The 118,503-nt window shown below is 52.7% G+C and overlaps 1 protein-coding gene across 1 annotated transcript; it reads left to right on the forward strand.

Moving 5' to 3' along the window:
* The first annotated feature begins 349 nt into the window (after positions 1-349).
* LOC121334550 (heparan sulfate glucosamine 3-O-sulfotransferase 4-like) lies at positions 350-52,129 on the forward strand. Its single transcript, XM_041401801.1, has 2 exons — positions 350-990; positions 50,965-52,129. Exons 1-2 carry the CDS (start codon positions 350-352, stop codon positions 51,599-51,601), a joined length of 1,278 nt encoding a protein of 425 aa, XP_041257735.1. The 3' UTR covers positions 51,602-52,129.
* The last annotated feature ends 66,374 nt before the right edge of the window (positions 52,130-118,503 follow it).

A 118,503-nucleotide genomic window follows, 5' to 3' on the forward strand; every position in this document is an offset into this window, starting at 1 on the left:
CCTCTACAGATACATCAGCTGAAAAGGGAGGTCAAAAAAAGCGGCGGCGGCGGGGGCGGGCCGGGCCCTCCCCACGCCGGGAACGCGCTCCCGCCTCCCACCCGGCACAAAGTTTCGCGGCAGGAACTCGGGCGGCAACAGTGCGGAGCCGGTGGCACCGGAGCGCGGCCGCGCGGAGCCCCAGCGCCCCGGTACCCGGCGGGGGCCGGCGGCGACCGTGCCATGCGGGGCCCCCCCCCACCGGCGGCGGCGGGGCGGGCGGGCAGCGGCGCCCCATGCGGCTGGGGCGGCCGGGCGGCGGCTGACACCATGTGCGCCCGGTGCCCGGGGCGAGGAGCGGGGAGCAGCCATGTCCCCCCCCGCCCAGCCGGGGGTGCCGGGCGGGCGCGGCTCTAAGGGGCCCCCGGCGCGGAAGCTCCTCTGCATGTGCAGCCTCTCCCTGTGCCTCACCTACCTGTGCTACAGCCTGATGGGGGGCACCGGCCCGGCCGCCCTGCGCTCCCCCGCCGCGCTCCCCGGCTCGGCGGCCCCCGGGGCCCCGCGCTCTCCCACCGCCTTCCCCGTCACGGCGGCCCCGCGCTCCTCCGCCAGCCCCCCGGGCGGCCCCGGCGCCCCGGCCCCCTCAGCCGCTCCGCCGCGGGCCTCCAACGGCAGCCGGGAAGGGGCGGCGGGCACCTGGCTGCGGACGCAGCTGGCCCCCGGGGAGGTGATCACGGCGCAGAGCGGAGCCTTCGAGAGGGACCCGCAGGAGTCGAGCACCACGGACGAGGAGCTGAGCCGGGCCGGCAGCCCGGGCAGCCGCGGCGGCAGCAGCAGCACCACGCCGGACTACGGGGAGAAGCGGCTGCCGCAAGCCCTCATCATCGGGGTGAAGAAGGGGGGGACGCGGGCGCTGCTGGAGGCCATCCGGGCGCACCCCGACGTGCGGGCCGTGGGCACCGAGCCCCACTTCTTCGACAGGAACTACGAGAAGGGGCTGGAGTGGTACAGGTGAGGGCGGAGGGCTGCGGGCGCGATCCGCGGCGGGGGGAGCGAGGAATGCGTGTCCGTGCGGGCCGGGGGCAGCTCCGGCGTGGTCCCGGGGGTCCCCCGTTGCCCCCGGTGGGAGCCGGGGCCGAGGCGCGACCGGCGGGACCCGCGGGGCCGGGGCGGGCGGGTCGCCGGGGCCGCGCCTGGCAGCGGTGGCGGTGGAAAACGCGCTGCTCTGGTGGAAAAGCAGGAAATCTCTGATAACATCCCTCTCGGTAGCTCGGAGTGTGTGAGCATACCGTAGCGGTTCAGCTGCAGTTGGTGTACAATACGCCTAAATAGGTCGGTAATTAATAATTACTGAAATAAACAAGATCGCAAGTTATTCCAGGTGCTGCTAGGGCTGAAGGATGCTGCCTTCATGCGAGCACAGGCTTTGCTTCACAAATGAGGTTTGCTCTATTCAACAAGTTCCACGTTAGGAAGTTTTTTTCCATTGACAAAATCTAATTCTGTTCGTGAAGAAGTCTCTAAATGCTGTTGGGTGACGCTGGGTAACATTTTAAAGGAATTTTATGCTATAAGACCTGGTTATTAGAAAACACTGGACTGCAGTATGAAAGTGTTAAATGTCTCGACAGGTTTAGGAAATCAATGGATTGTGATGGCTCAGTGTTTTTCTCTCTCGTTAAAAATTTCTGAGCAGAATGCAGCACATCAATGGAACTTAAAAACTCCCAGCAGCTCTGTGTTCATGATTCAAAGCAAACTGTACTGGTTCTTGATAAAAAGGTCTGTGCTGAGCTGGTGAAGTTCTTGTTGTGGTTAGTATGGCAGCTGCTTAGTTGCTCTGCAAATGAAGCTAAAAATGAGAGGCAGCAGGCAAGTTACTGCCTGGATTATCTGGTCCCTCGTTATTAAAATAAAGTACATGGTCTGCATATTAGGGGTATTTAAAGGTGAGAAACTCCAGGCAATCTTCTGTGGGGATTGTGGGAGGAAAGTCTTTGTAACACTTGGTGTGGCATCCACTTGGCTCTGGGGAAATGCTGTGGGATTTTCTGGAGGGGTTTCAAGAAAGTGGACATCAGAACTTAGTGAGGTTGTCCCTGAGAGTGTTTTCAGTGTGCTGCTCTGATGGGGGGAAGAACTAAAGGACTGGCTATAGTTTTTGGGTCTATAGATATAATTTCAGACAGTATTTTATTGTACTGAATTTTCTTGGAGGAGAGGCTTAGCTTGAAAAATAAGTTTAGAAGGCTGGCTAGAAGAGGATATAAAGTGGCACATAAAAAAAAAAGTTTGGTTTTATTCAAAACAAGCAGAAGAAGATCAAGCACTGAATATGATGAGCAGCTGCTTTTTCATCTTTAGAGTTATGCTACTAGAAAAGGGCTAGTGAGTGGGTGTAACTCCTCTTGTGGAGTAAGAGGCACACACAGGTTTTCATTTGCAGAATGCAGTTTGGTATTTCCTATCCCTGCAGCAGCTCTCTGGTGTGTGCTGCTCCTTTCAAGCCCTGGAGCTCTGCTGCTTGGGTGGAGAGGTGGGAGAACAGGCTGGGGCACCCTTGGTGTGTGAGGGTCTGGGCAGAGCAGGCTGTGGGGTGGTAATAACTGGTGCTTTGTGCCATTGCAGCCCTGGCTGCCTGACCTGCAGTTATCTTCACACCTGCCCAGCCCAAACGCGTGCTTCTCCCCCCTCCTTCAAGAGCTCGGCCTTGCAGGGGCAGGACATTGCTGGTGGTCTGTGCCTCAGCAGCAGCCACAGCTTCCCTGGTGCTGTACTGGTGCTGGGCTGTCGGCATGCACTGGCTTTTAGTGCCCTGCAGACACAAACCAAAAAGCAGAATGGGGAAAGCTCACCGTCCATCCCAGCAGCTGCTTCTTCCTGACCTTCTCTGAGATCACCTGATTGAGTGTGCCAGGGAGGCTGACAGCTCATAGCTGTGTCCCAGGTAGAGCAATTGGAGATTTTTTTCCTGTCCACAGAAATGTCAGTGTTTTTTTAGCAAAGAAGCAACTATTGAAGTCATCTCCTTATGGTGACTTCTGCATTACACACTGTGAGCTTTTAACACGGTCAGGTTTTTTCTTACATAGTGAAATAAGGGGATGGCAGACCTTCAGGGTTCTTTGCTTAGTTGTTCAGTCACAAGATTATCTCCCAGCCTCGAGGAGCTGGAGCAAAGGGAAATACCTTCTTCACCTCGGTTTCTCCTGTAAAATGGAGATGGCACCAGGGCAATGCCATTTCTTTGTGTGTACTCCATGCTGCATTACCTGTGTCTTTGCTGCCTTGAGATTGAAAAGCCCTAAACGTTCTGGATGTCCGGTCCAGGATCTCTCTCAGTGGCTGGAGCTGATGCTAGCACGGGCCAGGGGATGCCAGCTCTGTGCTGCTGGGGACAGGGTGGCATGTCAGGATGGCAGTTCCACACTGCCTGCTCTGTTTTTTCCTGGGAACCTGTAGGGACAGCTGAAGGTTTGTATGCTGTCGCTGATCTCTTCAGCTCAGTTCATGTGCTGTCATGCAGTTCACGTCAGTTGCAAACAGAGGTCTTCCCACACACGAACTGGTGCAAACTGGGCCCAGATTAGTTTTGGTTAGTTTCTATTATGCTGCCAGGATTGTTTGTGTGGTTGCAGTTTATGATTCTGTCCATCCTAATGCTGTGCTGTCTGAAGGACAAGTTCCATGGTACAGCTTTCTTTAAATGACATCCAATCTTCCGCTGCTGTTCCTTTGTAACCTGTTGTCTTTAACTTGCTCCTTCCTTCCCCAGGATATGCCAGCTTTCCTGCAGGAGCTGCTGCTGATTTTTAGCCAGTGTCCAAGTGTCCCCCTGCTCTCTCATGTGCCCAGGCACAGCGATCTCTGCATGGCCCCCGTGGCCAGGCTGGACTGCAGGCATTTGCTCTCTCCAGTGTGATGCTCATGCCTCAGTGGGCATGTCCCATTCCATGAGCTCTGTCCTGAGCTATCCTGCGTTTGGAAAAGCACTGACAGCCTTTCTCAGAGCACAAAAAGGATGGCAGAATGACAGAGAGGCCTCTGAGGCCAGGGAATGGAGATTACATCCATAAATGCTCACTACAAGCACAGGCACAGCATTTGGGACATGTCTGAGTTCCCTGCCTGGGCGTGGATCAAGGGCACACAATTGTGTAGGGATGTTGTGGATAATGGGAGCTGCAAACTGCCTGCAGTGTCCAGCACCTGGGCAGGTTTGTCTCCTTGTGGTGCTAGGGGCCTTGGTTCGGTCTCAGAGTGGAGAGGACCCAGGGAGGTGGGCAGGGGTCTGCAGGGGAGCCCTGGGGTCGGTGTGGTCCCAGTGGCTCTGTGTGGCTGGAGGAGGAGGGGAGGTGGTCGTGCTTGGCACTGTGCCATGGCCATGCTGCCCTGCACCGCTGTGGGTGCTGCACATGCTCACCTGTGCTGATGCCAGTACCTCGGGATGCTCAGATGCTGCTGGTCTGGGGACTTTGGAAGGGAAATGCTGCAGTGGCTGTGTGAGGGGAGTGGGAGCTCCAAGCCCCAGAATGGGGGGGCTTTCGTTGTGTCTTTCTGCTGCTGCAAATGACCAGCACAGGGGACCTCATCACTTGGGAACCCTTGAGGTTTTCTGAGCTGAGTGGAACAGCCCAGTGCTCCCAGCCACCATCCCCAGCTGCCTGCAGGCTCAGCACGGTGAGGAGGTTGTGTTCTGTCATGTTACACTTTTAAGGCTATTTTGACATCCTACCTTTAGCAGAAAAACTGGGGATTTGTAACAATATTTTGAAAACAAACGTGCGGTTTTAACACAGATATCATTTCCATAACACAAAAAGAACACCTGATAGTGCTGAGTTGAAATTGAGTTTTAAGGTTTGCTGATTGGAAGAGTTAAATTCTGTGTGTACATGCACATGGCTTTACTCCTTGCTTCCTCCTCATCGGAACCCTCATGGAGAGCTGCAGCAGTATCCGTGATTAGCTCACATTCCCCTCTCTGCCGTGGGCCTCCAGGGCTGAGTGCTTGGACGGGGTGTAGCTGTGTGCGTGGAGCGGCCCCGCTGCAGGAGCAGTCACCATGGCAGGCAGTGGAGCGGCTTGCATGTCTAATGCTATTTGCACTGCTTGTCTGGGTTTTTTGGAGTGTTCTCCTGAGCAGTCAGGCCTGCGTGTTATTTGGTGAGCTGCTGGCCTCATACAAATAATGAATAATGCCATGACAGGGAGCTCTTCTCTCGGTAATAAACACGTGCTGACGAGTGAGCGGTTCCGTGGAGCCGCTGGCATTCCCAGTCGCATCCCTGCGGACACCGCGTTCCTCTGCCTGCGGAGGTGGCTGCTGTGTGTTGTTATTTCTGCCACGGGCTCTGCTCCCCCTGGGGCCACCTCGCCTTCCTTCCCGTGCTGACCCGGAGGCTGGGGCAGTGGGCAGCCCTGCGTGCCCAGGGACAATCCAACCTTGGAGCACCCGGCTTTTGCTGCCTTGGCTGCTGGCAGGAATTGCGTCCAGGGATGTGTGCAGGGACCTCTCTTCAGCGTCCCCTAGCAGCTGTTGGGCAGCAATGGCTTGGGGCCATTTCAGCCTCATCCCACACAGTGTCACCTCGCTGTGAGCTGTAATTGTGTTGCTGGCTAATGCCTGTGCTGTTCTGATCAGCTCAGGGCATTCAGGAAATCAAACCCTTTCCATCAGCACCGTGAGCCCGTGCTGACGGCGCTGTGGGAACACCTACAATGGAAGGATGGATTTGGGTCTGCTTTTGCCCACAGGCACAGCTGCAGAGCCTGGGAACTGCTGTGTTTCTCTGCAAAGGCCTTCCCAGAGTGTTGTACCCACTGCACTTCTGGTAACTTAGGGAAAAGTGTATTGATTTTGTTTCTGGGCCCTGCTGTGAGTTGGCTTTTGCTGAAATGTAGTGACTCAGCTGCCTCCCTCTGCTGTGGATGCAGTGTATTGGACTTTGCTGACACCTGGGTCAGCTCTGGGCTGGGGGCTGCGAGCAGGGGTCAGGCTTTGTGCAGGTTGGCCCCCGTGTTTTGCCCATCTGGGGACTGACGAGGAGCCATTCCAGCAGCAGGCATGGATTTTCTTCTGCATCCTGCAGCTACTGCAGTGAATGTGCTGTGTGCCAGAGCTCTGCCCCTGCCTTGTGTGCTGGGCTGGGGGAGCCCACCCTGCACCCTTCTTGGCAGCAGCTCTCTGCCTCCTTTCTGCTCTGTTTTAGCTCAAGGAATGGGATGAAGGAATGAGTTGTGCCTATTTGCAGTGTTTTGTCACCTGATGGTGGTTATCCACATGCTGCTCAGTTGTAGCCATGGAATGGCAGCTGCTCTCAGCACCTGCAGCCCCTGCGTGCTGCTCTGGCTCTTCCTGCAAAGAGAGTGAGAGAAGTGCCGGGCCGACACACTGGCAGCAGGGCTCTGGAGCACCCGCTCCCACAGGGCTTGTCACTGCTTCTGCCCCCATGAGGAATGTGTTTGTGGCTGACTGTGAGCACCAAGTGCTGAGAGAAAGGTGGAAGCAAGGGGGGAGGCAGCAGGGCGCTGTCTGTGGCCCTCGGCAGCCCCAGGCACCGGCCCCCTCTGCCTCGGCAGGGAGGTGTCCAGCCCCGTTCCCTCCCATGCTGGGGTGGAGTGCCCAGGGCCATGTCCCACCACCAAGCCCAGCTGGGGTTCTGCCCTGCTCCCACTCTGATCCCGGTGTGTGTGAGGAGCCTGGGAGCAGGAACAGACAAACAGCTCTCTTGGGAGGGTTATGGACACAGCGCTCAGCGCACCCACACGTGTTGGGGATGCCTCTTCCAATGACTGCTGGAATTTCCCCTGGAGCATGTAGGGAACTGGCACATGTCACCAGTCCTGAAATCATTGAACTGTTGCACTGTAGTCTCAAGAACATCCTTTCTCTAGGATTTTGCTGAATAACGTGTAAACACGCTGGTGCTTTGCTGCTAAGGGTTTAAGTGTTTTCTGGGATGTCAGAGTTTGTGAGCTTTGCTCTCTTTGTGAGTGCAGGACTGCTTGTGCATGTAGAGTTACAGAAAACTCAAAAACAGGCCTGGGGAAAAACAGCCCTTTGGAGCAGCAAAGGGGAAGTGCTGGGTGGTCGTGTTCTCTGGTTTAAATGATGCCCCTGACCCCTGCTTGCTCCCTGGCTAGCAAGGCTCGCTCTGCCTGCGCCAAGCCCGGACTGGCAGACAAGGAACAACAGCTTCTCAGAGAAATTATGGGCAAAGGCTTTAGATTTTCAAAGTCAAAATTCCAACACAAATTTGTGACACTTTGTATCGACAAAGATCAGAGTCTTTTTATTTTCATGGGTTTCTTTTACCTCTTCTTTTCATGAGGACTCCTTTTCTCTGAGTCATTATTTCATGCACTTCAGCAGAAATTTTATTGCTTTGGGGGCTGGTCTGGTTCATGTGGGACATTTCTCACTGCTCAGAGTGTGATACACAGAGGTAATTTCTTTCAAATGATTTTTGCTTGAAGTGGTTTCAATGAATTGCAAAGGGTATGAGGGTGGTATGAGCATGAATGAATGGCTGAAACATTTGTATGGAGTCCAGGTGAGGAGCCTGCATGATCAAACTTTCCAGAGCATCCAGTGTGGATATTGTCACTGCTGTGTACATGTGAGCAGCAGTTCATTTTAGGCTTTTAATCCACTTTAAAATAAGTATTATTTAGGGTTGTATGAGGTTTGAATCGGTTTCCCCTATATTTGAAAAAGCTTAAAGGAAACCCCAGAATTACAAGAGTCTGTTCAATCACAGTGAGAAATTCCTGTTTAGACTGAAGGTATCTGTCAGGGGCATGGGGAGTGGCTGGGCAGGATTGGAGCCTGACCCTGCCAAGAGCAGCTCCTCTCCCTGGGCATGGCCAGGCTATTGCCCAGACTCTGCTCCATGGTGGCACATGGGCACTGCTCCCCCCATTTGTTAGTTAGGTAGCTGCAGTTTCCAAGCTGAAGGAGAGTGTTGAAAGCTGACTGTAGAAGGCTGGGGAAAAATTCATACTTATGAAAAGGGAGAAGAAAAAAAAAGCCAAAAATCAGCCCTCAGAAAAACCCTCCAATCTTTTTTTTTCAAAGTCTCCCATTTCCCTCCCCAGTGTCAACACACCAATTTACTAAATGTTGCAAGGCACAGTATTTCCCCCCTTGTCATATTATACATCCAGGCATCAAGGATGGATCATAAACTTGTTCTTTATGGCTTTAACATTTCAATTGCTAGTCACATTTTATGTAAATTAAGGTATTTACCTTGACAAGCTCTCCTGTGAAGTACGGTACTTCTTTACAGAATATATTTGGCAATATAAACAGGCCAAATGCTGGGGGTGGATGCAAAATTCACAATTGATTTTTACAGCTAAGTAGGATCCTCCCAAAATATACTGGAGTTGTCTGCTCCAATCTTGTCAGTGCCTGGAGAAACTGAGGCAGGGGGACCTGGGGGAAGAGGAAATAGCAAAGGGACGTCAGTTATAGCCACCGACCTACTAAACAGAACTAGCTTTGGATAAAAATAACTCCATCTGCCAGACTTTATTTTGTATTACAGAATTGCTATAACACATTTCAAGCCAAAATCTGATTTCCATTCCCTTCAGAGCCAGGCTGGACTGGACTTGGCCCCGTCCTTTATTAGCAGTAATTATTTTGGATCCGAGCAGAGCAGCGCTGCTGTGATAGCCCAGATCTGCGGTTCTCCTTTGTTTCAGAGTGTATTTCCTTTCATCTTGCATTGAGATGGGTACAGTAATATATTTAGTACTAGCGTTCATCCACATCTGCAAATAACTTTATTTCAGCCCCAGCTCTGCCCTCTCTATTTGTTCTTGATGGACACTCATATAATTAAGCCGAGCCGTGAGCACGCCTGTGGGAAGCCAACGTCAGCATCAGGCCTGGGTGTTCAACCACGGCTGGACTGCACAGCCCAGCAGGAGCTGCCACCATCCAGCCAGGGAGAACAAACACACCCAGCCTGTGTGAACCAACATGGGGCCGTGCACCAGCCCCAGAGGCTTTGAGGCTCCTCAGGTGCTTCTGTGCCCTGGGAGGCTCAGCTGCTGCCCACCCTGAGCCCAGACATGTGGGGAGGGGTCACCTCCCAGCTCAGCCCTGGGTGGAAGGTGCTGCATCACCTGTGCAGGTGGCAAACTGTCACTTACTCAGCTCTGGTCCTGCTTGCTCAACAGCAAACTGACCGTTTTCCACCCACAGTGCTGACTCAAGAAATGCTGGTGGCAGACCTATGGATCCTAAAGTCGTTGCTGCTGGAGGTCTTTAACTGGCTGTTGGTTCATCCCTCCTTGGTCTGTTCCCTGGGGAGCACCAGCATCGATCCCACAGTGCCCCTCCCCTGCACTGTCAGCACTCACAACTTTCAAGCTCATTTTAGGGCTCTTTATTTGTCCACTTAATTCCTGAATTACCAGTCGCCACCTGTGCTTCATGCTCTGTGGCACTGTAGCTTGCAGAGCCAGAGGGTGCACTGAGGGACACTGGTACGTCAGGAAAGGGCTCTGGGTACCCTAGGAGAGGGCTCTACCTCCTCTACATGAGCTGTTCACCCTGCACAGAAAGGCAGATCCACAGTCAGGCGTGATCTAGAGGGGCTCTGGGGCGCCAGCCCGTGGGGTGGGGATGGTGATTCCGCAGCACGAGGGAGGATGTTGGAGCCACGGGCGGTGCTGCTGCTGAGCTGTGCCACAGAAAAGAGGGTGTTACGTGTGCCAGGAGCCTGGCCACGAAGGGATGGCACTCAGCAGTGCTCCTGCTCTTGGTCTTTGTTAATGGCTCCCCCAGAGAAATGGGTGTCTGGCCACAAGAGCACAATCCAGGGCACCCAGGCGCCTGCTGCAGTCGCTGCCGTAAGCGTGTGCGTGACCCCAGGAGCTGGGTCTGGCAGGGCAGACCCCGAGGGGCTGCTGCAGTGTGCAGGGCCTCGAGGGCTGCACAGCCCCTGGGGTGGGCCAGCTGCTGTTTTTGGGCTGCTCATCCTGCGCTGCCAGTGTGGGGAAGGGGCTGCAGCAGCTCTGTTGCTGGGTGTGCTGCGCACGCTGGGATCCGGAATGATACGGGCTCCTTACTCAGCTCAAAATCATCTAGACCCTCCCCAAAAAATCGAAACGCCGGAAAAATGCCTGAGGCAACAACTTCATTGGTAAACTAAAGCATCTTGCTGAGAATTTCATAGACGCAGCAAATCATAATGTAATTTCCTATGCAAAAAGGGTTTATCTCTATCTAAATATTATTCCGCACTGTTACTCATTGTAGGGAAGTTATTGCTCTCCTAGGTTAACTGATTGAACTTTGGAAATAGAGCTGCAAGCTTATCGTACAGACGGGAGCTTGACTTTTATTGTTTCTAAATTGTAGTGATACTATTAGATGTGAGTAAAACATACACTCCATTAGAAAATATTTAAGTTTGGTACCACTTTAAAATTAAAATAGATTAAAAGAAGCATTTCTGCAGTCTAGCCCACCATGAAATTGGAGTGTATTTGGTATGTGAAATATGTGATACAAATAGCCTAACAATTAATGACAAAGGAAGAGCTGGGATGGATTTATGGCTTAAACTACCCTGGATTTCACAAGGCTGGAGTGGCAGCAAGGGAAATGTGTTATTAGATCATTACAGGCTTTTCTGCTAGAGCCACTGCTGCTAAAGTTACAGCAAGGTGTTTTATTATTACTCTGTTCCCACATAATACTCTGAAGCACTCTTGTCTTGGGATACGGTGTCTCAGTGGGAGGCGATCCACGTCTCTGCTGCAGATGGGTTCCTTTGGAAAGCCTTATCAGGAGCTCCTCAGCCATTTTTTTGCAGTAGGCAGCGGTGAAGAAGTGCTTTCATGGCCAGGCCGTGTGAGGAGCTTGTTCATCAGTGTTAAGCTCAGAGCTGCTGGCTGTCAGCGGGGTGATGGATCTGGGGCTCTGGCTGGAGAGGGTCCCATGGCACCATGGTGGGTCTGTCTCCTGCTGCCCAGTTCAGGCTCCTTCCCCCGGCTGCCCTGGCATGGCTTTGCCCAGGGCAGCTTTCCCTGTGACCCCTATTAACTTTTTCTAATGCTTGGAGTGTGCTGCAGGCAGAAGTGAGCCTGAAGCTCTTTGCTGTGCCCAGAGGGTAAGGATTTGGGATGCTGGTGTAGGGACGAAGGGAGGGCTTTGCAGAGAGGTGGATTTCACTGGTGCCTCTGTCTTCCAGTGAGCCTGGGGAGAGCTGAGCCCCAGTTACCCCAAGGCTGGGGAGACACCCTCATCCTGTAGCACTGCTGCTGTTGCTGGGGAGGGTCTCAGCTGCAGCCCTTCCCCTCCCACGTGTGGCTGGAGGGACCCAGGCACTGTATGCCCCCACCAGCACACCCAGCAGCCGTGTCATGCCTTGGGCTCTCTCTCGGGGTAGGAAAATAGATTGAGGTAGGACTGGTGTTCTGGGTGCCTTCGGGGTGCAGATTGAGGGCCTGTGGTGCCTGATGTACATTGTATGGCCCTTGGGAGTATAAACTGCATTTCTAATCTGGCTTTCTCACCTTGCACTTCATATGAGAGTCATCTTGTACTGGTGCCTCTGTGCTGGAGCATGCAGTGCGGGTTACGTATCTCCTTCTTCATTAATGGGATTTATATCCTTGGTGTTCCTTGCTGGATGAGTTAGTATTGTAATGAAGAACATGAGTGCTGCCTTAATTAAAACGTAACCCCCATGTTAATATATATGTTGCCACTGAAAACTCAAATTCACTGCAAACTGAGTTTAAAAGCTTGTGGCAGGTGAAAGGGGAGGTGATTTGGGGTGCCCCAGCTCGGCAGCCCAGCCATGCAGTACCGTGCTAGCCTGTGGCAGGGCTGAGCTCAGAGCTGCCTCGACAGCCCCCACAGCAGGCAGGAGCAGCCTGCCCCAGTGCCTGGCACTGGGGGCACCACAGCTGTGCCAGGGCTGTGCACTGCCAGCTGCCCTGCGCTCGGCCTTGGTGGGAACCTGAGCCAGTCCTGGTGCTCACTCACAGGACGTTCTCTTTTACCAGGGAGGTGCAAAGCAGCTTAATGAACCAGAGAATTTGTTCCATAATATTACTTAAAAAAATCTTGTAAATGCAAACATTCCAAGCCTGTCTCCGAGCTGTGCATGCACTGCCATTGGCATATGATCAGTTATGAAGATATTTTGCATTCAAGGGTTTGCGGTTTCTAGGTCCATGAATATTCAGGCTCCAGCTCGCCCTTTTTGTCTGTGTTCCACACCTACCCTTTCCATTCCTTTGCGCCTTTTTTTTTTTCCAGTGGATTCAATTAGTTCTATTTGCTGCTTTAGCAATAAAACAATTCCCTCTGTGGCATTAAAATGAGTTTCTTTCATTATTTCATTTGGCTCCTTGTTATATGTGGAAGGAAGGTAGGAGCTGTGCTCTGTGCCCCAGCTCACAGGGGCTGCCAAGCCCTGGAGGACATGAAATGTACTTGGGGCAGCATTAGGAATTAATGAAGGGCATTGCTGGTGCAGAGCTGCAGGAGCTGCACTGACAGTGCCACGTTCAGAGCCACCAGGAGAATCTGACCAGTCCCAGAGACTTTCGGTGGGACTTTGGCACCTGAGGCACTGCAGTCTTCACTGTGCTGTGCTCCTGACCACGCTTCAGCTGTTGGGTCTGGTCAGTTCTCACATGGCCTTTGCATTACATTTGGTAATGAAATGCAGGGACTGAGCCCTGTTTGGCTTAGATGAGGCACAAGTCAGTCTGAGCTGAAACATCAGTTAAACCAGCAGATCAGTTTGTGGAAGCAGCGTGGCTGGTGCGTGGCAGTAGGGCTGAAGCTGGTTAAGGGTCTTGTTCCCATTTCCTCCCTGAGCAGAGCCAAGTGCAGTGTGAGGAAAGCACAGAGGCACTGTGAGAGCCAGGACAGCAGGGATCGTGTGGTCAGTGTGTACAAAGAACTGCACGTAGTGCCGGAGCACTCTGGTCTGGCTACTCTTGGAGTGCCCTTTCAGGGGGCTGCAGTGGCGTTGGGAGTGTGTAGCGCGGACAGCCCCATAAATCATTCCTTTCGCACTGTGCTAAACACAAATCCTATTAGTGCACTGAGGAGCATCTAAGTAGAGAAAAGAAAAAGGCGAGATAGAAAGAGGAAACAAGATTTAAATCTAATTGTTTTTCTGCCTGTGTTTCACCACTGTTTGGCTGGGACATGATGAAGCACAGCAGAGGAGAGCCACGCCGGTGGGAGTGGGAGCCAGTGCTGTTCCTGCTCTGCTGCCCCGGGCAGCTGACACGGGTGCTGAAGGCCAACGACAGGAGATGTGGCTTTGTGTATTCAAAATTATTTTTTAATTACTTTTCCTCCTCTTTCTGTGACTGGGGAAGGTTAAAGCAGTTGTGCTGATTCCAGTTGTTTTTTCATTTTGTAGTTAAATCTAGAACCAAATGAGAATTTCCAGGCTGGTGGAAGGGCTGCAGACCCTAGGGTCTGACAAGCACCCAGATTTTTGGAAAAAGAGGTTTGTGCCTTTCCTCTCCCCACAGAAAGGCCCACGCCCTTCTGGAATGCACGTGGCCACTGGTGCTGGCTGCCTCCAGGTGGAAATGCGGATTCAGGCAGGATGGGTGGCTGCCAGCGTGACGGGTTAGTGACAGCAGATTTCAGAGGGACAAAGTAAATGAGCTGAACAAGGAAAGGTGTCTATTAGGGATGGAAAACCATTTTAAAAGGAAGCAAAATTAGAGCATGCAGTAGGATAAGTAGGACTGCAAAGTTCTGTAATTAATCACACTGTTGAAACTTGGAAAGGAAATAAATGTGATAAAAGGATTTGTCTGAACAGATTACAGGCAAATTAGGAAAAAAAAAAGGTGGGGTCATCGTGGCCATGGAAATTGTACTTTTCAGAAATCTTCAATCATCCTCACAATCAATTCTGCATTTCTTTAATAGCACTGTCTTGGATTAACCGCTACCTGCATCCAGATATTAAACGGAATATTGAGCATTTGTCTCTCAACCATACACTTGGAAATTGTTTATTTCCCTGCTTGTCTCTGGCAATGTATTTCAGTCCTGTGACCCAAGCTGAAATCCAACCTGCCTGAGGTGCCCAGTGCTTGGTCCTGCTGGCTCCCACCCCAAGGATCTGCAGCAAGGGAGGGTTTTCTCATAAACCACTTGTTTGTTTGTGCAGACGATTACACCGGCTTTGCTATACAACAGTGTGTTTCTCTGCAGCAAACAATCTGCTTTATGGGTTTTCCTAGGAAAATATCAGCTCGCTATGCTCACTAATATGATTCAATTGTGTTGTGTTATCTGACCTTTAAGGAACTTGCAATCTATAATGACATGGTTCTACAGCAGAGCCACTAGTAAAAGCCCTGGCTCCTGGGGAATTCCGGCTGCAAATAAGTGAAGGCCAGCTACAGAAGCAGTAACAAGGCACTTTCAGCCCTTGGCTGCCGGTGGGTCGCCATCCCCCAGGCGAGGAGCTGCAGGGGTGTGTGTGTGGGCACTGGAGGTGGGAGCGCGGCTCCGTCTATCCCCTCCAGGAGCACCCAGAGCTGCTGCCGCTCGCCCCGCTCCCCAGAGGCACGGTGGGCAGCAGGGGACGGGGAGGGGACCCGCTGTCGGCCAGCAGGGCCGCGGTGCTGGCTGTCTGAGCAGGCGGACGAGGGTCACCGCGGCCCGTGCCCGCGCCCAGCCCCTGGCAGCGGGCGGCGCAGGCTGTGCCCGCCGCGGGCTTCGTGCGCGGTGCCACGGAAATGATTAACGCTGCTGTCACTGCCACCCACCCGCCACTCCCGTCTGTCCACCCCGGGCACCCTGCCACCTGGGGAGGCACCAGCAAGCTCCGCTGCAGATGGGGGACCCCACGTGTGTCCCCTTGCCCTCCTGGCGGCACGGGGGTCGCGTCACTGCCAGCACTGGCTCTGCGCTGCTGCTGGGGAGTGTGGGACCGTCCTGATCTGGCATAACATGGCTCTGGCCCCCGCTGCTCCCTTCTGGTCTGCCAAGGTCCCGGGGGAACGTGACACCGCAACCCACTGGCCTCATGGCACAGTGGAAGCTAACTGCTATGTGCCCACATCGTCCTTGAGCTCTGGCTGTTCTTTCCCCACTTGGGATTTATCCACAAGGTGCTATGGGGAGGTCTGTAGGTCTTGGTCTCAAGCAAGACTGGAGTGACCCCCGGGTCGTAGATCAAACAGCCTGGTTTTCTCAGGAGGGGATATGCCAGCCACGGCTCATGCTGCTGCTCCCTCCCTGCGTCTCTCCCAGCACGGCTGGGAGGCCTCAGGCTGGAGCAGGACATGGTGCTGTTGAGGAGGCCTTGGGAGCCTCTGGGTGTCTGTCCACTGTGCTCTGGCTGTATTTTCAGCCCACTAATCACTGTCTGATCACTCTGATTGCTTCTGTCTGACCTCCCTCCATGGCTGGAATGCTTTACCTAAAAGGCATTTCAGGGATTTTATTCAGCTGAATGAAAGATGGGGGATGCTTGGGAATCTGTCAGACCCAGGAAACTGGCAAGAGATAGGGAACTTGAGCAGAGAAACAAACACTCCAGAGATTCACAGGATGATTTGGGTTGGAAAGGACGTTGAAGATCATCCCGTTCCAGCCCTCCTTCCACCCAGGTGCAGGGCGGTGTGTCTGGAGCACTTGCTGGAGAAGACTGAGACCAAAAGATTTTGAAGGATTGGTTTATCAGAAGCTAAGGACAGCCTGTGCCAAATTCTAGGTGCCGGGTTTTAAGAAAGTTTCCTCAGTCTGCTGCACCAGCTTTTGGCAGAAATCTTTGTGAAAAGACTTTTCCACTGAGGAACAGGAGATCAGAGAACTGTTCCCTTTAACACTTGAGTGTGCATGAACTTGCAGGAATATTGTTTGAAGCTCTGCTACCCTTGTTAAAGGTCACTTTTTGATCCCATCAAATACCCTCTTTACCTGGAGATAAGATTTAAAAATGGAAGACGAAAGAGAAAGGGCTTAAGGAAGAAGGAGAAGCGGGAAGCTGGCTGAGCAGCCCGTGCTGGGCTGGCAGCAGGGGGGAGATTAAAGCGGGCACTGGCACAGCCGGGAAAAGAAAACTGCAGGGTGGGGATGGAGTGGATGGAGTGGGAGCAGAGGGGCTGGGGCATGCCCAGGGCTGTGGGGCAGCCCCTCGGCATGTCTGGCGCCAGGAGAACTGCCCAGCCTGCCCTGCCAGAGCCTGCTGCTGCCATCGCCCCAGCGCAGAGAAAGGAAACCGCGCCGGGCCAAGGTCGTGGCTGAGGTCAATAAATTATACATGACAATTAATCTTAGAAACCTGTGATTCGGGGGAGAAAGGCGAGGACACTGCGGATCCTGAGCCGGGCTGGCAGGCGGATGCCTTGGCTCCATGTCAGCCTGGGGAAGTCAGTGAAAAACAAGTCTGTGCTGGGATGCTGGGAGCCGGTGTGAGTCACTCAGCACGGCTGGCACGCTCCCGGTGCCCTTCCCGGCGGGCAGGGGGTGCTGCCGTCGCTGCCCGGGTCGGGGGCTTGTTCCCACTTCCCTGTGGAGTGGCTGGGCTGTGGTCCCAGGGTGCTTGCCCGTGGGAGTTAGTCGTCACGCAGGCCATGAGCCCTCCACGCTGGGGGTTCAGCAATTGTTTGCCTGGCGCAATCAATTCCCATTTGAGATGTTTTAAAATGTGTAACTGTCTCCTTGAGACTACAGCATTCAGCAGGTGGTAACACTCAAAGCTTTTTTTTTTAATCTGTAGTAAGGATTTACAAAGGAAACCTTGACTTTTAGATTGATTTTTAAATAAGCATATATTTAGCTGTTAGTGCTTGAAGTACATATTGGATTATATTCTTCTGCAAACAGAATATTCTAATTGATCTTGCTAATAAATAATGAAAGCAGCCCTGCTACATATAATTCAAGGTTACAATGCATTTTGTATCAGCAGCACTGGGGAGTTTTTTAATGCTTAAAAGATTATTTCTTTTGAATAAGGAAAAAAAAAATGGGGGTGGGGGTGAGACTAAATGCTGAGTTTTTCTCTGGAATTTCCTTTTGTTGTTTTCTAAACCGTAGTTAGCAAGTGTCACTGCTTGAGACCCTCCTGCACATACAAAGCTGAGCCTACAAGCCTGTCCCTCTCGCCGGTGGCTGCCCCTCAGGAGTGGATGTGCAGCTGGCCCTGCGGCTGCCTGGTGCCTGGCTGGGTGGCGTGGGGCCAGGCCCCCTCCCGCGCCGTGTCCTGGGTACCAGTGACAATGGCAAGTCCAGGGAAGCCCCGGGAGGAGCGTGGCCCTGGCCCGAGAGCAGCTGGAGAGCGCTGCTGCTGCTGACCGGCATCGATCAGCGCTGCGACGGGCCGCTTGGCTGGGCGACAGCAGCTTCAGGGGGCGGCCAGCTGCAGGCCCTGCGCACCCTGGGCACACCGCGCTGCCTCTGGGGCTGGGCTGGGAGCTGGGCACAGCCACGGCTGCTGGCAAGGCTGCAGAGCAGCTCTGTCAGCCAGGGCCCACGCAGCCGTGGGCTGCACAGACGGCTGTGGGGCTGGGCGCTCGTGGCTGGCAGAGGTGCTGCAGGTTCTCGGGGTGCAGAGCAGGCACTAATCCCCCAGTGACATTGCAATTACTATAGCCGACAGGTTATGCATTTAAACTAATCCCCCAGTGACATTGCAATTACCATAGCCGACAGGCATTTGTTTGGCATTTAAGTTGTAATTAGGGGAAATAACTATTTCTTCCCCATTCACAGAAGTTGCAAGTTGCAGCTGGCCAGCTTTGACCTGCTGAGTTTGTGCAGCTCAGCTGCATTGGCTTTGCCACGGGGCACAGAGCTCTTGTGTCCAGTGGAGGTGACACCTGCTGTTACAGAGACATTCACAGCAGCTGTCCCCACTCCATACCACAGCCTCTGCCTCTGGAGTGGCCGTCCAGGGTCATGCCATCCCACAGGCACCACGGGTCAGGGACACAGGACAGTATTGCTCCCTAATTCCTACAGTATTTCTCCAGCTGAAATGCCCTCAGCCTGAGGAGCAGGACAGAGGCCAGCCAGGCATCCAGTGGGGATTGGCAAAGGATAAAGCTGTATGGCTTTGCATCCCACTGGCTGCTGGGGGACAGCAAGATCTCCAGGGCTAGGGCAGTGGCCCAGCTGGCCAGTGGGTCAGGGCTGAGTGGATAAAAAAGGCTCCATTCTGTTCCACACCTGTGACACCAGCTCCTCATTCCTGAGAAGAACGCTGTGTGCCTCGTGCTGGGACCTGCCACTCCATTCCCCTCTGGGGACAGGGCAGGGATCCGTGGTAGCACGTGTGTCTGCTGACCCTCTTGCTGCCTCTCTGCTCCTGCTGCTAGAAGCCATTTGTTTGTGGAGTCAAGAGTGGTGCAGGAGGATGAGCCAGTGCAGGTCTCCCAGGCAAGAGGAGACATTCCTGTCATCCTTTTCCCACAGGCAGCTGGCAATCACTCTCCCACCAGCTGGAGTGACAACATGATTGGCCAGGAAAAGCAGCACAATATTAAAGAGCTGCTGACACCTCATGGGAAATTCACTTTAAAATATTTTATTTAGGTGTGTGTCTGTGGATTTTTCTGCTTCCCTTCTCCTTGCTCCACACACCAGGGAGCACTCTCTGGAGTGCAGGCTTTCTGCTGAATGGGGTCTCGTAGATCTCAGCAGGGAGAGGACAGGGACACAGAGCCAAGCCCATGGAGTGTCTGGAAGCCAGGTGCCATTCTCCAGGGCTGCCTCTTGCCCAGCACAGCCAGGTGTGGGAGCAGACTGACAGGGAGCTGCAGAGCCCCACGGGCTGGGCGTGTTGGTGGGAGCAGGGACACGGAGGGACACGGGATGAGGACAGATGGACTCTTCTGGTCTGGCCAGGATGAAGGGCTGCTGCTGGTGGCTGTTTATTACCAAAGCTTCTCATGGTTTTGCCTTTTGTCTGTTCTAGGAAATCATGATAAATATGGATGTGAGTGCACAGGGAGATGGGGTGGTTAATTAGAGTGGTGCACAGGGAGTGGGGTCTCCTGGGCTGTAATTGCAGCCTGGGGAGGGAGCTGGTCCTGTAGGGACTCCCTGCACACTGCCAGGCTGTGGCACCTGGGGCTATGGACTTCCCTCTCCACATGTCTAATTGCACCTGCCTCAAAGGCTTGTTGTGTGAGTCGGAGTTAATTACTGCTCATAAAGCCACTCAGCATCTTTGGAGAAGAGTAAAGGTATTGTAGCTGCTGTTAGGATTTACTAGGCAGTGCAATTAGTTTAATTTCAGAGAGTTATCAGCCAGCCAGCCCTTTCCACAGCCACTGTGCTGTCCCTGTTTGCCCACTGCCACAGACAGGTTCACAGGGAGCCAGCTCGTGCTGTCTGCCAGCGAGGAGACAGCAGCACTCTTTGTCTGCTCCTCCTGAGCACCCCTTCCCCTTTGCCCTATCCCTGCTTCTTGCATGATCCCAGTTGTCACTCTTTGTCCTGTTAATGGCCTGATGTCATTGTGACCCGTGGCTCTGGTCACAGCAGCCACCAGTGCTGTCATGAACAGATGAAGAATAAAAGTCATCCCATTTATCCTCGGCTGTTTACCTCACCATGAGCTCTGGTGATGTCAGTCCCTCTCCTCCAGCTACCAAGGTCTCTGGTGGCACCCCTGCACTGCAGCCCAAACTACTGGGAGCCCAGATAGAGGATGTGAATCCAAACTAGCCTTTGCTCTGATGTCAGCCTCCTTTTTTCATGCTGCTTCTGGCCAGCAGATGTGTGGGGCAAGCTCTCTCTCAGGCTAGGTCCAAGTTCTTTTAGTGTTGGAATATTGCTGTGTCCCAGAGACTTGGAAAAAGCAGAGCATTAAATCCTTCTGTCACGGGAGGAGAACAGGGAGAGCATGGCTGGGGCAGGCGTGGCTCAGCCCAGCCTTGCATGTCTGCAGGATGAGGTGGGGTAGAGGGTGTATTTTTATATATCTCCATGCATGTACGTGTGTCTCTGTGTGTCTGTATACATTTATTGGGTTAAGAACTTGAGGACCATCTGTTCCAGCTTTTGGGGGAAGCTAAAGCCATTTCTGGCACATGCTGAGGCTGTAGGTGATTAATCACCGAGGGCTCAGTGGTTTGCTGCCACACAGTGGGTTTGCTCTGCAAACCCCAGAGGCTGGCTCCACCACCCCGTGACCTGAAGCCAGGGTGACCTTGGGCCCCATCAGCCTCCCTGGCCACGGGCAGTAAGGGCTGTGGTGGTGGCAATGTCCCCTCCACGTGTTTTGTCACAGGGCCACACAGCTCCCAGCCCTCAGGGAGGGGAGAGCTGCAGCCTCTGCCTTCAGCCTGGAGCAGTTAGACTGGGCACTTCTTTCCAGGCTGCCTCAGGGAGAATGTCTGGCATCAACTTTTGTGCCCCATCTCTGCACAAACCATTCTTTGTCACCAGCTCTTTTTTTTCCTCCCAAGACATGAAAACGGAGACCTGTCGCCTTTCTCTTTGCCTTTGCAGCAGATGAAGATGTCAGGAGCCTGACTGGCTGTTGAAGAGATCTGCCATTACCTTTTTCCTCCTCCAATTTTTGAAATCATTTCATAGGAATCCAATTTTCTCTTTCATATTCACTTCTGCAAACAGATTTGAAAAACTCTTTGTTAGTCAGAATCATCTCTGAAATGTACTGCTGTATTTCTTTTTGCTATTCTAATTAGCCTTTTAACTCAGCACTGCTTGTATTTATAGCTGGCTAATCCTCCCTCTCCAGGCCCCATCCTCCTCCAAAGCAGAACATTTCCACTGTTTAGAAGCCATTTCCTCTTTCCTGTTTTCTGTTTCCCAGTTCCTTTGCTGTGTCTGTTTCAGTGCTGCAGCTCTTGACGGAGCTCCCTGATCAGACGCAGGGTCCCCTTTGCTGCAGCACCTTTCCTGGAGCGAGATTCAGCTCCAGGCTGGCACAAGCCTTTGAGCAGCTGCCTTGATTCTCTCCTTCAAGATTATTTCAAGACCATCTATTTTAGCTCCTCAGCTCCCACCATCCTCTCCTGCAAAATGGGCAGCCCGGGGTGGGCACGGATGTAGATGCGATTGCCTTGCCCATGCCCGTGTGGGCAGAGCCTCTGGCACGTTTTTGGTGGTCACCATTGTGTCCTGCCATTCTTTGCAGTGCACGGGTGTGACCCCTGTGTTCTGACCTCCCAGTTCCTCCACTCAGACCAGTCCTGTGCAAAGGAGGCAATGGAACCAGATTTTTGTCCTCATCCATCATCCTAATTAATCACCATAGTGTAGAATACATTTTTACTTTTTGATGCTTTTATGTACTTAGGAGCCAGGAGGAATCGTTTTGCTGGAGTGTTTCAGTAAAACCCTTCAGCTTAGCATTGGGAAGCATCACAGTTTGCCCAGGGCTGGGGAGGGGGGTGGTAAATACAGACTTATCCCCCAAAGCCAGGGGGACAGCACCCCCTAAGAACCCATTTTGCTGTGCGCCTCTAACCCTTGACTTAGGAGCAATTCCCTTGCTAATGCTTTAGCTCTGCATTTATGAAGCTTAAGATAACTCAGAGCTCTTCTGGAGCAGTGCCAAATGCTGGCATAAAATATCAAAATGTCTTGTATGGTGCAGAGCTTTATCTGTGGGCTGGAGCTGTGGGGCTTTCCCTTTATGTGGCCTTCCTGCCAGAACTCCTCAGAGTGGGCTTTCAAAGAGCAAATACGCAGGAGATCTGCTGGCTTAGCACAATTCCTAAATGCAGATAAGGCTTAGAGCCTCACACCAGGTAGGAAGATTCCAGCATCAGTTAAATGGGCTCGATTGTGCAAATCTCTGGCTGTGGCAGGGAGAGCTGGGGAGTGCTGACAGATGGTCTGGCACAGGCAGCACAGGGAGCTGCTGAGGCACCCTGGCCAAGAGACATCCTGGTGGCCTTGTGGCACAGTCTGGGGTGACCTGGGGCTCCCCACTCCCCATCCCTCTGGGGTTGCGCCCACCATGGTGGCCACTGTTTGCACATGGCCATCTTCCCCTGGGGTGGCCTTGAGCTGTCTCCATGAACAGCAGCCACAGAATTGTGAATGGCTAAGGCTGAGAAGGATCCTGCGCCGAGAGAGCAGCCCTGGCACAGGGACTGGGGCTCGGGGCAGCCCCTGCTGTGATGGGGGATTGGGGTGTGTGGGGTGGGCTCTTCTGCACCCACAGTCCACCCACGGCGCTGCCCATCAGACTTTGGGAGCAGGTGCTCCCTCTCCACATCGGAGCCCCAGGCCCATTCCAGCATGGCAGCTCCTGTGGGGAGGAAGGAGAAGGCCAGGGAAGAGGAGGGTGTTGGAATGTGAGGCAGCACTGAGGGCAGGGTGGGGAGATTGTGTATGTCAGGGACTTGGATGAGAAGTAGGGGAAATCAGGACTTTGTTCCTAATACCACATTTGTAAATGTGCAAATCTGTTACTACTGAATTATTTGCGCCACATAAAATATTAGTTCTTGTCAAGATATATCTTTCCTGTGAATAAACTGTGTAGTTTGATGCCATGGTTTTTCTTATTCAGTCTCTCTGCTCCTGAAAATTCATCTACATTTTATCATTTGCTCAATTTTCATGTTTATGTGTCATTTCTAAGATAGTCATGGCATCAATCCTCTGCTTCAGGAATCTCAAAGCCCTGGTGGGGAAGAGTGGCTCGGAGTGCTCCCAGTCACAGATCTGCTCCTGGCATCAGGACCCACATGGCAGGGTTTGGAAGTGGTGCATGGGGCAGGGAGAGCAGATGTGGGTGGGTGACAGCTTCCCAGGGACCCGGGGGTTTGTTCCAGGAGTGGTGCTGAGAGGCTCAAACGTGGACTGTGGCCAGAGGCATAGAGCCTGGCTCACTCCAGCTCACTGGGCACCAGTCCTCAGCAGCCTCAAGCTGAGGACAAAACATCATTTTCAGGTTGAAAAATTGTTTTATTGCATGTAGCACTGGGTCACAGCATAGGGAAATATTAAAAGAGGTAAAGCAAGAAATCCCCCTAGGAGCATATTTAGCCACCAGGATTGGACATGGCTGCCTCAGTGTTTCACAGGTATCTTCAATTCCAGCTTCTTGGTGTGGATGTGATGCCCCAGTCTCCCTCACTCAGCCTCCCTTAGACCTGAAATCTCAGTACCCTGTATCTGCCTTTGGGATATCACATGGAGCTGGAAGAGGTGGCTCAGGCTGCTCCTGACCCTTCCCCAGCCTCCCCAAATTTGCCTCTCAGTCCTTCCCCCAAGCTGGCATTCCCTCAGCTGGTGTTCCAGGCTCACAGCCTCCTTGGGACCTTGCAGTAAAACTTCACACATCATTTATCACAAGATGTATGAATGGTACAAACAATCTCTTAGCTTCTTTTTATCTCAGCAGGCCCACCATGTGCTTTGCCCATGACTATTAGCAGCACAGATGACAGTTTAGGCAGTGAATGGATGTTTTCTAGTTTCTTTTCCTTACCCCACTGTATTAGTGGGGGTTCTACTACCAGGCTAACGTGAGGGTAGATGAGGAAGTTTATAGCATGCAGGGGGTTAAAGTCCTGTGTGTCTTTGGCGTTAAAGTCTTGTGTGTCATTATGCACAGACCAAGATTTCTGTCTCCCAGTCCAGTTGGTGCTTTTTAAGCATCATAAATCTGTCTTCTTGCTGCTGGAGCCAGCAAGAAATCACACCTCACTGTGTCAGTCTCCAGTTGGTCTCTTGTCCTGATTTAAGCAAAACCATGCAACTGGTGTTACTGTATGGGAATGCAAACGTTAACGCCTCATCTGCGATGCTGCTGGTGGTTCTGCAATCATTAATCTAATGAAACTGGTAATAACTCTTGGGGATGTGGTACTGGGTGAAATCTCAGCTCAACTAGAGACACGCTGTGCAGCCTGTCCGTTCAGGCAGTGATTTGTCATCTGCAGGATGGAGGCACCTGGAATGAGATGGCTCCTGGAGAAACTCGATGCTGCTTCTTGGTGGGGAGCAGACCGGGAAGGGTTTGTTGATGGAGCTGCACACTCAGCACTGCACCAGCAGCCCAGGCCACCCCAGGGCAGGGATGGGCAGGGGTGGCCTTAGCAAGAGAGCCTACAGAGCCTGAGGTCTCCTTGCCAAACCTGACTGGGCACCTTGGAGCCAGGTGTGGCAGCACCGTTCCAGCTGTGTGAGATGTTCCTCCAGGTGCTTCCACTGTCTGAGGCCAAGGGAAAATGCAAGTGCTGGTTCTCACTCTCGGCAAGGAGCTGAGAAAAAGCAGCCAGCAGAGAGGCTATGGGCAGGGGTGGCCTTAGCAAGAGAGCCTACAGAGCCTGAGGTCTCCTTGCCAAACCTGACTGGGCACCTTGGAGCCAGGTGTGGCAGCACCATTCCAGCTGTGTGAGATGTTCCTCCAGGTGCTTCCACTGTCTGAGGCCAAGGGGAAATGCAAGGAGGAGCTGAGAAAGAGCAGCCAGCAGAGAGGCAGGAGGTTTCTGCTGGAAAGGGGCTTCCAGTAATTTGCCCCCTTTGCAATAAGCCTTGGAAAGGTTTACTCCTGTCTGGGGATGATACACGCTGATGTCCACGGTGGCACCTTCACACTGCTCAGCCAGGGATGTGCCCCACACGAGGGGTGCAGTGGGGGCCAGCAGGGCCCGAGCTGCCCACGCAGAACCCCAGGGACACAGAGCCACAGCCATGCTCCGTTAAACAACACACCATTTTGTTGTCTTTATGGCTGGAGGCTTTCATGAGAACATGCAGTTTTTGTCTGCACTCCAGCAAGAGGAAGAAGGATGCTTATAATCTGGTGCTGGAAAAATTGGCTGAGAATCAGAGCTCTGTGCCAGCCCCCTTTGCTCTCCCAGAATCTGCAGCAGAGATGCCTGGGAGCATTTCTTAACCGTTCTTTTTGCCACAAAAAAAAAAAAAAAAAGCTGCTAAGTCAAAACCTAAACAGTTTGCAAACTAAAGTTGATTTTGATGAACCTTCGGATTTTAAAGTGTTTGGGGGAAAAGTTCCATTGTTGACAGTATACCTTCTCTCAGCTGCGCTGGTGAACAGGCTGGAAAATGAGTCAGAATGTGAAGGCTTAATTATTTCAGGCCTAGCATGTAAAAAGCCCCAAAACTAATAGGGCTGAATTCTTGGAAGTCTACATTTCCATAGACAGCAAATAACTCACTGAGAGATGATGTTGGTCTTTCATCCACACAGGAAGAGCATTTTATATTTTAAAATCTCTTCAGGAGAAGAGAACCATTCCTGGCTTGTCTGTAAGCAGGAATTCCTTCCAGACAGGCCCCAAGAGGTGTTTGTGTGAGCTGGGCAGGCTCTGAGAGGGACCACGAGCTGATTTCAGGCTGGCAGCCTTTGTGCCCAGAGGTGCCAGTCCCCAGCACACCCTGGCCAGGAGCCTTGCCCAGGGACACCTTCCCAGGCAGCCACTGTGCATGTGGAGAGACTCCTGATGTGCAGAGATGCAGCTGCCTTGCTCTGTGCTTGCCCCTTCCCCTCTGCCCAGGCTGGCATGGGGTGAGTGACCGTGCCAGCTCTGGGAGCTCCCCATGAGTGCTGCCCAGCTGCTGAGCCCTGCTTTAGCTGTTGCCTCCTCAGAGGCCTGCCAGGATGATGCTGGTTATCCCGCTGGTTTTATGCACTTCCAAGGGGGCAGAGGGAGGAAAGTTTATGGCTGCATTTATGAGGAGCTTGAGATTATCTGCATACGCTAGAAAAATCACAGAGGCTATATAAAAAAGGGAAAGTGCCATCCCTCGGCAAGCGGAGTGAATTGGTATTAGCCTGCAGTCAAAGAGGATCTTAAATTATTGTTGTCTTTTTGTATTGCTGTACAGTAGTTTAAAGATAAAAGCCATCTGGGAAGAGTTGAGATAAGTTGTGGGGGGAGCCAGTGGAGCTCAGGGCTCAGACACTGACTGCAGCGTGCTGGAAAGAACCCGCTGCCTGCGAGGGTTTGTGCTTCACCTCCCTGGGCTCAGGACAACAAAGCTGCAGCACCCAGGGGTAAATCCTGCCTGGGTGCTTCAGCCTCTTCCCCACAGCTGCCCCTGCAGATCCTGCGAGCTGCACCTGCCTGTTGCAGACACCTGCTCAGAAGCTGCTCTGGCTATAAATACACTTGCTGTCCTTGCTGTGTGTTATCACTGTTCTTTCCCCAAAACAGAAGCTGCATGCCCTGAGCTGGCTTGTCCCCATGTCCCTGCTGCCTGTGACATCTTCTCCATCACTGGCACAGATCAGAGGAGCTGTTTGCTCCTTCTCTCCCAGTGCTGAGGCATGTGGCCGGGCATGTGGCGGGTCTCTTTGGCTGTCCTCGGGCGCAGGGGACACAGCTGAGGTCTCACCCACTAGAGGAAGGGGGACTGCAGGGCCCCATCCCAGCTGATCCTGGGGATGCAGGTGAGGCCTTTGCCTGGCACAGTGCTGACTGCAGTAAGGCTAACAGAGTGAGATGCCCTCAAATCAGCTGGCCCCTGCCTGGGCTGGTAATTTAAACGTGAGTTTATTAGAAATACTTAATTTAACCTGCAGCAGAGTGGTGCAGGTAGAGCAGCAGGAGCTGGTGTGTGGTGGGCAGAGGATATGGTGGCACTCGTGCTGAGGAGCCAGGAGGAGGTATCTCATTGGCAGCCTGCTCCCTGCTCCCCTCTCCCCTGCTGCTGCCACCCACGGCTCAGTCCCACAGCATGCTCTGGGAGCATTGCTCCGGGCTGTGGTCACTGCCTGAACATACAAGTGCCATTTTGGACCTTTCCTGGGAAGAGGAGGTTTCTGGCAGCTTTACCCCATGCAGGGAGTGTGTTGGGCCCCACAAATGCCAGGGCTGTTCCACACAGCCCGGTGTGATGGCAGCCTGCAGAGCTGGCGAGCAGGGACAGCACACTGCTGGAGAAGTCGCCTGCTGGGGCTGTTGGGAAGGCAGCACTGGAACACCTGGGGCTGCTGTGCCAGGGGCAAAGCCTGGTGGCAGCAGGGCTGGCTGCTGAGCCCCAGCAGCTGGGCAGGGGGGGCACAGGCTGGCTGGGCACTCGGCCAGAGCACTCTGCTTTCCAGACCTGTCCAGAGGGACACCCACTGGGAGCAGCCCCCGGCAAGGGGCCGGGTTGGTGCTGGGCACAGTGGGCACAATCTGCGCTGCCTGTGGGGCTGAGGGCTGGTAATCAGCCCTCCTGGCAAGCGTCGAGGCATTACTGTAATCTAGTCTGCAGGAGATAAAAGCTCAACGAGCTTTGTGGAGTCAGACAAGGATAAGCACTGACAAAGTCTGGAATGTTTTTGCAAATGATAATGCTCTCCTTAATAAAATGCCAATCACAACAGTGGGCAGGGCTGAAAGCAGCAGCAGCAGAGGCTTCATGGCCATCCTGAGTGTGGCCACCCCAGCCTGGGAGCCAGCCACAGGCTGGCTGGTGGCAGGGGCTTGGAGCTGGCCATAACACTGACCTGGCAGCCTGAAGCTTGCCCAGCTCCACCTCAGGGAGCAGCGCTCACTGACTCCAACACCTCACCAGGGCCCACTCCCACCCTCCACAGCTGGGAGCAGTGCCCTCTCCATGGGCAGTGCCAGGACTGAGCCTGCTGCTGCCATGTGACGGACAGTGCTGGGAGGGACTGCTGACCTGTGCCAGCCTTGCTGGGACTGTCACTGCCTGGGCACCAGCGGCGCTGGAACACAGCTCAAATCCAGCAGGACACAGAGCAAGAGAGTCTGAGAAACTATTGCTGATTCCCCAACGGCCTCAAAATATGTCTTTGTGTGGTGCTGCTTTTTGAATTGCTGCATTCACACAGCAGCTTGAGGGGAGTGATAAGGCTCATGAATATGGAAATTTTTCTCAGATGGGGGAAGGGGTTTTGCTGGGACCTGGGGTGCTTTCCTGAAGCGCTCCCATCCTGCCTTTCTTGGAGCACATGGAAGTGATGTCTGAAGCAGCCCCCAGAGCTCACATCCCCCCCGGCTCTTGGAGCCAGCATAGTGCTGGACCGGGGGCCCAGGGAAGGGTGTGGGCAGCTCTGTGAGGATAACAAGACATTACCTGTGCCTGTGTATGGACACCAGTTTTTCAGCAGCTGCTGTGGGGCTGGGGTGCACGCTGTGCTCTGCAGAAACGGGCTCATCCTGTTCTGCACACGCTGTCCCCACCGCCAGCTCAGCCCAGCGTCGCGCTCCTTGCCCCGTGCAAATGGCTTTCCAGTTTCTTGGCTTTGAGCACTCCTCTCCTTGCTGATCTGCCTGCCAGCTTGAAGCTAAACTTCCCCTTGCTCCCTGCAGCCATCTGCACGCAGCCAGAGCCTGTGGCTCAGAATAGACAGGCAGGAGCCCTGCTGCCGACGGGGCTCTGTGTGCCCGCAGCCAGTCTGTGGCAGCATGACTTGGTGTGTCCTGGGAGCCCCACCAATGCTGGCCGGGTTTCGTTCTGCCCAGGTCCTCAGACGGCTCCGGGGCTCAGTGTCAAGAGCCCCCAGTGCCATGGGGCTCGGCATGCCAGTCCCTGGAGCCCTCCAGCGCTGGGTGCCCCCGGTCCCGAGCGGCGGGGACAGTCACCACCGCTGGGCAGGGGGCTCAGCACGGGTGCTTGCTGCACTGGTGCTGTGCCCAGCCGCTGCTCCAGCCTGCTCTGCACACTCCCACTGCTTATTGACCGCTCTGGAAATCTTTAAAGATTAACTTCAGGGAACAAATATGACATCTTTATGGAGAGCCAGAACAAGCTGCTTTAGCATTCGGGTGGCCGCTTTGCTGCACGGAGACATCTGTTTGCAGCAGGATGCACCGAGCAAATGATCTGTCAGCGTTCAGGGGCGCGTCCTGCGAGCAGCTGCTCCCCTTGATGGCAGGTACAGGTAACCTTGCCATCCGTGCAGCTGCACGAGTTGCGCTCGTCACACTTGTTACTACACCAAGCTCCTGGCATGTGCTGTGAAACCAGCCAGCGTTTTCACTGTGCTCAGCCTCCAGCGTAAAGCCAGCTAGGGCATGGCCTTCCAGAAGCTTGGAGGGAGGGAGCAGCTGGCAGCAGCTGAATACATCCCGATCCTTTGGATTAACTTCTGTGCCGCAGCTAGAGAGAGCTTTTCTTGTGGCCACGATGGCAGAGCACACCTGGGAGCAGGGGACTCTGGCTCCCCAGGGGTACAGGACCACGGTGCAGGACAGCGGAGTCTCCACAGTTGTTCTGCCACAAGAGGATGACCTGCTGCAAAGAAATAACTCTCCTGGTGCAAAGCCCAGCCTGTGGCAGGGCAGCAGACTGTGTGAATGAAGGCACCTTTGCCCAGAGCAGTGAATTGTCATTAGAAATCACTCAGTGATTTATGTCAGGAAGAGCAAGTGACATATTGGGTCATCCTGCTCATCTCACTAGCCAGTATTTGTGCATTCCCTCTGGGATATTTGCCAGGGCTCTCTGATCCATCTCATGCTGTGGAGTTTTCCCCCTTTCCCTGGGATGGCAATTCCCTGATTAACATGGTTTGCTTCCAGAAAACTTTCTCCAATATTCAGTCTGCGTTTTCCTTATGTTAATTTCTTGCCTTTACAGCACCTGATTAATAACTCTGTTTATGCCACTAGAATATTTGCAGGCCACTGCCATTGATGCGGGGACACTTAATAGAAGAGAGATGTCTGTAGGTCTAATTGCTTAATGAAGGGATGAGGAACATTCTCTGTTCCCCTGGGTTCAATAGGACCAGCAGATGTTTCTGTGGTCTGACTGTCACAGCTGATGATCCCCTGGGCTGGCTCCAGCTTTCTGGTCACCCTTGTGTCCCCTTCTGCAGGCTCCTTGTCCCAGGGAATGCTGTTTCCACAATGCAATCCAAAAATGGGACAGGCTTTCTGTATGGGTTGCATACATTTGCAAGTCTTACTGACTTGCAAATTAGGGTAAAAACCCACGGGAAGATGCCCAACAGTGAGTGCCTGGGGGGTCCAGGTTCCTTGGCCCCTCTGTCCAGGTGTGTGTGCATTTGGCACTCCCTACCTGTCACTGAATCCGTCAGTTCTCTCTCTGTTTCCCCAGCTCTGGCTGTTGTTTTTGCTCCCAGCACGTGGCAGCTCCTCTTCCACAGTCAGGTAACGCTGTGCATCCCCAGGCAGGGGCTGAAATCCAGCCTGGTGTGCATTTCCTGGTTATCCCAGTGGCACTGCTGAAGTGACCTCCCTGTGCAGCCCAGGGTGCCAGCTGGGCAATGCTGGCACCTGAGCCTGGAGATCAGTGTGGCTCCCTGCTGCTGCCCAGGCATCTCCTCCATGGATCAGCTTGCAGGAGCTCAGTTCCCCTCCTAGCCTGAGACTTTGGCAGCCTCAAAGGAAAAAGAGGCTCCAAAAGGTCTTCTGACCCCCTGCAAGGCTCCCCAGCCTTCTTGAGTGGAAGGAAAGGATCCATTAATGTTTGGCTTCATTTCTGTTTATCAAAGAGAAAAAAGCTTTTGTCAAGCATCAAAGTGGTGATTCAGGACACAAAGCAACTGCTTTGGCTGTGGGCTCCTGAGGAACCTGAGGAAGGAAAACAGTTGTTCAAAATTCCCCACTAAACTGGTGAATCTGAATACCCCAATTTGTTAAAAGAAGGTGATCAAGAAATTCCCTGTCTGCTGTAAACCTCTCTGGAGGCTGGAGCTCTACTCAGGTCTGAAATCCTGGGCAAGAAGGATGCCGGCATTGCACCCTGAGGGGATTTGGGACTCCAGGCTGGAGCTGGAGCCAGAGCCAGCTGTGCACAGAGCCCTCAGACCAGAAAGCCCCAAACTGGCTGAAGCAGCTGCAAGGGAAATGTAAAATAAACATGTGGCCTGAAGTCCGGATGTGCAGTTTATTTTAAAACCTAATAACTCCAGATAATTGATAGTGGAGTGCAGTATTTTCCATGCGTTGGATTACGAGCGTCTGTCGCTCACCAGAAGCTGTAACCTTGAGCTATGAGACATTATTGGCAGTATTTAACACAAATCTGTTTTCCATCATTGTCAAATCCCACTTCAATATGCACCACAGGAAGAAAGCCGAATACTAAATTGATTTCTCTAATGGGAAGTGTTCTTCAGGAGATACCGACCTGTGTGGAGATGCATTAATAGGATTACAATGGAACCTTTTTATTTTGCTTTATTTTTAATGGAGATTTCCTATTCCGACACACCTGTGAGATGCTGCTTGGCCACAGACATGGCGAGTCAAAGGCGAGGCAAGGCAGCACACCATGAGGGGAGCGTCTGTCTCTGGAGATGTTGCTCCTGAACGTGCGACTGTTACTGTGGTGGCTCTGCCAAGCTGTGGCTGCAGGGAGCAGCATTCACCAAACACCAAAGGAGAGCTCACCAGGTACTGCTGACTGGGATAAGGTGCTGCATCCTGCGGGCACCTGACAGCACCCAGGACATCCCTCCTTCTCCCGACCCAGCAGCCCTTGGGAGCGCCTGGAGAAGCATCTGCAGAGAGCCCAGAGCCAGCATGGAGCTGGGTGTGGAAGCCAGGGGCTCAGCACCAGCCTGTCTCAGTGGCCACAGGCACCAGGTGATCAGTCTGGGGATTGCTGGTGCCAAGCAGGCAGGAGGAAGGTTTGCCTTCTCCAGGAGAGTGGGAGTTCTGTAAGCGACAAGGTAATTACTTTGCTTCAGCGTAAGGTGATTGACAGGAAGCTAATTGATGATTAAAAAGTTACTGTTTGTTCTGCCTGGGCTGGAGGGAGCCCCATGAACTTCTCTCCCTTCCTCCTGCTGAGGTTGCCGGAGCTGAGTCCCAAGCCCTCACAGCTCTCGGGGTCTGTGCAGTGGGATGAGGAGTCGGGAGCTGCACCCACCCTGCAGGGCTGGTGGTTGTGCCTCAACCCTTGAACTGCAGGTTCACCTGGCAGCTGCTGACTCACACAGAGCTGGGCACAGGACAGTGCCACATTAGAATGTCTCTGTCAGAGTTGTGGGCTATTGCAAGGCTGTTCCCAAGTCTGACTGGCAAAGCTGGACCTTTCCTTGTGATATGCTGAGGATTTATGTCTGAAATACTGAGGGGTGCGTAGGAGGCGTGGTGAGTGACGGGGTGTGCCGGGCAGACCCTCTGCAGGCAGGAGGTTTGCTCCTCACAGCTGCCCTGCAGGCTGGATGCTGCTGCCCAGCTCAGGGTCCCAGGGTGCAGACCCTCTGCAGGCAGGAGGTTTGCTCCTCACAGCTGCCCTGCAGGCTGGATGCTGCTGCCCAGCTCAGGGTCCCAGGGTGCAGACCCTCTGCAGGCAGGAGGTTTGCTCCTCACAGCTGCCCTGCAGGCTGGATGCTGCTGCCCAGCTCAGGGTCCCAGGGTGCAGCGGCTCTGTGGCACACGGGGCTGGGCTGCACTGAAGGAGGCTGTTCAGGCAGGGAAGAGCCACCAACCATTTGACAAACGAGGCTTCACAGATTGACAGGAGCACATTACATGTTTCCAAAGGCAGTATGGTATGCTCTGGAGCTAATTTGAAGGAAGGTGTTGGATTCAGAGACAATGCTGCTCTGGCATACCCTGACATAACTGATGCTGTTGCCGTGGCAACTCCCCAAATCTTCTCTTCCACTCTGAAAACCCACCTGGGTCTCCAGCTGCCCTGGGAGTGCACAGGGCTAGTGCTGCACATCCTCCCCCTGGGCAGCTGCCTTTGGCTTTGGTCAGCAAGACTCATCCTGCTGGTCCTGCAGCTCCAGCCCATCAGGCACTTGCACTGCTTTGCTGCAGCTGCCCCACTTCTCTGCTGCCTGTGCAGCACTGGGCCCTGGGTAGGTATAAACAAGCTGCCACTGTGATGGATAAGAAAATCACAGCATCAGTTAGAGCAGATTATAGCTTTTTTCTCCCCTGACAGGAAGGAGATGTCTCTCCATACAAGCCTGAGGTTGCTCAGGGCAGCCACAACCTTCATCCGTCACTGCTGGTCCCCAAGCACTCCTCATCCAGAGATGCATTTGGTGGGAAATGCATCCACGTGGGCTGAGGCCTTTAAGGCGATCAGAGCTGATGGAGACCGTGCCGCCCTGAGCTCTGTCTCAGGCAGGAAACTTGTCCTGCTGCCTCCAAAGAAGCATGGCCTGTCCCTTCAAGCTGCAAAAGGCACAGCAAATATGGAGAGTCTGGAAAAGTCCCAGGTGACAGTGGGAAAAGTGACTTGGCCCCAGCCAGCATGTGTGCCCAGACTGGCTGCAGCTCAGCCCTCTCCCTGCTCTCGAGCCCATGCAGCTGGGATGCAGTGTGAGCACCTGCCTGTGGGCATCTGTGATAGATTCAGACTGAGCATCACCAGCTGGAGCCAGAGGAGCTGGGTCTGCCTTAAAGCAGGGTGTTCACGACCAGTCAGATATCACAGAAACATCTAATGGGATTACTTGTGATGCTGAGAGTGTTGGGTCTGCTTCAGCTTTGTCCTGTTCTCAGCACAACCATGAAAGGCAGAGCTGCCACGTGTCCTGTGTGGTAGAGCCCCTCGAGGGCATGGGGGTCACACAGGAGCAGCAGCTGAGACTAGGCTGGGGTTATAGTTCTGGCAATGTGAACAGGTTTCCCTGGGAGGCTGGTGCCCTCCTGGCAGGAGCTGTGCGGGCAGAGCGGCGCAGACGTGCGGTGTTGGCGTGGCAGCACACACCCGTGACAGAGACATCTCTCCTCACAGTGCCCCGGCAGCACTGGGGCCGCTGGGCTCCGGGAGGATGCCCTGCTCCTTGTGTGGGAGCACTCTGAGGGCACAGGCCGTGCAGCATCTGCTGGAGTGCACCGGAGTGCATCGCCTGTCAGGCAGCATTGATCCGGGTCTGTCTACCTGAACGAGCCGTGGCCCCGAGCTAGTGCCAGGAAGTCATTCCACTTAACAAGCACAATTAGAGCTGTGACACAATGGCAGGAAAGCAGCTCAGCAGCGGTGATTAATGTCCTCACACCTCTGTGTGCCGCAGAGGGGCTGCACCGCTGCCTCTGGTGCAGGAGGGCTGACCCCAGCCCTGCTTACCTGCAACACCTGTTTGCTGGAAACTTTCAAGAAACTTTCAAGTACAGAGGAGAAACATTTCCTCTAGGAAGGTCTGTGGAAATGCAGTGCTTGCTGTTGGAACTGGACCTGTTGGTGTTGTCCCTGGCAGCCAGGAAGCAGGGCAGGCAGGAGCTGGGCTGGGGCAGGCGTGGCGTGGTGCGAGAGTGGCACTGGGATGTGGTGTGGCAGGACAGGGCACAGGCCGGCAGGCTGGTGGCACATGGTGCCACTGTCAGCTGCAATGGAGCCACTCGTGTTACAGAACTGTTTCCTGCTGAGGCTGTGCCCATTTTCCTTCCATGTGACCTGGGGCTTCTTCGGCTCCTTCCCAGCCATGCTGTCCCAGTGCCACCAGCCCAGTTTCTCTGCAGGTCGTGCTTGTGGTCCCAGTGCCGGGACACTGCTGCTGGTGAGTGCCAGAGATTTCATTGTCTCTTTGCTAGTGGACGTGGGCATTAACATGATTATTTTGCATAGTAATTGGTGGCATGTGTAGCAATGAGATCACCATGTGAGGAATGAGAAGTGAAGGATAGCTGGGGGTTGAAGCAGGGTGTTTGCATGCCATGAATCGATGCTCTGTGGCCAGGAACCCACTCGGTGTGGGGAGCCTGCTTCCAGCGCTGCCCTGGCTGGGGCTGTGGCTGCCTGAGCAGCCGGTGCAGCCCGGGGTGCCAGCCCCGGATGGCAGGTGCCCAGCGCCGCTTGGCATCCGCCACAGGCAATGGCGGGCGGAAGCTTTCCCTCCCACGGTACCATACGGAAAGGCTTCTGTCACTGTGCCACTGCAGAGAGAGGAATGTAAAAGTGTGACAAGGCAGGTTCCTCTGAGCTGCCTCCAAATACCCGCCTAAGAATAGTATCTCCTCCAGAAGGGCGGCTGGCTCCAGGCTCTCGTCTCCGCGCGCTCCCAGCACTCCATCGCTCCTCCTGTCAGCCCCGGGCTGTGACCAGCTGCCGGGATCGATGTGTGAGGGGCGGGTGGGATTTAGGAGTCACACAGCCCGCGCCGATCTTCTGCAACGTAAATCTGCACTCCACCTGCGCAACAGCAGAAGTCATGGATTTTTTTCCTCAGTTCCTTCCCCTGCTAATAGCAGGCCCTCTGTGATGGCTCTGCCTGTGATGTCTGGGCACGGCAGCTTTACCAGGTGATAAACCTGGCTCAATGAAGCCAGAGTTTGTGTCAAACATGGTAATGTTCCCCAAGCACAGCCCCAGCAGTGTGCAGCCTGATGCCAGCCGTGCAGCTCGTGGGGTTAGGCAGTAGAGCCCCCGTGTCCTGTCAGCTGAGATACAGCAAATCTGGTGTATGTGGCGTGGGAGAGGGGAAAAGAAGCTGGCAGGGGCTTCCTCCCTGCTGCCTTCCACTGCAGACATTTACCTTTGAAGCAATGTGCTGGAAGGTTTCCTTGCTGATTAAAGCCCAGCATTAGTATGCAGATGAAAATGTGAATCAGCCTAGATGAGGCTTCCTGGGCAGTAGTGGAAGTCAAGGATTTAATCTAGCCTGATCTTGGACATGGTTTAAACTCCTCAAAACAAGAGCACATAACCTGCTGCAGAGGTTTCATTTCAGTAAACCTCCCTGTCAGCAAGCTCCAGCAGCCTCTGTTTGCCTTTGCAGTGATGGTCAGCAGAGGTGAAGGGCCTGGCGTTGGTCCCTGCACCCCGTGCTGCTGCAGCAGTCCCCAGCTGCTGCCAGGACAGATCCTGGCATCCCTCTGTGCCCCTGGGCTGTGCTGCTTCACTCCAGCACCTGGCCAAACCTGTTTGTCTGAAATGCAGTGCTCTGAGCCTTCAGCCAGCTCCAACCGAGCCACCACAACCCTCTCTAGAACTGTGGTGATGAGCAAGGGAGCCTACTGCTGCTGTTCAGGGACCTGGAGACCTCCCTTCTGCTCACCTTCTATTGCTGGTTGGAAAGCCCTGCTTCACCTTTGCAGGACCCCCACAGCTGTTTATGGGACCAGGACAGCTCCAGCCATGCTGGAGTTCTGAACCTCATCCTTTCAAGTTGTAGTATTTATTCATGAGAAACTAATTGTCGTCTCTATGCCAGGTTCTGGAATTTCTCCTGCCAAATCCCGCATACATCCCTTTGATACAGAGGCCAAAGCAGTGGAAGTGCCAGCTAAGTCCCAAGTTTTGATGAGAATTTGCAGAAGCTCAGATTGCCTTGAGAGTCTCCAAATCCAAAGAGAATTCATGGGCTGCAAAGTCAATGAATTGCCCTGCCTGAGGGTACTTGGGAAGAGCAGAGGTGATGGCGTGTTTGGTGGCCACAGCTCAAGGAGCAGCTCACAGCCATGGTGGGGCAGAGAGCAGGGTCCCTCCTCACGCCCATGGCTCACAAGGTTCCTTGGCCAGGCTTCAGTGTGGCAGTGGTCCTGCCCTGTTCCCAGGGGAGCCGTGGGAAGCACGGGAGGATGCCCTCACCAGCTCCCAGGGGTGGCAGGTGGGCACAGCAGACCCCAGGCCCCAGTGCAGCCAGGCTCTTTCTGGGCAGCAGGAGGAGGGCAGGCAGAGGGAATGTCTCTGGACAGAAGACCAGCTGACTTGATCAGCGAGCACTTAATTAGTCTCTGTGTTAAAGCCTCCATCCACAGCAGCTGTACACAGGAGCTGTGAGGACAGGAAGAATTCTTCAGCAAGAACAAGCAGTGAGACTGTGGGTTCCCAGACCTTCCCTCCAGAGTTGGAAAGCCTTCACACCAGGAGCACAGCCAAGAACTGCTGGCAATGCCAGGCAGCCGAGCACAGCCCTCGCTGCTCCATCCTTATGCATAAATTACCTCCAGGCTCTGAGCTAAACAAAGGGCCCTGAAATAATTCTGCATTTTAATAAAGTCAGCATTCGTGCCACTGTCGTCCTTACAGAAAGAGAATTTGCATTTCCTTCTGCCAGCTCGCCCCACACAGCCCGCTGGCACTGAGGCCGGTGCACCCGCCTGTGTTCACACCAAGGACAACGTTAGATTTTGTTTCTTAATCACTGTGACACCAGAAACAGGGCAGAGCTGCCCAAAGCCCCAGACTAAAGAGCACACCAGTATCTCCAAAGCCCTCCAATGTTCAAGGGTGTCTGAAAAGCAGCGCTCTCCAAAACACTTGTGCTGGTGGCCGTGCATGTCCGTGTGTCCCCCTGGTCCCTCTGGCAGCAGCCCGTGGGCAGGCTCACACCCCATGGCTCTGAGAGCCGGGGAGGAAGAGCTGGTGCTTGCACTGCTGGTCTGTATTCCTGTGAAATCTGGAAAGGAACAAACCGCAGTTTCTCCCTCCCAAAGGGAAGGGATCCCCTGGGCTTAGAGTCTGCCACCAGCTGTGCCTCCAGCAGGCAGCATGCACGGAGCAGATGAGCAGCATCAGGACTCTGTGCAGGTGCTGCTGGGTGCTGGACAGGTACTTCCACGGGCAGGCAGGGCAGAGCCACGTCTTCCTTCCCTTGCATGGGCCTGTCACCCCTCTCATTTCCCTTCTCACCCCCTGAGCTGGACGCAGGCCAGAGGGGCTTGTCTGGCCTGAAGCATGCTGCCTTTCCAGTTGGAGCTGAGACTGGGGCCAGAGCTCCAGAGTGTGTCCTGCAGAGGGGCTGCTGCAGCGGAGAGGCACGTGCCTGCTCCAGGGTGTACCCCTCGTTCTGTGAGGGTCCCCAGCCCACACAGCTCTGTCCCACCTGTGCTGGGTTGCTGTGGGCTGGGCACACCTCTGGCTGCAGCAGTCCCTCTGCATCCCTGCAGGATGAGACCACTGTGTGGTCAAACCCTGCTGTGGGGATAGCTGCGATCACAGCTTCCAGCGTGTTCAATTACTGCCAGTTAATGATGATTAATCTACAATTAAGGGCCTCTAAAGGGTAGTGTGTCTGTTAAATAAATATTGATCTTTCATTTGTGGCCACAGATATATTGCCCCAGTTATGGGAAGCACTGCAGCAGCAAAGCCGGGCTCTCCCAGAGAGAGATTCCCCGCAGAACCCGAGCTCCCAGGACTGTTGGGAGACTGGGGGCTGCCCAGTGCAGGGGACTGGGCTTGCCTCATCTCAGGAGCCTGGGCTCTCAGGGCTGGACAAGGATCATGGTGTCTGGGGTGTTTCAGTGCTGACTGGAAGCACTCAGTCCTGTTGGTCCTGTTCCCATTTGCAGAAGGGGTGTGGGAATGGGGATGCTGGAGCTGGTGCTTCTCTCTTGCATGACCCTTAATCTGCCTTGTAAAGTAAACAAATTGTCCAGAGGCTCCACTAGCAGCCTGACAACAAACTCCTCACTGAATATACAATGTGTTTTCCAGCCCCCATTCAGCCGTGCTCTCTCTGGCCAGCATGGCCATGCCCCCCTGTGGGCTACCTGACTTCTGTCTGTCTGAGCCCACTCTCCAAAAGGTATTTTTCTAAAAATCTCTTATCAATTACTTGTTAGCCTTATTGCCCTTTTCTGAGACATTGACTTCAAATAAACAAAGGCCATTTCAACCATTTGCCAGAGCCATCCAGTCCTGAATGCTGGAGCTCAGCAGGGATTTCTGCAGGAGTGTAGCACTCTTCTTTCTCACCTGTGATTATTCTCCACATGCAGATGAGGTGGAAACACCATCCCACCCACCTCCAGCCATGCCCCACGCGGTCCCTGAGTGTGCCCTGCTCCTTCTCCTGAGTACATGCCCAATCACTGTTCCCTCTGCAGCGCATTCCTTGGAAGCAGACTCACCAGGAGAACACTCTCTGGCTTTCTCTTTTATTTGAAGCATGTGTTTGGAACAGTGCTTTTGTTCCAAATGAACACGTTGATTCATTCAGAAGTGCAGTTTCTGTTTTTGAATCAGCAGAGCTGTTTATGCTCATAGTGTCCATAAAACTGTTATTTTAGTCCTGACACTGATGCTTATGAATAAAATTTAGATCTCATTCAGAAGAACATTAGCTGTAGCTATTTGGCTTCTTGTTAAAGCATTAATTTTTATTGAGACCACATTGCCAAGCAGCTCCTTCTGCATCTTGCAGCAACCAAGTACCTTGAAGTGGAGACTTGGCTAGGACCAGACTGCAGCACGTGTCCCCCAGACCCTCGGCTCCAGCGCTCTGTCCGCAGGTGCTGGATGATGGTGGGAACCTCCCAGTTCCCCCAGGTGAGCAGGGCACGTGGGAGCAGGGCCACCATTCCCAGGAGAGATGCTGGGGTCTGCCAGAGGTGTCAGGAGCTGACACAGCAGTGCTTGCTCGTGCTGGGTGGATCTTGGATGTTCTGGTGCCAATTAGCTCTCCTATGTATTTATTGCACCTTTTTGCTCGAAGCAAGCTGTTAAATGTCAGAAACACTTTAGCATTTTAGCAGAAATATAATTTTTAATAGATTCCACCTACAAAAAGGAGCTGACTGGCAGAATATTAAACTCGGGGAGATTTATTTTTACTCTGTGCCTCCAAACAGCTTGAGATAACCATTTTTGCATGGCTCCTTGCTGATTAATGCTGCTGTCTCTTGCCTGTCCTCCTCACTTGGTGCTGTGGCAGCTGTGGTCTCTCACATCCCATTAACCTTGTCTGCAGAAGGGATACCTGGCCAAAGCAAAGAATTAGCCCTTGTAATTAGGAATGTAAACATCTCACACTGCCTGCTAACATCCACACATCCTTCCCTGCCTGCTACCAGTGCTTGTAAGGGCAGGATACCCCCAGACAGGCTATTCCTATCATCAGCTTCCCACATACCAGCTTTCAATAATTTCTAGTTGAAGGAAAGCCCAAATAAAGCTCAAATCAAACCCAAAGTAGCTTTGGTTCTTCAGGGACTAAGGTGGATGTTCTGTCAGTGCTGGTTTTGCTCTCAAAAAGTGCACTAGCAGCTGGTGGGGTTTGCTGGGACCGTGGAGAGTCTTTCCTCTTCCTTAGCAGAGCTGATGGGTGCCTGGGATGCAGGCTGGCACTGGCCAAGCAATTGTTGTTAGTGATGGTGCTGTTTGTACCCGGGCACTGCAGCTGGTGGCACAGCACCAGCCAGCCCCACGTGCTTCCACAGCAGTGCTGTGGTGTTGCAGGGATGTCACCTGTCACCTCTGCCTGTGGCCCAGGTTCGATTTTTGGGTGAAGCTGTATCAGTCTGTTCTCAGTAAGAGCAGTGACTCCCTAGTGCAGGATGGAGCAATTGAGTCACTGTTCCTAATAGAGCAGATTCTGAAAATTCAGGTGACTTTATTTGTTTCTCAGTGATATAATGAGCTGTTTTGAGTGATGCTAGATTTAATGGCTAAATCAATGTGTGTATTTAGTGTTAGCCTTTATTTTAGCACTAAGTGACATGAGATAAGCAGACTTAGAGAGTGTTAATTGGTTTGTGTTTAGCATTTACACTAATCAGACTGTGCAGTGCTGCCCAGAGCTCTTCAACACTAGTAATTCTGTTTATCCAAACCAGGAATTGTTTACTCTATTGACTGGAGTGGCATCAGGCTGTTTTTTCACTCACTTGGATGTTACACTACATGTGTGAATTAACAGAGAGCCCTGGCTAACCCTGAGTGGTGCTGCACACAGCGTGTGGGGAAAGGTGGCTGAGCAAACCCTGCTGAGACAGAAGGCAGCAGGAGCAGCAGGAGCAGCAGGAGCAGCAGGACAGCCCTCCTGCCTTGGTGCTGCTGCGAGCAGGGGAGAGAGGATCCTGCTCTCCCTGTCCCAGCCTCTGCCGCCCGGAGCTGCCATCGCCCGCTGCTGCTGCAGCTCGGCAGCAGGATCACAGCTCTTCCCACGGGCACACGCTGCAGGGCTGTGACACTCGGGGCTGAGGTGCTGGGGCTGTGCTCTCCAGAGAGGCAGCTCCCAGCTCTGCCGGGCAGTGCGTGTGCCAGGACCCTCCTCCGCAGTTGTGGCTGGGCTGCCTGGCCTGGGCTCACATCCATCTGTGCTGATGGGAGCAGATGTCTGGGCAGGAGCCCACCGGAGCATCCAGGAGCCAGCCACAGCACACACAGCATGGCTGCCTTCAAAATGGCTTGAAAATTGTCTCACCATTGCTCTGTTCCCATCACCTGGCTGGTTTTATTAGAGTTGGTTTTGGATCATTTAATTTTTATCTAAACATTCACTTCCCAGCTGAGCTCTTGGAGAGCTCTGGCTCCCTGGCTGCTGCTGAGCCCCTGGAAATGGAACTGCCTGTAGGATGTGCTGACAGCCCTTGCTGCTGCTGGGAGCTGCCTCCTGAGCTGCCCCTGGCCCTTCCCTGTGCAGTTCCATGCTCACTTTGCTCCTGGGCCCCTGACCCTTGCAGGGCTAGGGATGATTCACTGTGAGAACCCATGCTGTGCTTCCCCAGCAAGGATGCTCTGGGTAAGAGAGGTCAGACATGCCACAGGCTGCTCCTGCTCCGGGCTGCTCCAGGCTGTGCTGGGAGGCACAGCAAGATTAATTCTCTTTTATTTTGCAAAGTGCCGTCTTACTGATTTCTGCCAACCAGCCCCAAACTGGGCTGCAGTGCCCCTCAAGTGGCACCCCTGGGGGCAGTGGAGAGAACCCAGAGTCACCATTGTCTGCAGCTGCAGCAGCACGGTGACAGTCCCTGGGATGGACGTTAAATCACTTGTGAGGGCAAGCACAGGGATGTCACTGGGGCTCAGGGAGGAAGCTCTGCAGTACCATTTGCACTGACTGTGTGATCCGAGTCAGAATGAGAATCATAAATCTTGATTATTCTCTGTCTCAGCTGATTTGAACCAAATGCCTTGGACAGGGATATAGTTCACATCTCGCTGAAAACCGCAAAAAAACTGATTAAATGTACAAACTGATATCAATAGCACTCTATCTCCGTTAATGCCCAAACTGTCAGAGTTTGGGGAGAGGATCCTGTGTGGGCGGGCTCTGTCCCAGCCCAGATCAGCTTCCTGAGGGGTTTCAGGGCAGCTTTCTCCCCACTGTTACTTATTTTGGTACTTCGTTCCTGCAATTCTGGCTGTTATTATGATGCTGTCAATTACAGATGGCATCTCTGATTCTGATTGCACTTTGCTTACAATTAAGCATCCTATAGAAAAATGGAAATGCTGGGTCATTAACATAGTGTAATAATAAGGTAAACCATTCAATTATGGAGGAAAAACCACTTTGAATAATAAGGATATTGTATGCCTAAAAGACATTCAGATGCCAGTGTATTACCATTCTTGCATACATAATAAATGAACTTAAACCCAAAAATAATCAACAGAAGCAAATAATAAATAGCTGTGTCCTCGGCAGCAGCCTGGCTAGCATCACTCCCTCCAGGGGCAGAGGAGCAGCTCTGGGGTGGGAATGGACGAGTCTTGGATCTGTGTAGTCCTTGGCAGTTGTTTTGGGAGATGCCTTGGCCACTGCAGGACTTGTCTGATGCTGGAACTGACGTGGGCTCCACTTGCATGGGGAGGAGCAGAGAAGGGGCTTGGCACTGGTGGGCATTGCTGCCTGCAGCAGCCAGGGGAGCACTGGGCTCTGCCCAGGGCATCTGCTGGGCTCCAGAGGCTGGGTGCAAACACTGCTCCTCGGTAGATTAAACAGCGGGATGCTGTGCTATGGACGGCTGAGAGGCTAATGCAGCTGGGAAGATCTCGCCACTCAGTGTCTCTGTGGAGGGGTCTGGAGCTGGCTTTGCTGGCTCCAGCAACTGCTGAGAGCCCGTGACCTCCCCAGCTGCCCCTTCAGCTGCTCTGCCTGCAGCACTGACGGCTTGCGTGGATCCACCTCACCGACAGCCCGAAGAGGAGCAGGAAACTGCAGGTGTGAAGGTGCACAGGGCCATGCTCCTGGCCACCACCTCCGCCCTGCCCGGGGCTCCTGTGGCAGCCGTGATGGAGGCTTTGTGTCCAGCCTTTTCATGCTGGTCCCTCTGGCAGGAGGGCAGGAGCCCCTCTCCCATCCGCGGCTGCCGGCGGTGCAGGAGCTCAGCACAGGGTGTGAATTACTGCTGTTTTCAGCCTCCTTGGCAGTGCTGCTCCTCCATAACAATCCCCAGCCTTTTAGCTGTTGATGGCTTACCTATTACTCTGGCACTGCGTTAGGATAACATCCAGATACATCTGAAGAATAGAATTTATTTACTCTTTTCCCTGAAAAGCTTTTAGTATGATACAGCTGTGGTGCTTTCACTTAGGCAGCCATTATTGCCAGGGTGTTTTTCCTGGTAAAATTAAATTTTCCCGAAGATGAAAAAGGACTCCTCAGAATATGCAACTCCAAACCACTATATTTTAATATTTTATTTCCCTGGCCTTCTTTGGGAAGGGCCCATCCCATCTTTGGGAAGCTGGAGTGATTTGAACCACGCAGTTGAGTCTGATCAGTGTTAGGAGTCAGCTGCGCGGTGTGCACAGAGCTCTCCCCATGAGTTGTTGCTTTTCCACATCCAGCTGGCTGTTCCAGGTACTGCAGCCTGCAATACCAGCAGCATCTGTTATTGAGTCTTGAAACTTCCACAGGCATCACTTAGCAACCAGGGCTGGGCTGGCTGGGAGCACTGCTGGCTGGAGTGGGAGCACTGCTTGCTGGAGTGGGAGCACTCCTGGGTGGGAGCACTGCTGGGTGGAGTGGGAGCACTGCTTGCTGGAGTGGGAGCACTCCTGGGTGGGAGCGCTCCTGGCTGGAGGGGGAGCACTGCTGGCTGGAGGGGGAGCACTGCTGGCTGGAGGGGGAGCACTGCTGGCTGGAGGGGGAGCACTGCTGGCTGGAGGGGGAGCACTGCTGGCTGGAGGGGGAGCACTGCTGGCTGGAGGGGGAGCACTGCTGGCTGGAGTGGGAGCACTGCTGGGTGGGAGCACTCCTGGCTGGGAGCACTCCTGGCTTGCTGGAGTGGGAGCACTCCTGGGTGGGAGCGCTCCTGGCTGGAGTGGGAGCACTGCTGGCTGGGTGGGAGCACTCCTGGGTGGGAGCACTACTGGGTGGGAGCACTCTGCACGGGTGTCCGTGTGGGCTCCTGTTGCTCTGCTTGGGGCAGGAAGGACACGGCTGGTGCTGGGGGCTCGTCTTGCTGCATGTTGGTGTTGATCTCCCAGACTGGGAATCCCAAGGGGGTGGGAAGGGAGTGTGTGTGATGGCTGCTGCCGACAAGGTGCGCTGGATTGCATGTTTCAGAGAGGCTTCTGTCCTGCAGAGACTGCATGTGCATCGGCGTTTCATGGAGCTCTGCCCCGCAGCTGAGCACTGCACGGGGCAAGCAAAACAGTGGAAAGTGAGTGAACTGGCACTGAGGGAGCTTGAACTCCTGTGTTGAAGGGAAATCTGGCCTGGGAGCAGACTAGCTTGACTTGCACATCCTCAGCAAGAGGAGGCAGGCCTCGCCCCTGCCTGCCCATAGCGCTTTGCTGTAACTGTGACTAATATAGTAATTAAAGCCAGTAGACAGTGCTAAGAGATTCCCAGTCAATAGGATCACGGGCTTCTGTAGGGAATGGTAGCAAGACTTTGTCAAAATAACTTTGACAGCAGAGGGGTTAGAAATACGCATTTCCGTTCCTTTTTCACAACCTGTTCCATAGCTGACTGCTGACCGACAATAAATCTTGCACTAAAATTGGAGAGATTGGGTCAAATTTGTCCTTGGTCAAACAATGTCAGGCACTTCCCCATCAGGAACCCCACAGCACTAACCTGAGCCTCTGCAATTTGTGTGAGAGCTGTGCAGGCAAGGGATTTGGGCACAAGGCAGCAGCCACCCCAGAGGAGATCCACTTGAGGAAAGAACAGAAGAAAGCAAGATTTAGCATTGAGATCATAATTTCAGATTGCATTGTGCAAGTATCAACAGTCTCTACTCATGAGAACCTTGGGGAACACAACGCTGCAGCAGCTCTCCCAGCTAGGCTGATCAGTGAGGGTTGGTTTTAATTGCAGTTGAATGGATCTAACCTTGTGATGTCTGTTCACAAAGCATTGCCAGATTAATATAGGTTCCATAGTTGCTTCTGCTAAAAGACTTTAATGGATCAGCTTAGTACTCTGCTCCATGATTATAGCATTCCTACCCACCTATCATGCCTGAGCCAGATGGTCCCAGTGAAATCAGAGCATATTTATATTTTTGTCTGCTACTCAGCCACCTGCCCACTGATTTTGTTGCATAGTGGTAGGAGGAGAGGGGACTTCCTGGGTGCCATTTGCCCCCTTGCCCCTTTCCCTAGCCCCGGTGTCTGCCCCACCTCCTAGCAGAGCCCCGAGGGGGCACAGGCTGTCCCGTCGGGGGCCAGCGAGCCTTGCCCGGCCGTCTGGAGGGCAGCCACACGCCTGGACAGCAGCAGGGCTCTGCTCCTGGCACAGAGACTGCTGCTTCCCAGGGTGCTGGGGGATGTTTCCAGTTCCATGGGTGATGAGAGCCATTAAGGAGGTACAAGTACTAAAGAGATCTTGAGCGATGCCTATAAAACCTTTGAATCCTTGACAGAATCAATAGCAGGTTCTCAGGAGTAACTTCTTATCCAGGCCAACCTAAGCACATGCCAATGAGCCGTTAAAGATTTTGCATTTTGTGGAGACACAGAAGCCCTCTCATTGTGATTGTTGGACCCCGGACTAGGCGATGTTGTGAAGAATCCCGTTATAAGCAGTCTGCGCTCCGCAGGCTGTGCTCGGTGTCCGTGTGTGTGCCTGCAGCGGTGCCCCTGGGTCCTCCCTGCAGCCCCTTGACCCTCGGCACGGCTGCCAGGACAGGCGGGGAGCAGGGCAGAGGGGAGCAGGGCAGTGGGGAGCAGGGCAGAGGGGAGCAGGGCAGCGGGGAGCAGGACAGGCGGGGAGCAGGGCGGCGGAGAGCAGGGCAGAGGGGAGCAGGGCAGAGGGGAGCAGGGCTGCGGGGAGCAGGACAGTGGGGAGCAGGGCAGAGGGGAGCAGGGCGGCCGTGCCCCGCGCCGGGGAGCTGCCGGGGGCAGCCGGGTCCCGCTGTGCCCTGCCGCCTCTCGGACACCCCTGCTACTGACACGGATTCCAATTTGGCATCTCGGTTGCCATGGCAGCTCCGAGCTGCCATTCTCTGATCAGCTCAGCTCTCAGCTAGTCAACACGCGTTAGCACCTGCGTTGGTATGGCAACCCGGCACCGCGCTCCATCCGGCCGTGTTGCGGGCGGACGGACGGACGGACGGACGGCTCCAGGCAGCCCTGGACGCGCTGGGAGAAGGGCTGGCCCTGCTGAGGGACAGCGGGGCACTCCCGAGCCCCAGCTGCCTCGTTGCCTGGCTGCGCTGGGGGCCGGGGCTGCCCCCACCCCGGCTGGGCTCCCGCATCCTGCCCGGCCTGGGGACGCTGGGAGAAACTCCGCAGGGACACGGCTGGCACACAGCAAGGACGTGTCCTTGCAGTCCCAGACCGCCCCCCACAAGAGTGGTCTGCATGGACAGTGAATGCCTTTGGAAACTCTGGGAAGAGGGAAAGCAACAGTACCGGCAGCCGCTAATTTGGGGTTACGAGCCCTGCAAAGCAGAATGCAAGTCACAGAGAGGGATGGCTCACCCCCTTCTCCCAGCCACCAGATTCCTAACCATTAAAGTCTTCCAGTGAGTCTCCTGGGGATAGTTTGTGTTCCTTTGGCCCCCAGTCTGAACTGGCACCCGCTTTTCTGAAAGGGCTTTATCATTTATGTTTAGTGTTTTTTAACAGACATATGTGAGCTGTTAGAGCAATGTGAATCTATTAGGCAGCGACAGATGCAAGTTTTGTGTCTCCTATTAGAAGGGATTGGCTTCTGAGGTTTAGTGATGTGCAAAGGATTGGACTTTGGAGAGATTAAAATTATTTTCAGCGTTAAGCACAATATTTCTGAGCTAATGCACTCACTCTTGAATATAGATTCACAGACTGAAAAGATTATAAAACATTAAACCTATGTAAATTCAGCTGTAAATTTATGTTTGAACAAATTCAACAAGAGATTTGACTCGGGGGCTTATAGCAAATGGGTTCTGCTTTTAATGCGTACTGCGGGCTCAGTTGCAATGCCGCTCTCCCCTTGAAAGTCCCACGCCTGCTGAATTACTGGCAGGTCACAGCTGACAGCTCAAGCAATTATACTGGAATGTGTTAATAATAAAAAGAAAAAGGATTCATGTTTGTCTTTTCAGAAGACAAAAGCAGCTGTTTGCTCCACCCCAAGGAGCAGCAGAGAAGAGCTCTGTGGGCAGGTGACACTGGCAGCACCTGGCCATTTCCTCTTTCCGTGGCAGCTGTGCAAATCCTTGTCCTCTTCTGTGATTCCCCAAGCCCTGGGAGTTGTTATGAAGTTTTTTCTCTTGTTGAGAACATGAAAATACAGTTAACAAAGACTCCTTTTGAGTGGGATTGCAGGAAACCTGCAGCATGGTGAACAAGCTGCCTACACAGAGATAAATGACAGCTGTGACTGAAGGAATAAACAAGATAATCTGGATTTAAATAAACCACAAGGGGATTTTGGCAACATGCAAATTTGCAAATTTATAAAATGTATCCTTTGAAAATAAAGAGCTTGTTTGAAGCCAGCAGTTAAGAGCAATTACTGCAGCACATTTTCCCAATGAGGACCTGTGCTCGGAGCCAGGGCGGGCGGGAGCCGGCTGTCCTGCCTGCTGCCCACAGCGGAGGCACGGAGCGGGAGCCTGAAGGAGTGAGAGCAGCCCCTGTGCAGCTCAGGGGTGCACAGAGCAGCCTGCCCCTCCTCAGCCTCTGAGGAGCACTAGGGAATGAACAGGAAAGGAGAGAAATACCCAAAGCCCAAGCAAGTGCTCAATAATACGTATTGGATCTTCTCCTTGGAGGACGAGGTAATTCCTGGGTCCAAGGCCAGCGTGACAATTTAGTTTTGGCATTGCACAGTGCAGTGATGCTGCACCAACAAGCACAAGGGGATGACGCCCGTCCCGTAAGGGAGCAGAGGGTTTGCTCATGCTGTGTCAGCAGAGCCCCTGACAGTGCATTATTGTCACTGCCCCCCCTTTTCAGGTGAGCAGCGATGAAGAGAGAAGAGGTGCAGGTGGGGACAGCAGTGGCAGAGCCATGAGTAGACGTGTCCCATTCCAGCGCTTCCCCTCCTGCAGAGCCCTGTGGGGGCTTGCCAGGTGCAGTGGCTCCCTGGCCCTGCATCTTCAGCAACCAGACTGGCCTCGAAAGGGACACCAACACTGCAGGGAAAGCCAGAATGTGTTCCAGAGGGAGCAAAGCCCTAGCCCCACGCTGCAAACTGCTCTGCATCAGCCGCTGCAGGAGCGCTGCTCCGCCGGCACACACAGCTGGTTAGAATTCTGTCGGCACACACGCAATTAGGGCAGAGCACATGGCAGCAGCTCTGTGAAGGTTAACTGCTCTGAGGAGCATTCCTGCCGTGCCAGAGGCTGGGTTGCTGCAGCTTTAACACCCTTGTTATTCCCAGCAGCGGGAGCTGGCCGTGCAGTGTGCTGCTCTCTGCTTGGCAGCAGTTACCGCGTGCCCCCGGCTGCGCTCAGCGCACCCGGCCCCAGGGCTGCAGGCTCGGGCCTCCTTCACCTGCACGGTGCAGCTTGGCTCCTGCCAGTAGGGCAGCACATGGGGGGGATTCTGAAACACAGCAGAGCTTGGGGTAAAGCCTTTCTGTATGTATGTCCCAGAGCCACAGCCGCGCCGGGCTCTGCAGGGCCAGGGTGTCCTGAGGAAAAACTCTGGCTTCCAGCTTTATGCTTAAAACTGTACAGCAAGTGTTGAATCTGCTTCTCCTCCTCTTTTCCTTGATCACTGCTTCCCTGTTTTCTCTCCTCAGGGCCAGCCCATCCATCTATTTGTCTTTATTGTGCACAGAGTTAAACACAGTCCTTAAATGTGGCAACACTTCCAGATTATTAGCTCTGCAATTTCTTGGCTCCCGTTTATTATGGTAACATCATCTGAAGGGGCAGTTGTAATTAACATGTTTGTTCATGCTTCTTTTATAAACCCCCAGTCTGTTTGTTTTATACAAACCAAAGCAAATGCCCTGGGGCATCTGCTGCTGCTGTGGGGAGCAGACACCATGGTGGCTGTTGTCCTTGCTGCAGGTGGGTGTACCTTGGTGGTGGGACACCTTGCTGCAGGTGACAGCCATGGGCTGTGGGAGTGGGCACGGAGCACCTCCCACTCCCCCACCCCTCGTGGTACAGCAGTGGGCACCCAAGGGCTCGTCTCTGATCATACTGTGGGTCTTGCTGTGATGTGCATAGCCATAAAAGCTGCTACCTTCCCACAGGGCTGTTCAGGTACAGGTACTGGATTCCCCAGGGAAGCTGGCCTGTAATTCTGCAGCATCTGCAGTCCCCAAGTGCTCCTATCCCTCTTAATTTTTTTCTTAATTTTTTTCTTCTTAAAGGAATAAATACCTGAAGATACATCATTCTGACTAATCCTTGCTCCCTTCATGTCTCTGCTGCCCAAGTGGCTGATGCAAGGCATGCATGAAGCACCAGAGTGCTCTGGACAAAGGCAGGTTTGCAGGTTGGGAAGGCAGCTCCAGTGGGACCTGATGCCATGGGAATGGGCTTTTCCATAGAGCCTGGCCACCAGCACCCTGGTCCTGAGACAGGGAGTCCTGCAGCCCTGCAGGCCACGTTGCTGGTACTGAGACAGACACTGTTCAACAGGAAAGGCTCTGCAACAGGACAGGGGCAGCCAAGGAACGCCAGCCTCTTCACCCAAAATGCTGAGGACTCTGGCAGCCCTGTGGCAGCAGCAAACCCACCCTCACTCTTGCATTGGCAGGAGACCCCTCATCATCCCTGCTCTCAGCAGAACAAGCCTGGTGGGCTGGATGGCACCAGCAGTGAATACACAAATTACAGAGGCGTTAAAGCCAGTTGATGCCTTTAGCAGTCAAATACGAGGTGACACTGACAGGCACATCTAGCAGGCTGTGCCTATCATCTGCTTCTGCTCCAGGCTTCTGCTGTGTTATTCCTGAAATGGGTCTTCCTGGGGCCCAGCAGTTTGACGTCAGCATTACTGTGGCTGTTGCTGCCCAAGGTGCTCTCACAGAGCCATTTCAAGCCTATTCATGTTATTTCCTCACCATATGTTTTACTAAAAATAGTTGCAGTACAAAGGGATAATCCTGCAAGGCCACGGGCATGGCCATCCTCCATTCTGACACCGGAGATCTGCCCAGTGCTGTGAGTGCTTCCCCGGGGCAGCGACCCCGCTCCTGTCCCTGGCATGAGGCAGGGCTGGGGGCTGTGGGCAGCAGGCAGGTCCCTGGCTGTGGCACAGCTCCAGCCCCGGTGCCATCTGGCAGCACAACAGGTGTGAACGAGGCTGTGACACTCCTGCAGGGGGCATCTTGTGGGTCCCTTCCAATTCAGCTTATTCTGTGATTCTGTGATCATTTAAAACCCTCTGGCTGGCTATGATAATCCTTAACTGGTGGCACTGGGACAAGAATTTACCTCTTCATTTTCTTAGACATAACTGCTATCTCACTGCAGTTTCATTTTACAATATGGTAATATGCTATCCAGGAAAATCTTGCTACATGCTAATTTATCCAGTAGGCAAATTCCTTTTGGCTAATAAAAGTGCTTGCACAGGAAGCTCAAAACCCAGCAGCAATTAATTATTGACAGAGCATGTGAATTAGAGATAAAAGAAAAGTCATTCTTTCTCACACACAAGATAGTAAATAAATTTAATTATTGTACTAGAAGCAAGGGATCTTATTCTGTATTAAGTTTTATTAGCTGAGACGTTTAAAAGCATGTCATCATAACAAAAAGGTCCTGTGTAATCCGAACTGCGCCGCTCCGTACACGGCTCTGGAGTGAATAGGCTTAATTGAGCAAATGGGAGCAGATGGCTTCTGAGCAGGCAGGTATTGTGCAGGTTTAGTGTCAATTAGCTTTGGTCTGCACATGCCTATGGCAAATTGTCTGCATAATGTGTCACCAAGGCTGACTCGACATTCTGGGTGCCCACCGTGGCCAGGGAAGAAGCAAAGCCAGCAGGGTCTGGGGGTCACGCAGCAGTGACAGCCTCTCTCCTCCTGCATGTCCCACCACCACCTGCCGGGCCCCTCGCTAACCACCTCCTCTGCTTTTGCACAGGAACGTGATGCCCAAGACGCTGGAGGGCCAGATCACCATGGAGAAGACCCCCAGCTACTTCGTGACCAACGAGGCCCCGCGGCGCATCCACTCCATGGCCAAGGACACCAAGCTGATCGTGGTGGTGCGCAACCCCGTCACCCGCGCCATCTCGGACTACACGCAGACCCTCTCCAAAAAGCCAGAGATCCCCACCTTCGAGGTGCTGGCCTTCAAGAACCGGACTCTGGGGCTGATCGATGCCTCCTGGAGTGCTATCCGCATTGGGATTTATGCCCTGCACTTGGAAAACTGGCTCCAGTACTTCCCCCTCTCCCAGATCCTGTTTGTCAGCGGTGAGAGGCTCATCACTGACCCCGCTGGGGAAATGGCCAAGGTCCAGGACTTCTTAGGCCTCAAGAGGATTGTGACAGAGAAGCATTTTTATTTTAATAAAACGAAGGGGTTTCCCTGTCTGAAGAAGCCAGAGGACAGCAGTGCTCCCCGGTGTTTGGGCAAGTCCAAGGGTCGAACTCACCCCAAAATAGACCCAGACGTCATCCACAGACTGCGGAAGTTTTACAAACCCTTCAATGTCATGTTTTACCAAATGACAGGCCAAGATTTCCAGTGGGAGCAGGAAGAAAGTGATAAGTAAAACCACAAAATCAGGAAAAAATTTTTTTTTTTGTTTTTGGGATGTGAATCATCATTTCAGACCCAAAACTCTCTTGGGGCCAGAGGCTCAGCCCTGCGTGTAACAGGCTCTTGTGTTGTCAGGGCTGCAGCAGCAGTCACCCCACATGTGCAGTTCTGGAACTGTAGTGGCCTGTCACCTTGGGCTCTCCCCACCACGGCGCTGGGGGTCAGGGGCAGGTGGGAGGAGGAGGAGGCAGGGGGAGCACGGCTCCTCGGGGTGATGGGGCACTTCATGTCGATGTTTCGCTGCTGGTGTCCCCCTTGCAGCCAGGCAGGCAGGTCCAGACCTCCTGCCATGGCAAGCTGGCAAGAGGGTGGCTCCCAAAACCCAGCACTGAGACAAACCCATAGATTTGATTTCTCCTGCCCTGCACTTTAGTTTTGCCCAAACAGCAGCATCAGATCTGGTAAATTCAGGCCTTGTGCACTCACATGCACACTGGTCTTTGTGTGTGGAAGGAATAAAGCCAGTTACGCTGCAAAGGAACTATGTACAGGAACTTCATTTGCACCAAACAATTCAATTACTTCTTGCACTAAAACTAGAATTTACCAAGTGCCACAGACACCTGGTCTCAACTCTCCTCTGACTGATGGGTGCACCTCCACTGTTGGAAGAGAGTTGTTCCTTCTTTGCTGAGATACTCAGTGAGATCAGAACTGGGGTCCCCTCAGGTCTCCACCCTCCTGGGGGCTGAAAGAACACTCCAGGCTGCCCAGGAGTGAGCCAGGCTCCCACTGCCCAGCCGGGCTGCCAAGGCACAGGGTGGTGCCACACGTGCCCACGCAGCACCTCCTGGCCAGGCTGTGCCATGCCCTGCTCCATGGTTTGGAGCCAGTGTTGCCAGTGGGGACCAAGGGGTGGCTGCAGGGTGGAGGCCTGGGACAGCCCCAGCTGACAGTCAGGACCCCTGGCACTGCCATTCGTTTGCACCTTGAAAATGCAATCCCTGCTGCTGGCTGGGGACAGCTGGGGTCACAGAACAGGGAAGCAGCCTTCATCTTACTCCAGAATTACAAAAGAGCAATTAATTCCCAGGGCAAGCACTGCTCAGCGCACAAAACCTGTGCTTTCTAGTGGAAATGACCAAGTCACCCACATTTGCAGATCCTGGTAGAAATTACAGAATAAACCTATATCCCCAGTCGATCCCCCAGTGTCATCAGCTGTTTGCTGGGCCCAGCAGACAAGAGCAGAGCTTTCACACAGCTGCACAGTTCCACCTGCACTGCTGCGGGAAACCGGGCAGAGGGGGAGCAAGGGTGAAATGCAGAGCTGCTGAAATGATCCCTCCATGGTGATTTCTCAGGGCACTCAGATACTGCTGGCAGCTCTCTTTGCTCTGATGGGGGCTAAGGCTACCTCCAGCTTGGGGTGCAGCCACATGAGAGCCCCCTCGCATTGGGCAGGTCTCCAGAAGAGGTGCAGGAAGGGGTTGCTGCAGGAGGACCAGGACTCGGTTCTGGTTGAGCTGAAAGAACTCCCTCCAGCTGCAGCTAACCAGATGAAGTCACTGTTGTGTCCATGGGGTGACAGGCTGACCCTGCTCAGGGTTCCAGTGGCTCACTGTGGTGAATGGTGCCGGTGCCTTGCATGGGATGAGAAGAGCTGAAGCCATTTGGACCATTTACTGCGTGGCCCATGCTGGAGGGACGCTGCGAGGTCCCTGCTGACACCTCGTCAGTTCCCATCAGCCTGGTCAGATTTAAAAACAGCTCCTGACATAGCACAGTTTTCACAAACCCACAAACTCCCAAATTACTACAGGAAAATTGGAAGTATATAATAAGAATAATCTTACGGTGTTTCACACGTTATTAAAATATCAGAACAGGTCCTACATGAAACCTGCTGTTGCATAATTTGGTGCAAGATGCGGAACGGAGGACGAGGGGCTGCAGGCCCCTCAGCAGAGGGATGTCTGGGAATCTCTGCCTGTCTCCGGAGCGCTGCCCCCAGCACGGTGTGGGGCTGGGCCGGGCTCTGGCTGCCTGGCAGAGGGGCTCAGCTGGGGCTGGGGGCTCCTGGGCGGGCTGGGGACACGCTGTGCCTGCTGTGCCCCTCCGCCTGCCCCCCACACTCACTCCCTCATTTCTGCCATATATTCAGAGGTTTATTTTTTATACCAGACGCCATCTCCAGCTCGGCAGGAGCTGATGGGTGCCCACTGGGAGAGGAGACCCTGCTCCTCTGCCCGAGAGCCTGCTCCAGGACAGCAGCCCCTGAGCGGGGTGGGACAGCACCCTCCAGCCCCACAGCCCTGTCCCAGGTGCAGCTGTCCCTGTGCCAGCGTGCAGTGCTGGGAGGGAGCAGGGGCTCGCCAGGCACCCTGGGCTGGGGGCGTGGGGACTGCAGTGGGGGCTGCTGTTATTTTGTTTTGCTCTTTGAAAATGCACCCCATTTATGCCCCACTGCAGCTAGGGCTGGATGGGGGGATTATTTTCTATCTGGCCAGAGAGAGGCCTGCCAAATGAGAGTCAGGTTAATAGCACTTTTTTAAAAAAAAAATATTCAAATGTCAGCATTAGAATACACAGGAAATTGAATTTTGTATTTGGTTTCAATTAGCAAAGCATAAATTATATTTAATTTTATACACAGACTGAGTGATTCATTGTTCTGGAAAAGCTGGTACTTTCTGGTTCAGAGACTGGAAATGGAGAGTGGGTCTGTTCTGAATCTTACTTGCTGTGCTGTCACTGCCTCCCCAGTGCGTCTCTGTCCGTCAGTGTCTCTGTACCTGAACGATGTGACTGTCCTGAACTGAACCCTGGAACCCCCAGCACTAAACAATAAATCATTGTAGCAGCTGCATTTCTCGGCTCCATTTCTGTGGGCCCCCCCAGCAGCAGCACCACCCCACGGGCAGGAGCCAGGACAGGGCAGCGCTGGCCGTGACCCTGCGCTGCTGGCGGCTGCGACTCGCCCCACGGGCCGTGGCCCTGCAGCCAGCAGGGCTGGGCCAGCCACGTGCTGCTGCCAGCACCAGAGTGGGGACCAGCACCAGAGCCACCTGGGCCAGCCTGCAGGTCCTGGTGTGCGGCAGAGCGTTCCTCAATGACCTCTCAGTTTGGGGTGCACCTCCCAGGGCCACGAAGAACAAATCCCCGAGCAGTACCTGGGAGATTTCACTTGCTGCTGATTAAGGATAAATCAGTGGCTAATAAAAAGAGAGGGATGAGGGAGGGCTGGCTGCCAGGGTAAGAAGTTTGGAGGAAAATTTTTTTAATCTTATTTTGTGTGCACAATTTCTTGCTTGTTTGAAAAAAGGTTATTTCACAGCATGGTCCTATTGTGTCATCTGATAAAAACCACAGAAAAACTTTTATCGACAAAATTAGGAAGTAGTGAACTATAAAATTGCTAATTATTTTCTAGTAAATTTACTTTTAAATAACTTTAGACACCAATTACAGGCACCATTAAGCACCATTAACACTGGGTATATTTACCAAACAAGGATGGAATACTTATTCAAATCAAGATCATTTTGGTGTAGGTTCTGCTGTTTGGAAAGCAGCCCCCTCTCACCAGACATTTAAAAAGCCATCAGAAGATCAATTACACCTCAGGTTCCTCATCTTCGAGTGTTGGTGTCATGCAGTTCAGCCCTTGAAGGGAACACCTGTGGGCAGGAGCTGATGTCCTGAGGAGCTGCCCGGGCAGCCCCGGTGCCCAGCGCAGCACCGGGCCGGGGTCCTGCTGTCCCGCCAGCCCCGGGGCAGCGACTCTGACATCCAGCTGAGCCAGCTGTCTCCTGCAACGCCCCCATCCCTGCTCCCAGCAGGATTATCCCCTGGGCACACCCGCTCGCGGGCCGGCCAGCCCTGTGCCGCTCTGCGCCTCCCGCCGCGGCCTGGGCTGGGATCTGCCCTGCCGTTAAAGCATGAACAAGGATTGCTCGTGGGCCCTGCTCTCCGCCGTTAAATCACAAACAAGGATTGCTCGTGGGCCCTGCTCTCCGGGGTGCCTGCAGCCCCTGCCCTCAGGCCCTCGCCGCTCCCCGGTGCCGGACACCGCGCCGGGACGAGTGCCCGCGCTCGCCTCGTAGCTGGAGCTTGCCAAGCAGCTGTCAGAGAGCTGGCTGCAAAGCTGCTACCTGCTCCCACTTTCCTGCTGTCATCTTTGACATCCTCATTATTTATTAACTGCCCGCTACCCAACAGGCTGCCACTGATGCAGAGATGCTCAGATTATGCAGGTTCGATATGCTGCCTGCCTCCAAGGTCACGTCCTCCAGGATGTCTTGCAAACCAGATTGAAGAGGTACCAGCAAAGATGCAACATGTTCTGTATTGCTGATGCCAGATTTCAAACAGAGCCCTTTGAATAAGGATGACTTACTACATAGCATCATAGAATCATGGAATTGTTTAGGCTGGAAAAGGTCTCCAAGACCTTTAAGTCCAACCATTCCCCCAGCACTGCAGAGGCCACCACTACGCAATATCCCCAAGTGCCAGTCTCCAAGACCTTTAAGTCCAACCATTCCCCCAGCATTGCAGAGGCCACCACTAAGCAATATCCCCAAGTGCCACACCCACGTGGCTTTTAAATCCCTCCAAGCCATTGCAGAGGCCACCACTAAGCAATATCCCCAAGTGCCACACCCACATGGCTTTTAAATCCCTCCAAGAACAGTGATTTCATCTTTGCTGGGCAGCCTGTGCCAGGGCTGGACAGCCCTTTCCATGGAGAAATTTTTTTTCCTAATATCCAATCTAAACTGGGCCTGATCCCTTGCTTGTCTTGTACGTGCTGTGTGATGGTACTCAAGGTGATCTGGTCCTTAAGCTTCCTCAACACCAAGGTCAGACTGACAGGCCTGTAGTTCCCTGGAGGAATTCTGTGCCCTTCAAGGCTCCCAAGGAAATCTGTCAGCCAGGCTCCTCAACAGCTCAGCCTGCCCTCTGGCCACACAGGGAGGCAGTTCTGTTGGCCCCTCCTTACTCCTCCAAGAACCCAAATACTATCATTTTGGGTTCTCTATGCCCAAGACGGGCCCTGAGCAGATGGTGATCTCAGGCCCTGCTGCCCGCTGCTGTTCCCATTCCTGCATGCAGCTGGGAGCACTCTCTGCACCAGCAAACACAGGGCCCGGAATGTCAGGTGAGAGTCAGGTGAGAGATCCTCCCGCAGCTTTCTTAGGTGGGACCAGGGCTTTGTCTCTGCTCCCGAGCCCAGGGGGTGGCAGGGTTGTTTATCTGGGCAGGGTGCCACCCTGTGTGACCTGTTACAGCTTGGTCAGCAGGAATCACCTTGGCCACTGCCTCCCTGGCACCGTGCCTGTGCTCATGACCCTGCACCTGCAGTGCTTTGGCACCCTGTGCCAACAGGCCGTGATGTCCTGTGAAGGACTCTTAGCTGTTTCTGCTAACAATCCTTCACATCCCAGATTTCCTGGGGCCCTCTGCTTGGCGTTTTCTGGTTTTGCTAACCTCGGAAACTCTCTGTCTATGAGTCACTTGCTGGGAAAATTTATGATTAGAAAATTTTTGGTGCCTTTTAAGATGCTCTTCTAACTTCTGGTACAGGAAGAAATATTTGAGGGTCACATCACAGTTACTTCATGCCACCAACAGGGATGTTTTGAAGTGTTTAGCTGCAATATAAGGACTAGTAACAAATCTCATCAGTTGCCCATAAGTACTTTGTGCAAGGACAGACAGAGGCTGACAGATGCATCCACAGATTAACAGATTTCTGCTCTCACCTCTGCTGTCCCTTTGCCCCCACAGGGCCCAGAGGGAGAGTCACTGTGTGCACAGTCTTCAAGGCAATGGGAATGGAGGGAACTGGATTTGTTGCAGCACCTCATTTGTGACTGAAGTCATTATGTGTAGAGAGACGCACGGGTAGCTGAAAGACAGAATTAATATAGTAAATAATCCTCTCCCTTTAGCATATCTTTCTGCATGAAATAATGGTTTAATGTCTAACTTTTCTAGGCACATGCTTTTCCTCATAACAAACACTTATATGAGATGCAGCTATTTATGTTTCAAGGCAAAAAGTGTGGAGTGTAATGGACTCTACTCTGACTATCTGCCCATGAAGAAATTTCACTGTATCATGGGAAATGAGGAAAAACATTTCATTTGGAGGCAATTTCTTTCTTTTTAAGCCATTCTTATCTTTCTGCCTTGTTCCATGTTGGAAAGGATACTTGCTGGCTCTGAGCCACCTCTCCTCATCCCCAGCAGGGATGCCCTTGCTGCTCTGGGCACTCCTCAGGGCAGCAGCACGGCCTGGGGGCTCTCCTGGTGCCCCCAAAGCAGCAGCACAGCCTGGGGGTTCTCCTGGTGCCCCCAAAGCAGCAGCACGGCCTGGGGGCTCTCCTGGTGCCCCCCAAAGCAGCAGCATGGCCTGGGGGCTCTCCTGGTGCCCCCAAAGCAGCAGCACTGCTCTCCACGCTGCGGTGCCCGGCCACGGCAGCCCTGGCTGCTCAGTGAGCAGCTCCCAGCTCCCCTGCTCCTTTTGCCTCCCACAGGCTAAATCCAGAGCAGTGTGGGGCAGAGACCTGGCTCGTACAGGGACCTGCCTCCAGGCTGCTGCTCTCTGTAGCCAGCAAGGCACATCCCACAGACACCCGGACACGAAGGAGCAGAGAGGTTTTCCCTGGCAGTGACACCAGGCACTCATCCAGCTGATGCGGGAGGTGTCTGTGTAAGGAAGGCAAGCGGGACATCTGGCAATTTTCCACCCAACTGACAGAGACAAACAGGTATAAATACACCCCATTAATAGTGTAAGCATCCTTCAAAGCTTTTGTGGAGAGGCTGTGGGGCCAGCGTGTGGCAAGGGCTGGTGCTGCAGGTAGGGACCTGAGCAGCAGGGACGGCAGAGGCACCAGGTATGGCAGCAGAGCCACCAGGCCTGCAGCCCCTCACCAGCAGAGGCAAAACGAATATGACAGAGCCACCAGGTATGGCAGCAGAGCCACCAGGTATGTCAGCAGAGCCACCAGGCCTGAAGCCCCTCACCAGCAGAGGCAAAACGAGGGCTGGCAGTGGCAAAGGGAGACACTTCCAGGAACAGAAGAACGTGGGAAGCCATGAGTGCACCTCGCAGCACTGCCAGGGCAGCAGCATCACTTGTTGGGTGCCAGCTGAGCCATGCTCTCCCAGCTGCTGTGTGCCAGCTCAGCCCTGGCAGGTCAACAGGTGCTCAAGTGTCCCACCCCAGGGACTGACATGGATCCCTCTCCTGGGGGACCCTCTGCTGCACCCAGCAGAGATGAGCAGGTAGACCTGGCTGTGTTTCAGCCCTAATTCAACAAGGGAAAGCTAATGGCAGGGTTTGCCTTGATCTAAGATAGCTACTGCAGGATAAATTGCAGTTAATGAAAGGAGTGAGGAATAGCCAGGTCATGGGGGTGACCTCACTCACCTCTTGAAGGATTTTTTTCTGAGGGAATAAGCAGCTGAGAGCAAGTCCTTTGTCAAATTCAGCTTTTTCCAGGGAATCTTTGCATTCACATGACATGTGAAGCTGGAGGGCTGGATGTTGTGCCTGCATGAGAAACCTCTCCCTGTCCAGTGCTGTGGTAGAGGATGGAGAAGGGCTGCATTTCCTCAGTGTTCCAAATTTACCTGTGAAGAAGTGTCTCATCATAGTTAATTAATGCTAATTTAATCTATTTTCTCAACACTATGGCTGTCTGCTCTCCCTGTCCCATGTTTCAGAGGCACGGTGGGTGCTGCTGGAGCAGGAAGACTCCAGAGCTAGCAGATGCTGTGAGCTGCTCACAGCAGATGATCTCCTTGGAGTAGGGCAGGTGATTTATGGTGCTTTGCCCAAGTGCTGATGGTTTTGACTGCCCTGTGGGCTGGCCTCTTTGTCCAGCAGGTATTTACTGCCTAGCAAAGGTTCACTGCTCAGAAGTTTGCTTTGTCTTAAAACACCACTGCATCCCCTGAGACACTCGTGCCATTCCTTAGTCCCAAGCACTGGCACCAGCACAGCCCTGCCTGACACGAGACCAGGCTGGCCAGACACTCCATTAGTGGCTGTGCAAAGAGGCTGCAGCTGGAGCATGTTCCAGTTCACACATCCTGCCCGAGTTCACAGCACAGGAGAGTCCTGCTGAGAGGGGCTTCACAGCTCCTGCAGAGCTGCAGCTCCCAAGCTGGAGAGCAGGCACAGCAGCAAGCACATGGCTCATCCATTTGGTCCAGGGCCATCTCTGCATCTCTGTAATATAGAAAAACAGTTTAACTAATGTTTTTTTCTAGAAAGATTTGATAATAAAGTCATAAGTCTGGTGTTTTCCTTCCAGATACGACAACTTATGTGGAAAAGCTGATTTGTAAGATTTCCAGTGTAACAATTACTCTCAGAAAGGAAAAAACCAAACAAAACCAAGGCAGTGCTCCCGGAGACATATGCTAGAAATCTTCTAATGCCCCTGAGAACTATGGGGGGCATATTAACCCCATTCTAATATGGAAAATGTCTTTCCATGTAACTCAGAGGGAATGGCTTGTCTATCTGTTTTGCTCTTTGCAGCAGCAGAACTCTCAGACCAGCCAGTCAGCTCTTGGTCCTGTCAAAACTGCAGCATCCAGTTATTATTTTAAACACAGCAAAGAAGAGCTCACAGCAGTGTGGGCTGCAGCCCTGGCCATGCACAGTTGGGCATTCCTGAGGGGGCTGTGCACACCCCAGCACTCTGCAGCAGACAGGCAGTGCCCCAGGGAGACTCTGCCTCCTGCACCAGGGAGGAACAGCTCAGCTGCTCCTTCCTGTGGGAGGTTACCTGTGGACACAGACCTTGGCACTGGCCATGTGGCTGCCTGACAGATGGTGCTCATGGCCTGACTGCCTGGACAGGCCAGGCTGGGGCCGTTTGCACCACGGGCTATGAACAAAGTGCTGCTGCCACCTTCCACCATCACCAGCTGCTGGAGCCTTCCCCGTGCCACCAAGGAATCCGGCACTGTCCGTGGGCACAGCTGCTGGGACTCAGTCCTCACAGCACCTACAGTCTCTCTGCTGTTCACCATCTTGTTTTATGTTTAATGAGTTCATGTAACTTTTTGTTAAGCAGCGAGGAAATGTTTTCCAGGGAAGCCACTTCCAGCACATCCTCTGTGTGTAGGTTGGATGTTATGGAACAGTGGCTCTGTTGAATTCATTAGCATACAGCACTTCACTTACTCACCTAATTTACATATTTTTCTCCAAGGGTGAGGAAAACCTCCAGGTGCTGGTAAGTAGCTCAGGTGCCTGGGCCCGGCCCCGAGGCAGGTGGGCATGGGCAGGCGTGGGGCAGAGTGCTGTGGCTGCCCCATGCTGTGGCTCTGACAGTGGCCATGGGGCTCTGACTGACCGTGTTCTCCAGCCAAACCTCAGCAAATGGGACCTGCACGAGGCAGTGCTGCCTCCTGCCAAAACTCTCGCCTTCACCTCCTGTCCTCTGCCCAGGGCGTGTGCTGCCCCATCAAGGGGACCACGCCAGCCCGTGTCCCACTGCCCTGGGCCCCAGAGGAGGATGAGCAGAGCTGCCCCACAGCTCCCTGCTGGGCTGTGCTCACAGAAAGACACACAGATGCTTCTGGGACCCAGGCATTTTTTCATCTTGGCACAGAATTCTTCCAGAGATGATTATTTGAAAGATGAGTCACCAAATACAATAGCAAAGACACATCCTTGACTTACTGGCAGAGAAGGGATGTGACCAGCATTAAGTCTCCATGCAACGTCTCCATCACACAGTGTCTGGCATTTATTCTAAACAGCTCTCAGTCTTGAGCAGAATTGTTTTTTCACATCAGAAATCCAGCTTCTTTTTCATAAGGAATGTTCCTTAATGAAAGGAAAACCAGACAGTGTTCACGGATGTAAAATCATTATAGCACAGCTATGTGCAGCTGCTGCCTGTTACAGCCTGTTTGTAGAACACAGGCATACATGGAGATGCACGTCAGTATCCTGCACTGGGGGGAGCAAGGCTGTGCCCCTCAAAGTGGCATAACCAAAATGACACCTTTGTACACGGAGTCACATGGAAAAGCCAAGGGGAAATAGGTTCCAGTCCCTCCCAGGGTGAGTCTGTCTGGACACAAGAGGAAAATTTCTCACCATGAGGACACAGACACAGAATAATCTCCCCAGGGAAGGAGGGCAGAGCTGCAGCAGAAGCCCCTTCCCTTGGCCAGGAGGGAGCTGGGTTTCACAATGCCCCTCTGCTGAGCAGGGGCTGCTGTCTCGTAGACTCCTCCAACTCAGCAGAGTGTCCTGACCTTGATGATGTTGGTTTAACTAGGATATGAAATGCAAATATAGCCTAAGCTCAGTAATTCTGGCACCCAGCAGAGAGCCTGAAGGGTGGAACGCTTCCCAGAAGGGTCAGCAAGAGCAGAAAAAATTATATAGAGCAAATAAACAGAATAAAAGGCTTCTCACTTATCCTGGTGCAGAGGGCTGCAGCTCCAGGGGACTGCAGGAGATTGTGCTGCTGTGAGGCTTATCCTCAGGGACAAGCTGCTGATCGGGAGACAGAGGAAAGGCGAAGGGCAAGGAGTCAATTTGTTTTAAAGAACTGCAAGGCAGGAGGAAGTCACCCCTGTTCCGCTTCTGGGCTGACTCTCTGTCACCATCACCTTGCCCACAGCCAAGGCAGCCCCCCAGGGATTTCTCAGGATCTGGGGCCAGACCTTCGGAGAGGGGATAATGTGTGATCAGCTGGGGAAGGGAGGGCAGCCCCCATCGACCCCACCTCCCCCTGCTTAGAGGAGCTGCTAGCACCAGCCTTGTGGGGACCTGAATATGCCCCAAGCCACTGCTACCAGACACATAAAACCCTTGAATTGTACAGGTTAAAATACCTATTTTCAAATCGAGGTGGGGCTTGCACACTGCCAGTAATCATCTTCAGCAAAACCACTCAGAATGCTGATCCTGACCCTGCACGCCCCAGGAAGAGCAGCTCACCCCGTGTAAGGGTCACAGCCCGGGGTGTTTTGGCCCTGGGGATGGGCACACTGTGCTGCCAGCTCCAACACGGAGCAGAGACAGAACAGACACGGCCCTGCAGCTGGCTTTGCCTGCACCCTCACCGTGCCAGGGGTGCACCTCGGGCAGCCCGGGAGCAGGGATGCACACCTGAGAGCTCCTCGCTGCCCCGGCCCCGGGGAAGCCCGGAGGGGACGCGAGTGCAGCGGGCACGGCCGGGCTGGCACCAGGGGCACGGCTGGGCTGGCACCAGGGCACACAGGGAGCTGCCAGGGCACGGCCAGGCTGGCACCAGGGCACACAGGGAGCTGCCAGGGCACGGCCAGGCTGGCACCAGGGCACACAGGGAGCTGCCGGGGCATGGCCAGGCTGGCACCAGGGCACACAGGGAGCTGCCAGGGCAGGGCTGGGCTGGCACTCCTGGGTGCTGTGGGGCAGCTCCACAGGGGCAGCAGGAGCCCAGTGGGGCTGAGGCTCGAGCCGGGAGGAGCAGCCTCATTTAGGCACCACGACTTTATTAAACATTTAAAACACAAAGTACAACATTTATTGGGAAGAATCGCTTTCCTACCAATTACAGTTAATAGGGTAAAATTAATGTACCAATTAATATGGCTGCTTCTAAACTTGGTCTAATATGTTAAATACTGTTCCTATCTCTGTAAATGCTGTGAAATAAAGTGATGATCAGGATAGGAGCTAATAAAGTTTTGCTTCTCTGTACTTAAACTATTTGGCATCACTGAGTTAAGGCACAGGAAAAAGGAGATTATTTAACATTTTAAGGTTTGTAAGACCCATAAATCATTTCATACATGCCATATTTGTTGAAAAGTATAGAATACATTCAATTTTACAGTATATTAAACTTCATCTAATTTGAACGTAAGAACAGACCAGCAAAATAAATGACCAATTTCTGAAGCAGAAATTACCATTTGGCTGCTGCCATTATGAAGCTGCTGGTATTTTATCATGTTCTTAACATAATATTGCTTGTCTATTGATGCATAGTTATAGTGCTAGTCCAAATTGGAAGGCGGTGAAAGAGGACAGTGCAGAGGGTTTTTTTAATAGGCGTCATTTGTCAGATGTTATTTCAGAGGTCTTTGCACTGATGATAATATGCAGATTAAACCAGAAGTAAATAGGAACAAAAAAAAAAAAAAAAAGAGAGACAGAGAGAGAAAGGAGGCAAAAAGGGAATGAGAATTTCAGGCCATTTTGGCTGCAGCAGGTGGACCAGCCCCGGTGGGACCGGATAGCAGTGATTAATCTGGGTTTTAGGGTTTCTTCTGAAACCTCACCGTACTTGACAAAAGGAGATTTCCTTCCTTGCATCCCAGTGCTGCGGGGACCACAGGCAGGGTGGGAGCACTGAGAGCCAGGGCAGGGCTGTGGGGGGAGTTCCTCCCACCCAGCACTGTCTCCCCCTCCTCACTCTCCCTGCACCATCCAGAAACCTGAGCACAAATAAAAATTATGTTTAGTTTGCAAAACAGGAGGAAGGTACCTCCATCCTCTAGAGTTCATTGTTCTGCTAGACTTGGTATTATAGTGGCAATATATTACAGAGAAGAAAAATCAGCTGGCTGCTGCCTCCAGAATGACAATGGAAACCACAAACACGCTGGAGCTGCAGCTGCCCGGAGGGGATCTGCCCGGGCTCTGAGGGCACTGGGGCACAGGAAGGGTGCTTGTGGGGAAGAAGTCCCTCCCAGTCCCGTGGGCAGAGTGCCCCAGGGGACAAACAGACTCCTCCTGAGCAGCAGGGATGGCCACGCTCCAGGGCAGGCAGGCACCCAGCACCCCACTCCTGCTGCTCCTCAGCCATCCCAGGCTCTGCAGGCAACACAACAGCTCCTCTGCCAGGGCAGGGCACCCTCCCAGGGCAGGGCACCCTCGCAGGGCAGGGCACCCTCCCAGGGCAGGGCATCACCCCCAGGGCAGGGCACACTCCCAGGGCAGGGCATCACCCCCAGGGCAGGGCACCCTCCCAGGGCAGGGCACACTCCCAGGGCAGGGCACCCTCGCAGGCAGGGCATCACCCCCAGGGCAGGGCACCCTCCCAGGGCAGGGCACCCTCGCAGGCAGGGCATCACCCCCACGGCAGCGCACCCTCCCAGGGCAGGGCATCACCCCCAGGAAAGGGCACTACTCGGAGCAGGGCACTGCATTGGCACCAGGATCAGCCAAGCCCACAAGTGGGGCAATCACTGACCCCTGAACACTGACCACTGACCCCTGACCCCTGGCCACTGACCACAGGCCTGCCCAGTGCTGCCCAGGGCCACAGCTACCGAGCTGAAAACAGCTTCGTACCAAGCCCACCCAAACAACAACGAACAAGGTGCTTCCCTCGTGTCAAGGACAATCGTCCTGACCCCTGATCCTCCCGTCCCTCCCTGCAGGGCTGCTGCTGCCTGCAGGCTGCCAGGCGGGGGCACAGGGGCAGCAGTGCAGACCCTGCAGCGTGCTCTGCGCTGGCAGCTACCCCCGAGCCTGGGTCTGCTTAAACCAAATGAATTGCTCAGATATTAGAAGTGGAACTGGGTTCTGTGCCTGCAAATCTGCACAGGGATATATTGTGCTTAAACATAGATTTCAATTACTTCCCAACCTTCAGTGTGATGATGCGACATTATGCTCTACTGCCAGGGTTTGCCAGCATGCTCCTACTTTTATTTCTCCTGTTAAATATGGTCTTTGTTGCGCTTCATTGATCTCTGAGCATATTCTGCTGTTTACAACTTTGATAATCTTTGTGTAATCTTCAGGGGTAATTGAATTCTGACAAACATAGCTGAATTTTAAACACCACACAGATTTCAGTACATTGAAGAGCCATGATATGAAAGTCAAAACTGGAAATGGGGAGCAGCATTTGCTTTCAGTGCCTGTCCTGAACAACAGGAGATGAGCCAGGCTCAGAGCCCAGGGACACTGACAGCAAGTTAGGAGACATGACTGGGGGTGGGACCAGACCTAGCCCAGAGCTTAATCCCAAGTCGACAATATAATGTCATTTAATAACTTTTTAATATACACCCCCAAGACACTTCTGCACTTGCACAAAGTCCCAGAAATCCCACTGGGTCTACTCTGCTAGGATAGGATACAGTCAGCAGCTACCAATCTTCACTAAATACCTCGGGAATTGCCCATGTACAAATAAATTATTGTTTTTATGGGCATATATTGTGAATTAGACAAGGGGGAAAACGTTGCAGTTGGATTTTGATGCAGAAGATTTTTTTGCAGAGCCCATGGGGCACATGCATAGCGCTTCCATAATCATTATTGTTATTTATTATTTGCCAGCACCAGGAACGTGCCCAGCCCAGCCCAGGCTGGATGGAACACGGCTGCTGGGCAGCACTGTGCTCCCAGTGCCCACAGACACCCCCAGCCTCCTGCTCCTCCAGGACACCAGTGCCTGCCCCTTGCCCCAGCCTGGCCTCTCCCCCACACCGGCCTCCAGATGCTGCAGTAAGGCACAGCCTCCCTTTTGGTGTCTGGAAAAACAGCTGTCTTGCTTGAGGACATCAGATTTTTGATGCATTTTCTACAAACTTTAATTTCCCAAACCCTCCTCGCTCAGGATGCAGGGGGACTGCTCAAGCACACTATAAATTAGTATGCCAGCAGAGCTGCTGCTGGAAGGAGGATAAGCTCAGCCAGACAAGAAGGAGCCTCCAGAAATCTCAGTGCTGGAAGGGAAAACTCGCTGCTCTCCTGCTGTTTGTGCTGGAGCTCTGTGTCTCCAGTTTATTGCAATAGCACACGACAGCCTTGGTGCAGCAAAGATTTTCTGCTGAAGGGTCTGAGCTGCACAGAGGGTCCCCACGCAATCGAAAGAAAAGGAATTAAGGGGCTGTCTGGTCTGAGAAAAGGGATATTGAATCTAATCTGAGACGGTGTAATTTGGAAATCCAATTGCAGTTGTCCATCAGCAAAGGCAGCCGCTGGCGAGGGGGCAGGAGGCTGTGGAGGACCAGAGCCGGGAGAGTCTAGCCCCACAGGACCCCAGGAGCCCCAGGACAGTGCAAAGGCTCCATCACCTGCCACAGCCCACTGCCCTTCCCAGGCTTGCAGCCAGCCCTGCAGCCCCACAGGACACGCTGCTGTGAGCGGGGAGAAGCAGGAGGGAGGCTCCGAGCTCTCCCCAGCCTCAGCCTCCGTCCCGGGAGATGGAGCAAGGGAACAGCACCCCCAGCATGGCTCATCCCTCCCATCCCCGGGCCAGCACGGCTTCCCCTGCACCTCCCTCCCTTGCAGGTGCTCAGGAGAGACCAGACACCGGTTACAATTGATTTAACATCTTTTGCTAGAGTTTAACTTGGGCTCAGATTCCTTCTCACATTTTGCTTGCCCGAGGTCATTGCACTGATATTTTACCAGAAGGCAGACAGTTTTTAAGCTGCCGGGTGGACCCAGTGACCCAAATGAGGCCGTGTGGCCTTGGCTAAGGGCTCCTGCAGCCCCCGGCTCCCCATCCTACCCCGGCTGCAGGCTCAGGGAGCTGCTCGGGATTTCAGACACCAAATGTCCCTGGCTATGCACGCAGGGCTTGGCAGAAAGGACAGAGGCCGAGGCTGACTGCAAAGCCAGCTGCTCCCTGCTGTGCTGGGGTGCTGCCCACGCTGGGGAGGGGGCGGTGAGCCCCTGACCCAGGACGGTGCTGGCCCAGCAGCCCACCGGCCTGCGGGAATCGCAAGCGGAGCCACTGAAAGGACACACACAAAGATGCCTCAGGGCCACCTGCCCCTGCCCACAGCCAGCCCTGGAACTTCCACAGTGAGGAAAGGAGGGCAGAGAACAGACCCTGCTCAGCTGCATCTCCTGCAGGATTTGGGGGCCCGATGGAGCCTCGGGCCTGGCTCTGCCCTGACAGAGAGGTGGGAGCAGATGGAACCTCCTGCAGCACAGCACTGAGCATCCCCAGCAGGAGAGCTGGAGCAGAGCTGCTCTCAGCTATTAGCTCCCCACATGAGCTTTATTTCCTGAATTAAAGAGCAGAATTATAATGAGACTTGACGTTAAATTCCATAAAAAGTCAAGCTAATCAGTGACCAAACCTGTAATTGATTCTTTTGCTAGTTCAATACTTAATGCTACATGTTAAGCAATAGGATTTTACAATTTGCTAGCACTTCACTTACAGAGAATTAAGCAATAAAAATCTATTCAGAGTACAAGCAGCAGGAAGGGAGCCACAGCTGCTAATACATGAACGAGCCAATAAAGTGGCTCAACACTTGCATCAGTATCTTGTTTTTCAGAGGATCTACACCTGTTTGATAGTGAAACCTCTTTAACTCACGCAAGGGAGGTGTGAAGCCCCAGGGAGGCGATGCCGAGGCGGGGCACGCCATGGATGAGGTGCAGGTGGCAGCAGCTCCCTGCCAGCCCCGGGGCTGAGCAGAGCCTGGCATCTGAGCCTGGCACCTGAGCCCGGGGAGCAGAGCTCCTGCCAGCCCTGGGCCAGGAGGCAGCACTGCAGGGCACAGCACGGCTGGAAATTATGCTTTTTAGAAAATATTTTTTTCCGTCTTCTTGCACTATTTGTTTGATGTTTTTCAAGGCAAAATTCAGACCAAGGAAACAGCTCCTTGGCCTCCTCCACAGCTGTTTCCATAGACAGGTGTCAGAATTCAGTTTCAAAGAGTTTGTATTTTAAAACGCAAAATCACCCACATCCCTCTTTGCCCAGTCTGCCCACTAAGCTTTCCTCCTTTGGGCTTTTCTTTTGTTTCAGCACAAGTCAAATCCTTGTCTGGCAGCCACACGGTTCTTCTGCCGGGTGTTTGTCCCCCAGCAGTGGCAGCAGGGCCAGTGACAGCACATCCCTGGGAAGGGAACACCACCACATGCTGGCCCCCAGCAAACCCCTGGGCCTGTCCTGCAGTGCCCAGCTGATCCCGGGGGTGCTGGGGCACGGTGGGAGTGCAGGATGGTCCCAGCCCTCCTGCCTCTCCCCCAGCCCTCCACATCTCCCCAGCCCAGCCGGGCCCTGTGCAGCAGCAGCGGAGATGCTCTGGAGCACAATTATTACAGTGACAAGAGGAAGGGCTGTGCTCCTGGTCTCCAAGGGGGTTCACCTTCCTGCTACAACCATTCAGAGCATGTGCTGAGGCAGATTTTCCGAATTCCCCTGGAGCTGAGGAGCTGCTGCATTCGGCAGACACCTGGGGATTGTTCAGCCCCTCGCTGTCAGAGCTGCTCTGCCTGCCCAGGCCAGGGACAGCTCAGCTGCTCCTCAGCAGGCTGCACATCCTCCACAGCTTAGTGCCAGCCCTGCACATCTGCCCCAGAGCCCACAGCAGCACGTCCTGCGGGCCCAGAGCCCTTTCCTGGACTCTTTTCCAGAGCATCCTCCAAACACGGGCACATGTCCTGATGTGACACCCCGTGCCCAGCCCCTGACTGCTGCAGCTGAGCCAGCACCACACTGCTGCTCCTCAGGGGAGCAAGAGCCCAGCAAGGAGAGTTGGATTAGGGCCAAATCTGCCTCAGATGTCAGTGCATGGCCCTGCAGAGTGTCCTGCCAGCAGACCTGAGCCAGGAACACCACGCTGTAGAGCTGAAATGCTGAAACATGGCAAGGAAACAGATCTACAGCCTGAGAAAAAGCTCCTGAATGAAAGTAGTAAATCTCATTTTTAATAATGCAGATTAACACTGCCAAGAGATGTGGCTAAAAAAAATAATTTCTCTGGGCTGGAGGAGAACATAGAGAAATCAAACCCCATCACTAGGCACAGCACTGGGCTGGGGGGCTGCGGCTGCAGGGAGCCCCAGGAGGGGCAGCAGGCACAGGGTGATGGCACAAGGGAGTCCCAAGGAGCTGCTGTCACCACTGTCAGACTGCAGGCAGCACTGCTAGGTTGTGGAGATTATATCTTCAAAATATACCTGGCTAAAGGATTCATGTCTGACAGCTTCAAGTGTTAGACAATTTGTACAGCACAAGAATGTGTCTGAACACTTGTCACTGCAGACTTGTACAGGGAGCTGTGGCCACACACTGGGCATGCCCTGCATCTGTTACAGGTGCATCCATCACCTTCCACATGGAAATCACTGTGCACCCAAGGGATGTGCTGCTGCCACCTGCACAGAGAGGACACCTGGTCTCCGTGTCCCGTGTGCATTCCTGCCCCTCCACAGCCCTGCCCCAGCTATGCTCTGATTGCTGGCAAGCAAGAAAAACACAACTTTGGATGCAAGATTACTGCTGTCTCCAGGCAAAGCAGAGCAAGCAACTGGAAATGCAGGTGCCTGTGCAGATGGGAGGGAAGCAAGAGCTGTGCTGAGCCAGGGGCTCTCAGCAGCAGACAGAACCATGATCTCGGGTCAGTTCTGGTGGACATGTGGAGACTCTGTGCTGCTTCAGGTCTGCTCTTTTGTGCCCAGGCTGGGAGCAAGAGCAGAGCCAAGGGGCGTCAGGGTCAGGAGAGCCGGGCAGCCCACATGTGCCAGCCAGGACCCAGAGAGCTGCAAGCCATCTGAGCATCTCTCCAGATGGGATGCCTGCAGGGGCAGCAGGTCCAGCTCCGCCACAACCAGAGCTCAGGACACACACCTGGTGCTTGGGGCTGAGCCTCTGCTCAAATGCATTCCACACTCCCGTGTCATTTCCCCATCAACACGGAACACCTCATCACCAGGTGTCTGCCAGAGCCTTCAACCATGAAATTATATTGCTCTACTTGACCTTAGATTTCCACAGTGACCATCTCCTGCAGAATACACTCTGCAGCTTGGGGGTATTTCTCTGAATCAGCCAACAAAAAATACAGCCTCAAAAACGTGGATCTCTGCTAATTCACTAGGATGCCTCCCCAGCTTCCAGAGCAGCCTCAGCACAAGGCCAGGAGCCGGCCTCTCCTGCTCTCAGCACCTCAGGCCACAGGGATGCTGCAGACATTATGCTGACCATACACGTGTCCCCAGATGGCTCCAGTGGAGGCTGATCCCAAAGCTCAACTGCACTTGCTCCCAGTTCACACCAGTGTCCCTCCAGCTAATTATGTGTCTCTTCCTCCCACTGTGCCTGCAGAAACAGGCACCACCTACAAGGATCCAAACACTTTTATTTGCCCAACTTCTTCCAGAGGATTTAAGAGATATTCATCTCAAAACTAAAACAATCCCTGATGTGGTGTGCTGCAGAGCAGGAGGCAGAGGAGCCCACAGTCCTGTGCAGGGACTGGGCTCGGGAGGGCTGGCACAAAGCTCCAGGGCACTGTCAGCTGGGAAGCAAACTGCATCCCACGGGATGCTCCCCTGTGCCAGAAACCTGGCACCTTTCACCACCCAGGGGGAGAGGAGAGCCAAGACAGACCCCGAGTCCCACCAGGCAGGGGAGCCTCAACAGCAATGCCCTGGTTCCCTGGGGAGGAGAGAAGCCCCTTGCTTTCCCCACCTCTCTCAGGTTGCTCCAGCAGTCGAGAGGCATCTGATCTTCCAGGAGTCTGATCGAGTGAGAATGCCAGTGTCATTACCAAGTTAATTAGAAAAACTCAAATGGAGCTTTAAACATTTCTATAATACATTTGGGTCTTTTTGGTAGGATTATTGCAATCTTTTGGGTTTCCATTTCCCATTAAAGCACTCTCAGTAGTGCACATATAAAGCCATGTGATCTTGGCTCCTTACTGCCTTTTTTTCCCTTTCCCCCCACCCTTTTTTTGGGTAAGATTTATTAAATATTTTAATCAGTTAAATTCTGGCAGCTTAAACATTTTCTTTAATAGCCTTGTTAAATGTGGATTAGATTTAAAATCCCTGCCTCTGAACTCTGAAGCAGCAGTATTTATATGCAATGCTAAAAAAAATTAAAAGCTTTACAAAGCAGTAATTACTCCTTTGCTGCAGGAGGAGGAGAGATTGACTTTCTAAGTTATTTTTAGGCAAGTTTACCAGTCTCACCGTTCCCAGACAATACTACACAAGCATCATTTACTCTTCCTGAAGGATTCCCTTCAAGGGATGTCAAGGTGTGGCATGCCTCAGGTGCAAAGCCCACACCAGCAGCTTTGTTTGGTTTCGTGCCAGCAGCAGCACAGCAGCAGCAGCAGCAGCCCTCTGAGCACATACAGCAGCCCTGCCAGGTCGGGGTGCCCAGCACCGTCAGGAGCAGCCCAGCAGCACGTGAAGAGGGCCCCCTTTGTGTCCCCTTTACCAGCCGAGCCCAGCAGCTCCCCGAAGCCCCCCAGAGCCCCTCTCAGCCTCTCACAGCCCCCCGCAGCCCCCCGCAGCCCCCCACAGCCCCTCAGCCCCGCAGCCCCCCGCAGATGCCACGGGCCAGAGCTGCGGCCCAGCTGGGGCAGCACAGCCCCCCACAGCCCCTCTCAGCCCCTCACAGCCCCTCAGCCCCGCAGCCCCCCGCAGATGCCACGGGCCAGAGCTGCGGCCCAGCTGGGGCAGCCCCTGCTCCTCAGCCCTCCCGTTAATGACACTTCTGAGGCTTTTGTGTACCTGGTGATGCCCTGACCACCAGCACAGCTCCACGCTGTGCTTGCAGGGGACACAGAGACCTGCTTTAGTGCTACCTGAAGTTCAGAAGAACTTCCACGTGCCATTAGGAAAAGCCAGAGCAGAAGGGAAGTTCCTTGTCCCCTGTTGTCCCTTCCTTCCCCGCCCTGCCCCAGCAGCAATTGCCCCGGGCCGGGACAGACCCTGAGCTGCAGGAGCTGCCAGGGAAGGCAGCACACTCTGTTGTGGCCGGGGCAGCCACATCTGTCTGTCTCACAAATGCAGGGGGCTGGGCGGGCCAGGAGGGTGAGCAGTGACTTTGATTCACAAACCCTGCTGCGGCAGCTCGGGCGTGCAGGAGCAGAGCGGAGCAGCACCTCAGGAGGTGCCAGGGGCAGCAGCCCCTGAGCAGGACACGCGTGGGCACCTCAGAAGCAAAGCACAGAGCGAGGGTGGCCTGAGCACCCCTCAGGTCTCTGGGGGAGCTGCCCTGCGCCGGGGTGCGCTGGCTCAGGGCAGTGTGCCCGCCGGGACAGCAGCGCTGCAAGGCGCGTCTCAGCAGGGCGCCCAGGCCAGCAAGGCTGTTCTGGGAGAAGGTGGGACTGCCCCTCTGGGTGGGCTGGAGAGCAGCTGGAGGGTCCCAGGCTCCCGGGGGTGCCCCGAGGAGAGGTGCCAGGCGTGCAGACAGCTCCCTGAGCTCTGGGGAAGCAACACCCGTGTGAGGGAGGGAGAGCTCCCCAGCAGAGCTTGCCCTCACCCTCACCAGGGCACAGAGGAGCCCACACAGCCCTGCCTGGGCAGCACCGCAAGCCCTCAGCACGTGTTGTTGGAAGGATGAATATTTCTGAGGAACAGAAGGTACCTTTGGGAGGCTTACCTGGGTTTTAATGAAGCTTTTTGCCATTGAACGTAAGTCAATTTTCTTGGAGTGATTACCCTGTCTCTGGAGGGTATTGTAGGAATAGGTAAGAACTAGAGAGGGACAGGAGTAATATCAAGGACTAGAACAATTCTTAAGTAAGGAGAGGCAGAAAAACAAGGTAGAAACAGAATGAATAAATAATAAATGGTCTTCAAGAGACAGTCTGGGAGCTCCTCTTATCCCACTCTCGTAAAACAGAGGAAATATGATGTTGAATTAAAAGGTGGAATAAAAGGTAAACACTTTCCTCATGTGAGCTGTAACAAGAGCATGGTCCCAGACTCTCCCAGGGAGCTCAGCTCTGCCTCACAGGCTGCAGCTCTGGGATGCAGAGAAAGCCTGGGATCTGCTGGTGCCTTTGGTCCAGGTGGCAAACTGGCTCCCTCCTGCAGCTGAGGCATCTCCCTGAGCTGATGAGAAACTCAGAGTTGGGGTTTTCGGGCTGAGGTCCCTGCAGTGTGGGAAGGACACTCTGCCAGTGCTGCATTTCCACCCTGGGGTGCCAGCCTCCATCCTCTGGACCTGCAGCTGGTCCTGCAGGGACTCTCATGGAGCCACAGGTAAAACTCGGGAGCAGACAGATTGAAGAAGTGCTCCTGCAGGACGAGGCCAGGAGCAGACTCCTCCTGCCTCAGCCAGCCCTGTGAAGCTGGCTCCTGGGGACGGGACTTCAGGGAACAGAAACTCCTCTCAGTTCTGCACCAGAGAATGAACACTCTCTCCTTTTAAAATTCATAAAACAACCCAGACTGAAAGCTACAAACTGCGGAGCTCCTATTTACATATATCACTGCAAGAACTACAGTGCTGGTTATGAATTATTTAGCATGATGCACTCTCACTCCAGCCCTGCTTGCTCCATGGCCTCCTCTCAATTAGGCCTTTGTGGCAGAAGGGTCAGTAATAACAGGTCACTTAACTGTAAATAAAAGTGACACTGGGAGATACGCTGGAGTATTTATTTGTACTGTTGTATTACTGTAAAACTGTGTTCATGGAGATCAGCTCCTCACATGTTTACTTGTCATGCAAAAAACGTGTTGAGCAAAATGCACCTGCCACAGCTGGTGCCCAGCAGATGTGGCAGCTCTGTGCTGGGCACTGCCCGGGCTGGCACTGAGCTGCTGTGCCCCAGGGGCTGGGGCACTCGGGGTGCTCACCCTGCCCAGGCCAGCACACGCTGCCTCCAGGCTCAGGGCAGGCACACACAGGCATGGGACAGCTGCCAGGAGCGGGTACTAAAATGAAACATTTTGTGGAAAAGAAGGAAATTTGCTGGCAGTGAGTTTGGTATGTCAATTTATTTGGCTTTCAAAAAGACAGCTTTTTAAGGAGTTTTGGTTCTTGTCCACCTGATGCCTTTAATGTTCTTAAAAAGAACAAATTCAGTAAGGATGTTAAGTTCTTCATTTTGGACCAAATTAAGCACTTCCACATACAAAAAGGGTGCCCTTTTTTCTGTGTTTTATGGTACTCTGTGCTTTGTAGAAGTTTTGAAAAGTCATTTAATGTCAAGCTAATGTTTCTGGGCTTTTTGAGCTGCAAGCAAATAGAAAAATCAGGTTTTTACTTCCCAGGAAGTAAATCAGGTTTTTCCTTGCCCAGGAAGCTCTCTCCCACCTGGCAGCTCCTCCTCCCCTCTCTGCCTCCATCCATCCTTATCTGCCCCAGCACAGCTGCACTGCAGCTTGCTCCTGCTGCCTGACACAGGGCCATGGCCCGGGGATGGTGGGGACCCTGCAGCCTCCAGCCAGGCAAGGATCACACTGGCCTTGGTCTGCAACACTCCACAAATTCACTTGCCACCAGTGGGATCAACCTGCATCCAAAATCAAGCTGCTGCCTGGTGGAGCTGCATTGTCAGCGGGTGATCTCCTGGGATCATCCTCGGTGCAAGGGGATGGAGAGGAGCAGGGGATGAGGGTCCCCAGTGCCCAGCATGTCCCTGTAGAGATGTACCCCTGGTCCTGTGTCCCCAGAGGATGCAGCCAGCCCAGCCTTGTTTTTCTCTGTGCCTTTGCAAAAGGCTCTTAATCCCAGCTCCCATGGAGGGGCAGCAGCAGCATCTCCCTCCAGAATGCCAGGGCTGGCTGCTGCCTCCCTCCCTGGCCTGGCAGCAGGGCTGGGGGCTGCCCTGCCACTGTGGGACATCCAGCAGCAGCCCCTTCCCAGTGCTCAGTATGGCTTTTCCCAGGACCTGTTATTAGCTCAGTATGGGAGGTGATAATAACAAGCCATTAATGGGAATCTGTTTGAGTGCCACTGTGTGGCAAGATCGTAAATTAATGGTCGTTTCATTTATTGTCATTTTACCCATAACAAGATGCTGATTTTCCTCCTGGGACAACGAAATTGATCTGTAAGAATCATAAATCCTCCCCCGTGGTGTGGCTGGAGCAAGGTGCTGGATTAACAGGCTAATGGCAGAGACGTGAAAGCTCATGAATCACATGGCAGGGGGAGGAGAGGGCAGCTGTGCTGGCATCACACTGGCTCCTGTGCCAGAGCTCTCTGCAGGCTGACAGCGAGGTATCTCAGGCATCAGATCAAGAAGATCCAAATATCCCTCGGTGGCTTGTGTTTTCTGTATTTTCTGAAAAATTTTAAATGCAAACCAAAATGGTCCAGGACACCTCATCGCCTTCACCCCATCAGGGCTGTCCCAGACAGATGCTGCCTGCACACCAGCAGCTCAGGATCTGCCAGGAAGAGGATTGATGGCTTCTGTAGCCTTTACCTGGAGCATAAAACAAAAACACATTGAAAATTTATAGCACACATTGAGCTGAAATGCTTCCTTCGCTTTGTGCTCCCTGCTGTTCCCACGACCCCCAGCCAAGTACCTTTCCCCAGTGGATGAGTCTGGCTTCACAATAGTGAAGCCTGGAAATAAAAATTGAGACAATTTCTCATAATTAAGTCTTTAAGTGGGAGAAGGGATTGGAGCTGTTGGGGTGGTGAGTGCCCTCGTGATCCCGCTGCAGGAGCACGGGCAGGGACACGCAGCTCACCCGTGCCTGTCCCCTGCTGAGCTGGCTCACTGACCCCTCCTGGCCACAGCCACTGTCCCGGTCACACTGCTGGGACCCCACTTCTGCGCCCCTCGAGTGCTTTAACCACCTGATGCCCGGTGGAGCCCTCACTCCTTACCCTTCCCTTTCCTCCTCGTGCTCTCCCCTTCACATGGGGATGGTGTGCAGGATGAACCCACCCGGCGAGGCTGCCCAGGACACGGCAAAGGGAGCAGCTCAGGAGATCCCCCCACAAACGGCGTGTCCCCAGTGCAGCCCCCTGCCCACCGCAGCCCTCAGCCAGTGGTGCAGGGACAGCAAGAGCTGCTGGCAGCACTGAGCTCATCACTAGCACAGGGTTCAGGCTGCTAAAGGGGTCCCAGGCAGCAGCCTACCCCCCCACCACTGCAGCCCTTCGTGCTCCTGCAGGGCTGCAGGAGAGGCTGAAGGGGCAGGAAGGACGATGGCTCGGTGGTGCATCTGCTGCTGGTCTGTTTCAGAGCCAGAGGTGACTGCAGCACCAGGTTCCACTGGCTGGGCTGGTTGGTGACTTATGGCAAGGAGCGGTGTTGTGGAGATACAGTTTTTCCAATATATTCTGTTTGGATTGGCAAGTTGGTCTCACTCCTTCTCAACTGACTGATAAAGCACTAGACAGGGGATTAGTCCTCTTGGAAGCTAAAGAAAGAGGTAATTTGGGTTGTTTATAGCCTGCAGGGGTAGAATCAAAATGTACAATACTGAGAGAGTCAAACTTTTACAGCATATGGCAGAGCCATAACTCAGAGCAAGTATCACACATTACAGTCCTGTGAAATGCATTCCTGTGACAAAAGGCTGGAAAGGCAGAAAGAATGAGAGGAATTAATCTGTTCTTGGGACAAATATTGTAATGAAGACAGGAAATGCCAAGAAAACTAACCCCCACCTGGTTCAGTGCTGGAATTAGAGTGTTTAGCCCAGAAGTCCCGGCTCTGTGCTTTGGGCAGTATTGGAAACAGCCCCAGACCCAGTGTCCCTGTGGTGTGGGCAGAGGGGAACCCTAGCCTGACCTTGGCTTTTCTGCACTAAGGGAGGAACAGCTTTCCCTCAACTGGGTTTTGCTGGATTTCCATAGCTATTAAATCTAATTGCTGAGATAGAGTTATAAAATTATAATTTTAACCATGCAATTTAGATGGAGTAACCGGTCGCCTATTTCTGTGATTATCCCTGATTATTAAATGAACAGCTGCCTCCAAATATGTTTGCAACAAACTAATTCAATGAGTGCATGTGCCTGAATATTCATGGCTCTTATTCGCAGCACAGACTTTTTCACTGTGACTTTAAAAGTTAATTTATCCTGGCAATTTAAATAAATCCACTCCCATCAGGCTCGGTTCAAGCTCCAGACTCTGACACGGACTTTGGCAGGGAGGAAAGTGTCCCAGCCCCTGCCTCAGCGGCCACACCAGCCCAGCGTCAATTCCAGGCTTCTCCCGTCTCTTGTTTGCGGGTTTGACAACTCTTCTCCGCACAGAACTAACGCAGTGTGACACTCCACAGTCTGTTTGGTTTAGCTTTTCCACTGAAATTTGCAACCATGCCAAGCAGTGAGGAGTTAACCCGCCCTCCCCAAGCACTGAAATATGGGTACAGCTGGCCAGCGCGACAGCCAGCCGGAGGCTCCCCCGGCCGCGGGGCCAGCGTCGGCTGAGGAATGGCTCCCAACGGCTAGCAGTCATCCTGCTAGCAGGAATTTAATTTTCCTCCTTGCAAAGGAGGTGCCTTGCATTGCCACCAGCCAGAGTGGGGGCGGAGGGGCCGGGAGCACCCCAGAACTGATTCCAGCCTGCAGTGTGCCAGGGGTGGCTGTGGAGCAGCCACGGGGCACGGCTCAGCCCTGGGGGGCAGGAGAAGGCAGTGGGACGTGGTGCAAGTGCCCTTTGGCTCCGGCCCCTTTGGCCATCTCCTGTGCTCAGGGGCAGACAGCACAGACTGGGGCAGAGCTGTGCCAGGGTCTGGCTCCCCGTGGGACAAATGCTACTGTCCCCAGCCTGGCCTGCAAGAACACTAAATGGATTTCTTGGCCTTAAATCTCTGTGCACTCTTCAGGGCAAGCTGCAGTGCTACTGACCACAGGAGCATTTTAATAATAGCCACAGCATGATACAGACTGCTTAGAAACCTGAAAGTACTGCCTGAGTGAGTGCCCAAGAACCGTTATTTCAGCTGATGCTGTTTGTATCATGGAGCTCTGGAATTCCCCCTGGGGTCTTCCAGCCACAGTGGCAGCATGCAGCCTCTGGACCCCAGCAGAAACCTCCTGCACTTGGGAATGTGCTAAGCTTTACATACTTACTGGAGAGAAACAGCAGCTGCTCGGGAGGCAAGCTCAGCTCCCAGGACACATTTCTGAGGTGCCTATTAGGCAAATGCTGGCAGCACATGCCTGGGTTCTCCAGGCAATCCATCCATCCTGCCCCTGTGGAAGATCAGCAGCCACTCCACTGGAACAGGCACGCACCAGCCTGGAACACCAAGCCTAGTTGGGGCAGTGACTTGAGCAACCTCTGAGTGCAACAGCTTCCTCACATCCCCACTGACATGTCCTTTGGCAAGCAACTACCTTAAAAAAGGGTCTGTTTATAGCTCTTATTAAAAATCCAAGGGGAAAATGAAAAGAAAAGAAAAATCTGTTAAAGCATTTGAAATGTAAAGTAGGGCTTTCATTTCAACAGCATCCCTGCTGCCTTTTGTCTCTTCCTGTACAGAGGTTTCACAAAAAGAGCCACAGTTTGACAGATGTTCAGATAATATTAAAGAGGGCAACATCTGATTGTGGGGGAAAAGAAACAGTTCAGCTGAGCCAGGCCAGAGCTGCTGGACTGTGACCGGCTGTTCTGCAGAACCAAACAGCAGCAGGGAGGGGGGCTCAGAGGGGCCTGGCAGCCCCTGCCAGAGAGAGGAGCCCCTTCCACAGCCTTCCCAGCTCCTGGAGCCCAGCATGTCCTCCCAGGGGACATCCTTCCATCAGTGTGTCCTGGGCCCCCCAGGTACAGGAGTCTGGGTCTGGCCGGGGGTCCCCCACCTCTGTAGCTCCCATGGCTCAGACAGTGCTGTCTGCCCTGTTGTTCCCTGGGTGCTGAGGCTGCATCCCTCGGGCTCTTTGCCATGGGTGGGCACAGGGACAGGCATCTGCTCCAAGAGATTTCCCTGTTGCTGGGCTCTGCTTGTCCCAGGCATCACCTAAGGAAACTTCCAAAGATCCACATGGAAACTCATCCCTGTGTACCTGTCCCTTTGGGAGAAACAAAACTCCTTCTCAGCCCCTGGATGGTTGCTCTCAGCCCTGTGTCCCTGCTCTGTGGGGCTGTACCCGTGGGCAGGGCAGCAGCAGGCCCTGCCCTGGGACCAGGGGCTTTGGGTCCTGCCCTGGGACGGGGGCTCGGCAGGGATGCCACCCTCTTGCAGCTGGGGAGGCAGGAGCAAGCACCAAGGAATGCTCCTGCCGTTCTAACAAGGAACAATAGATTAAAAAGCTAGTTAAAAATTCATCCAGGAGAGGCAGAGTTTCCCAAGCATATCAGAGTTAATATTTATAAAGGGGATTGTTGCTCAGTCTCAATTATCCTAAAAGCTTGGTACAACTGATGCATTGGAGGAACCACGAACACAGACTTGTCAAGGGAAAACCATTCCCTGTGACCGCTAACAAAATGCAATCAGATCTACAGCATGTGGAGCCAATTGATTTTCAACAAGACCTACAATGTAAACAAATGATTGATTCTCAGCGCTTTCATTTCTGAGCAGGCAGCCAGACACCTCTCCAGCTCCCAGTGCAGGTGAGGCTGGAGGTAAACGCGACTGCACTGGGGCAGCTGCAGCCCTTTCATCACCAGAGAACAGCAGGAGCTTTGATTTTTGTTTCCCTGGCCCCTTAAGCAGCCACTAAATAATGAACAATTTCTCATGTAAGCAGCCCCCGATCATGTGAAATCCTTCTGCTGCCAGTGGTCATGTCAGACCACATTGTGCCTTCAGCAGGAGTCAGGAGTTTTCTATTGCTTTTGCATTTTGCGTCCTCTGATGTTTCCAGGTTTGCTCTGATTTACTCGAGGCAGATGAGACAGGAATATCTCCAAGAGCTTTATCACTGCTTTGTCAGTGGCTGCAGCAGCGCGCTGGTGTGTGTCTGTGCCAGCCGTACAGAGGCTGCCCAGGCTGCTCCCCTGTCCCTGTGAAACCAATAAGCCATCCTCCACTGCACAGTGGCTGTTGGACCATGCCCCTGGGTATGTCAAATTAAACCTCAGCCCAGCAGGGGCTTGAGTGAGACTGCCGGCATCAGCACCTGTCCCTGGGCAGGGCTGCAGCCGCCAGTGCAGCCCCCAGCCCCAGCAGTGGAGAACAGGACCCAGCCTGTCAACCACGGGCACATCTCTTTCCTCCCTCATTCACACCCCTGGTTGCCCCCTCCAAACTGTTTTGGTGCCATGGAGGCACCAATGTGGGTCCTCCATGTGCTCCCCCACCCTCCAAGCCCCGCTGGAATGCTGTTAGGATTACTGATGGAGTAACGGAGGGGAAAAGTCACATTTCCATGAACTGCGATAATTATTGCAGGAATAGGTATAAAACTGCATTTCCAGAGCTCTATGACCTGCCTGTTTCTGCCTCGTGTGCAGAGGGATGAGCTGCCTGGTGCTTCTGCAGCACAGGGCTCCGAGGGTCCCCAGCGAGGAGGAGCCCCTGCCCCATTCCCAGAGCCCCTGGGAGCAAGGGCCTGGAGCTGTGCTCTGCCAAAGGTGCCAGCCACCTCACAGCAGCAGCAGAGAGCTGCCCTCGGGGCTGGGCACCGGCAGGCAGCCACTCCGGGGTGTGCAGTTCCTTCCCTGCAGAGCGGGACCGGTGTGGGGCTGCTGCCTTGGGTTCTGTCTTGGCTGCAGCTGCCCTCTGGCACAGAGCCGAGTCCTTCCAGAAACAGCCTCCTCTTCGCAGATCTCCCTGGGGCTGGGCATTCCCGGCCCCGCGGTGGGGGTCCCAGCCTGTGTGTGGGGGCACGGGCGCTGTGGGCAGCGCTGGTGGCGCCTGTGGCATGCCAGGGCCGCCAGGCACCGTGCCCGCTCCTGCTGCCAGGGCTGGCACCATGCCCCGCGAGTGGGTGCAAATTCTTCCTAAAACACAAACAAAGAAGGAGGCTTGCGTGGGCACTGACAGATTCCTGCGCATAGAGGGACTCCAACAGGGCCAGGAGTGTTCCTGTTTAAAATTAAAATGGTCTTTTCAAAGCAAATTGAAACTCGTGAAAGCAACCACGAACATCTGTGATCTCCTCACAAAGGCCTTCCTGGCTATTTTAGAAATTACCCCGTGCCCATTATAGTATCAGCATAATTCTGCCTCTTTATTTCAAGCTTGCAAGATATTTATATTTTAAATAATTTTTACATAGTTCAAATGTGAATCACAAGCTGGTTTTTCTGCTTATGTATTAATTGCATGTGTGTGTCCAGTGCTAAGCCTTATTGCCATGTAATTTGTACATCGTAATTAACCATGTAGAAACCATATTACGTTGTGTTTGGAAGTGTTACATCCAGTTAATCTAATTGACTAATAACATGTTTTCATTTAGCAGCACGTACTGTATTTCCAGTGATTGAATTAATGTCATGTTAACGGCTGCTTTTTGCAACAACATTTGGCATAAATTGCATTAAAAATTGATGTTCGTACAAATGTATTTTGAATACAGCTCAGCATGTGGCCTGGGAAAACACTCCTGCTGTTTATAAAATCAGCTCCACTTACGAGTGCACTCTGAGGCACAGCACTGCTGCCCTGCCCGTGCGCTGGGACCCCCTGGGCCACTGTCTGAGCCACCCCAGCTGTGACACAGATTCCTTGGGCTGGCGGTGCCCAGGGCTACCACTTTACTGCCTGGGCCCTTGTGGAGGGTTTTAAAAGGACTCTGTGTCGGTGAGATTGTGATGGGAAGCTCCAGGCACGTGCTGGTACCACCTGCCCTGCCCTCGCTGAGCGCCCAGGGCTGCCCTGGCCAGCGCAGGGACAGGAGGGACAGAGCTCCACAGCCACCTCCTGCCTCCTGCCATGTTCACAGGTGCTCCCCAGGGCGCTGGCTTGATGCACCTGTAGCCAGGAGACTCTCTCTCACCTGGACTGGCTGTGGGAAGCAACTGGAAGAACAATGCCCAGACCACTCTCCACAGCTGCCCCCTCTGGAGAGGGGCATGGGCAAGGCCCACTGCTCACAGCCAGGCCACTGGTGTCCAGGTCTGCGGCCACAAGCCCAGTGAAGGAGCCCGAGGCTCTCCCTGCTTCTCTTTGACAGATTAAAAATCCTGACTTTTTTTATTCTGTACCCATCAGTGTATTCCGTTTCTGCTGGGATGGAGGGAGTTGGTATAAGATACTTGTGAAAGCGAAGCTAAAAAAGAACAGGAAAATTGTTGGTTGTGGTGGCACTTGTCCAAAGCCAGGAAAGCAGGAAAACAAGGCACAGATATATTTGTGCTGATGGCAGCTTGATGTCTTGTTTCCTCACAGACATTTGCCATGCCATTGCAAAACTGCATTTTCCCCACCTCTATAAGCACCACTCTGGTAAACTGGAGTGGCTGTAAAAGACACCACAAGTGGTCTGTGAGCCAGGGAGGGTTCACAGCTTTGCGGGGGAGAAAGTTTCCCTTCCTTGGTTTGCTGTACAAGCCTGTTCTGTGCAGGCTACACAGGCTCCATTTTCCATCTCTCCTACAGTCACTGTGGATCAGCTCCATGGGTGAGAGACCTACTGGAGCCCCACTCCTGCTGCAGATGTGCAGCTGTAACCCTGCGGCATCCACGTCCCGGGCAGTGTGGCAAGGGAGCAGCAAGGGAGCAGCAAGGAGCCACCACAGCTGCTGTGAGGGCAGCGGTGCCCTGCAGACCTGCTGGAATGAGAGGGGCAGGAGTGCCCTGCAGACCTGCTGGAGTGGGAGGGGACAGGAGTGCCCTGCAGACCTGCTGGAATGAGAGGGGCAGGAGTGCCCTGCAGACCCTGCTGCAATGAGAGGGGACAGGAGTGCCCTGCAGACCCTGCTGCAATGAGAGGGGACAGGAGTGTCCTGCAGACTCTGCTGGAGTGGGAGAGGACAGGAGCGCCCTGCAGACCCTGCTGGAATGAGAGGGGCAGGAGTGCCCTGCAGACCCTGCTGCAATGAGAGGGGCAGGAGTGTCCTGCAGACCCTGCTGGAGTGGGAGAGGACAGGAGTGCCCTGCAGACCCTGCTGGAATGAGAGGGGCAGGAGTGTCCTGCAGACCCTGCTGGAATGAGAGGGGCAGGAGTGTCCTGCAGACCCTGCTGGAATGAGAGGGGCAGGAGTGCCCTGCAGACCCTGCTGCAATGGGAGGGGGCAGGAGTGCCCTGCAGACCTGCTGGAATGAGAGGCTTGGGTGGTGCGCTGGCTCAGGGCAGTGTGGCAAGGGGCAGGAGTGCCCTGCAGACCCTGCTGCAATGAGAGGGGACAGGAGTGCCCTGCAGACCCTCTGGAGTGGCACAGACACGGTGCAGAAGGCAGTGCTGAGCAGGACAGCACCGTGCAGCAGGGCACAGCCTTTGCCTCCCTGCACGGGGCAGCTGGGGGATGGAGTTCAGCCAGGAGTTCAGCATTCAGCCAGGAATGCTGCTCTCAGGAGCCATCCCTGTGGGTTTCACAGGCAAAACATGGACTCAGGCTCCACCTTAGAAGCAGGAAAAAGAGGAGTGACAGCCTTGACTCATGGCAGTGTACCTCATTGGACCCCAGTGTGTTATTGCATCCCAGCGAAGACCTCTGAGAAACAAAACCAGAAAGAAGCTTAAATCACAGAACCTCAGAGCAATTAAAAGTCATGTTCATACAGAGCCATTAGCCCTGATTCTCACACTCTTTACATAGGAGCAGAACATAATAATAATTTCCAATTAAATTATGCTTCTCCAAGGTGCATTAACCACTTTTATCCGTCCGTTTAATTGGATGCATCTCTGCTGCATGGAGCAGCTACACCGCTCTAGAGGGAAAGCAGACAGTTAATAACACCTGCTGCTGTGGTGCTAATGTAGGAACACTGCTGCCAAACCCACAGGCACATTCACTGCAAACTGTCCACCCAAACACAGCTCTGTGGCTCCCTGCTCCTGTGCTGTGCTGTTCTCTCCTACAGAGTGACAAGGGGACATACCAGTCCCTGGGCTTCACACCAGCACTTGGATCTTGTGTTCCCTTCCTCCCAGGACATGGCACCTGGTGGTTCTGTGGGAAGCAGCAGCTTCTGTGAGGAAATTGCAGAGGGCCCAATTTGTGCAGGGAGAGCTACCCTGCTGCCATGACCCAGGGATGAGAGTTTAGTTACTTGACAGGGATGTATGTTTCCATGCAAATTCTTTGGGCACCCAATTCTTCAGAATCCTGAGTGAGAAATGAAGGCAGAATTTGTCTCATGCAGCAAAAGCGACTTGACAGGGATGTATGTTTCCATGCAAATTCTTTGGGCACCCAATTCTTCAGAATCTGAGTGAGAAATGAAGGCAGAATTCCTCTCAAGCAGCAAAAGCAATGTTTGTGCAACACAGCAGCAGCAGCAGGGCAGCATGTATGTGAAATAGTGTGAATGGGACACCCAGATGTGTGTGGTGGCCTGAGTGTGTCTGCAGAGAAATCACAGACACGAGGGGAGCTGCACCTGGGATGGAGCCCTAAGGTCCCTTCCCACAAGGAGGTAAGAAGAGATCTTTAAAAGAATTGTTTGCTGACCATGGGGCTTTGTAAATCAGGTCAGTATGGTTCCATGAGCCCTACCCCCTTCTCATGATTGCAGTTCCTCTGTGGGAGCAAGCACTTGGACATCCCTTGGGGATTGAAGTCCTTCTCCTGTGACAGGAGGCAGTGCAGGCATGGAAACAGCCAGGTGCACCCAGAGCAGTGCACACATGGGCCCAGGCAGTGACCCTGGGGAACAGCGAAACTGGGCGGGCACTGGAACGTCACCAGGGTCCCTAAACCAGAGACGTGTTGAAATGAGCAGGAGTGGGACAGAGGCAGCCTAGATATGAGAGGCAGAGGTCTTTTCCAGGAGGCCTGATAGAAGAGTCTCTGAGCTGAGCTGGAGGGGAGGTGTTGGGATGGCAGAGGTCTTTTCCAGGAGGCCTGATGAGTCTCTGAGCTGAGCTCAGGGAGGGGAGGTGTTGGGATGGCAGAGGTGTGTGTGTGCATGCTCCCACGTGCCCGTGCCCACGCTGCAGGGACAGCAGCATTCCTACTCATTCTCTCTGCAGGCATGGATAACATACCCTCAGGAGCATGCAGTTATCAAAATGTTATAAATTGGTGCCTTTTAAATAGTGTGGTAATTTGCTAGTCCATTACAGGAGGAGTTGTAGGATACAAGGAGCACGCTATGAAAAATTAAGCCTTCTGCGTCACTGCTGACCTCCGCAGCTGAGGTGCTCTCAGAACTGCTCCATTATGTCAGCCTGCCCTGAGCAATTAGCCACCCGTCAGCACTCATCAGCGTGTCACCGTGCCTCAGAGGACAGTGGGCCTGGCAGTTCCTTCCCCCAAATCCTTCTCCGGGTTCCAGTGGCCTTGCAGTCAGCGGGAGCTGGTCCCGGCAGGGAACCGCGGCGGCTCCGGAGCCACCTCTCCTCTGCAATTAGTGCCTTTGTACAGCCATCGCTGCCAGCTGCACCACCTAATTGTAGCCCAGCAGTTTCATTCTCCAGATTCCTCAGCCTCGGGAACAATCCTTTCTTGTGAGAAGCGGTGTTTTCGGGGGCAGTGCTGCTGCCCAGTGCTCTCGGTGCAGAAGGCAGCCTGCCCCAGCATGGCAGCACTGATGCTGCCCAGCTGCACGTGTTGCTCTGGGGCTGGGACAGCTGTGCTCCCCATTCAGTGTCTTGCTGCAAATTCAGCTGGACATTCAGCTCACACCAGGACAATTATGTTCATCATGCCAATTTTGTGCAAGGCAAAGGGATACGTCTCCTAACCCATGTTTAATTTCTCAGCAAAAATCCCTCTGAAACTAAACTTCCCCTTCATTTTATATGCTTAGATATTTTCTCACAGGCTGCAGGTGAAATCCATGTCCTGGCACACACAGAAAAGCAAATGCAGGAGGAATGTGTCCTGGCAATATACTCATCATCCCTGGAGATATATATTTTCTTGCTGGGGAGGAAATGCACAAACACCAGCTACTATTTTTTCTCAATATATATACACCTCTCAGGACAAAAATAAATATGTGAACACAGGACATGCTTCTGCCCAGAGCCAAGGTGACAACCAGCAGTTCAGAGGAAACTTGCACACAAGTTACGCTCAGCCAGCTCATTAAAATCACATCAGGGATCCTCCAGTACCCTGGGAACCCCAGAAGCAGTTTCTGATCCTATCACACAAAAAATGCTGCCATTCTTCTTCAGCAAAACCCTTCAGAATGGGAAACGCAAGAATGGGTGTAAACAACATGGGGCCAGAGGCTGCCAGAGCCCAGAAGGGACCCCTCCAGCCCAGCCACCGTGCCTGGACACACAGTGCAGCCGCTCTCCTCCCAGGGATGGGCCAACACTTCCACCACGGGCGGCTGCCCTGGTCCCTGTTGGTGCAGGACAGCTGTGAGCCAGGCAGGACCTCCCTGGTTTGCATCCTCCACATCACATTCCTCACAGGAACACCAGCAGGGAGCTTTGTGGGATCGTGAATATGAATTGCTTTGACCTCACTTAGTCTGATATGGTAGAGTATTAAATCTCTATTTTTCAAGCATTAAGCCTGTGTAATAGAAGGATGCTGTGAGCAATTTGCAGTAAGATGAAGGGATATTACTGTCCTGGGAGACAGACAATCCAACCACATCCACAAATTGATAACAGAGATAGTGGCTTAGGTTCATGCTAGCTATTAATTAAGGGCATGTTTTATGTGGAAGACAATAGCAGCTTACACTGGCAGGTACTGCCTGGCCTCCTCTCCCCTGCGGTGAGCAGCTCTCCTGGAGCTGGAGCACAGCCAGGTGGGTTCATACCTTGCTGAACCACAGTTCACACGTGCACATTTGAATTTTTGACAGGCAAAATTAATTTCTCAAGCCTTTAGCATCCGCAGCTCCAAGAGCAGCTGTTGTGGCTGAGGAGAGGTCGGCAGCTGCTGGAGCTGTGCCACCAGGAGCAGCGTGCTGGCCCTCCTTCCAGGGACAGCCAAAGGCGTGGCCAGCCCAAAGAACCAGAGTGCTGAGGCTCTCACATCTCTGGCTGCTAATGAGCACTAACCATGTCCCAGGCTCTTCCTGTGCCCCCAGAACTCACTGCCTCGTTAGCTGGCAGATCCGCAGCTCTTAGCAAAGAAACCCAATACCAGGTTTCACTCCTTGTCTTGGCTGTGGCAGCATCCCACTCAGCTGTCACCCTCTCCCACTTGGTGCTCTCAGCACGCTCGTGCTTCCTAGCCCCTGTGGCAGGACTCTCATCTCATGTCCACTGATTAACTTAGGATGATTACACAGCCACTAATTTTGTCCAAATTACCAACAGAACGTTGTCCTTTTACAATCTTTTGCTCCTTGCCCTAGAATTTAGCAGCAAGCCTGCAACATGCCCTGACAGCTGAGCCCTGTGCTGGCACAAAAGACCCACCATGGCTTCAGCTCCGCTGAACAAACCCTGTCCCCAGGCTCAGACAGGTTCCCTGAGCAGGGCAAGCCCATGCAGGGACATTTGCCCTTGGGAGTTCACAGCTACCCATGGCACAAGGTGAAATATTACAGAGGGGAAGAACCAAGAGACCCCAGCCAGTATCCCTGGAGCCTGTCCAGCTGATGGAGCCAAGGTACATGGCAGATCCAGAGCACCAGCAGTGCCACAGTGCCCAAGTGCTCTTCTGGAGAAGAGGATGCTGCAAAGCCAAACAGTGCAGGTCAGCCATGGCAAAGAGCACAGATAAACCAGGGGGTGGTCTGGGGAGACAGAAGAGATTTGTTTTTTTCCAGATGGGACTAGAGAACAGCTGGAGAATTGATGAGGTAGCAAGGACAGGAGATAGCTCCAGGCTCCTGCCAGCACATTAGAGCCCCTGTGCTGGGCCACAGGCAGGTCACACCACCTTTCTGGAAAACTGTTCAGACACGGGGCAGCTCTTGTCAGGAAGCAGCAACCCTTGCCTTCAGGCTCTCCTGATAAAGTGTCTCCTGGCCACTGGTTCCCAGAGACATCTGTCAGACCTAGGGTATGTCCATGAGCTGGACAGAAGCAGACCTGCTCAGGCATCCAGCTGAGCAGAGCAAGCACAGCAGGCAGGGACCTGGCTAGGGGCTGTTTGAGAGGGGTGTGCTGGTCAGTGGTGAGAAATGGAAAAATTAACGAAACAAAGGGAAAGAAGGACAAGCTGGAAGTCAGGCCACGGAGGATGGAGGGAACAACCCTCATAGTGGGAGAGTTCACAGCTGCAGATCTATCTGGCCACAGGTTCCCTCTGTCTGCAGGGTCTCCTTTAAATGCTTATGAAGCCAGAACATGACCCTCCCCCAGCAAGTGACACACCTGGCACCTGCAGCCGCATCCCCACGCTCTCTGGAGCCATATCTGTACCACACCCAGCATCCCAGGCTGCCTGCTGCAACCCAGCTGCATGTCTGCTCTTGGGTGAGAAATTTCTCTTTATACCAGGCTGTCTATTCAAGTCATAAAAATAGGCTTTTTTTCCTTCTGTAAGTGCAACACTTTTCATATTTTTACTTCCAGCTGTCTAGATAGTATTTCACTTTTTTCATTTCTAGTACTCGCTCTCAGTTATTTAATGTGAATTTCTAGGGCATGGTGCCCTTAGCAGACATCAGAGCAATATAACACAAGAAATCAGATATACACTGTTCTAGGAGAAGGCAGGAACAAAAAGACAAACTAGGCTCTTAATACATATGGTGCTTTTGATTCATGGAATATAGAAAATTGTATTTGATTATATCTGTAATGGATCCTCATAACTTTAGATTAGCCTTATGCTGATGGCCCAACTAATGGACAGTTTATTGCAGGAATAGATTTCATCCTATCATATTTTTTCCTGGTATCAATTACTTGGAATGTTTAAATGTCTCATTTCTGTGGATGTTTATTGCTTAATTTTCCTTTCTAAAAAAAGCCTACACGCACACAATGCCCTGGTGCTCCTCTTCTAAGGGGCAGGGAGCTCCAGGGCTGTGCTCCTGGAGCCAGAATCTCCCATCAGCTCTGGCTGCACAGGCCGGGAGATCCACTCGGGATCCTGCTGGCACCACTGTGACTCTGAGCTGTGAGGGAGCTCAGCCAAAGTCCCCTGAGCAGACAGCTGCTGCTACTGGGAAAAAATAATTAAAATACATATTAAATTAACCTGTCTCAAAAGCCAAAGGACTGTGTGGGACTGCTGCCACAAAGTCAACAGCAGAGCTGATGGTAAGAGAGGTTGGAAGTAAAGATGGTTTGGTGGAGAGAATCTCATTTGCAGTCAATGAAATGGTAATTTTATTAATAACAACAACAGTAATAATAATTCCAACAACAATTATTAAATAATAATATTATGAAACCCTGAAGAGAAATGCTTGCTTCCCCGTAAAGAGTTTAGGAGGCTGTTGAGGCACCAGAGATGTTACTTATTGATCCCAGAGCCAGAAGACAAAGAAGCTAGTAACTTTTAATTTTTTTTTTTTTTACTTGGCCTAGCTGTAACCACACCTGAAATCCTATCCAAGAAAACCCTGAAACAAACAAACAAGAAACGTAAAACCCCTCAAAACATAAAAAAATTCTAAGCAAAGAACAGTAACAGAAATATCCCAAACTAAAAAAAAAAAACAACCCAGCAAACCAAATAACAACAAAAACACAAACAAACCACCCCCCAAAAACCCCAAACCCTTACAAACTTGCAGAGAAAGATACCACCTTTGGAACTTTAAACGCAGCTGTTTGACACCAGTGACATCAGAATGACCTGTGCCATTTACTTTACACAAGTGTGCCTTGCTTCACTCCAGACCTGGTAGCTGCCAGCCAAAGGAGGCTGTGAGGCTGATCTCCCTGAAGAGCAGCAATCCCAGATCAGGAGCAGACACTGAGCACCACGGGCATCTCTCAGGGCCGTTGGCACTGGCAGGGAACACAAGCTGCACATCCCAAAGGGTGCCCAGCAATGGCAATTTTTACTTTTATTAACCTTTAGCTGAACTCTTCCATTTGCCCTGCCTGCTGAGAGGGTGCTGGGGCTCTTCTGTCCCAGTGCATCTTGCTGCCACAGCCCCTGTTTCGGGGGGAAGAAGGAGCCTGGCAGCAGGGACACACGGTGGCCCTGTCAGAAGGGCACGGTGGCAGCAAGAGGCATTTCCTGCTGTGAGGGCACCATTGCATCCTGCTCCTGCCTCCTCCTGCAGCCTTTTCCCCCACACACAGAGCCAGCCTGAGCACGCAGGCTGCTCAAGGACACAGGGACAGAGGGACATTGCCTGGGGACAGTCCCCCACGGGGCTGCGGGCTCGCCACGCCACCTCAGCTCGCTCGGGCACGCTCATTCACATACAGGTGGCATGTTATTGCCACTTCAAGAAGAGAGCTGGCTCCACTTATTTTTTTTCATTAAAATGCAAATTAATTTAATAAAAAGTGGAATTGTAAATTAATGAAGCGCTTTAAAATTCTACATAATACAAGGCTAATACTTACTCTGTAGTATTTCCTCCACTTAATACCACTACTAACTCCCCTGAGTGGCACCAGCTCCACCAGTCTCACTGACTGAGATGGGGTCAGAGCTTGCAGAAATGGGCACAGTGCCTTCATACAGTGCCCCAGCTTCTGGGGCAGCTCCCAGGCTCCCTCGTCCTCAGGAATCTCACCCCAGAAGGCCAGGGCACTTGAGAGCAGAGACGCTGCCTTTCCTCTATAAATAGCAATGGATCCCTGCAATTTACTGCAGCCCAGCAGTTCACATGGAGATTGAAGGGGCTGCTGCCCAAACCAGCCCCAGAGACCAGCAGCCCTCCCAGCATGGTCAGCTGCAACAACGACCAGGGCTGCCTCGGGTGCTGAGCTCCCACAGGAACTTTAGGCATATCTGAACTTAAGAGAGGCTGTGGATCCACACAGGGATTTTGTCTTTGTTTTCACCCCAGTACAAAAAGCCAGGTTCAGGTTCTGACTCCGAAGCCAACCCACTCTGGGGGGTTTCTCTGCACACAGGGCTGCAGCCACTGTGCTGCCGTTGCCTTCCACCATCCAGCTGCATGGATCCCCCACATCTGGCCGGGCTCTCAGCAACCCCCCTATCCCACCACTGCAGGAGGGAGCAGAGAGGCAGGAGAAGGCACCCAGGCAAGGCTGGCAGGGGCAATGACTGCTCAAGAGCACCTGTCTTCAGGGCAAACCTGGCTCAGGAAAACATTGCCTTGAACAAACATGTGCAAGGCTTGTTCTCTCTTCCCTTTCTAACATTTACTTGCATGGAAACACTGCAGGAGATCCATCCTTAGAGAATGCATCCTTAAAATACTAGAACCAGAGAAGCACATTAGGAAAATACTGGGCATTTCCAACAGGTATTTCCAACTGGATCTATCCCTCCTGACTTACAGCTCCACATCTGAGATCATCACCTTCTGCTTTTTTTATAGTGAAAGGAAAGAAGAGGCAATTCTGAGAATAATTCAGTTCATCCCTGAAGGAAGCATCTCAAGTAGGTCGGTAAAACAGCAAAAACCTGCCTTCCCTCTCTGCTGGTGCTGAAGTGTTGAGGCAGACCACTCCCGGGGATGTGGCACTGGGACGTCCAGAGCTGGACACCAGGAGTCCTCCCTCTCAGCCGTCCTGCGGGACCCTGCTCAGCTCCCAGCAGGGCCATGGATGCACAAGATCCTTTTCCTCTGACCACAGCAGGGACCACACAGCTCCGTGCCGGTGTTAATCACCCAGCACACTCCTGTTCTGCCGTGTGTACGCCAGACATTATCCCTTAAATAAAGCTCACCCACACTATTATTGTAATGTCAACCCTGAACCTGAGATAAGCCCTACAGACAATTTATAATTACACAGCAATAGCTCTTCTACGCTGCACGGAGGGGCCATCGAGAGAGGATTTAGGTCTTTCACAGAGCCAGCGTTTGACAGGTCTCTGCTGCTATTTCATCCTGACAGCTCCCTGCCACCCGGCTCCTCCCGCGACAGCACACTCGGCCTTTGTGGTGTGATCTCAGGTGAAGAGAGCACGTAATGGGCAATAATTGCGGGCGATTACTGTTTACTTGTTAACTCTGCTTGGCGGAGCAGCCGTGACGGACACAGGGACTGGAATATTCCCTTTTATCGCCTGTAGCACTGAGTGAACTGGTGCTTAATTCAAAGGCTGGAATCTATAAAAAATAAGACGAAACCCATCATTAAATTTCTCTTAGTGGCTATGTGCATAATTCATCCAAACACCATCAAATATAAATGGCCTCGTGTCAGGCTGAGCGGTGCAGGCACAGCACACCCTCCCCGCGATGATGAGCTGGCTCCCGCAGGACGGGGCACGGCCCGCGCCGCTCCGGCAGCTCTGCTCCTGCCAGCTCTGCTCCTGCCAGCTCTGCTCCTGCCCCGCTCCTGCCCTCCGTGCTCCGGCCCCGCTCCTGCCCCGCTCCTGCCCTCCGTGCTCCGGCAGCTCTGCTCCGGCCCTCCGTGCTCCGGCAGCTCTGCTCCTGCCCCGCTCCTGCCCCGCTCCGGCAGCTCTGCTCCTGCCCTGCTCCTGCCCTCCGTGCTCCTGCCAGCTCTGCTCCTGCCCTCCGTGCTCCGGCCCCGCTCCTACCCCGTTCCTGCCCTCCTGCTCCGTCCAGCCCCGCTCCGTGCAGCCCCGCTCCGGCCGGGCAGGCGCCGGGGCCGCGTCCCGCACACAGTGCCCGGAGCCCAGGGCAGGCCCGGCCCTGATCCCCCGTCTCTCCTGCTGGCATGCTGCTGATTAACATTTTCCCCGCTTCAGTTAAAAAATTGCATAGATTACAATATCCACAGTCTTTATTGCTCCCTGCCAGGGTCTGAACTGTGATTAGGTGCTGAATGCCCTCGATTTCACCAGCCACAGCCTGGTACACAGCCCTCATTCCACACTGCAGATATCAATCTGCAGCAGTTTAGTGAAGGCTTGCAACAAGTTTTCCAGAAAGTTTTTTTTCCAATTATTTGAAAAACACCTAGCTGTTTAATAAATCACAGAAAGCTGTTTTGCAAAAGTATCCTTTGAACCATTAGATATTATTTTGAATGCCAATTTTTCTTCCCACCTTATGGCAGGATAAAGATACCCCACTCAATTTTCATCAAAAGCACATGAAAGCAATTAAGGCTCCTGTAGTTTCTATGGAAATAAGGGATGCAAATTGGGATTGTGTGGTGCCTTTTTTCTTGAATTTATCCATAAAAATGCAAATATTCTTCAACAGATACTGAAATATTTGCCTTGTTTTAAGGGAGCAGAATACAGAGATGAGGCTCTTTTGTCCACTGGCTCTTCTGGCAGAGGTTTGACAGCCTGTGGAGCACAAGCCTGCAAAAGCTGAATGAGTTCTGCCAGAGCCCGGATGGCAGCAAAGCTGCTCCAAAATGTGTGCCCAGCCCAGAGGAGTGGGGCTTCCCCTCGCGGGTCCTGCAGTCACCAGCATCAGCAAATGGCTTCTCCTGCCTTTTCCTGCAAGGGGACCACCTCAGCCACAGGTACTGCACTGATCCCTGCCCACAGTGCCAGGCCACCAGCCCTGTGCCTCTGGATGAGGACAGTGATGTCACCTCCTTGGCGTGGAGAGCATAAACCAAGGGACCAGCACAAACAAATCACACTTGATGCATCTGCTTTACTTTCCTGCCAGACATTTCAGAGCAGAACATCCAGCTCTGTTGCTGGGACTCATCTTGTCCTGCAGCAGGGATGGATCAAAACCCTGCAGCACAAGGTTTAATTAATTCCCTTTCAGGCTGAAGGATACAGAAGAGTTAATACTAGCAAAGGTCTCTGGATTATTCCCCGAAGTGCCGTCCAGCTCTCTCTCTCTCTGCAGGCTGGATGTAGCGAGCATCATAGAGCATTCACTAATAAATAATCCAACATCCTGAGGAGCTGCCGATCTGCAGCTGGGCACCTCACGCCTGTCAGCTCCGGGTGCTAAGTGCCTCCCATGCAGGAGGCTGGGGCTCCTCCCCAGCGTGTGCACTCTGCCTGTGGACTCACCGATGTTGAAAAGGTCAACGAATGCTATTTCAGATCACTCTTGTTTGCCAGAATTGATGACAAACCCTGGCAACTCAACTAGTAAAACTCCAGGCATGAACTAGAGCATGCTGCAACTGCACAATTAGCAGCCTGCAATTAATTAATTGTGCTGTCACTATATGCACCTGAGAACAACAGTAAGATCAAAGAACTGAACAGAGATCAAAATGATTTGTAGATCACCTTACTTACAGCTGAAAGTGCCAATTAGATACAGAAAGACAGAGTCTGGCTTAGCTGCTTAACAGCTCTGGGAAAAAAAAGTCACTCAATTGACTGTAGGAAAAACCCCGTGAAAGCTGGACTGCTTCCAGCCTGGGCAGAGAGGAGATCTGATGGACTGTCCATTGACTTCTCCTCTCCAAGGGCAGAGGATATCTCTGCGCCTGTTACACTCGACAGGTGAGTTACATCCACACCTTGGGCTGTGCTGGGAGTCCCACGGCCTGGTGCTGGGACCCAAAGGCCCTTCCAGCAGGAGCCCCAGGAGCCCAGCTGCTGGCACATCCTCTGCTCAGGACACTCGGGGTGGCTGCCTGTGACCATCGCCTGCCCTCCGGGGCCTGCAGCACTGTGAGGCTGAGCTGTGCAGGCAGGTTGTGGAAGTGACTCTGGGGACAATGCCCAAGGTCTCAGTGACCTTTCCCAAGGCATCAAGGGCTGACCCATAGCACCATTCTCTCCTGCAACCTCTGCAAGCTGCTCCACACTGACTGAGCCAAGCATGGCTGTAGTTATGGTGTTGATTTATAATTTTCTGTAAAGTTATTTGGAAAACACATTCCAGCTGCACTTTCCTAGCCTCCAGGAGGGACTTGTCCTGCCTGTAGACAGCCTCTCCCCTCTGCCACCACCACACCGAGGGCAGCAGTGAGGAATCCTGCAGATTATCTTTCAGTGAGACACACTCTAGCTCACCCAAACACACAAGCTCCCTGGAGTAATTAAGACTTCATTTCTGGCACATGTTAACCTGGATGCCACGTTTGTGACCACAGAGAGCAGCTCTGACTGCTGGGCTGGTCTGTCTCATCTCTGAGCTCCAGGCTGAGATGATGCATTAGGCTGAGTTCAAGGGATGCTGCCCTTCCAGAGCTGGCTCTGTGAGTCCTTCCAAGTCCCCACATTCCTCACCAAGCACCCAGCTCCTGAGGCCAGAAAACATCTGCCCAGGTGCCTAGAGGAAAGGGATTTGCTGGACTCTGCTGCTGGCACAGGAGAGAAGGTGCCAGGAGGAGGAATCCCTTAAGAAGTGGGTTCTGAGCAGGCTGAGGTGCCAGCCCCCCATGAGACAGGTCCCATGGCACAGCCCGGGGAGGCACAGCTGCACTGACACAGACAGCTGTTCATGTGGCTGCTGTACTGGGTGTCCTTCCTTAGATGTGCCAGCTTTGTCTCCATTGTCTCCTGTTTATCACATTGTTTAATTCCTCTTTTTAATTGACTCAGACATTTTTTAATTTCTCTGTTTAATTGGTGCAGACTGAGAGGCTGCAGGCAATGTCATCTTCACATCATCTCTCAGAAACCTTGCCAACATGAGGGTGACATCACTGGCCATACACAGCAAATTGTGCAAAACCTACAGCGTCTCCCAGCTGGGGCCAGGGAGCAGGAACAGGAGCAGATTCACATCATGGATGTCGGCAGGACAAAGGTGATTAGCAGGGAGCTGTCCCGGGCTGTATAGGAACTGCTCTCATTTAACAGACAAGTGGGATGGCAGGCAGACAACTCAGCCTCCAACACAGACGACACAACTGTGTGCATCACTCAAACCCAGAAGTTCCTGGAGGGAGCTTCTGAGGCATCTCACAATGAGGTGAAAACAGCTAAAAACAGTGAGCAACAAAATCCTGCCAAGACATGTGGTCTTGGAGCAGAGACTGCAAGGTCTATTTAAGCCACATGTTTTTCTTAAGCAACACAGATTAAACAGATACCTGAAAAACTATTGGACAAATGTTCCTTTGTATTTTAAAATGCCTTGAATCTCACATCTTGTATTTTTCCAGTCACATGAATTACTTGAACAGATGCATTTATTTCCCTGGGTTCAACAGGGACAAGCCAATGGCTGCTTCATCTGCCTGGTTTGACAAATCCAGGGGCTTCAGGAGGTGATTTTCCACACAGGTTTCTTTCAGTGGGTGCTGGACAGGACTAAAAGAGCTAGAGGTGAAAAATGCAAGTTCTGACTTTCCCTGGAGAGCTGTGAGTGTTTGGAGATATGCAGCACTGCTCACTGAAAAGATTTTTAATAGCTTTGACCTTTGTGGGGTCTGTACAGTCTCCTTTTGTCAAAAAGTGTATGTGGAAGAATTGTGGGAAAGAGCTGAAGATAATACACATGTTCTGCAGCCTGCAAGGGGATTACAGAGCACTCCTTACTTGCTTGGATTATTGTTCCCAAGTTTAGGCCATCAGCATCAGCTGCTGCAGGGTATGGGGATTTATCATCAGAAAGGGCAAACCACTGCTGGTCATGAAGCAATATAAATATTAGTTATTGCAGATGATGTATAAATAAATAATTTGAAATTACAAAATTAATCAGACAATTAATCTGACAAATAAGTATTTGATCAGCTCTGTCTGAACCACTGTGAGCAGCCAGGCACTCTGTAAAGAATCCCTGAAATTCATGGGAAGCAATATCCCTTCCCCTCAGGAGGCGCAGGCACAGAGAGCAATGGCCTGAACATAAACCGTGGGACTTGGTGGGGAGGGGAACAAGGCAGGGTCCGGAAGGTTCCTGGGGGCAGGGGCGAGAGCAGGCACAGGGCACAGCCCTGGACCCCAGCACCCCCAGGCTGGTGGGGACCCCGAGCCCTGCGTGGACACGTCCAGGCACAGGGCACTCAGAGTGGCCCTGAGGTTTGGGCAGGGAGGGGACTGTTGCCAGCCAGGTGCTCACATCATTTTCCAACTGTGCCAAGCTAACTCGAGCAGGGGGTTATTTTTTTCCCAGACCTACAAAATGAGTGTGTGTCAGTCTAATAGCTCTGTGTATTCTAAGTCTCATCTGTATTCAGCACATCACCAAAATGAGAGGAAGAAAATAGCCCCTGAAAATAAAAGTGTGAGAGAGAGAAGGAGACACGAGCCATTAAAAAAGCAAAAAGCTCCCTGCATGTGCTCCACCAAAGGGGGTGCTGGACACAAGTCCTTCCTGCTCACATTCCTCATCTCCAGTGCCTTTATCACAACCATGAGCACTGACCTTCCCTTGGGCTGTCACATTCTGAGGAGTGAGGATCCCTTGGAAAGGAAAGATTTCATGTCCCATCTGCATATTTTAAGAGGAAGCTTCCTATAAAATTGCATACATGTAATTTTCCTATAGTCTCCAAATCCCCAGCTGCTTTCAGCTGATGTAAACAAAACCTGTTACACATTTTGCCACTCTTGCACCTCCCCAGGATGGGGGGATTGTCTGAAGCCACGAGGAAGGTCAAACTTCTCCTCACGTCCAACAATTTCACGGTTGATTTTTATACGGGAGTTTGAATGTCACAAAGAAAACAGCATCAACGCTGCCAACAGCAGTGACAGCACAGTGTCACACACACCCATGGCCGTGTGACAGGGACACAGCAGTGGCTGTGCTGGGCAGGCCCACAGCAACGAGGGGGACACGGCTGGCGAGACCCTGCCAGGCCAGAGCCACCCTCAGCCCGGGGCTGTGCCAGCCCAGCTCTGATTTGGCCAAAGCCTGCTTTGGAGACGTGTGTGCCACCCTGCAGCACGCTCCTCTCCCTGGGACACCAGGGCTGATCCAGGCTGGATGTGGCAGAATTCTCAGGACTGATGTGGATATTTTCTACTCTGTCAACCTTTTATTTAAATGACATTTGGCTGCAGTGCTAGAAGTGTGATATTGAAAATCAATAGCTGGAAAGTGTTTGAAAGCCAATCTAAATCAAATATTACAATATGGTGAAGTTAATCATCTGAAATTAACCTTATAACTGCTTGAATCACTCTAATCTATAAAGAAAATCAATATAAGCATATCAAACCCTGCTGTGAGCTGCTGTCTGTTTGAGCTGACCACGCAAATGGAAAATAATAGCCAGAGGATGTTTATTGCTCCCTGTATGTTAACACTTCTTATAGGGCTGAGATGAGTAGATGGATTCCCCAGGGAGATGTGGTTTTGAGATGCAGGCAAAGGCTCCTACTCCAAAGAGGCCCAGCAGCTGTGCAGACCCTCTGAGCCACCCTCCCAGCAGTGGATTTCAGAGAGCTGTGAGTGACTAACAGGCTGTTTCATGAGGAGAATTGATTCTCCCTGAATGAAAAACACTTGTCCGTGCACAGCACCCCCCGGCAGCAGCTGGGCTCCCGGTTACCCCGTGGTGGCACTGCCATCCTGCTGGTGGCTGTGCTCAGCTCTGGGTGAGGACACGGGCACACGGGTCCCCATATGAGCAGCAGTCTTCCCCCGTCAGCAGCACCCCCGGCTGTGGCAGCTGCACTGTGCCCACCACGGAGCTCTGCTGGGCGTCCTGGCCAGCCACAGCAGCAGTCCCCTGTGACAGGGATGGCTGCGACAATTCGCCCTCGTTGGAGGCTCTGCTGGCCGCGTCACTGTGTCCCAGCTCCAAACCAAGGGCACACGTGCCCACCCTGGTGGGGGCTGCAGCCCTGTGGGGGCACAGCTGACAGCCCACCTTGTCCAGCTGCATCCCCGGAGAGGCCATCAGCAGGCACTTCCTGGAGGCTCTGGGGTGTGACAGGGATAAGTGCTTTGGTAGCAGACACATATCTATAAATAACAACAGTTTCTCTCAAACTCCTCGTTTTAAAATAATGAAGACGTTTCATAAAGTGACAAGTGTCTCAAACATTGAGAGTAAAAGCTTAGAGAGGCTTTTTGAAGTTTTGGGAACAGGTGGGAGGAGTGAGATCCCAGCAGCAATTTGCATGGCCTCAAGAGCCTGGGACTAGTCAGAACCAAGGAGATCAATCACAGGCTTTTCCCAATGCTCCTCATGGGCACCAGATTTGAAGAAGGGTGAAGGTTTCTGGGCAGATGCCATTGTCCAGGGAGTGCAACTGCTTCACACCACTCCTGCCTGTGCCAGGGTGAAGAGCAGTATTTGCCTCCAAGGTCTTCTTGCTGTGGAACTTCCTGGGCTGCCACAGACCCCAAGGTGAAATTATTTTCTGCATTACAATAAAAGAAAAAAATAGTGCCAATCCTTCAGCTGCCAATGTGGCATGTGCTAGCTCTCATCCTGGTCTTGGGCCAGTGCTGTGGGCAGACAGACAGACAGACAGACAGCAGCAGGCATGTCCCATGCAGACGGTGACAGCCGGACAGGGGTGCCGTGGCACCAATGGCACACGTGCAGGCCGTGGTGCCCCCACAGCTCATGGCAGCAGCTGCCTTGTTGCTCATGATTTACCTTTTGCTGTTCCTGAGGTATTTCCTGCATTCCAAATGGAGATGTGAACGATGTGGATGATGTGCTGCCCCAGGGAGGGGCAGGACAGCAAACGTGGAAGTGGGCAGCAGCTGTCCCAGAAGTGAACACACCAGCTGGGAGGCTGAAGCTGCTGTTTGAAGCAGCAGGTTGCCAGGGATTAGGAACGGTCCTTTGATATTGGAAATGTGTTTTAATGAGTTTCCTGCAATATATGCATCATTTGGGCTCCTGTGGAAAGGTGCCGAACAATTCCCCCTTTTCCTCACCCAAAAGGACATCAAGACATCTAAAAAATACTTCATTTTTTCATACTTTAAGCCAAACAGGTTTTAAAGAGCTGGGAGCTTTCTCAGTGCTTAAAAATTTCTTGCTTTCTTTAAATTACAAGGACAAGCTGCATTTTCAGAATCAATACTCAGAATGTACAGACAGCTCTCCAGGTGAGGAGGCTCAACAGCAGAGCTGGGCTCTCGGAGGCTGCTCGGTGGTGAAGCTTTCTCTCCTGAGGAGCAGGGCAGCTGGAGCCCTGACTGCAGCAGAGCCAGGCTGTGACACTGGCAGAGGGCATGACTCCAGCAGAACTTGGTTCTCCACAGCACAGGAGCCCCTTACTTTGCATTATCATTTATTTTAGAGTTTGAGCTTTCTGAGGAAGGGACTGTATGTAATTTAGTGTGGAGAGAGCACACACTGGCCAGGACAGAAAATCTGTGTCTGCTGAAGCTGTGAGCTCCTGCACAGTGCAGAGAGTGAAGTAATGGCAAACATTAATGTGAGCATTCATCCAGGGATCTCGCAGCAAGAGCTCAGGGCAGGGTGGCACAGTGCCAGCGAGGAGGGGTGCCACCATGGGGAGAAGGGGTTTGCTGTCCTCATCCTGACTCTGAGCCTTCACAGACCCTCCAAAGAGGAGCTGGGATAAAAGCCCCTGGACCTGGTACTGCTGTGAGCTCCTCCTGCAGTGAGGGAGCAGTGTCCCAGTGACCCACGAGAGGGGTCAGGCTCAGCAGGATCCTTCTGCCTCACCCAGCCCGTCTCTCCCCCACCCCCGGGAGCGTTCAGGGGGAGGCAGGGATGCACCGGCGGGTCAGCAAGTGTAATGCAGAAGGCAGGTTTGCAGGTTATGCCCAATGTCACTAACACCATTCACAGTCTATTGGAGGGGACAATTGTCCCATCAAGAAACCCAAAGACATTCTGGATTTCTTCAGCCTCAGGGCTTGGAAGCAGAAAGCATTTACTGCCTAATTAAATTTTCATATACTGGCAGAGTACAGCTCTTCTAGTGAATCTGTATTGGACAGAGTGCCAGATTTTGCAGAAAAAGAGCATGCTCGAGTTGCCTGGGGCTGCGGGCAGCAGCTCCCGCTGGTGCGGAGAGCCCCGGGCAGAGCGGTCGGGGCATCCCCTCCCGGAGCTGCTCGTGGATGCGGCTCCCACTCGCCGCTGCCGGCTAACAGGCATCTCAAGCCAAGAGGCTTTCTCTTTCTAGCAGATGAAGAACTCCTCCGGTGGCTCCTCTGCTCGTTTTCAAGGGGCAGATAGCAGCCCAAAGGGCTGACCCTGCTGCAGGCAGAGCTGAGCACCGTGCACAAGCTGGGAATGTGCCAGGCTCTGGGCAGTTGCTTTCCTCGTGCTCCCACTTTGGCCCCAGCAGCACCCACACTCAGCACATGGGCTCTGCACCTGCGACTCTCGGGGCCAGGGTGGTTCCTTGCCTGTCCCCACTATGCCAGGTCAGAGCTCCACACTGGGCTCAGCCTTCCTAAAAAACCTGTTCCTGGCTCTCCTGGTGTCTGCTCAGCTGCTCTGCACACCAGACACAGACGGAGAGCCCAGCAGACAAGCTTACTGCTCTGGGATGCCCCTTGTGACTTCTGCCATGGCCCCAGCCCTTACCTGAGTGCCCTTGGTCCCTTGTGGCAGGATGGGGACAGGGAGCCCAGTGCCATCCCCACCTGGAGACAGCCCTCCACACAGACGTGCACGCCAGCATGGGGCTGGCACCACTGCCACACTGCTGGAGGTGCCCAAGGGCTGTGGTCCCCAGCCCTTATTTCCCTGGTAAAGAAGTGCCTGGAAAGCACCCAGTGGAGACCAGGGAGAGGTCCTGGCTCTAAACCTGTCGTGATCATTCACAGGGCAGCTCGTACATTCTCCTGTGCCACGGCTCTGCCACCACGAGCTGCACAGGAAACATTCCCACAAGACTCCAGAGCACAGGGCTGAAATAAAGTGCTGTCAAAACAACCCAGGTTTGTGCAGCTGCTGCCAGGAGCTGTTGCTATTGTATTGTTCTCTAACAGAGAGACAAGCACTGGAGCTCAGACCACGGCAGGCGTTTGTGGCGGTGCTGGGGCAGCGTGAGGGAGCAGGGAGAGTCTCCAAAACAGCCCAGGGCTGTGACAGGCACCAGGCAGGTGCCAAGGGCTGAGTTGAGCTCCCAAGCAGACTAATGCAGAGCATTCCCACTGACCAGGTCACATCCAAACACACTCTGTGGGCATGCAGTGCCAAGTTACAGACCCCAGTGCTCTGCTCCCAGACAGGGACAGCACTTCCTCTGCACACACATCCATCCATCCATCCATCCAGCCATCCATCCATCCACCCAGCCATCCAGCCATCCAGCCATGCCTCCCTCCCTCCTCTTGGCCACACATGAGGTCCACCACTGCTGCCACCAGCCCTCAGCTGGGGCTGAATGCAGCAGGAAACCTGCACTGTGCAAGGTGCCAGCCACACACACCCAGCTCCAGAAAAGCCACTGCTGGAAGTGCTGGAGCGTGAGACAGAGACAGCAGCAGCCACTGTGCACTGCTCCACCACAAAACATGTGCACACACACCCAGGCAAACACTCTCCAGAGCTGCTGCACACAACGTGAAATCCTGAGCAACTGAGTAGTTGAAATGCTCTGTTTCAGTGCAGCCAGGGAAAAGCCAGTGTTTGATCAATATTTTCCACAACAACCACTTCCATGTGATAAATGCAGTTATAGGGGAGAGGAACAAATTAACCTTCTGGTGCAGATGGCAGCTACTGCCTGGGAAAAAAGATGGCTCAATTCTGCAGGGAAGCAGGGAAGGGCCATGCCAGAATTCCTGCAAAACTGACCAGTCGAGGCAGCATCTGGAAGGCATTAATGAAAATCAGCCCAGGAGCACACACCCACCTACCTGTACAGGGGGAAGGCAAAACCAGTCACTGAAAGTGGCACCTGCATGACTCGGAAGAAGCTGAACCAGTAGAAAATATATGAACTTGGGACAGCTGATAGATGAAGACATCTGAGGAACTGTGCTGCAGCACCGTGAATGGGGGAAGATAAAAGGCATCTCAGAAAGTGCTTCCCAACATCAATCCTTCCACTGGTGACAAATTGTCTGAAGTCAGGGTAGTTCGGCAGCCATCTGGATCAGAGATTCCATCACAGATTCCTCAACCACAGGCAGCTGGATGCAAATGGCAGTGAGTGGAGGTGTGCAAAGGCTGCATTGTGAAAGGTACAATGCACAGGAGCAGCGCAGCCCTGGGAAAACCAGGAGCCTGAAAAGTGGAGGGATGAAAAGGCAATTGCCCATGCAAGGAGAGGAAAGGCAAAACCAGCACATGGCGAGGCCCATCTTTGGGCTGGCCATCCATAACTTGCTCCTTAGGCCTGGAGAAGGCAAGGCAGACTTCCCAAAGACCAGAAGAAAAAAACCAACCAAACAAAAAAAAACAAAAACAAAAAAAAAACCAAACCAAACCAAACCAAAACAATCAAAAAACAAACAAAAAAAAACCCCAAAAAACCACTAGAGAAAAAGATCAGAAACGTAATGGGGATGAAGGCATCCATTTCTCTCTGACCATGTATCTCTGACCGTTCAGTTTACATTTACTCTTCTCCCAGCCATAAATGTGGGTGAAAAGATGGTTCACTGCTCTGCAATCTAGCTTGAACCTGGTTTTGTCTGTATCTGAAAGTAACCTTGTGCTGTGTGAGCCTCAGCATGCGAGTCAGCAAGCAGGATTCTGTGGAGCCTGGTCCATGAGCTCTCCAGGAGCTCTGCTTTCCCTCTGAACCCCGTCCTGCTCTCTGTCACTGCCAGGCTGCCCGGCTTCGTGCTGCTGTCACTCCTGTTGTGGGGACAACACCACAGGCTGCTCAGGAGCTGGTCCTGTGTGACAGCCCCCTAGAGTGGCTGGGGCTTTTCTGTCAGATTTTGCCTCCTGGAATGAGTGACAAACGCAGTTGCACGCTCACGTCCTGTAAACAACGCCCTGCCATTAGCAGTGAGCAGCCCCAGGTGCTCCACAGAAAAGCAGAACTGTTCCTACAAAGCACTGCTGGGAGGAGGCCCAGAGCAGCTGCACTGCACAGCATAACCTGCTCTGCTCCGGGGCTGACACCCTGCCTCACCTGAGTCTGCTGCCAGGCAGGAGATCCTGACCTTCGAGTCTGAATCCTGCTCTGGAAAAGGTGATCAAGGAAAAAAAGGATCACGTGTGACCTGGTAATTGTGAGCGGCAAGGCACAGGGGTCATAAAATTTTGCTGAAAGAAGATGAAAGCTTCTTTGTGTTCTGGCTTCCCACTGAAGCAAATACACAATACATGAATTTGCTGAAAATTCATTAATGTTCTGCATATTTCCAGGAATTTAATTTATCAACTGGTAACTGCATAAATAGAACAGGCAAAAATGCTGAAAGTAGATTAAACATTGATGTAAGTATATATCGATTTGAACATTTCTGTGCCTTTGCTTGTGACACATCAATAAAATTAAATAATATCTTAATAAAATGTCTTGGTAATTATGTCTTTTCCCTTGCGTAAGTGTGCCCTCCAGCAATGTAATTAAAATCAAAATTACATTAACCCTCCAGTGACCATTTGACAAAAAAAAATTAAGAGTCTAGAGATTTCTCTGAGCTCTCCTGCCGAGCAGATCTCTCTTGGTCACACAGCCTGCACACTGCACTTCCATTCTGATGGCTCTGATCGTGCTCATCACAGCGTGTGGTGAGTGACACCCAAGCATGTCAGAGAGCTCTGTGTGGGAGAACAAAGATGGTTCAAAGGGGCTCTGCGAGGACCTGGCTCTCGTGTCCTGCAAAGCATTCCCATGGCTCTGGAGCAGTGCTGAGTCAGACAGGCCTGGTGCCTCCCTGGCACAGAGCAGGATCCACCTGTGGGCTCTGCCACTGCCGTGGCACCTTTGCTGAGAGGACACCCAACTGACTTCTCCTGTCCAGACCCAGAGAACCATGGCAAAGCTAGAGCTGCCTGGGTTTGCCCACTTGTTCTGGTGGCAATCCTGTGCCTGGGGTGAAGAAGAAGCCCCCTCCTTCCCAGCACAGGGGCACCTGCCCCAGCTCTGAAGCAGCTCTTCAGAAATGTCCCCAAGAAGCTTTGCAGTTTCCAGGAGTGACTGGAGAATTGACCAGTGAAATACCTCGTGATTCACATTTCCAGGGGGGAATGGCCATTGTCCCACTGTCAGAATCACTGACAATGTGGCCTGTCAGGAGCCACCCATAATCTGTTTCTGCAACTCTGCTGTGTCACACTGTCAGTTTGTCACCTAAACTTGCCATTTATATAACCTATTAGTTGTCCAGTTTGTCTTCCTGTCATGGACCATGTGATGCTCAGCACAGTGACTCTGTGCATTTTTATTGCTCTCCTTAGTTAATAAAGCACCATTTTTGAATTTGGGGGAATTGAGAAGACATCTCTGTCACAGCACATCCCTGTCTTTGGCACCCAGCATGTCCCACCACGCTGTGGCACCTCACCAGAGCAACCCATCAGGACTGGAGCAAAACTGCCACAGCCTTGATAGGGCTGCCACACAAGAACACCTGCCAGCCTGCTCAGAACACCTGCTGAGGCTGTCACAAAGGCATCTGCTCCTGCCTCAGACAGAGCTGGGCATGGTTTCCACCACCTCCGAGCAGAGCAAAAGGTCCAGAGTGAGACAGACCCCAGCCTGGCTTTCATACCTTCTGCTTCACTTCTGGACTTCAGAGCGAGAGGGGATTGCAAGCGAGTCCTGCCTCAGGAACAGCGTGCTGCTGGCTGCGTGGATGGAGGGAGGCCAGGGGACACTGATCAGCTCCAGCAGCAGATGTGTACTGCAGACAGGCACTTGGAGGCTGAATTGTGTCAGATCAGAGGCTTCTCCTCCTGTAGTGATGCTGTGAAGTGTTTGTGCCAAGTAAATGCATCTGTGTCCCAGAGACTGGGTCCAGGACATTGGTGTGGTTCCATCAGGTGCTAGACCCACAACTTCCAGAACTGAAGGCAAAACCTTCCCCCATCCCCAGGAGATGATCACAGCTCCGTATCTGCTCTGAATCCAGCACAGCAAAGCCTTCAGGTGCTGGCTGGCAGCACGCAGCATCCTTTGAGAGGTGACTGCACCCTCCGCTGTGCTCCTGTGGGTATTTCATCTGAGGGACTTGCAGGAACTTTGTAGCCATTCATTAGCACAGAACTTCCTGGCACCATCAACTAATGAGAGAAGAGAGACAGATGAAAAAGCTGTTCCTAAAAACCAATAGCAATCCTGAATTCACAGCAAAGCTTTTTTTTCTGCTTATTAGGTTTGGAATTAGAACAATTTGGCCTACAATTCTACTACTCTGCATATCTAATAAACAGACATTTTTCTATTTAGAAGCAATTACAAAATAAACCTTGAGTTGTACAGCAAAGAGCTTGGAGTTTCTGCCCACTCACCTTTTTACTGAAATCCTTGTAACGCTGTGTGCCATACTTCAGCAGGCAGTCAAACACCACAGTTAAAGCCCCAGTATGACATTTTACACCTGACTTAACCAGCACTAGATTATCGGCTGTTGGCACAAGAGTGCATTTTTTACAACTTGCTGGTCTCTGAACTTGTATTAAAGGGTCCTGGAAGCCTAGTGGGACTGAGCAGGCTCAAGACAGCGCTGGTGTAACTCTGCAGCTCTTGGTGTGCTCGCACAGACCATTAGCTGCAGATGTCCTTCTGAAGATCAAGAGCACTTCAAAGTCTTCTAAATTCCTTCCTAAGCTCAAGAGGCTTGGAACATTTGCACAGCTTACACCAGCTGACCTCGATTCATGAGACAGCACTCAGATCCAGACTAAGACTTCTCCTAAAAGCATTTTAAATGTCTCCCATTCTCTGCAATGAAATGATCGGTAGACCTCATTTTCAGACATTTGAAAAGTTACATTTTCAGTAGTCTGCCTCATCTGCAGACAGTTGCCTTCACAATAAACTCGGAGGAGACTCCCCATTCACTCTGTCTAGGACAGCAGTGGGGACATTCCTGTTGTTCCTGGCACTCCTGGGACCAGGCAGCAGTTGGCATTAGTATTTGCAAGTTCACAAAGGAACACTGAAAATAGTTACTGATTTCTGAGGACTATTGTTGGCTAATCTGCAAATATTCTACTGAGTGACAAGTACCTTGGAATTTGAGGATCACTGATGATTCCTTTTGTCTGTGCTTACTGTTGTAATATTAGTAGCAAAATAAATCAAATTCTGATAATGTAAATGCTTCATGAAAGAAAAAGCTTTGCCAGTCAAAGATCCAGGGTTATGGACATTACCTGGAGAGGCAGATACTCAACCTTTATCTGGAAATTTGGAAGGATGGGAATCCCTGGCACAACAAGCTCATTCTCCCTCTTTCCACTGAGGACCTCCTGATTTACTGGCGTGACAAGGATAATTCATTTTGATGTTTTTAAGAGAATGAACCAGGCATAGCCCAGGCAGGACAGTCCACAGCCTCGGAAACAAGCACCACAGTACTAACAGAGACCAGAGGGGCCACACACTGCAAGTGGCACAGCAGCATCTGTTCCAAAGCAGGAGCTCACTCAGCATCATCAGGGGTGGTGCTCTGTGGAGACTGGGTTCTCCTTTAGCACTCTCTCCTCCAGTGGACACTGGCTCTCTCCATAGTGATGGGATGTGCTTATGGCTTAAGGAGCTTCCAACGGGATTATGCAGAATCATTTTGTCAGGTTCAGGAGCTGTGGGAAATGGCATATGCTGGAAGCACAAGATTGCACAGCCCTAACTGCAAAGACAATGAGATCTGAGCCTAAAGCCTTGTCATAAATAAGAAAAGACATGCAGAGCCTGAACATTTTCAGCATTCCAGAGCATAAAAGTCCAATCCCTGCAGATGGTGGGCATCCAGGAGCTGCTGGGTTTTCTACCCCAGGCAGGGATTTCTGCTGCATGCATAACAGAAACTGAGAGCACCCCAGCGATGAACACCCTGCAGCAAGAGCACTGCAAGGCTGGTCAGCCCACTCGTGTTCAGCACTGCTCCCTCCCACAGGAGGGACACACCAAGGAAAAGCAAAGGATGCTTTCATGACCTCTGCTACTGTCAGGACCCTATAACAAGAGCTCAGGCCCTTCTAGCCAAAGGTGAACAGCTTGCCTAACTTCATTAAAAAAACAGCAACATTCATTATTTCAGCCTTCCAGGGCAGGCACAAAGATAGATGAAAGGAATAAAGGCAAGCTAGAAACATCAATAAATTACTGCATCTTCTTATTGGCTGCAGTATTCAATAGTTTCAAATGTTTTCTGCTGCCTTTGGCAAGCAGAAGGTTTGCAAAAGTGCTGAGCCTGTCACCTGTGACATGTCACCATCACTTATCCTGGCTAAGTTGCATTTTCTGTCCCTTCCCAGGGAGTGCACATGACTGTAAATGGCTGCAGCAGTGAACTGGTGATGATGGCTCTGAGCTAACAGGGGCTTGCTGGTAAAGGAGGGATGGCTCTAAGCTAACAGGGCTTGCTGGTAACAGGAGGGATGGCTCTGAGCTAACAGGGCTTGCTGCTAACAGGAGGACAGTCTCAGATGGATGAAAGCAACAGAGCTGAGCGAGTGCAAGGTAAAAGATGCACTTCAATTACAGTTCCCAATTACCTACAAGAGTTGGACTGCTTCCTAGGTGAGGGGACCTGCCTGCCCACACACAGACCTCCCCAGCCTGCCTGCCAGTGTCCAAGAAGGACACTGCTCCCCATGAAGACTCACATGTGCCCAAGCAATGATGAGCCCTGCAGCCAGGGACAGAGCTCCTTGTTCTGTTACTGCATGGGAAAGCAGAGCTGAAGGCTCGAGTTGTTTTCACTAATGAGCAGCTGATAATGAGTCACAGATCCCATTCCTATGACTTGACTTGCCCAGCTCAGCAGCTCCTGAGGGAGCTCAGGGATGCCCAGCCACGGGCAGCGGGGCCACACTGCGCTGGGGAGCAGCCTCTGGCCAGTGCAGCATTCCCAGCAGCACAGACCCTTCCTGGGAAAGAGCTCTGCCTCCAGCTGTACGCAGAGAGCCCAGGGAGAGCCCGCACATGGAGGGGAGGGGATGTGACACACATGGTCTGGCCAGCGAGGCACACAGGGTGCGACAGGCCTGGAGCCACTCACGCACCCCGCAGCAGCCCGCGGGAACCAGCCCAGTTACAAACAATCCTGCACGGCCTGCGCCCCGACAGCGACATGCACCTGCACCAAGGATTCTCACCAGTGTAGCAGACTGCACCACGTGGCTCTGACTGCTGTTGAAAATATTTAATAAACTCTAGAATATGAATCGCTATCAAGAACCCTGAACATTAATTTCAGTCACAGCTGGCCACACTCTATCACCCTATAAACACCTCTCCAGTTTCAATTAACATTTCGCTATCTCCTGTCTCCCTGAATATTATATTTAACTAATTTAAGAGGATTGGTAAAGATAGTTTTCACACTTCACATGAAAGCATAATGAAATAATGATACCTGTACCCACAAAAAGCATGAGGATACTGCATAAAGAGCTTTAAAGTCATCTGAAGCAAAAACTTCTCCAGGAGACCTTCATTCTAGCTTTGGCTACCAAGGCCCCCATGCAGGTGTGTGCCATCCTTGGCACAGTGTCCAGCTCTGGACCCCAGCCCTGAGCAGCCACAGCTGGCTCAGCCACAGTGTCCCTGCATTTGGGTTTCCCCATGTTGGAACAAATGCCTTAGGAAAGAGAAGGCATTTCCCATGGCAGACTCCGAGAAACTGACTATTGTTTGTCCTCATCTATAACCTCATTTGCAAAAAACCAGTGCTGCAGGTTTTCAAAATCATGGAAATTTAGGCCTAAGAAGGACAGAAGACAACTGAATGCTGTCCTTTGTGCAATAACCTTTCCTCTGTTTGAAGACTGTCACTTCCCCACCTCTTATCTTCCCATTTCAGGTCAACAACACTCAATTCTTTCAGCCTTTCCTCATGAGTCATATATTTTGGATCTCAGCATCTCTCTCAAAATTTCCAGTACTTCACCAACTTCTCTGTATTTTTTCTTAGAAGAAATATAGATTTCATTATTTTTAAGAGATAAAATATTTTTATTCCCTGATATTACATGCTGGGGAAATGTTTATACCTGGGCCCATACAGGCACCACTCATGTTAATGTGTCCTAAAATAAAGCTTTGCTTTTTGGCATCGTCACACCCACATCCTTTCCTGCAAAAACGTTGCCTTGCCAGATATTTCATATATCAAAAGCAGAATATATAAATACTTAAGTATGTATTCCTGCTTTTTAGTTCTCCCTTCTGTGCAGAACGTGGACTTTCTGCATCGGTGCAGGCTACTTTCCCATCCTAATTGTGCCCCAGGGACTGTTCAGACTCTCATCTACATGACTCAGGCCAGAGTTACAAGGTTTATAAGCACATAGGCTCTGCCCTCATCCCCAGCTAGGGTTTAGTAGACCTCCCAATTTCCTATATTAAACAAAACAATTTTCCAATAATGTGCTTGCTTCATCTGCCCGCTGCGCGGAGCCGCAGCAGCTCCCTGCGGGAGCACAGCTCCACCCGGCTGCCACAGGGGCTCAGGAAGACCCTGGCTGGAGGGAGATGTGGAGGATGCTCCGTGCAGCCACACCAGCACAGCACCATCCCCACCCAGGCACCGCTGCCTTCAGCGCCCCAAAACGCGCCGCGCTCGGGCTGCAGTGGCACCTCGCGCTGCTGCCCTGCACCTGCTCGCACGGGCTCCAGCCCGCGGAGCTCTGAGCCCCCTCCCAGCTCTGTGTGAAGCAGAGTCCTGCTGGCTGCAGCTCTGCTGCTGCTCCTGCTCAGCTGCCACCAAGCTCAGGGCACTGTGCCTCGGAGCACTGAAGGGAGGAGCTGTGCAGGCAAATGGCTCTACCAGAGGGGACAGGCACTTGCCACCCAGCCACCCCATGTGCCATCACCCCTCTGATGTTTTCAGCTGCTTTTGGACACTCCATGGCATGGCGGGTCCTTTCCTGATGGTGCACACCTGCATAGCTGCACCACTTACCCCTGCGTGTTCTAGCCGGCGGCAGGAACACGTTGGGCTGCAGGGACAGGTCAGGCCTCCACAGCTTCTTCAGGGCTGTAACACAGCATGCAGCCACAGCCACACACCCCAGGCACTGCTCCACCAGCCCCTCCAGGACAGCTCAGGACCACCCCATTCCACCTGGTTTAAAGCTCCTCCTCCAAGCCCCGGGCTGCGTCCTCATGGGACCGTGTGTGTGCCCACCTGCGCACAGCTCGCTCCGGTGCCACTGGTCCATCTCCCCACCAGCACCTCTGCACGCCCTTCTGCAGAATGCCTTCAGCCACTGAGCTCCTGCTGCAGCCTCCCTCACTGCATTTCTGCTGCTGACACATCCCTCAGGCTCCATTCCTGAGAGGTGCAGCAGCGGCACAGCTGTCTTTGCAGAAAGTCCCCCACAGCACAGCTCAGCCTGAGAGGGGTTTCCTCTATCCTTCCCCAAGCACTGACTGTAGAAGCCAACAGTTTAATGTTGCCATTTCCTTTAGACTGCAATGTTCTCATTTTAGCACACCAACTTATTTTTTATGGAGTTTGGAAAGATTTCTTTTTGTATGTCCTCACTTCTACTCCAAGCATGTTTGCTCTCAATTTATTTCTGCTCTTCTTATCTTCTCAACAACTGCATCTCTTGTTCCTAGTCCTGCTCATTTTCTGCTCCATATTGTGATTTTTCTTTAATTTCATCTTGTTCCCACATTTCCCAATCACACATTTCATCACTCCTTCTTCCTATTGCCAACAACATGTGATTTCTTTATCTTAATTGTATCACCCAGTCATCTGGCTCCAGGATGGCATCTCTTTACCTCACAGTGCCGTCCCTTTAATCATTACTGCTTCTGGCATGTGTAGTAATAGTTGAGACCAGCTGTTAGCTTTCACCTTCCAGTTACAGGCACAAGGGGTTTTTTTCCTTCCATATAAGTCCTAATGACAACACAAACTGAAACCATCCAAACATCACTTCACACAGGCTGCAGAAATAAAACCAGTGCTCCATGAGCTCCTCTTCCCTGCTCCCAGCTAAGCAGCAGGGAGCTGCCCAAGACCAGCCCTTGAGGAAACAAAGCCTTTCTGAAGGATCAGACTCACGCCCTTGCAAGGAGCCCATCAGCAGAAGTACCTGTGGTCCATTGTCTGGTGACAGATCCCATTTCTGCTGTTTGCTCCCATGTCACTCCCAGGGGCGTCTCCTTCCCACGAAGCCTGTGCTGTATCCAGAGCCCTGACAGGGTTCTGGCAATGGGCAGTGGTCTCCATGGAAATGCAGCCTTCCCCCACAGCACATGGGACCCTTTTTCCTCCTATCTGCCAGGCTACACCTCTCTGATGCCCACCAATCACCCCACAAGTGACAGAGCTCCACACAGATGGCAGCCAGCCTGGTGCCAGCAGAGTGGGCTCCTGCCCACCTCCCTGTTAGAGGGTCCTTCTCCCACCAGGCTGGGGATTGACACCAAGTGTCTTTCTCAGTGCATAGCAGATGTTATACACCAGTTGCACCGTCTGGGGTGCTGTCCTTGTCTGTCTCCAAGTGCAGGAGGTTGTGGCATCATGATGTGCCTGGCACTATGGCATTCTCTGGACAGCAGGCTACAGGCTGTGCCCTCTGTGCCCCAGATCTCCATCCAGCTCCTCCCTCCCTTCCCCAAAATAATTTCAAATAGCTGATTTAAGTTCAAAGCATCTCCAGGATTTGGGGGGTCCTGCTCAGTGCAGGCAGTGACAGCTCCTTTTCAGGGAAGCAGAAGGGAACTGGAACTGCCAGGCCAGGTCGGGAGGAGACACCTGTGCAGGGCTGTCAACAGCCAGAGTGGAGGTACCACCACAGGGATCCAGTTACTGCCCATTCCAGGTGAAAATTCTGCTGTCTGGACCCACTTGTCTAGCTCCAGGAAAAGGCAAAGAGCTTTGAATGTATCACAAGTTATCAGCACTAAGAAGTGTTACATGGGGGTATAGGGAATAAAAACTGAACTACAAGCTGCTTAAATGCCACTGCAAAAGGCAGCATGGCACAGGAGTCACTGTACAGGTCTAACTCAACACCTCTGTCTGTATCCTGATCCACACGTGGTGTGTGGAAGGTCAGCAAGAACCAGGCTTCTGCACAGAGAAACATTTTACATCTGTCAGAGGGTGCCGTGGTGCCAGCCATGAATCAGCACAGGAGAGTGTCTGGTCACCTGATTTACACAAAGGTAGAACTGAATTGGAGCTTGAATAATACAGGTCAAACAGAGGGGGGATTATACAGCAGGAAAATCTGACAAAAGGACTTATTTGGTCTGGAAAAAAGCCATTTACACAGGGCACCATACTTTGTCAATGTAAAGCAATCCTTGCTGATCTGTGTCTACACAGGCCCATGCTAAAAGTCAGCAGCTCAAGTGGAGAAAGAATGTGCTCCATCAGCACTTGGGGCTTGAGCTGTGCTCCCACTCTGCAGAGCAAGGCCAGGACCATGGCACCCAGATGTGGCCAACACAATTAACTGTTCTAGCACAGCAGGAGAGTCAGTCAGAGGAGAAACATCCTGTTCCTTGACTTTGCTACGGAGTTGATTCAAACCCTGGAGCAACTGTGCTTTCAGGGTTCAAACATTTAACTCATCATGGGAGTCACCACTCACAAAACCTGGGCAGAGAGAGAGCACATGTGAAGCATTGCCAGAACCAAAACGTGCATCAGCTGTTCAGGATGAAGAGCTGCACGTAGGAGAGAAAAGGAGAGGAAGTTTTTACCCAGTGGCAAGAAAGCAGATGTCGTACAAGGGCTGGATCAGGATAGCTTTGCTGACCTAGATGTCTGCATTTACCTGCAGAGAAGGAAAATGCACAAAAAACTAAACAAGGCTCTGGAGTAACAGAAATGTGTTTAAGGGTCCCATAAGCCTTCCTGCCTCTACTCCTGCCAGAGCCAGAGGAGCAGGCACAGGTTCAGAGGGCAGTGCCACAGGCTGGTACTGAGTCTTTGCCTGAAAGGCTTTCACAAACCAAGGCGAGTGAAAAGGCAGCATGTACAAATACTGACAAAGATGTACAGAAGGACTATCAAAAGAGAAGTTGGCAACTGGCAGAGATGAGGGGAAGGTGCTGCCTCATCCCTCCTTGTTCCTGTACACTGAACCTGCACACTGTATGGTTTAAAGCTTAGGCATTCAAGGCATATTGATGTATTCAAATATTTCTGCCATGCAAATAAGACTCTATATAATCCATTCTAGGCAGCTGTAACCTAAACTGACAGCTGAGGAAGCCTGCCACAACCACGACAAACAGATAACAGATAACAGCCTTTGAGGGTAATACCCCAACAGGCAGTTCTGGACAGGTGGGGAAAGCCCTCCTGGGCACTCAGGTCAATGAAACCACAATTCACCACATGGGCTTGGGCTTATTGAGCAAGACAGTGTTGGCACTTTGATTTTTCCCCCTAAAAAAGAATTGCTGAAGGAAAAATAAAATCAACAAAGAATGCCATCTGAAGCAAAGTCTTAGAGTTTTTTGAGAGGAGCTCTTTGAGGACACGTTCTCCCTTCTCCCAAGGAAGAGCAGCTGCCCAAGAAGCACACACAGCCCAAGGTGCTGCCCTGTGCAGCGCCCACAAGCAGACACTGCAGTCCCCAGGCCAGCTGCTCTCTGCAATGCCTAAAGAACCTCACACCTGGCTTTGACCTGCCACCTGCCCTCACTGCTTCCCCAGTGCCCACTCCATCCCTGCCAGGCCCATCACCAAGACCAGGGCAGCTCTCCACTGTGTTTCTCCAGACATCTCCTCCTGACAGTGCTCACCCTGCTGCAGCTGCCTGTCTGGAGCCCTGCACTCAGGCCTCGCCAGGCTGATGACAGAACCATCCTACACGCATATACATTTGTGGGCAATAAGGCCAGGAGGGATCTGATCACAGAAACATAGAATGCCTTGAGTTGGAAGGGACCTTAAAGCTCAACTAGTTCCAATCCCTGGCCATTGGCAGGAAATCTTCTATTAGACCAGGTTGCTCCAAGCCCCATCCAACCTGACCTTGAACACAGAGGAATGGGACATCCACAGCTGCTCTGGGCAACAGCTGCAGCTTTTCTTCCCTCATGGGGAAGACTTTCTTCCTAATATCTAATCTAAACCTACTCTCTGACAGTTTGAAGCCACTCCCTCTGGTCCTGTTACTACATGCTCTTGTAATAAACCTCTCTCCATCTTTTTTGTCAGCTCCCTCCAGGTCCTGGAAGGCCACAATTAAGTCATCCCAAAGCCTTCTCTTTTCCAAGCTGAACAACCCCAATTCCCTCAGCCTTTCCTTACAGGAGAGGTGTTCTATCCCTTGCCTCGCTGGCCTCCTCTGGACTTACTCCAACAGCTCCATGTCCCTCCTGAGCTGGGTCCCAGAGCTGGATGCAGCACTGCAGGTGGGGTCTCACCTGAGCAGGACAGAGAGGTGATGATCACCCAGGATGACCTTGTGCCCAGCACAAGCCTTCAGACTACTCTGGATTAACTCCAGTTTGAGCAACCAGAAGCAACTCCAGTTTGAGCAACTTTTTTTTTAGAAAGAAAACATTTGATCTTCACAGACAGCATTTCTAATGAGGAAGAGACCTGAGGTCCATTGTTCCAGTGCTTAATTACATTCAGTTCCCACTGTGTAGCTTCTCTCTAATCTAAACTTGTCTGTGTTCAGCTGCTCTAGTTAGAGAGACCTTTGTCCTCCAGACAGTGTCTGCTACTTGAGCTCTGTTCCCTAAGTAGGGGCTGAAGGAAGCTGCTTCCACAGCCTGTCTCTGACAAGGAATAAGAGATCCTTTCCTGCAGGCTCCCACCCCACAGCATGAATTCATTCTCCATAATCTCATCGCTCTTCCCAACTCTTCTCTTAGACATCAACTTCCACCTTAGCAGGGCTGGCAGACCCAGGCACTCTGCTCCAGCCACACCAGTCACAGGTAAACTTCAGCTTCAACCTATTCTGTCCTGTGTCCAAGATGGGATGACTACTTAGATTTTGTTGTGTTCATACAAAAGAAATAAGTTGAGTCCTAACACCCCCCAGCTCTCCCTTCAAAGCTACCAGGAAGGTCTGGTTCAGGGACCTTGGTGCAGAACGGTTAACAAGGTCAACAAAGGATTAACAGCTGCTTTTCCTTGGGAAAAACAAGGGCTAGCACAGAACTCCTGAATGCAACTCAAAACTGGGTACTTGTCACGTATGGGTTTGGAAACATGGGGTCATTTTAGCTCTGGTAGCATGGGACCTCCAGGCACATGACTCCAAGCAAAATATCCTATGTAAACCTGGTCTTTTGTCCCCTTTCCATAGATTCACATGGAGCTATCCTCCTCCATCACACATTCTGTTTTCCACAGCAAACATCAGCCACCTCCCCACCTCATACCCTACACACCAGGACTCCCAGCACCACTGCCACAAGAGCACTTCTGCTGAGATGGACCTTCCCCAGTCCCTTCCAACAGCTTTTTGGCTAGAGGTTTTCCCATGTAACTTTCAGTTAACTTTCCCAGCAGGTCCCAGACACAACAAATAGTTGCAATGGACTCTCATAAAGCAGCAATTCTAAATCTTCTTGCGTATTAGCCAAGCTCATGGCATTGATACACAGCAATTAAATAACCTTGTTAATGTATGTTTTCAAACTTACTGCACAGACAGGAACGCCTTGAGATCTTATCACCCCTGCCCAGAGATTTATAAGCACAAGCAGCAACTTAGATAAGATAGACCAACTGGTGCATGAAATCATACCAAAGCTCTCCCCAGTTGGCTCACAACAGGAAATGCAGCCTTTGGGGTAAAACCTGCTGCTTCAGAGAGAACCAGAGTTCCTTTCTAATCAAATTGTCATGCCAATGCCAGTCTTTAGCATCAGTGCGATTAACCCCCTCACGCAAAGATACAAATGATTGAAACATTTCTGCTCTCCAGGCTGTGTGACTCACGCATACCAGATAGGAGTGGTGCTGGTCCACCCCTGTCACTGGGAGCTTCTGTGGCTTCTCCTGCCTCCAGCAGCACAGTCCTCCTGCACTCATCTCCTCTCAGGGTGCACTAAGCACCAGCACCAACCCCATCTTTCTGTGCGCCTCTTGTCTCATGGAAGAAAGAAGAAAAAAACCCTGAAGGCCGCAAGACTTCATTAACAACTGGTCCCCTGCTCCTGTAAGAAAGGCATGTCCCACACACTTGGTGCCACTGCTGCCACAATGTGAAGCAAATCAGATCTGCCCAGTGAGAGCTGTTTGTCTCCAGGTGACACCTGCCTGGAGGTCAGCCACACTGTCAGAAGTCAGTGCTGGCATCTGGAAAAGAAGACACACCAAATACTGGAGCTTTTCCCTGCACCTAGCAACAGTGCCCAGTGCCGAGGGAACCAGCCCTCAGCTCTGCAAGAAGCACTGAGAGGGACAAGCTCTCGGGCTAATTCACATGAAATATAAAACACTTTGCATGGAATGAAAAAACACTTTATATATTACTGTGGCAGCCATTTCCTACACACAAAACAAATGCAGTATTGGTTGTTTTTTCAGCCAGTCTTTCCCTGCCCTAGAAAGAGCTCTGAAGTGCTCTTCAGCAACCACAGTACTGCTAAACTGTTGCTGACTGCATCCCCTCCCCAGGGACACTTCAGTGGAGGGCCCTGGCCAGGCTGTGCTGAGGTGCCATTCCCAGGGGCCGTTTGTCCCCTCCACAGCTGCTCCTGGCGCTGGCAAGCCCCAGTGAGCAGAGCCCTGGCACATCAATGCAGAGTCCAGGCAGGGACAGGGCTCTGCTGGCTCCCTGGGCATGGCCGAGGGGCAGCCAGGTGGGCACAGAGAGCTGCAGGCTCCGTGAGCAGGTGGACACACGGCCACATCTGCAGGAGGCAGCTGCCTTGTAAAGCCCTAAGAGTTGCTGGAGTATCCATTTGTAGTCAGTACTGGTGATGTACTAAGGGAGGATAAAAAGCCTTTTCCTCACACACACACTGGCAGCAGTCACGGTCCCTGCAGCAGGCTCAGCGCTGCGGCACAGCTCTCCCAATAATCCAGCCCCACCACCAACTCCAGCCCCCCCTGCTCACAGCCACTGACAGACCACTGTGCATGCCTCCAAGGAGCAGGCACTCCCTGCACATCAGCAATTCCCAGACAGGGATATCAGAGGCTGCAGCCCAGTGCAGTGAGCTGACATCATGTGCCTGATGTTGCCAAACATGGATGAGCTGTTGCTAGAACAATCAATTTTTAAATATCTCTGTGCTTGTTACCCTGAGCCTGCAGTAACTATAGTAACATGCTCCGGGGCTCCTCTTCAAAGGCACCGCAGCTGTGCCTGGGGCTCAGGGTTTCTGGGGGCTGGGAAGGCTGATGCCTCC

The sequence above is a fragment of the Onychostruthus taczanowskii genome, unplaced genomic scaffold (assembly GCF_017590055.1).
Source record: "Onychostruthus taczanowskii isolate IOZ18803 unplaced genomic scaffold, ASM1759005v1 scaffold19, whole genome shotgun sequence".
Lineage (NCBI taxonomy): Eukaryota > Metazoa > Chordata > Aves > Passeriformes > Passeridae > Onychostruthus > Onychostruthus taczanowskii.

Coding starts and splice junctions, on each gene's coding strand:
- LOC121334550 (XM_041401801.1), top strand. CDS start 350: ATGTCCCCCCCCGCCCAGCCGGGGGTGCCGGGCGGGCGCGGCTCTAAG. Junction 991..50,964: donor AAGGGGCTGGAGTGGTACAG/GTGAGGGCGGAG, acceptor GCTTTTGCACAG/GAACGTGATGCCCAAGACGC.